This window comes from Neoarius graeffei, chromosome 3 (genome assembly GCF_027579695.1).
Source record: "Neoarius graeffei isolate fNeoGra1 chromosome 3, fNeoGra1.pri, whole genome shotgun sequence".
Classification (NCBI taxonomy): domain Eukaryota; kingdom Metazoa; phylum Chordata; class Actinopteri; order Siluriformes; family Ariidae; genus Neoarius; species Neoarius graeffei.
This window is the reverse complement of record NC_083571.1, coordinates 4,587,474-4,727,024: the sequence shown is the minus strand read 5'-3', so window position 1 is coordinate 4,727,024 and position 139,551 is coordinate 4,587,474. Positions and strand designations below refer to the sequence as shown.

Here is a 139,551-nt window from a genome sequence, read left to right as displayed (position 1 = left end):
CCGGAGTAAATGCTAGTTTGCGGGGCAGCACCGATATAAAATGGGCCGTCTGAACGCTACAGGGGTAGACTCGCTACGCGTGAGGAGAGTTGATTACATACGGGCAGGGCCGTTGACAGCTTTGGCTGGGCCCGGGACAAAATAATCTGAGTGGGCCCCCCCAAAATAATCTGAGTGCCCCCCCACACACACACACACACATACGCGTGCACGCACATCGCCACACAGCAACCACCCACACCCAACCCCTCTTTTCACAGTCTCCATTCACTCCAACCCTTAAATAACAGGTATTCCAAGCCCATTATAACAGTCAACCATTTTATTTCAACATTTCAACATATTTACAGTTTGAACATTTCCTTAGTCTGCAACTATTCAGGTGCGAAATGCAATGCGCCGGACTTTTGCTGTGGCAAAGTCGTCAATAAGGTCATTGAAGTCCAGCTTCTTTGCAAGTTCGCGCTTTATAGAGAGCATAGCCAGCCCATTGAGCCTCTCCTGTGACATGTTTGAGCGCAGGTAGTTGATAAACCAAAATGATTGTTTACGGGATGGAACTGGGCCTCAATGAGAACGGAGTTATGGCTTTCCCAAAATCTGAACATACAAGCATCACCACTAGTGATGTGTACAGTGAGTTTTTCAGTGTATTTTTTTGTCTTGTTTTTCATAAACATCCTTTCCGTACTCGATTTAGAATGTTACAAAAAAAAATTGACACCCTCCCAACCACGTAACATTAGCCTATCTGACCTGGGGGCTGACACGTTTATTACGGATAAACCAAAAGGATTACAACGTTCCCTGGATATAGAACTGGACCGAGAAGATTTCAAAATCTTAACGTGTAAGCAACAACAATAAAACAGAGGTTGTTTTATTCATTTAGGGCTTATTAGGCTACTTTCATTAATTGCGCTTTTCATACAGGCCTATCATTTTTCACTTAAGCAAGGGAATTGTTTGAAGAGTATCCAGTCTAAGCGAAAGTTTAATGTTTTGCAACAGACTAACCTCAAAACACCCCATTTATAGCCCATTCGTTACATTAAACTCTATCTAGCTGGCAATTTCACATGCCGTCGTATCTACACGGGATGATTTCCAACAAAATAAGGTTTAATTAACAAGAGGCAGCGTTCCACGGGCTTTCAGCTAACCGGAGTCCAGCTCAGCGCAGCTCAGCAAGCGTGCCTAAAACATTTGGATATGATTGCGGGCCAATGTGCTATTCTTTGCTTCATTGAGATATATGCAACACAGTGTTATTAAACCGATATGTTTATGAAATAATTCAATGCCCTGTGCATTTCAGTGTTCACTCAGTGTACCCTGCTATCCCCTACTTTATAATTATGAATGGCGCGTCGCGCGTGCTGGGGTTACATTACGGGGCTGGAAAAAAGTTATCTGTGTCTTACCTGGCTCAGCTGCCCCACTGCATCATCTGAATCTTTTCTAGAATATCTATGCAGTGAGCCCCTGAGGCTCTTGGCTTCTTCATCTCTTTTTCTCTTTTCTTTTCTTTTCTTTGCTCCTGACTTGTGCATGTTGGCAAACGGGCTCGCACGCTTATTGTCAAAGCGTTATGATGGAATAGTGCCGTGTTATTTGGCGCCTTAATCAAAGACCAAACCATTTCTGCATTAGGGGTGGTAGGTGGGTTCTTGAATCTATTTTCGAAGACAGTAAAGGCAAAAGAACCAGAAATCATTCATTGATTGCAAATATAGCACATTTTTCTCCCCCAAATCAACACATTTTGAAATGAAACAGAATGATTAATGGCATCTTCATGAGGGACCAGTTCTGGGCCCCCCCTCATGCCTGGGCCCGGGACAAAATACCCGGTTGTCCCCCCCTGTCGACGGCCCTGCATACGGGCATTGCATAATTTGCATCCTGGTATTTTGCGCTTCCAAAATGGCGAATATCAACAACAACAGAACTGCGTGTCTTCCAGTGTTGCCAGATTAGGCGGTTTTAAGTGCATTTTGGCAGATTTGAACATATTTTGGGCTGGAAAACGTCAGCAGTATCTGGCAACACTGGTGTCTTCATCCACATTGTTTTCCCGGCGCTTGGTGATGCCATGACAACCGGGAAAAGGAAGTACATTTTCACGCATGCGCATATTTCATTTCCGCATTATTACTATCGTATAGCACGGTCGCAAAAACTGCCGTGTGAACGCAAGTGGGGCTGCACCGGTGCTAACACGCTTCTCTCTAGTAAGCAGGTTTGTGACGTGTGAACGCTCCACAAAATTTACACCGGTGTAAGATATATCGCAACAAAATACATCGGTGCAGCATCGATGCAAATACCGTATGTGCCATGTGAACACCCCTATTAACACAACAAACTGCATTTGTTTTTGTCTTATTAACTTTAATGGAGAGAGAGAGTAAAAAGAGGTTGGTAAGGGAATGACTGTTTCTAGCTGCTATACCGGTAGCATCAGCGATAACAGGACCTATGTTTAAACGCATTAAATGCAACTATTAATGGATAACTATTATGAAGTGCTGTTTTTTAAAAAGTAAAAAAATATTAATAATGTGCTGTGGTACAAGAGGAATAAAACTACTCTTCTAAAAAAAAAAATTCATCAACACCTTCTCTTCTGACCAATCAGAATCCAGAATTCTACAGCTCTAAATTATTGCACTGATGCCCAACTGTAAATGAGTTGCAATGCTGTATAACAATCACAAGGGGGCAGCAATGATCTACATGTTTTCTAATACTGTACAAACATCTTGGACGTTTCTCCAATCTACTGAAACGAGTAATAAATACACAGTATATATCGCTGTACCAAACTGTCCAGCTTTGCCACATTGCTCCTGCTGATAATTCTCATTCTCCATTTGTCTTCCATTTACAGTTCTCTCTACAATTATTGGCACCACTTGGAAAGATGGGTAAAAAGGGTTAGAAAAAAATCCACCTTTTGGTGAAGTCGCTTCATCTCAAAAATACATCCCTCATCAGGTTATCAACAGTGAACATTTTATAACAACCTAGAACATTTTATAAGGTTGGAGATCCAGAGCAGGGCATCTGAGCCCATTCCTCTTTACACAATCTCTCCAGATCATCCAGAGTCCGAGGCCCTCTCTTGTGCTCTCTCCTCTTCAGGTTTTCATGGGGGTTCAGCTCAGGGGACTGAGATGTTCAGGGCAGAAGCTTGATTCTGTGCTCAGAGAACCATTTTTGTGTTGATTTGGACATCAGATCATTGTCCTGCTGGAAGATCCAATGACGACCCAGTTTTAGTTTCCTAAAATGCAGAGGAGCCAGATTCTGATTTAAAATCTCCTGGTGTTTCATGGAGTTCATGATGCCATGGACCTTAACAAGGTTTCCAGGGCCTTTGGAGGAAAAACAGCCGCAAAACATCACAGAACCTCCACCATATTTAATATTGGATAATATTGGGTTGTTTTTATTATAGCCAGTCTTCTTTTTACACCAAACTCACCACGCGAGTTTATTGGAAAAAAAAAAAAAAGAAGCTCCATTTTTGTTCCATCAGACCAGAGAACACGGTTCCAGTCAACGTTGTCATAGCATTTCACAAACTTCAAGTGCTTATGTTTGTGGTTAACTGAGAGAAGAGGCTTTTTTCAGGAACCTTCTAAATAATCTGTTGGTATGGAGGTGGAGTCTGATGGTGGTTTTGGAGACTCGGAAACCCCAAGATTTTACTTTTTCTTGTAATTCACCAACAGTGATCCTTGGGGATTTGTTTTGTCTCTCTTACCCTCCTCACTGTACGTGGAGGAAAAATAAACTCAGCTCCTCTTCCAGTTCCAGTTGGTGTCCACTTTTTTATTATTGCCCTAACAGGACAGGAAATGGACATTTTCAGGTGAGATGTTTTTTATTCAAATTCCCTCCTGACTTATGAAGGTCAACACACTTCTCCGTCATTTGGTTTGTGTGTCTCTTATCTTTCCCATGTTGATGTTGAGGGAATTTGGCCTCTGTGTCGCCTCATATTTGTTCCCCAGTTAATCAGGAAGTCATGGGTTCCAGCTTGAAAGTTCCTACACACTCCAATCAACTCACACATGGACAATTTAAATGGAACCACACTTCAGGTACATTGAGTTCACTGTAATATCCAGGGGTGCCAATAATAGTGACGTGTTTTTGTTGAAAATATATTTCTTGATGAGGGATTTGTTTTTCTCTGAAGAACTTTTTTTTTCAGTGTGAGGTGAAGCGACTTCACCAAAAGGTGGATTTTTTTCTAACCCTTTTTACTGAATCTTTACAAGGGGTACCAATAATTGTGGAGGGAACTGTAAGTGTGTTTTGTCCTCCACAATGTATCACAGGTCTGAAACCATCACCTCAGTACAATTTGTGAGATGGGCCAAACCACAGCAATCCATCCCGCCTCCCTCATCTTTGGTCCAGTCGAGCTCCGGCAGCAGTCACGTGGAAAAATCCCTTTTCAAGAGCAGGCATCGGGCCAAGAGTCGAGGGTTTCATCACCATTCCTTTAGTGCAGAGGTCCGAGTGGATAAATAAAATGTTCTTGCTGAAGACTGAGGGATGTTTTAAGGCTGGATGTAGACTCAGGATCGACTCAAAGCCTGTACGCAGAGCATCATATCGATGTACTGATGCGGGGTTTTTTATTCCCTGTCAATGAGATTCTTGAAATTGACACAAAAAATATGAACCTGAAGAAATGCAGCGTGAGCTGGAAAGACAGTATTTTGGTTAAAGCTAAAAATTTTGGTTAAAAAAAATGTAAAGGGGGTAGTTGGTAAATTGTTGCCATATGGCAGCAATGCACAATGGTGGAAAGTGCTGTGAAAAGCTAAATTTTTCCTTAAAACTTAGAATACCTTAATTGTGCTCAATGAAATTCACAACCAAATATTTACTCTGTTAAAATAATATAAATCCAGCAGTAATTGATGTATGGCTGTATGGTCATGAGAACATGGTGGCAGTTCCAATGACCTGGATTATCTGTCATTTCATAAGACTAGAAATTGAAGAGTTTGGTTCCAAAACGCTATATATCCAATTCCATTGTTTCGAAAAAAAAAATCACTTTTTCTGATTGCAGGAAGTGATAAAAGGAAAAGCACTGTATCCTGTTTTAAAATTTATTGACTAACTCCTTAATGATAATAAACTTCAAAAATGAAATCCAGAACTAATGAACAGCTTTTAACTGAACCAAGTAATTTTTTTTTTTTGTCAAGTCGCTACATATCCACGCCACGGCGTTTTCCCCCAAAATGCTACAAATCCCTTTCTAATTAAAGTGACGATTACTAAAACCCATGACACGGGACGGGACAGGACATGACATATTATCGCTCACGGTCACCTCCCCGTCCCGTCACATAAATAATTGTCAGGGACATTTTATTGCTGGGTGGCATGGTGGTGTAGTGGTTAGCGCTGTCGCCTCACAGCAAGAAGGTCCGGGTTCGAGCCCCGTGGCCGGCGAGGGCCTTTCTGTGTGGAGTTTGCATGTTCTCCCCGTGTCCGCGTGGGTTTCCTTCGGGTGCTCCGGTTTCCCCACAGTCCAAAGACATGCAGGTTAGGTTAACTGGTGACTCTAAATTGAGCGTAGGTGTGAATGTGAGTGTGAATGGTTGTCTGTGTCTATGTGTCAGCCCTGTGATGACCTGGCGACTTGTCCAGGGTGAACCCCGCCTTTCGCCCGTAGTCAGCTGGGATAGGCTCCAGCTCGCCTGCGACCCTGTAGGACAGGATAAAGCGGCTACAGATAATGAGATGAGATGAGATTTTATTGCTCACGGATATTGAAATCTTGTCCCGTCCCGTCCCGTCCCGTCCCGTCCCTGGGGATCTTACCTTAGCTGTCCTGTCACGTGTCATGGTATAGTTTGGATAGCATACTCTAGTTAGTTAAGCATAATCAAAAGAAAGAAATAACAAACAAATTAGTGTGAATGTGTTAATATTTATTTCTTATGACATGAGAAGAAGAAATGACAAGTCAACACAAGAATTTTTCAACAAATTATTTATTAATTAATAGATTATATCCCAGGGGCGGCACGGTGGTGTAGTGGTTAGCGCTGTCACCTCACAGCAAGAAGGTCCTGGGTTCGAGCCCCGGGGCCGGCGAGGGCCTTTCTGTGTGGAGTTTGCATGTTCTCCCCGTGTCCGCATGGGTTTCCTCCGGGTGCTCCAGTTTCCCCCACAGTCCAAAGACATGCAGGTTAGGTTAACTGGTGACTCTAAATTGAGCGTAGGTGTGAATGTGAGTGTGAATGGTTGTCTGTGTCTATGTGTCAGCCCTGTGATGACCTGGCGACTTGTCCAGGGTGTACCCCGCCTTTTGCCCATAGTCAGCTGGGATAGGCTCCAGCTTGCCTGCGACCCTGTAGAAGGATAAAGCGGCTAGAGATAATGAGATGAGATGAGATTATATCCCATCACGGACAATAAGATAGGTGTCCTGTCCCGTCCCATCCCGTATGTCATGGTTCCATCCCGTCCCATATCACAGGGAGGTCACTGCCCGAGTGATAATATGTCATGTACCGTTCTGTGTCACAGGTTTTGGCAACAACCATTTAAAGTGCATTTAACTGTGTTCTTTCATGACAGATTATTTTATTTTATAGAATATTTTATTTTTTTAGATTATTTTATCGAAATGATTCATAATTCAGCATGAAATTGTCCAATAAATGCGAGAAGTGATGAAGAGATTTCCTACTTCATGGGCGCAGCTATCTTAGAAGACTTCACGCCAATGGCGGCCACTGATTGGCCAAATGGATATGTCTGGTTTTGAAAAAAAATTGGTGATGGTGCTTGTTGCGTTTTGGAATGAAAGGCCGTAATGCAGTGTGTAAATCAATGGCAGATATTGTGTTTTGGTGAAAACTGAATATGGTATGAGTAAGATATGATAATTGCTGATGGTTTGGTGGCGGGAGTTTCAATTTTTCAAATTTGGCATTTATCGCGTTTTAGAACCAAACTCTTCAAATGTATAAAATTACACACACACTAAACTTCACAGTTCTGGTCACCTAATTCCTGGGTAACTACCTTCTCATGGTGCACCTGTTTCAAACTGAAAGTTACCTCAGGGACCGAGTAAGGGATGGTGTATTCCCTGGGCAGTGCCCAAAGGAGAAGGATGGTTTGGAATGATTGGGTACGAAGATGGAGTCTACCTTGTGAGAAGAAACTCAGGAAAACCTGCAGCTGAAGTGACTGTTCGTCATCTTGCGATGGCTTGGCACTAGGTTTTGATCACTGATACTTAGAGGGTGGCACTCGTCTTGTACAAGTGTTTGTCACTATAATCCAGTGATGTACAGATGTCTTGTTACTGAAGTTTTCATCTTTTTGAAAGTCCAGGATGGAGCTCAACAAGACGGCTATCATCTGTGAAGATGGAGCAATCATATATCTTATCTCATCTCATTATCTCTAGCCGCTTTATCCTATTCTATAAGGTCGCAGGCGAGCTGGATCCTATCCCAGTTGACTATGGGTGAGAGGCGGGGTACACCCTGGACAAGTCGCCAGGTCATCACAGGGCTGACACATAGACACAGACAACCATTCACACTCACATTCACACCTACGCTCAATTTACTGTAGAGCCACCAGTTAACCTAACCTGCATGTCTTTGGAATGTGGGAGAAACCGGAGCACCTGGAGGAAACCCACGCGGACACGGGGAGAACATGCAAACTCCACACAGAATGGCCCCTGTCGGCCACTGGGCTCAAACCCAGAACCTTCTTGCTGTGAGGCGACAGTGCTAACCACTACACCACCGTGCTGCCTCTCTCTCTCTCTCTCTCTCTCTCTCTCTCTCTCTCTATATATATATATATATATATATATATAAAATCTCATCTCATTATCTGTAGCCGCTTTATCCTATTCTACAGGGTCGCAGGCGAGCTGGATCCTATCCCAGCTGACTACGGGCGAAAGGTGGGGTTCACCCTGGACAAGTCACCAGGTCATCACAGGGCTGACACATAGACACAGACAACCATTCACACTCACATTCACACCTACGCTCAATTTAGAGTCACCAGTTAACCTAACCTGCATGTCTTTGGACTGTGGGGGAAACCGGAGCACCCGGAGGAAACCCATGCGAACACGGGGAGAACATGCAAACTCCACACAGAAAGGCCCTCACCGGCCACGGGGCTCGAACCCGGACTTTCTTGCTGTGAGGCGACAGTGCTAACCACTACACCACCGTGCCGCCCTTTATATATATATATATATATATATATATATATATATATATATATAAAATTTATATATATATATATATATATATATATATATATATATATATATATATATAAAACCAAGTAGAGATGTAAAGGAATATGAATGCATAAACAAAGACAATGAATAAAAGGCACGCTATTTTGGCACCATGGTGGTGTGGTGGTTAGCACTGTTGCCTCACAGCAAGAAGGTTCTGGGTTCGAGCCCAGTGGCCAATGGGGGCCTCTCTGTGCGGAGTTTGCATGTTCTCCCCATGTCTGCGTGGGTTTCCACCAGGTGCTCCAGTTTCCCACACAGTCCAAAGACAAGCAGGTTAGGCTAATTGGTGGCTCTAAATTGACCATAAGTGTGAGTGTGAATGGTTGTTTGTCTCTATGTGTCAGCCCTGTGATGATCTGGCAACTTGTCCAGGGTGTGCCCCACCTCTTGCCCATAGTCAACTGGGATAGGCTCCAGCTTGCCCATGACCCTGCACAGGATAAATGATTACAGGTAATGGATGGATGGACTTTACACATTGCTGCACAATAAAGTGATCTGAATCAGTGTAGACCACCTGCAGACCACTGGGGTGGTGGATAACTTTTAGAAAACATTTATAAATATTACTCATAAGTTCACACAGGTTCTACTTGAATTATCAAAGGGCTGAAACTCGAGGGTGTTGGAAGCCCAGAAAGTTAGAAGAACTGTCCCAACATCCAGGTAAAACAAACTTCAATACATTCTGACCTTCACAACGAAACTCCTCACACTGTGTAACTTATCGCAGAAGAATCTGTTCCACTGTGAGAATTGGCAATCACTGTTTCCACTTTTACAAAATGCACAATTTGATCATTTTGCGACTTGTGAAAATGAAGGAACACCTGTGAAGCTGAGCATTCCATACATTTCTTTTTTTGTTATCTTCATTTTTCTCCCAAGGGTGCATAAACTTCTGCAATCAACTATACACATGTACGTAATCATCCACTTGAGTTTCCTCTTCACAGCTGTTGCTGTTTTGTTTTGTTTTTTTGTCCATGTCCATCATGCAATCAGCAATTTTGTGGAATCCTGGAGCTCGTCCCCACCATCAAGAACCCTGAGGTATCTCAAGAGCTTTTTTAAGCCCCATCAATGTCAACAACACATTAACACAACAAACCAACAAAGTTCACTTCAGCTTTGGATTTCAAACCACTCACGACACTGGAGGACTGCACAGTTTACCAAAGAGTCATACTGAACATTTCCTCATCATAATCAAAATAAATGATTGTGAGAATTTTTAAACCTGTTAGATGTGGAGTTTTGGTGCCTCCACTTGTGGAAGAGTGCACCTAAAAAAAGTAGCAAATACACATTCAAGTGGAACTAAATACTGTGTACAAAATTGTTCACAATACAATAGATAGATAGATAGATAGATAGATAGATAGATAGATAGATAGATAGATAGATAGATAGATAGATAGATAGATAGATAGTGTATATTTATATGTTGACATTATCATCAGTTTCCTCAGTATTACAAAAATGTTATAATCAAGTCAATTTTATTTGTATAGCACTTTTAACAATAGACAATGTCGCACAGCAGCTTTACGGGGAAAAAAAATACATTTGAAACATATGAATTTATCCCTAACAATCAAGCCTGAGGTGACGGTGGTGAGGAAAAATTCCCTGAGACTTCATGAGGATGAAACCTTGAGAGGAACCAGACTCAAAATCAAACCCATCCTCATGTGGGTGAAAAGTCCCTGGATGGTATCTATACTTGTATGCTGGAAAGAGTCCTAAACGTATCCTGGCACGATTGCTGATCTAACAATCAGCTCTGTGGCAACTTACCCCACCTCTCTTGTATCATCAGGAAACGACGCCTTGTTCTTTGTGGTCATGTTACATGACACAACCAACCTACAGTGCAAGTTTAATTTATTTGCTTTTTGACAGGGGAAGAATAATTGATTTTCAAGCCCTTTGGCATAGACTTTTACACCAGATGCCCTTCCTGACGCAACCATCCCCAATCTTTCCAGGCTTGGGACTGACGCCAAGTATGCACTGGCTTATGCAACCCCAGTGACTGGGTACTTTACCTAACCTGCATGTGTTTGGACTGTGGGGGTAACTGGAGCACCTGGAGGAAACCCATGCAGCCACAGGGAGAACATGCAAACTCCACACAGAAAGGCCCCCATCAGCCATGGGGTTCAAACCCAGAACTTTCTTGCTGTGAGACAGCAGTGCAAACCACTACACTACCGTGCCACCCAAGTGTTGCTCTGGGAGTCTGATGCAATGTGCAAGGATGGCCAATGGCATACAGCTCTGAAGAAGGGACTTGAAAGGGACACAGGCCTACCAAGTAACCACCTCAAGGTGACTATGGTCAACAGGTAGGCCTGGGCAAAGATATCTCTGCATGTCACTGGCCTGCTGGATGTCAGATGATGATAATGATTTCCCATGAAAACCAGCTGAAAACAAGAAGAAGAAGAAGAAGAAGAAGAAGAAGAAGCCTTTATTTGTTGTATGTACACTCAAGCATACCAAAATTCCTCCTCTGCATTGAACCCATCTGAAGCACACACACATACCCAGAGCAGTGGGCAGCTATGCTACAGCACCCAGGAAGCAGTTGGGGGTTAGGTGCCTTGCTCAAGCCAAGTTTCAGCCATGATACAGAGGGAGGGGTAAGTGCTGTTCAATCACTCAACTCCCCTCACATTTTTCCTGCCAGTCCCAGAAATCAAACCAGCGACCCTTTGGACCACAGGCTGCTTCTCTAACCTTCAGGCTATGGCTGCCCCCTAAACAAGCTAAAAATCTGATGAATCTCATTTATGCTTTTATTTATTTTGATAATAATTAACTCCCTTTACAGTAATCTGTCAGTCAACTCAATTTTGTTACCAAGTCATACCAGCTACTGGCTAGCTAGCTAAAGTTAGCATGCTAGCTCACTGCCATCAGCTCTGCGTGGTGCCGTACTTCTGTCTAAAGTTGCACTATGATGTTGTATGAAGTGTGAAAATGGCCAACAAGTCAACTCCAAAAGTTCTTGACTTTATTCTGTACAGCAGATTTAATGAAATATTTTAATGATTCAGTTACTAAATTATTTTAAAGATGTCTCAAAATATGAAGAGGGGGATTGTGGGTAATTGGTGGTAGACACTCCGCAGGAAAACCCTGCATGATTCAAACAGCTCCAACCGCAACCAACTGCACTGCAGGGTCGATGCTAATCACAAACACAACCCATGCTGCCAGATGCACCTGGCATCTCTCTCTCTCTCTCTCTCTCTCTCTCTCTCTCTCTCACACACACAGGACTCTGCTTTTATTTCTTTCATCAGACAAAACAGCCCCTGTGCCAGCTGCTGTGTCACCGCCGTGTGAGGTCTTTACACATGCAAGTCAAGTCAAATAAAACCAATTACAACAGCGCCATTAATGTCAAAGATGAAGACACTGGCGTTCCTCACTTGTGAGACTCTGAGGCTCCAAAACCAAAAACCAAAGCATTTAGAAAAGACGCCAAATTCAGTTTTCTGCCCAGGAATATTTCAGCATTCATCTTGGGAGCTAACAGTGAAGGGAATTTTTGATTCAGTTTCCCAATTTGATTATTTCAAAATGATTCAGTTGATTCAATCTCACCTGGGAGAAACTGAAACTTCTGAAATGTGGTTAGCATGTCCACCTCTTAACCGGGAGATCGCGAGTTCTACTTGCAGTCGAGTCATGCCAAAGACCATCATAAAAATGGTATCTACTGCCATCTGGCAAGCCACGCTGCAATACAGATGTGAGTAGGGAAGTCAAATTCTTGTGGTTACCAGAGGACCCGCCCTCCACTGTAACCCTAGCTGTATAGGCGAGAGGCTGAGAGCTAGGGAAACGGAGATCAGCACCGCACCCATACGCCTTAAAGAGCTGGTTAGTACTGGGACAGGAGACTGCCTGTGAAGGCCAGATCCTGGCATGGAAGGGACTTTGACTTGACTTGACAAGGCACCCCAGTGATAATAATGCTTTGTGAACAGTGAGCTCAGCTGACCACCACTTCATGTCTCGCATACCTAATGAGGCGGATGTGACATCGGATGCAACCCAGCAATTGAAGATACTCTTGTGATAATCAACCAGAAACTCACAAAGTTAAACGTGACCATGTGTATACTTTTCTGTTGTCATAGTTTATACAATGGACTTGTCCTTGGGCATAGAACTACACTACCCACCAGCCCCAGCATGTCACATCTCACTAATCACTCACACCTGTTTCCTGTTTCACCTTCATCAGCACTATTTAAGTTCCAGTTTTACAGAAAATCACCATCAAACTTCTGTTGTTATTGTTATTTGTGCCACAGTATCACTTAGAGTCTGTATGTTTTTTGCCTTATGGTTCTTGGTTTCACAGTTTCTTGGCTGTTTGTTTGTATTTTTGCTTGGACGCGATTCCACCTACAATCCCTGACAAGACTATAATACCATAGCAATGTTTATTCTCAAATCTGATGGCCAGGAAGAGAATTTTTAGAAAAGCTGAAATAATGTTTTAGACTTAAGGTTTAATTTATACCTTCATTCTAACATTTGAATTGAGATTTCCAAATCAATTTTCTTGGATGATTTGTCTGATCAATCCTATGGTGTGACATTTTTTCAGTTCCCCACACTCACGACTTTAGTTCCAACCTGCAACTACGTACAGTGGTGCTTGAAAGTTTGTGAACCCTTTAGAATTTTCTACATTTCTGCATAAATATGACCTAAACATCATCAGATCTTCATAGAAGTCCTAAAAGTAGATAAAGAAAATGCAGTTAAACAAATGAGACAAAGATATTATACTTGGTCACTTATTTATTGAGGAAAATGATCCAATATTACATATCTGTGAGTGGCAAAAGTATGTGAACCTCTAGGATTAGCAGTTAATTTGAAGGTGAAATTAGAGTCATGTGTTTTCAGTCAATGGGATGACAATCAGGTGTGAGTGGGCACCCTGTTTTATTTAAAGAACAGGGATCTATCAAAGTCTGATCTTCACAACACGTTTGTGGAAGTGTATCATGGCACGAACAAAGGAGGTTTCTGAGGACCTCAGAAAAAGTGTTGTTGATGCTCATCAGGCTGGAAAAGGTTACAAAACCATCTCTAAAGAGTTTGGACTCCACCAATCCACAGTCAGACAGATTGTGTACAAATGGAGGAAATTCAAGACCATTGTTACCCTCCCCAGGAGTGGTCGACCAACAAAGATCACTCCAAGAACAAGGCGTGTAATAGTTGGCGAGGTCACAAAGGACCCCAGAGTAACTTCTAAGCAACTGAAGGCCTCTCTCACATTGGCTAATGTTAATGTTCATGAGCCCACCATCAGGAGAACACTGAACAACAATGGTGTGCATGGCAGGGTTGCAAGCAAAAAGCCACTGCTCTCCAAAAAGAACATTGCTGCTTGTCTGAAGTTTGCTAAAGATCACGTGGACAAGCCAGAAAGCTATTGGAAAAATGTTTTGTGGACGGATGAGACCAAAATAGAACTTTTTGGTTTAAATGAGAAGCATTATGTTTGGAGAAAGGAAAACACTGCATTACAGCATAAGAACCTTATCCCATCTGTGAAACATGGTGGTGGAAGTATCATTATTTGGGCCTGTTTTGCTGCATCTGGGCCAGGACGGCTTGCCATCATTGATGGAACAATGAATTCTGAATTATACCAGCGAATTCTAAAGGAAAATGTCAGGACATCTGTCCATGAACTGAATCTCAAGAGAAGGTGGGTCATGCACCAAGACAACAACCCTAAGTACACAAGTCATTCTACCAAAGAATGGTTAAAGAAGAATAAAGTGAATGTTTTGGAATGGCCAAGTCAAAGTCCTGACCTTAATCCAATCAAAATGTTGTGGAAGGACCTGAAGCGAGCAGTTCATGTGAGGAAACCCACCAACATCCCAGAGTTGAAGCTGTTCTGTACGGAGGAACGGGCTAAAATTCCTCCAAGCCGGTGTGCAGGACTGATCAACAGTTACCGCAAACGTTTAGTTGCAGTTATTGTTGCACAAGGGGGTCACACCAGATACTGAAAGCAAAGGTTCACAGACTTTTGCCACTCACAGACATGTAATATTGGATCATTTTCCTCAATAAATAAATGACCAAGTATAATAGTTTTGTCTCATTTGTTTAACTGCATTCTCTTTATCTACTTTTAGGACTTGTGTGAAAATCTGATGATGTTTTAGGTCATATTTATGCAGAAATATAGAAAATTCTAAAGGGTTCACAAACTTTCAAGCACCACTGTAGTTCCGGTTTACTGTTTGACATAAAAATGGAAGAAAATCTTCAAGCCATGGTTTCAGCTGTATTCTGATATAAATGATGTCGCATTAAACGTCTATAGAGGCATTACAAAGAAAAATCTTGGAAGGAAGTAGAAGAGATCGTTGTTGCCTCTGGTGAGTGGATGTAGCTAGCGCAGTTAGTTAGCTCGCTTTGCCAATCTAATCTGAGAACGATGCGAGTGCAAAGCCAAGCACATGACCTGTCAATCAAACTGCTGAATTTCATGCTAATTAGGAGTGAATACATGTGACACATCTCACAAGTAGCACAGCCCTATTAGCATCATATTTCCGAGGGTTTACAAGCAGCCACTGTTTCAAAGCGAACGTCAGGTTTGCATTGAAACAAGCTGCAAATTAGAAACAATGCTTTTAAAAATAAAAGACAAAAGAACAAAGACTCATGTGCTAATGATATCACAGCGACAGACAGCTAAATAAAATATCAAACCCTGATCAACCTCACTTTGAAAGAAAAGGTCACATGGTGATGGTTGAGATGGTAATTTTTTATCGTTTGATGTTCTGTGGTCAGTTTGTACGTGAGCTGCTGAGCTGGAGGTGTGCATTTCAGCATAATAACATTACAACAAATAATCCTCGTCCTCGAGTGCGGTGTAAATTAATTTCTTTTTCATCACCTCCAGTACTTTGTGTCGTCTCTCCATCTCTTTGCTACTATAATAACGTGAGTTAGAAATTTTTTTAATTTGCGCTGGCACAAATTGCTACTCTCACTCAGGATCTTTCTACTTTATTCTTCTTTTTATTATTATTATTATTATTATTATTATTATTATTATTATTATTAACCTAACATTCTTTAGGATGCTATTTCTCCCTCAGTTTTCAACCAGTCATCACCACATTTCACATGAAGTGGGCTTCTGAGCTGAGTTACGTTGCTGTGACTTTTGGTGCTGATCTGGATCACTGATCCAGAATGATCCATGAAAAGCAGGATTTTTTTCAATCACTCATAACTGTCAATTTTCATGATTTTTTCAATCAGTTTTTTTTTATATTTTGTTCAGGGTGGCAGGGCACAACTTTTCCTCACTAAGCATCATTCTGTATCTCTTACCATTCTGGATCTATAGGGTACAGTGACCAGACGTTCCAGTTTGTAACAGCTAGCGCAAATTACCATGACTTTAGTCACAGTTTCTATTTAGTTTTCTCTCCTTCTGCTTTCTTACATTTCACAGCGCCCCCTAGCACACATTCTTCAGTACGTTTAATTTACGCCTTTGCTTTTTGGTTTTTTTTTTTTAAAAGAAAAGATCTAGAAAGTTCCTTCAATTCAATAAAATTACACCTTTTTAACTTCAGTTTTGGCCAGTTGCAGCATGGAAACACTCATATCTTTATTACATGACCAAGATTCCACTAATGCCCTCACCCCAGCAACGGGACTATAGTGTGAGAAATAACAGCAGCATCAGGTCAACGTCCTTGAGAACTGAAGGTCATGACAGTGCTATTAGGGGAGTGTGGTTTATTTCTGCTTAGATGACAGAACAATGTGACTAATGTGTTTATACAAAAAGGGTTCGGACTGTTGTTCAGTGCTTTCACGTACTTTTACCTACACTGGACGAGAGATAGATCTGGGACTGAAATGTACTTTTGGCTGCTTTACTATAAAAATAAACATAGTAGAAGTTTAATTAAGTTTGGTAATCTGGAGAGATTGGATGCTATTCTCAGTTTAAAGCGAGCCAGTCTTTCGATTTCATAAAATCAGTTAAATTTAGTTCGCTCTGAAATGTGGTGATTGTGATACATGTTTATTTCTGTAATATCTCACAAAATATCAGGCCATTCTGTTCTGTGGCTGGGAAGTTATTTAATTTGAGGGGATTAAAGCAAATAATGTGCATGAAATCACACAGTCAAGCAGACGGAGGAAGTCCGTGTACGCATGCACAGGTTTACCTTCTTCTTCTTTTGGGTTTTACGGCAGCTGGCAGCCACAGTGTTGCATTACTGCCATCTACAGGTTTCCCTTTGAGCGTGCACTGACAGTTCCATCATTCTGTCGCTAAACGAACAGCTGATCACACCGAGGTGCTCGCTGAGCGCCCATATTTATTAGTTTGATATTTCCTATATTTCCTTTCCTTCGTACGTATATAACATAATATCTTTTCTTCTCACTTTCTTTCCGTTACTGTAGTCGCTCTTTCACATTTCATTCGCACACTCACATCCTCCATTTTTCTCTCCTGTTTCAAATTTGTATCCCACAATGCCTTGTGTGAACGGGGAAAGCCCGCCACGTGATGTGATGCATGACGTAGTATCTTGTATTGGGTCATGGTGAAGCAGGAAAAAATAGCGGAGAATTTAGGGCCACGTGTTCGTAATTCATTAATTGTTCAATTTTTTAAAAACCTAATAAAATTGAAAGTCTTCGAAGTGATTCTAATTCAGTAGCTTTTGGTCCACTAAACAAAAATAATTGGGTGTTGGAAAATTCTTTTTATGACCTTCACTTGAAAAATCTGAAAGGCAGCTGACCTTTAAGTGTAATTTGATTGTATTTGTCACATACACAGTCATACATAGTACAACATAGTACAACAATACTCCATAAGTAGTATAGCTAGGGGGGGAAATAAAGTAGTAAAAAAAAAGAGTAAAATATAATATAATCTCATCTCATCTCATTATCTGTAGCTGCTTTATCCTTCTACAGGGTCGCAGGCGAGCTGGATCCTATCCCAGCTGACTACGGGCGAAAGGCGGGGTACACCCTGGACAAGTCGCCAGGTCATCACAGGGCTGACACATAGACACAGACAACCATTCACACTCACATTCACGCCTACGCTCAATTTAGAGTCACCAGTTAACCTAACCTGCATGTCTTTGGACTGTGGGGGAAACCGGAGCACCCGGAGGAAACCCACGCGGACACGGGGAGAACATGCAAACTCCACACAGAAAGGCCCTCGCCGGCCACGGGGCTCGAACCCGGACTTCTTGCTGTGAGGCAACAGCGCTAACCACTACACCACCGTGCCGCCCTATAATATAATAAATAGAATAAAAATAAAATGTGAATAGAATACTCAACATGTATATACAGTATTGTGCAAAAGTCTTAGCCCCCCTATTTTTTTTCATACAAACTTTGTTATAGATTTCTATTTTATGACTTCTACACTCATTATCGAGTCAGTACAAAAACATTTTAGAGTCCAAACATGTGTTTTCCAGCATAAAATTAAATCTTACAGAAAAAAAACTTTGTATCTGAGCAGCATATTCCATAAGAGAGCACTTTTCAAATGAAAAAAGAAACCATCATGAAGGCTACTGGGTTTTGGTATGAAATGACCTGAGACCCGTGACTTCATTTATTATGGCTTACTGATTACAGTTTATAGTATTTTTTTTTAAATACTGAAACATTTCATTTCATTATTTTTGAAGGCATCTTTGCTCGAAAGCATTTCTCTACATGTGCCTCAGACTAAGTGGTGATGAGACCTAGTTATTTTCCTGGTTAAGACTCCAAATGGCCTGAGGAAAGAAGCTCCTCCTCATTGTCTCCATGTCAGCCTGAAGGGAGTGAAAGTGCTTCCCTGACCTCAACAGAGAGAAGAATCCATAGTTGGGGTGGCTGAGGTCCTTCATCATCTTCCAGGCTTTGGTTCGGCACCCTTTGGTGTAGATAGATTGCAGGTCAGCGAGCTCGGTGTGGATAATATGCTTGGTTGATCGCACCACTCTCTGGAGAGCCCATCTATCCTGCTTGGTGCTGTTCCCAAGCTAAGTGGAGATATTTCAGATGGTCCAGGAGTAAAAGTTCTTCAGCACCCTCAGTGGAAGATGGAAGTCTCTGAGATGTCTTTGGTGAAACAGATGCTGGTGAGTCTTCTTACCCAGGACATTGATGTGGCAGGACCAAGATAGGTCTTGCATGATGTGAACACCCAGATACTGAAAACTATCCCCTCTCTCATGATGATAATAAACTCCCAACCTTCCAGTCATTAGTCTAGCTGACACTGGAGACTCCTTCCATATCAGTGTTCCAGAAAACTTCACCATATCTACATTTGTATGCATTGATGTGGAGCATCTGCCGTACAGGTGCCTGTGAAGGAAACAATAACATCGTAAAATGAACGTATTAATGTAAATTAATCCTCTCTTTCTGACCAATCAGAGTTGAGAAACCAGTCGCGTTGTGCTAGAAAATAAAATAGCAGAGGGCCCAGAATGGAACCCTGTGGCACCCCGAATGTAACATCAACATGTTTAAGCTAATTTAATGAGTAAAGAAAACTTCTCTTTCATGCTTCAAAGTATTAATGCTTTTATACACCGGATAATGGGAATTTTGTCATTTTTAGTGTTCTACTTCTTGTTTATTTGATGCTGGTTTCGCATTACAACTGTCAATAGTGTCGTGAGTGAATAAGGGAATCATCTAGCAGTGATGAAAACAATAATTATAGACATGCTCTCAAGAAATAGAGAGTTTTCGGTACAGCAGGATGAATTTCATAATCTTATTCATGAGTTGAAGCTGAGAGATGGGATTCTGGGCAACAAGAAAGAAAGCAGTGTTTACGGGTGAAATATGGCTGCTCAGGTCATGGACATGAGTGGCGCCGATGTTTTTATGTCAATGTTTCATGTACGCTTTTGTGCACTATTACCTAAGATACTGTATTTCTTTCTTTCTGCTTAGACACACCCAGCTCACAGGAAGAAATGCTACCTTGCTGAATTAGCATTGCAGCAGCTACTCACTCACTCACTCACTCACTCACTCACTCACTCGGGGTCCTTTTCCACCCGGGATCGATTTCCCGATGAGGCAAAGCTGTTAAATCACCTTGCCATGGCAGTGCTGACTCCACTCTACTCCTCAACCTGGAGGGTGGGAGGGGAGAAAAAAATAAATAATAATAATTAAAAAAAAAACACACTAGCAAGGAATGAACGCCTGTCAAAACACCATCTATCACCGGCTGCAGCTGAGGACACTGTCTCCTCCTCGTCATTTCCCCTGCCTTCAGACAACACCAGCTCCAGAATTATATCCAATGTGTCTCCTGAAGAAGGACGGAGCATTACATCACTGGCTAATGGAAAGGCCATGTCAGCTTAGAGAGATGTTTGGCAATATCTTATTAGAGCTGACACGCTGTAATGCCACTGTGTATAATTCACCAACACAGTCAGGCAAACATGAATACTCGCCAAGACACACGCTGAGTCTTCTGCTACGAGTTACTGAAACTAGTGTGAATTCTCCGGTCAAATATTATCACACTAATCAATATCAATCCATGGTAGGGTTAGATTATTTACAATTTAGGAAAGATGCTCATAATTGCTATTGATCTGTAGAATAATAACTCCTTATTAACCTCGCTTGCTCGATGTTTACGGGAAAATATCAGACCTACGGTTCGGTCCGTACTGTCAAGACCTCGGTCTGATATTTTCCTGTAAAGACTGAGCAAGCGAGCTTAATAAGGAGTTTATTATCTGGCTTTTTTATTTCTAAGGTTAAAATCGATGGTCATTATAACAAGCCGTGATGCTGCTTTCAGTCCCATCATATTTGTAACGTAGTTGAGTCACGCGTGCAGAATAAACAGCTAGCGGTTTCAAAACTGAATTTCTGTTAGCGGTTAGCGGTTTCTGAAGGCTCTTTGTTACTCATTTCTTGAATAACTCTCCGACTCTTGTTTGTCTTTTGGCCATTTTTGATTCCATTTTGATTTCCGATTCATCTTTTTTGTTGTTTTGTTTTCGTTTTTGGAAAGAAAGCCCATAATTGCTCACGTGCATTACAGGAAAATTCTGCCTGCCAAGGAACCAATCAGAGCGCATGATTTTACCAGAAGTACACTACTGTTCAAAAGTTTGGGGTCACTTTGAAATGTCCTTATTTTTGAAAGAAAAGCACTGTTCTTTTCAATGAAGATCACTTTAAACTAATCAGAAATCCACTCTATACATTGCTAATGTGGTAAATGACTATTCTAGCTGCAAATGTCTGGTTTTTGGTGCAATATCTCCATAGGTGTATAGAGGCCCATTTCCAGCAACTCTCACTCCAGTGTTCTAATGGTACAATGTGTTTGCTCATTGCCTCAGAAGGCTAATGGATGATTAGAAAACCCTTGTACAATCATGTTAGCACAGCTGAAAACAGTTGAGCTCTTTAGAGAAGCTATAAAACTGACCTTCCTTTGAGCAGATTAAGTTTCTGGAGCATCACATTTGTGGGGTCGATTAAATGCTCAAAATGGCCAGAAAAATGTCTTGACTATATTTTCTATTCATTTTACAACTTATGGTGGGAAATAAAAGTGTGACTTTTCATGGAAAACACTAAATTGTCTGGGTGACCCCAAACTTTTGAACGGTAGTGTAGCTCATGCCATATAATGATTGATAATCAATTATTGTATGAGGCTGATTGTTTTAATTGTTTTATCACTGTAGTTTTTTTTAAAAATACTGATTATAAAGTCAAGTCAAGTCATTTATTTGTATAGCACATTTAAAACAACAGAAGTTGACCCAAAGTGCTTTCCAGAATAAGGCAGATGAAAAATTACCTTAGAGGTATACATGGATAAAGTTTTCACGATGAATCAAACATAGCAAAGAAATCAGATGCAACCAATGGCTTGTTTATTTACATCTCATAAAACTCAAAATACAAACGTGTGAAGTAACTGTGCACAAGCAGAGTGTTATTTGTAGGCAGTTATTTTATTTGCAGTTCACTCAGCCGATCAAAACGGCATAAAATATAATTTGAATTATTCTATCCACATTCACTGGATATGAGCAATCGCATGCTCTGATTGGTGACTCTACTACTAGGATATCAGCTCATATACCGTATCTACCGTGAGTAGAGAAAAACAAAATAGTAGAGCGTGTTGCTGAACCAACCGAGGACAAAATAAAAACTCTAATCAAAAACCAAACCATAAAAAATACAAAAAAAAGCAATAAAATGGAAAATGGAATGCATGTATTTGATAGTAAGAACGTATCTTTTTTTTTCAAGAATTATTATTATTATTATTATTATTATTATTGCATTTTTCACAAATTGCTCCTGTCATTTCGCCGGTTTGTTTACATTCTAAGCGGAAATGATTTTGTCGGACGTTTTGTATAAAGTTTTTATTTATCGAATTTGCAAAAAATATAGGCTCCAGCTTGCCTGCGACTCTGTAGAAGGATAAAGCGGCTAGAGATAATGAGATGAGATGAGATGAGATAAATAAAAATGCTCCGTTGCTCAAAATCCAGTGAATGTGGATAGAATAAAATAGTTATTCCACTCAATCTCGGTGCTACATGCCTCGTCGGCTATCAGCTCATGTATGACTCCATTTCGTGGAATAACTGTTAACAATAATTATATTTACATGAGTGTGCAGAGTAAGAAATTGTTCAGGTAAAAAAATAAATTAATACAATCAACAAAGATACATTGCCCATTATGAAAAAAACTATATTTTTTTGTGAATATTTTCTGTGTTCGTAAATAATCCTGTTATTTTTTTCAAAAGCAAATTAAAAATAAGTGCTGGATAGAAACCCATCTATCTTATGGAAATAAAGATACAAATTTGGTTGTCCGGTTGTCAAGTGAGATCATGAGATATGTTGCCTTGCACTTACAATCAGGTTCCCTGTGGTGGTACACGGACATCGTTCGCACGTACAGTCGCAAAAGCCAGAAAAAATCAGGTTACCATGTTCTCTTAAGTATGGAGCTTTGCTCCGCTATAAAGAGACTCTTGTTAAATACAGTATGAGCTTACTTTGGTGACCGTAGCACTAAGCTGGTGCTGAATAGATGACCAAATTATTTTAATGGTTTAAATGCTATATAACAACAACGTTTAATTGATATACTACCTTTTTTCCAACCGAAGGATGCTTGACAGAGTAGAATGTTTCTATGAATACTGAGAAGTTCGCGGTGGGCAATTTGGTAAAAATGAATTATGTTGGGTTTTGGTATAACTGCTGCCAAATGATAGTCCCACATCCCAAGTGAAAGGTCGACAGCAGAGCCGCGCTCAAATGCTTTTATATTTTTCAGTGTACAAGACTAATCACATGCATCGTTTTATGAGATGTCAACTCTGTGACAGATAGACCATCCATCCATCATCGCTTATCCTGTACAGGATGGAGCCTATCCCAGCTGACTATGGGTGAGAGGTGGGGTTCACCCTAGACAAGTCACCAGATCATCACAGGGCTGACACAGATGCCCCTTTTCCACCAAAGCAGTTCCAGGGCTGGTTCGGGGCCAGTGCTTAGTTTGGAACCGGGTTTTCTGTTTCCACTGACAAAGAACTGGCTCTGGGGCCAGAAAAACCGGTTCCAGGCTAGCACCAACTCTCTGCTGGGCCAGAGGAAAGAACCGCTTACGTCAGCGGGGGGGGCGGAGTTGTTAAGACCAACAACAATAACAAGACCGCGAAAGATCACCATTTTTAAGCGACGAGAAGCAGCAGCTATACAAACGCGAAGTCATCCATTATTATTATTAGGGCCCGAGCCCTATGGGCGAAGGCCCTATTGTTCTTGTAAGAGTTCACTATTATTAGGGCCCGAGCCCTATAGGGCGAAGGCCCTATTGTTCTTGTAAGAGTTCACTATTATTAGGGCCCGAGCCCTATGGGCGAAGGCCCTATTGTTCTTGTAAGAGTTCACTATTATTATTCTTCCGTCTTCTTCTTCTTCTTCTTCTTTATTTTTCTCCGCTGTTGGGCCATTTTCGGGGCGCTTGCCATGGGCGAAAACGCACAAAATTTGGCACCAGTTCCGAGAATTGCCACCGCTACTCAGAACCAAAAGCCCAAACTTGGCCGGGGCTCAGGGCCTCTATAGCGCCCCCTAAGTCATTGTGATTTTGGTCTCCCACATTAAGGTGCCTGGTTGCCATATAGTTTGTAGTAGTGGCATGCCATTTGGTACGCATATGTATCTCACTAAGCCGGACAAAAATGTAATGCCAATGCATTAGCCACGCCCAACAGGAAGTGAGGTAATTTCACTTTTGTGTGAAATGCATGGCCACGAAGAGGGCGCAACTCCTCCTAGACCGTTCATAGGAATGTCACCAAAATTGATACACATCATCTACAGACATGGCTGACAAAAGTTACTAAATACGTTTCACGTAGGATCAACCGTTCAGAAGTTATACGTCAATCAATTTTCACTTCAAAATTTTACATGCTTAAAAATTCATAACAAATCTTCTAATTGCTCAAAACTGCTCATACTTCACACGCAAATCACTCATTGGGCTTCTGACATGTTACCCAATTTCTGTGATATTTCGCCACTGGGGGCGCTATTTTTGGGCAAAAAATCCAATCTTTCCTCAAATTTGGTCAAACTTCACGGCCACCCTCTTACTACCTCCCATGTCATGTATACCACATTTTGGGAATTTTTGTCCATGGGGGGCGCTGTTTTTGGCCGACGCAATTTCTCCAAAACGGGTTTTTGGTCAATAATTCCATAATGCTTTTCCTTCACACCACTACCTTGTGATAGTGCGTTGCTGTTGTAGACACTTATTTTTCCAACTCATAATCGCTCATGTACAGCATAGCGCCACCTACTGACATGGGAAAAACCAAAAAATGTATTCTTCAAAAATCTATATCTCATCTTCTATTTACTCAATTGTCATCAAACTTCATACGCAAACTCTGCATGGCTCACCTGACATGTCCGCCAAATTTTGTGCACTTTCGCCCCTGGGGGTGCTGGTTATGGCAGAAATGATATTGCAGCTTCTGATTTGTCAAACTTGGCAAGCAAACTCTTTGCAAGACCCTTATTGGGGCGCTTGCCATGGTCGACAACGCACGAAATTTGGCTCCTTTTTCTTAGACTGCCACCGCTACTGAGAACCAGAAGCCCAGATCCAGGCGGGCCTCAGGGCCTCTATAGCGCCCCCTAACTCGTTGTGATTCTGGCCTCCCGCATTAAGGTGCCTGGTTGCCATGTAGTTTGTAGTAGTGGCATGCCATTTGGTACGCATATGTATCTCACTACGCCGGACAAAAATGTAATGCCAATGCATTAGCCACGCCCAACAGGACGTGAGGTAATTTCACTTTTGTGCGAAATGCATGGCCTCGAAGACGGCACAACTCCTCCTTGACCGTTCATAGGAATGTCACCAAAATTGATACACATAATCTACAGACATGGCTGACAAAAGTTACTAAATACCTTTCACGTAGGATAAACCATTCAGAAGTTATACGTCAATCAATTTTCACTGCAAAATTTAACATGCTTAAAAATTCATAACAAATCTTCTAATTGCTCAAAACTGCTCATACTTCACAAGCAAATCACTCATTGGGCTTCTGACATGTTACCCAATTTCTGTGATATTACGCCACTGGGGGCGCTATTTTTGGGCAAAAAATCCAATCTTTCCTCAAATTTGGTCAAACTTCACGGCCACCCTCTTACTACCTCCCATGTCATGTATACCACATTTTGGGAATTTTCGTCCATGGGCGGCGCTGTTTATGGCCGACGCAATTGCTCCAACACGGGTTTTTGGTAAATAATTCCATAATGCTTTTCCTTCACACCACTACCTTGTGATAGTACGTTGCTGTTGTAGACACTTATTTGTCCAACTCATAATCGCTCATGTACAGCATAGCGCCACCTACTGACATGGGAAAAACCAAAAAATTTATTCTTCAAAAATCTATATCTCATCTTCTATTTACTCAATTGACATCAAACTTCATACGCAAACTCTTCATAGCTCACCTGACATATACGCCAAATTTTGTGCACTTTCGCCCCTGGGGGTGCTGGTTATGCCACAAATGATATTGCAGCTTCTGATTTGTCAAACTTGGCAAGCAAACTCTTTACGGTATTTCGCGGGGACGCATGCCCCTGCCCCCCCTGGCCGCTGGCGCGAGGGCCCGTCGAGGCCGCTTGCGGCTTTAATTATTCTTCCGTCTTCTTCTTCTTCTTCTTCTTTATTTTTCTCCGCTGTTGGGCCATTTTCGGGGCGCTTGCCATGGGCGAAAACGCACGAAATTTGGCACCAGTTCCGAGAATTGCCACCGCTACTCAGAACCAAACGCCCAAACTTGGCCGGGGCTCAGGGCCTCTATAGCGCCCCCTAAGTCGTTGTGATTTTGGCCTCCCGCATTAAGGTGCCTGGTTGCCATATAGTTTGTAGTAGTGGCATGCCATTTGGTATGCATATGTATCTCACTAAGCCGGACAAAAATGTATTGCCAATGCATTAGCCACGCCCAACAGGAAGTGAGGTAATTTCACTTTTGTGCGAAATGCATGGCCACGAAGACGGCGCAACTCCTCCTAGACCGTTCATGGGAATGTCACCAAAATTGATACACATCATCTACAGACATGGCTGACAAAAGTTACTAAATACGTTTCACGTAGGATAAACCGTTCAGAAGTTATATGTCAATCAATTTTCACTTCAAAATTTTACATGCTAAAAAATTCATAACAAATCTTCTAATTGCTCAAAACTGCTCATACTTCACACGCAAATCACTCATTGGGCTTCTGACATGTTACCCAATTTCTGTGATATTTCGCCACTGGGGGCGCTATTTTTGGGCAAAAAATCCAATCTTTCCTCAAATTTGGTCAAACTTCACGGCCACCCTCTTACTACCTCCCATGTCATGTATACCGCATTTTGGGAATTTTCGTCCATGGGGGGCGCTGTTTTTGGCCGACGCAATTGCTCCAAAACGGGTTTTTGGTAAATAATTCCATAATGCTTTTCCTTCACACCACTACCTTGTGATAGTGCGTTCCTGTTGTAGACACTTATTTTTCCAACTCATAATCGCTCATGTACAGCATAGCGCCACCTTCTGACATGGGAAAAACCAAAAAATTTATTCTTCAAAAATCTATATCTCATCTTCTATTTACTCAATTGTCATCAAACTTCATACGCAAACTCTTCATAGCTCACCTGACATGTACGCCAAATTTTGTGCACTTTCGCCCCTGGGGGTGCTGGTTATGGCGGAAATGATATTGCAGCTTCTGATTTGTCAAACTTGGCAAGCAAACTCTTTTCAAGACCCTTATTGGGGCGCTTGCCATGGTCGACAACGCACGAAATTTGGCTCCTTTTTCTTAGACTGCCACCGCTACGGAGAACCAAAAGCCCAGATCCAGGCGGGCCTCAGGGCCTCTATAGCGCCCCCTAACTCGTTGTGATTTTGGCCTCCCGCTTTAAGGTGACTGGTTGCCATGTAGTATGTAGTAGTGGCATGCCATTTGGTAGGCATATGTATCTCACTAAGCCGGACAAAAATGTAATGCCAATGCATTAGCCACGCCCAACAGGAAGTGAGGTAATTTCACTTTTGTGCGAAATGCATGGCCACGAAGACGGCGCAACTCCTCCTAGACCGTTCATAGGCATGTCACCAAAATTGATACACATCATCTACAGACATGGCTGACAAAAGTTACTAAATACGTTTCACGTAGCATAAACCTTTCAGAAGTTATACGTCAATCAATTTTCAATGCAAAATTTTACATGCTTGAAAATTCATAACAAATCTTCTAATTGCTCAAAACTGCTCATACTTCACACGCAAATCCCTCATTGGGCTTCTGACATGTTACCCAATTTCTGTGATATTTCGCCACTGGGGGCGCTATTTTTGGGCAAAAAATCCAATCTTTCCTCAAATTTGGTCAAACTTCTCGGCCACCCTCTTACTACCTCCCATGTCATGTATACCACATTTTGGGAATTTTCGTCCATGGGGGGCGCTGTTTTTGGCCGATGCAATTGCTCCAAAACGGGTTTTTGGTAAATTATTCCATAATGCTTTTCCTTCACACCACTACCTTGTGATAGTGCGTTGCTGTTGTAGACACTTATTTCTCCAACTCATAATCGCTCATGTACAGCATAGCGCCACCTACTGACATGGGAAAAACCAAAAAATTTATTCTTCAAAAATCTATATCTCATCTTCTATTTTCTCAATCTTGATCAAACTTGATACGCACACTCTTAACAGGTCACCTGACATATGTGCCAAATTTTGTGAACTTTTGCCACTGGGGGCGCTGTTTTCAGGCAACAATTTATATCTCGGCTTCTGATTGGTCAAACTTGATCAAACTTTACAAAACAACTCTTCATAGGTCCCTTGACATGTATACCAAATTTGGTGAACTTTCACCACTGGGGGCGCTCATTGCGCTGTAGCAGTTGCAGGAGAGGTGTTTACAATCATGAGGCACCAGGAGTATGTTGTTTTGGTTGCCTTAAACACACATGACTTGTGGTCCACTGGGGGCGCTCATTGCGCTGTAGCAGTTGCAGGAGAGGTGTTTACAATCATGAGGCACCAGGAGTATGTTGTTTTGGTTGCCTTAAACACACATGACTTGTGGGGAATGGGTAGGCAGTCGGGAGCAAGTGTTGTAGCGTTACATACAGACTAATAGATGTCTAACAGAAGACAATCCTATGTAGCTTTAGCTTGGTGACTGATGAGGTAAATACATTAATTTGGTTGGGAAGCCATGGCATAAAATGTTCTGTCCATGACAACATCTCAGCGCACCGTGTACTCTGTGTCCAATTCTGTGCTTTGTCACCATTGTGGGAGTAATGACTCTTGCCAAAGAAGCTGTGGAAGGTATTTCGCGGGGACGCATGCCCCCGCCCCCCTTGGCCGCTGGCGCGAGGGCCCGTCGAGGCCGCTTGCGGCTTTAATTATTCTTCCGTCTTCTTCTTCTTCTTCTTTATTTTTCTCCGCTGTTGGGCCATTTTCGGGGCGCTTGCCATGGGCGAAAACGCACGAAATTTGGCAGCAGTTCCGAGAATTGCCACCGCTACTCAGAACCAAAAGCCCAAACTTGGCCGGGGCTCAGGGCCTCTATAGCGCCCCCTAAGTCGTTGTGATTTTGGCCTCCCGCATTAAGGTGCCTGGCTGCCTTATAGTTTGTAGTAGTGGCATGCCATTTGGTACGCATATGTATCTCACAAAGCCGGACAAAAATGTAATGCCAATGCATTAGCCACGCCCAACAGGAAGTGAGGTAAGTTCACTTTTGTGTGAAATGCATGGCCACGAAGACGGCGCAACTCCTCCTAGACCGTTCATGGGAATGTCACCAAAATTGATACACATCATCGACAGACATGGCTGACAAAAGTTTCTAAATACGTTTCACGTAGGGTACACCGTTCAGAAGTTATACGTCAATCAATTTTCACTTCAAAACTTTACATGCTAAAAAATTCATTACGAATCTTCTAATTGCTCAAAACTGCTCATACTTCACACGCAACTCACTCATTGGGCTTCTGACATGTTACCCAATTTCTGTGATATTTCGCCACTGGGGGCGCTATTTTGGGGCAAAAAATCCAATCTTTCCTCAAATTTGGTCAAACTTCACGGCCACCCTCTTACTACCTCCCATGTCATGTATACCACATTTTGGGAATTTTCGTCCATGGGGGGCGCTGTTTCTGGCCGACGCAATTGCTCCAAAACGGGTTTTTGGTAAATAATTCCATAATGCTTTTCCTTCACACCACTACCTTGTGATAGTGCGTTGCTGTTGTAGACACTTATTTTTCCAACTCATAATCGCTCATGTACAGCATAGCGCCACCTACTGACATGGGAAAAACCAAAAAATTTATTCTTCAAAAATCTATATCTCATCTTCTATTTACTCAATTGTCATCAAACTTCATATGCAAACTCTTCATAGCTCACCTGACATGTACGCCAAATTTTGTGCACTTTCGCCCCTGGGGCTGCTGGTTATGGCAGAAATGATATTGCAGCGTCTTATTTGTCAAACTTGGCAAGCAAACTCTTTACAAGGCCCTTATTGGGGCGCTTGCCATGGTCGACATCGCACGAAATTTGGCTCCTTTTTCTTAGACTGCCACCGCTACTGAGAACCAGAAGCCCAGATCCAGGCGGGCCTCAGGGCCTCTATAGCGCCCCCTAACTCATTGTGATTTTGGCCTCCCGCATTAAGGTGCCTGGTTGCCATGTAATTTGTAGTAGTGGGATGCCATTTGGTACGCATATGTATCTCACTAAGCCGGACAAAAATGTAATGCCAATGCATTAGCCACGCCCAACAGGAAGTGAGGTAATTTCACTTTTGTGCGAAATGCATGGCCACGAAGACGGCACAACTCCTCCTAGACCGTTCATGGGAATGTCACCAAAATTGATACACATCATCTACTGACATGTCTGACAAAAGTTCCTAAATACGTTTCACGTAGCATAAACCGTTCAGAAGTTACACGTCAATCAATTTTCAATGCAAAATTTTACATGCTTAAAAATTCATAACAAATCTTCAAATCGCTCAAAACTGCTCATACTTCACACGCACATCACTCATTGGGCATCTGAGATGTTACCCAATTTCTGTGATATTTCGCCACTGGGGGCGCTATTTTTGGGCAAAAAATCCAATCTTTCCTCAAATTTGGTCAAACTTCACAGCCACCCTCTTACTACCTCCCATGTCATGTCCACCACATTTTGGGAATTTTCGTCCATGTGGGGCGCTGTTTTTGGCCAACGCAATTGCTCCAGAGCGGGTTTTTAGTAAATAATTCCATAATGCTTCTCCTTCACACCACTACCTTGTGATAGTGCGTTGCTGTTGTAGACACTTATTTTTCCAACTCATAATCGCTCATGTACAGCATAGCGCCACCTACTGACATGGGATAAACCAAAAAATGTATTCTTCAAAAATCAATATCTCATCTTCTATTTTCTCAATCTTGATCAAACTTGATACGCACACTCTTAACAGGTCACCTGACATATCTGCCAAATTTTGTGAACTTTTGCCACTGGGGGCGCTGTTTTCAGGCAACACTTTATATCTCGGCTTCTGATTGGTCAAACTTGATCAAACTTGACACAACAACTCTTCATAGGTCCCTTGACATGTTTACCAAATTTGGTGAACTTTCACCACTGGGGGCGCTCATTGCGCTGTAGCAGTTGCAGGAGAGGTGTTTACAATCATGAGGCACCAGGAGTATGTTGTTTTGGTTGAATTAAACACACATGACTTGTGGGGAATGGGTGGGCAGTCGGGAGCAAGTGTTGTAGCGTTACATACAGACTAATAGATGTCTAACAGAAGACAATCCTATGTGGCTATAGCTTGGTGACTGATGAGGTAAATACATTAATTTGGTTGGGAAGCCATGGCATAAAATGTTCTGTCCATGACAACATCTCAGCGCACCGTGTACTCTGTTTCCAATTCTGTGCTTTGTCGCCATTGTGGGAGTAATGTCTCTTGCCGAAGAAGCTGTGGAAGGTCTTTCGCGGGGACGCATGCCCCCCTTGGCCGCTGGCGCGAGGGCCCGTCGAGGCCGCTTGCGGCTTTAATTGTTGTTGTTGTTGTTGCTGCTGCTGCTTCTTCCGTGTTGTTTTTGCTTCGATATTCGCGCCAAGGTTTATGCAAACATAGCGATGTAACTGACGTATACAACGACGTAACTGACGTATACAGCGACGTAATGACATGGCTTCCCTTAGCACCGCGAGCTATGGAAAAGCAAACTGGTTCTCAGCTGGCTTGCAAGTTGAACAAGTTGTGAACCAGCACCAGCACTGGCCCCGAACCAGCCCTGGAACTGATTTGGTGGAAAAAGGGTAAGAGACAACCATTCACACCTATGGTCAATTTAGCGCCACCAATTATCCTAACCTGGATGTCTTGTGGGGGAAACAGGAGCACCCAGAAGAAACCCACACAGAAAGGCCCCTATTGGCCACTGGGCTCGAACCCAGAACCTTCTTGCTGAGAGGCGACGGCACTAACCACCACACCAGCGTGCCACCCAATAATACAATCCTGGTGGCTGTAATCCTTAACTATTTTGATCAAATGACTTATTGTCTGGAATTTGGCTTCATCAGTAGACACTGTTGGTGGAATTGATGTATCCTGCACTGCAGTATCCAGCAGCATTGGCAATGCTAAATCTACCTTCAATTACACGTGACACATAGTTGACAAATTTTGGGCTTTTTGGCTTGCCATGTCCATCGATCTCTACCTAGTATCGCCCAGAGTCTTGTGCATGAAGGGAGTGGGCTGCCACTTTGTTTCATTATCCTGACTACTTACCACAATTAATCACTGTCACAGAGTTGACACGTAAAAAAGCTATGTTTCAATTTTTCCATGCAAAAAACATACCAGAAGTGATAACATGAGGCAGGCGAACCTTGTATCTAAGTAACCATTGCAACGCTGGGGCTGAATTCATCACTGGCACAGAGTTGACCACAGCTACACTTCATGGGACACCTACTTTGGCTGAGCTGCAGTTGAAATGATTAAAAGCTGCATCGAGTTGAGTTGTATTTTCTTTAAACATACTCATATCCATGACATGTACAGAGGGTAATCCTGTCTGCTGGCTTTCAGTGGAGAAATAACACTGTTACTTCAAACCAAGGTTGCAGGTGGGTAGGACAAGCCAAGGTGGACATTTTCACACTTATTTTGATTTTTTCCCAACAACTAAGAAATGTCAGCGAGGTCTGCTGAATTTTTTTTTTCCACACTAGGCCCCAGGGAGTTCTTGCTGTTTGTACAGGGTTTGGATCTCTCCACAAAAAAAAACACAGGCCTAGAGACGGCTCTGGGACACAAATGTCTCAGTATTCATAGAAACACTCAGTAACAGCACTCCAGAAAGAGAAACAAATCAACCAATGAAGATGTAACAGATAAGAGACACAGAAAAGGAACACAATGAAATGACAATTAACATGGACATCAAGACAGCAGACGAGAGGAACCAGGAGAGGAAGAATAGCAGAGAGAGAAGAGATAAGACTTGAGTTGAGTTTAGAATTTGGGAAGAGATATACTATCCTGAAGGCTCTGAGGGAAGGAATATTACAGCTTGGGGGCTCATCTCATCTCATTATCTCTAGCCGCTTTATCCTTCTACAGGGTCGCAGGCAAGCTGGATCCTATCCCAGCTGACTACGGGCGAAAGGCGGGGTTCACCCTGGACAAGTCGCCAGGTCATCACAGGGCTGACACATAGACACAGACCATTCACACTCACATTCACACCTACGCTCAATTTAGAGTCACCAGTTAACCTAGCCTGCATGTCTTTGGACTGTGGGGGAAACCGGAGCACCCGGAGGAAACCCACACGGACACGGGGAGAACATGCAAACTCCACACAGAAAGGCCCTCGCCGGCCACGGGGCTCGAACCCGGACCTTCTTGCTGTGAGGCGACAGCGCTAACCACTACACCACTGTGCCACCCACCCTGGAACTCATTATGGATAATTTAAACTGGGGGACAGACAACAGACCTGAGACTGTAGGATTGAAGTAGTTCCTTAAGATATTGAGGAGCATAGCATAGTCCATCCATCCATCCATCCATCCATCCATAACCAATTATCCTGTGCAGGATCACGGGCAAGCTGGAGCCTATTCCAGCTGACTATGGGCGAGAGGTGGGGGACACCCTGGACAAGTCACCAGGGCTGACACACAGAGATAAACAACCATTCACACTCATGATCAATTTAGAGCCACCAATTAACCTAACCTGCATGTCTTTGGGGGCAACCAGAGCACCCAGAGACAGGGAGAACAAGCAAACTCCACACAGAAAGGCCCCTGGTGGCCACTGGGCTCGAACCCAGAACCTTCTTGCTGTGAGGCAACAGCGCTAACCACTACACCACCATGCTGCCCACATAGCATAGTGTAGCATATAAACTATCAGGTTGAAAATGAACACTTTGCCTTGAACCTTGAAGTTGAAAATCCATAACGTTTCTGTACAAAACACAGTCAGAGGTTTAACTCAGTCATGAGTGCATTTCAAACACATTCTTGTCTCCATGTGAACATCCTTCCCAAGTCCATTTTTCTGTCCTTGGTATTGAGAAAGATGCAGGCCCTTTGTAGCAGTGACCAATTCAAATCAGAGATGCAAATGATTATGACTGTAATTACGCGCCATTTGTGTGGTGTTGTAAATCGCTGTGCTCATCAGGAAATGAACAGGGAAACATCTTCGCTTCTAAAGATCTCCTGTGATACAACAAGCTTCGTGGGCCTTCTGTTCTGTTCTGTTAACTCAGCAACATTCTAAATGAACAGCCTGATTTTATCCTGGAAGCGGTGCTTTATGTAAGGAAAAAACATCACACACTCAGCATGGTGTTCTGGGAAAATAATCAAAAGCTCCTCTGTCCTGAAGAAGTCAGAAACGTACAGCTTTACTTACAACTCTGGGGTGGGTTTCTCAAAAGCTTCTTAAGGCTAAGAGCATCTTTAACTGCCTCTTAAGATCCATCGTTAAGTTAAAGTGGTTTTCCCAAGCAGCATCATAGCTAAAGTAGTACTTTAGTTCACGCTTAACTTGCAATAGATCTGGATCACTCTTTCACAACAAAGAGCATCTCGCTTGCAGCTGAATATACATTGCATTGCAGAGTTGCTCTTAAGACTCTTTCTGCTTAATAGTGTCTTTAAACTCGCTCTTTAGCCCTAAAGTGCAACATTATCGGGAAACCTATTCCTCACTGTTCCAAAGTGCTGACACTGGAGACTCCTTCCAGAAAACTTCACCTGTATAGAAACCGTAATGTATTAAAGCGAGGGCATTAACACTGTCGAAAACTCAGAGTTGCTCTTACAAACCAATCAACACCAGATGTCAATGTCCGACTAAACTATAGACTCAGGGGTTGACGGAGATCAGCTGTGGTGCCTCGGGGGTTTTTTAAGGCAGATGAGCACTTTGATTTGAGAAGATTAGGTTTCTCCTTCAACATTTCCAAGCCACTAAAGATGCTGGTTGATAATGCCTATTATAGTCATCCCATGGAGATCCACTGCACTCTGAATGTGCATTAACACCGCTGAGGTCCAAGACTCCGAGTCTATATTTACGCTTTACTACGATGAAACTGGAGTATCAAAGATGACAAGCGCAAAGAAACATGACGTCTGTGATCAACCTGATTCCCAATTCACATAAACAAATATGTAGAGAAGAGAACTAGCAGCGTTTTAGCTGAGAGGAAGAGATAAGCAAGGTTTTTCATCCCGAGAAGTAAAAAGAGAAATAAAGAAAGAGATAGAGAGAGATGATCTTGATAAAAGAGCAGCAGGAGCGCTCTAATGGGCCAGCCTCTATCAAATGCACAATCAGACAGGTCTACCTTAATGTACACTGAGACATCCAGCATTTCCCTAAAGTGGATTAGAGCGCTCTTTAAGGCCAGTCAGCAGGCAGGAAGACCTCGCTGGACATCCTGATATCAAGAAGCTTGATCAGCTTGTTGTCAGAACACAGAACAAACCTCCTCTGTCCCTCTGCCCATTTTTAATCCACTCAGCTGTGCTTAGAGTCTCCGCTAATGAAATGAGATCGACTTGGCCTCGAGACAACTCGTCCTTCTGATTAAGAGCTGAGAGGAACTCGCTGCGTCTTGCTGAATCGCTTGTTTTGCACTAGAAATCAAGTCCATTCTGAACATGATCGTGAGAACTTTGTCAAAAAAAGAGCATACATTTTTTAAAAGTTGAAATGTCAAGAAATGTCAAATTTATTGTCCATAAGTACAGTGTACAACATGCCGTAAAATTCCTACCTTGTTGCATGATCTCCTGCATCAACATCACAACAACGACACCAACATACAGTATGTTTTAAGACAATTGCTCAGTTGCACATTGAGTCCTGAGTCCAGATTGTACTGGTGTCGGATGGTAGCAGTGAATAAACTGGTAAGTGTGTCCAGAAGTGTGAGTAGACCAGAAGCTACATAATTATTTGTACTGTATATACAGTGGTGCAGTGGTTCTCACTGTTGCCTCACAGCAAGAAGGTTCTGGGTTTGAACCCCATGGCCAACGGGGGCCTTTCTGTGTGGAGTTTGCATGTTCTCCCTGTGTCTGTGCAGGTTTCCTCTGGGTGCTCTGGTTTCCTCCCACGCTCCAAAGACATGCAGATTTGGTAAAATACCCAGCCACAGGGGTTGCACAAGTCAGTACCGGTCCCAAGCCTGGATAGATTGGGGAGGGTTGCATCAGGAAGGGCACCTGGTGTAAAACCTATGCCAAATCAAATATGCAGAACACATCCGCTGTGGTGACCACTAACGGGAGCAGCCGGAAGAAGAAGAAGATACGGTTTCATATAATGGTGTATTAGGGCCATTGTAACTTTTTTTTAATAAAAAACAGAGTTGAGGCAGGGGGTAATATTCTGGTGGGAAAAAACTCAGAATTTCCAATATTAAAATCATACATTTACAAGAAAAAATTTTTTGATATTCTCCAAGATTATAAAGTGAGAGATTTATGAGAAAAACTTGGAATATGTATTTATTTTTTATTTTTATTTTTTTATAAAGGAAAACATTATTTCATTGTGTAAGGTCAGACCAACATCATCACACCACAGACACCACGTCTGAGCAGAGAATTTTTAAGAAGTGCAGTCTTTGTCGATCGCACACAATAAAAGAATAAAGCACTAAGAGATTTCCAACTACATTTCTCAGAATGCACTGCAGCCAGGAATCATGTGATTGACTGTTGCACTTCCTGGATACAACAGGAGATGAATGTATAAACCATGTAGATTTGTTTATCCGTGTCCTTTTTTGTCTTAACTGTTTATAATTGTGTAATTATTGTGCGAGAGCAGTTTCCTGTAACTTCCAGTGCATGGATTTTTCTCATCTGCTCAATCTCTGTTACTCTGAAACTACTGAGTCAAGAGTTATAAGAAGTGCAGTCTTTCATACTTAATCACACAATATAAAAGAGTAAAGTGCTAAAAGATTTTCAACTACGTTTCTCAGAATGCACTGCAGCCAGGAAGCTGGGAAACATGAGATATTTTTCTTGTAAATTTCTGACTTTAAGCTTGGAAATTCTGAGTTATAGTTCTCAGAATATTACCCCCGCCTCAGCTAGGGTTTTTTTTTTTTTACCTACAATGGCCCTAATACGCCGTTGTAGTTACAGCAACAAATTTTACCTAAAACTGCTTAAGCCAGTATCTCACTGAGCTGAGACAGCTTGCGACAAATTGCAAATGTCACTCGCGAGAGAGTTTCAAAAGTGTCTTGAAACATTCGCCAGGCTTCTCAATTTCCTCACATGAGTCGCAAAGTGTCGCTCCTTCGTCGCTGAAATTTTGAACATGTTCAAAAAATTAGTGCGACAAAATTTCTCTCAAAATAGCCGCAAATGCATCGCTGGTGTCGCAAAGCCATCGCAAAGCCGTTGCGGACCCTTCTCAAGTCAGTTTCCATGAGACTTCCTCTACTTCCCTGCCTGCCTAGGGAAAGCTGGGCTGCAACAGCCTGCGACTAGTTGGAGACACAACAATTACGGTAAAATATGCAAATATCAATTCAGTGTGATTCCAAGTGAAATGTGTTGCTAATTTGCATATTTTATCGCAATTATTGTATCTCCAACTAGTTGTGGGCTGTCGCAGCCCAGTGAGATACTACCCTTAGTAACAATATCTGTATTTGTAATTAATCCCGAAGTGGGTGTGGCCTTGACTGGAAGTTTTTAATTAACTATGTGTCAGTAACGGCATTGAAAACACAAGCTCGGAACAGCCTCCAAACATGGCTGCTCCAGACTACAACACCCAAGAGTCACAGCACCCTCTGTCACCTGATTACTGATTGCACCTGTCTCTTGTTCCTCAGCAATCACCTCCTACTTAAGCCCAGCTCTCACACACTCACGTCGTGAAGTATCATTTAGCGTTTCCGTACCTAACTTTACCAAGCTGTTTACTTTCTGCCTGACTTCTTGTGTTTAGACTGTTATCTACGTTCATTCCCCGACCTTGCTCTATTGTTTTCTCTGCATTATCCTGTTTGCTGATCGACCGACCCCTGTCCGTTACTCTGACTGCAATTCCTGCTCTTTGTTTTGGCTCAGTCTGCAATTTGCTTCTCCCCTGCGCGTAAATGCCTGCACACTGACACTATGAACCATATAACCCTCCCAGTCCCGATGTACACCTCTCATCCCAACCAGGCATCCTGTAAAGCTTTTATAGCAAGCTTTATAAAAAATAGTGCGCCTTCTATTCATTATCTCTTCATGTATTCATATTCCTTTACATCTCTACTTGGTCAGTGAAAATGTCTGAAAATCCTATTAAAACATAATTTGCTTCCAAAGTTCCGAACATAACTGCATAGCAACAGTCGGTACTTTTTAATGCTGAACCATTTAAATAATAATACATTTTATTCATAAGCGCCTTTCAAGGTACCCAAGGATGCTGAACAGTAAAAAACAAACAATAAAAAGCAAAACAATAGGATAAGAACAACAATAATAAGATCATTTGTTATTATTTCATGGCTCTAAATAAGACCATTTGAAATGGTGACTTTTTCAATACTTTTTAAACTCAAGCTCTCTCTCTCTCTGTAACTCACTTCTGGTCTGTTGAGCTTTCTTCCGTTAAATAGTTTACATCAAAGCAACAGAGGATCAGCAGAGAATCTGCTCCAGAAACCACACTGTTTCAGGTTTTCATTAGAAAACTAGGGTTGGCGAAGTTCCTTGGTGCCTTTCCTGTTTCATGTATGGTTTTCATATTCCATGCCTCCAGTGATTGTTGTGGATTGGGGAATCAAAATTTTCAGCTGGGTGGCTTCCTTTCGGCTTTCACCCCCTCCTTGTGCAGGTCTCTTTCTTCCTAGGTCCAGAGTGTTTACTTACTTTGTCCCTGTTTCTGTAATCATTTGATACCAATGAAAGGGTGATTGGCCCCTCCACTGTTCCCAGATCTATTTGTGAAGGAAATTCAGGATTCTGCCTCCCTCCTAGGAGGCACTGGCCAGTGGGGCTTGTGGTGCCCTTATACGGCCTTCACCATTGTAACATGATATTATCTTCCACTGGGGCTGTGCTGGTCCCCACTATTTGACCCATAGCTGGGGCAAGATTTGTGAGTGGCGGAACGTGTCCATACACCGGTGGATCCTGATCACTACACATATCGGGCTCTTGTTTCTCCACCTTTTTAGCCTGGGACTACTCTTTGTCTGGGCCCTCCCCCTCAGTCTGTCCGGCATGGTAGTACCTGCTGGGAATAAACTCCCTCCAGCATAGCCCTTGGGATCGATGGACCTCTCAAACCCCCTCTCTGCGTTAAGGCGACAGTCCCCCGAGGGGGGGGGTTGGTGAAGTTCAGGGAGTTAATCAGCTTATCAGTATTTTCGAAAATTTAATCAAGTCCACTGAAATAATTTGCTGGGTCAGCACCCAGTTTGCACTACACCAGTTGATGCTCTCTGGTCTGGGTGTTGTTAAAGGCCTCAACTTCTCAAATATAAAACTCAGTAAATGATCTGCAGATAAAGACCAGAATCATTCAGTTTCTGCAGCATGGTCCATGTAGCCCACTGTGGAACACTGAAGTGAGAATAAGTGCGTTATTCTGGGAAGGAAAACTGGGCTGAGATGGGAATACACTTTGGATGGAATGGCAATTTACACACATCCATACACAGGGGCAGTTATCATTTGCCAGTCTATCTATCAATATGTTTTAGGAATCCAGAGACCCCTGAGATATGAGAAGAACATGTGAACTTGCGCACCTGAGCTTTGCTCTACTGTACATTATACTTCACAGCATCAAGACATTAATCAATAAAATAATAATTTCATTATTGAACTATTGATAGATTTTAGATTTTAGCTTCCCACCATCACCACCATCAGTGTCCTTTTTTACCTCTGCCGACTTTGTCGGATGAGGTTATATTTTTGCCTCCATTTGTTTGTTTGTCTGTTCCCAATGTAACTCAAAAAGCAGTGAGCAGATTTGGATGAAATTTGGAGGAAAGGTGATTCATGGGCCAAGGAACAATTTTAATGCAATTTGATCCAGATTTGTATGTGGACCCAGGATTGTTTTTATCTCTTCCCAATGTTACTCAAAAAGTAGTGAACGGATTTGGATGAAATTTGGTGGACAGCATCAGTATTATCCTAGAAATGATTTGATTTTTGATGGTGATCCAGATCAGGATCTACTTCCCAGATTAGTAAACATCTGGATATTCTAATATGTGGCTTGGCGAAGGTATGACTGAGTTGTAGATACAGTAAATTAAACAAAGCAGTGAAATTTGATTCTCATGACGTGAGTAATGTTGGCTGAAAAACCTGGCTCCAGTTTTTGGCCATAATATAGTCCAAAGGTTTTCTATACACTCACCGGCCACTTCATTAGGAACACCCATCCATCCATCCATCCATCCATCCATCCATCCATCCACTGTTTGATACTATTCTCTAATGAGCCATTCCCTTGACAGCAGCATGATGCATCAAATCATGCAAATACCATTCTAGAGCTTCAGTTAATGTTCACAATGTTCAAACATCAGAATGGGAAAAATTGTGATCTCACAGTGAAGTGTGACTTTCTTTCACTGTGGCATGGGTGTTGTTTTGAGCCAGATGGACTGGTTTGAGTAGTGTGTCCAAACCTCAAGTCATAATAAAAATGGCCTAAATGTTATTTATGACTGCGAGTTGGCCTAGTGGTTAGCGTGTCCACCTCTCAATTGGGAGATCACAAGTTCTACTCGCAGTTGGGTCATACTAAAGACCATCATAAAAATGGTACCTACTGCCATCTGGGAAATCATGCTGCAATACAGATGTGAGTGGGGAAGTCAAACTGTTGCAATTACCAGAGGACCTACCCCCCACTGTAATGCTAGCTGTATTGAGGTATTTCACCCACGTGACCATGTGATGCTGCCATTTTGGACGGCACGGTTCGAATCAGTTTGAATGCGAGGAAGGCGACAAATGAAAAACTTAAAAGAAAAAGGAGCGAGATGCAGAAAACACCTTCACTATCCAGTGATGTAGGGCATTTACAGGGCGAGCAGAAGGAGAGGTATTTGCAAAAATTGAGGTTAGCAGGCTTAGAGAACGACGTTTACCTGCTTCCACCAGGATTGTTCACTGACGTACGGAAGTACACGAAGCCCTCGTCTTTACCTGACTTCGGCCCACATGATCTGTATACCTATGTCGTTAAAAACCCATCGCCATACACAGGTATTGATCTGAAAGCGTATAAGAGTTTGGATACCTCCAAATATTTTGTGTCAGGCTGGGTAACATGCCTACATCAGCGGGTCATCCCTGGAGCTGGTGGTCGCCATCTTATTACAGCTAAGGTTTGTTCACATTTTCATTTACTTTCGGTCCTCAGGATAAACAAAATGTTATTAAATGTCATTGAAATAACTTCTTAGTCTGTTGAGACATGGCCCGTTATAAATTTGCTGTTACCAGACAATGACCAAGAACTGTATTATTAGGGTCGGTGTAGTTGTAGCTGTGTATTAGCAACTAGCTGTTAGCATTAGCTAATGTCAACAACATCATAGCTGGTATGTTACTGTAGCAATGTTTACGTTCAGTCATTTGGATGACTGTTAAAACCTTTCAGTCTCAAGTTTTTCCTTTACTGGATTTACTAGTTTACTGAGCTAGCGCACTCGGGCAAGCTGGGAGCTAGCGCGCGCTAGCCTGCCGGCAGAAAAACTTGAAAACTTGAGACTGAAAGGTTTTAACAGTCATCCAAATGACTGAATGTAAACATTGCTACAGTCACATACCAGCTACTGTTGTTGACATTAGCTAGCTTGACGTTCAAAATGGCGGACACCGGGGCGTCACGTGACCCTGTGACGTCAGGTGAAATACCTCAATAGGCGAGAGGCTAAGTCTCCTGGTGACAGGAGACTACCTGGGAAGACCAGATCCTGCTGTGGAAGGGAATTAAAAATGTTATTTATACAGGATGAGAGTTCTTACAGACGAAAGTTTTATGCAATGACCTACAGACACAAACTAGAAGGGTACTCGATAGAGTGCATATCTTCGCCAAGCCATATATTAGAATATCCAGATGTTTACTAATCTGGGATATGGATCCTGATCCAGAGCAACTTCAAAAATCAAATCACTTGAAGCTAGGATAATGCTAAAACTGTCCACCAAATTTCATCCAAATCCATTGACTAGTTTTTGAGTTTCTTTGGGAACAAACAGCAGTGTTACTCTGACAACCATAATGTTTATTTTTCTACAACTCTAACAGCACATCCCAAATGTTATTCCTCTTAAATGGTTATGAAACAAGTTACTTCCTGTTCTCACTTACATTATAGCAGCTATAAACGGTCGTTCCTTCACCAGCCTCGCTTGCTTCTCTCTCTTGAAGTTGATCAGATAAAAAAGTAGCTTTTCATGTTACCGAAAAACACAAAGAAGTGTAAACTCCTCTGTCCTGAAGATGTCAGAAAACATAACATTACAGCAGCTTCACCACTGAGTGAAGCCCCTGTGAATGAGCTGTTACTATAGAAACGAGAATGTATCATTAACATAATATAAACTTGCACTACTACTGTCAGAGCGGCTATTCGAGAAAACTAATCAACACCTTCTGACCAATCTGAATCCAGAACTCAGTAGCTCCACTGAATAAACACCAGATCCAAAGTGTTTGTAGCAGAGCACATGTTTTTCCAAAGGTTTAGAAGCTCAGATGTTATAAAGTGTCCGTGATGAATGTTTTGCTCCACAGTTTCAATATCATCTCAAGTCGATAATCAGTGTTTTACCCCGTGAGTAAATTCATTTGTCCACAGAAAGTTGTAAAAGGGGGGGAAAAAACCGAAAAACGTCTGATTGATCAGTGCACCTCAGCAGAAACACCATTTCCACCGAGATGCTCTCAGGTGTCAGGAACATCGCTCTCACTGTGTAAAGCACAGGCGATAAATTCAGATTCAATTTATTTGAAAGAGAATTTATGGCCGTGGCAGGCTAATGGAGGAACCTCATCTGGGGTTGTCACATCAGGGAGCACTTCTGTCTAATTAAAATAAGGAGTGGATTTTGTGTAACGCAGTAAAACTTGAGCTGTCACCAGGAGCCAGGGCTCATCAAAGAGAGAGAGAGAGAGAGACAGGAAGTCTGGGTGCTCTGATAGATTTTTCCAGCCAGATCAGAGCCATGAATTTTACTGCTGAGAGGAGGAAAGGCCAACAGATTACTCACCTCTGTGCACTCTTCTGCATTGCTTGTTCCAAAATATAATAGGATTTAATTCCAAAATTAATGGCACCCTTTAAAAGAATGGACAAATATAATTGTATGAAATGAGCATCTACAAATAATCATAAGTTCCCACTCAAAAAATTTAATATTTTCTCTCAAAACATGTATATGTCCCTTCACCTTCCATCACCATGATCCAAAAAAAAAAAAATCAAATCAAATCTGGGCAAATCTTTTTGTCCAGAAGTTAGTTAGTGGCTCATTGATGTGCATTTAATGGATATCCAGTATGACCGGGCGACATGGTGGTGTAGTGGTTAGCTCTGTCACCTCACAGCAAAAAGGTTCTGGGTTCAAGCCAGTGGCCAATGGAGACTTTTCTGTGTGGAGTTTGCATGTTCTCCCTGTGTCCGGGTGCTCCGGTTTCCCCCACAGTCCAAAGACATGCAGGTTAGGTTAACTGGTGACTCTAAATTGAGCGTAGGTGTGAATGTGAGTGTGAATGGTTGTCTGTGTCTATGTGTCAGCCCTGTGATAATCTGGCGACTTGTCCAGGGTGTACCCCGCCTTTCGCCCGTAGTCAGCTGGGATAGGATCCAGCTCGCCTGTGACCCTGCACAGGATAAGCGGTAACGGATAATGGATGGATGACAGTTGTACACATTCCATTATAATGAGTGTTAAGAACAATCAGGGTTTATTAGCTCATCTGGCTGACGGGCGATAAGCTCATCTCATCATGTGTTGTCTGTTGTCCATCCGGCGTTGTCTACATTTCACCAAAATCGCTTCTTCTCTCTCAATTCTTCAGCAATTTTGATTCTTTTTGGCAGGAAGGTAGGTCTCCCTGGGATGCATATGGCTTCTACCCAAATTTGCATAATTGCAATTAATAATGAAGATATGGACTAATTTGTCAATCCCTTACAAGCATTTTCCACACAAATCACTTCTCTCTCAATTCTTCATCGATTTTGAGTCTCTCTGCCATGAAGATAGGGGTACCTAGGGTGCATATACTAAATTCTACCCAGATTTACTTAATTATAATTATTAATGAAGTTATGGACTAATTAAGCCTTAATGAGCAGTACAACAAAAATTGGTCAATTCCTCGCCGTTTTGGATTCTTTCTAGCAAATAGGTCAGTATTCCTAGGGTGGATATCACTTCTATATAAAGCATGTATATAGATAGTTTTCACTGGCGTCACGGCATTCTGGGGAACGCCCCCCAGCCGCCATCTTGCGGGGCAAACAAAACGGACCATTGCCACTACCAGCTACGTTATCTCGGATGAATTTATGAAGTTATATAGTCAGTTTTCTAAAATAAAGATCAATGTCGGCAAAATCAAGCAAACAGAAGTATATAGATACATTAGACGACATCTCACGACAACGGTATGCAGCCAAACTGGCCTTGATTGGGGGAATTGACCCCTACGACATGGACAAAGATGCATTTTCAAGTGACTATGCAGGGCTGCCAAAGCCTGAAACTGCCAAAGCCTGCTCCAAAGCCTGAAACTGACTTCATCAAACTTTAAAGGCTGTCTGATATATACAACTTTATATATTCACAGCACACCTTTTGGAGGATGCCGCCTTTTTCACGGCTGAATCGTGCAGATCCAATTTTTGTTTTTTGGGGGGGGGAGGCGTTGGAGTGTCTGATTATAATTTCAAAGTAAATTCTGTATTAAAATTACTAAATAAGCAAATATGTTACAGTCCGGGCGGCACGGTGGTGTAGTGGTTAGCGCTGTCGCCTCACAGCAAGAAGGTCCTGGGTTCGAGCCCCGGGGCCGGCGAGGGCCTTTCTGTGTGGAGTTTGCATGTTCTCCCCGTGTCCGCGTGGGTTTCCTCCGGGTGCTCCGGTTTCCCCCACAGTCCAAAGACATGCAGGTTAGGTTAACTGGTGACTCTAAATTGACCATAGGTGTGAATGTGAGTGTGAATGGTTGTCTGTGTCTATGTGTCGGCCCTGTGATGACCTGGCGACTTGTCCAGGGTGTACCCCGCCTTTCGCCCATAGTCAGCTGGGATAGGCTCCAGCTTGCCTGCGACCCTGTAGAAGGATAAAGCGGCTAGAGATAATGAGATGAGATGAGATGTTACAGTCCATGAAACAGGAAGTATAAGGATGAGAAAAAAACAGTTTAAATTGGAAAGCTGCGCACATTTGTGCAGTCCTGCACACCGCTCGGGCTGCGCAAATGTGCGCAGCTTTCCGATTTAAACTGTGTTTTTCTCATCCTTATACTTCCTGTTTCATGGACTGTAACGGATTTGCTTATTTAGCAATTGTAATACAGAATTTACTTTGAAATTATAATCAGACACTCCAACGCCCCCCTAAAAACAAAAATCGGATCTGCGCGATTCAGGCGGCATCCGCCAAAAGGCGCGCTGTTTGCATCCCAAACACAAATCAAATCATATAGAATAGACCCAAAATGTTTTTCAAAAATGACCCTTGCGTGAGTGAAGTGACAAGTGTCAAATAGAAATGTGACAAACGAGCAATATTAAGTGTACATTACAATGTAAACGTACACTCAGCGGTTCCAGTTAGGCATTCTCCAGAGATTGTTCACATGATGTTTTGGTTTCCAAAAACAAACTTAAACACAATTGATTGTTTATTTAAACAACTTACCACTTATAAAATGATCGGAGCAGACTTTGCTGTGTCTGGAAGGCTGATAATCCTTGTGGTTGATTCTCGCAAGCCATAGATTTCTCCTTTGTATGCTGAGTTTCTTTGTTTGCTCGCCTTCGTGCTCCCGTACAGTGGGAATTCCATAAAAGCTCCGCTTGACGTCATCATCTGACCTATTACAACAGCCGTGAATACAACAGGTGTGCACCATTGCTAGCTTTAAATAGCCTGCTTGGGTTCTTTTGAAGACTTTGTACTCGCGCGTTACAATGTGTGCTCAGTCACCCGTACGGTAAGCTTGACCCGCAAGATGGCCGCCACTAGGGAATCCCCGACTCTGTGATGTCATGTGAAAACTATCTATAGTGTATATAGCTCGCAACATTTATTGTGCAAGGAAGGTGGCCCACTTTAGATCGTTCCTTCTGGACTAGATGGAGCTGGAGTGAGCTACGCCGTCATTGACGGTCTCGTTATGGCTTTTATTAAGCTTTATGTCATCATGAATTCTGCAAGGTACCAGCATATTTTACTAAAACCTCACTGAACAGGACATTAAATGAATAAATTAGTGTCCCAATTCTATGCAAATTCTTTTGGACCGGAGAAACTCTTTCATAGTTCTTAGAACTGTTTGAGGAGGTTCTTCTTTTTTGTGTGTCGTCACTACAGGATCTGAGGACGATCATAGTTCTTAGAATGCTGTTTTGAGGGACTTCTTTTAAGCTCCTACTTCAGGGTAGGTTCTCTCCCTGCATAAGAGGAACCATGAGTGATGTAAGTGTATGATGACTGGTTGTAAAACAAGAGCTCTTAACATTAACATTAAAAAGTGAAAAACAAACAAACCACACAGATAAATAAATAGACCGACAGTAAAGTCCAGGTGTGTATATGATGGAGGAAATATGTTGTATGGTTTGGAGACAAAAAGACAGGAGGCTGAACTGGAGGAGCAGAGCTGGAGATGTTGAGATTTTCAATGGGAGTGATGAAGTTGGACAGGATGAGAAATGACAGGTATATTAGAGGGACAGAGAGACATGTAGGACTTCTTGGAGACAAAGCGAAAGAGGTGAGATTGAGATGGTTTGGACACGTACAGAGGAGAGATCCAGAGTATATTGGGAAAAGAGCGCTGGAGATGGAGTTGGCAAGTAGAAGGAAAAGAGGAAGAGCAAAGATGAGATTCATGCATGTGGTGAAGGAGGACATGAGGACGGTCGGTGAGATGAACCACCACCAGAAGAAGAAGAGTGATGAAGGAAATACAGCACAATTTTGACGCATCTAAGCAAAATGTAAAAATCTTCACTTGCTAACATCACACTAACAATCCAGCTTCCGTCACTTCAGCATTCCTACTGGTGGTGCAAAGGCAAGCAGAAAAACAGCCCTTGAAGGAAGGTGTGTAGTTCTCAGAGGAGATCCTCAGGGGGTAGTTCCTCTCAACAAGTCCCGAGAACTGTTTGGTCTGAAAGAGTTTATTGAGATCACTGTGGATGATAGCACACAGAAACCATTAACGTAAACATGGCTGTGGATGTTTTTCCTGGGATTAACCTGAGAACCGCAGTTTCTGTAAGTCCTGCAGTCACGTCTCCATCACTGAGCAGTCCATAACCAACAAAACAGACTTCAAGTTAAAAGTATAATGAATTCTGAAACATCTCTAATCTTTATCATTTATATCTGGAATGTATATATTTCGGGCGGCACGGTGGTGTAGTGGTTAGCGCTGTCGCCTCACAGCAAGAAGGTCCTGGGTTCGAGCCCCGGGGCCGGCGAGGGCCTTTCTGTGCGGAGTTTGCATGTTCTCCCCGTGTCCGCGTGGGTTTCCTCCGGGTGCTCCGGTTTCCCCCACAGTCCAAAGACATGCAGGTTAGGTTAACTGGTGACTCTAAATTGAGCGTAGGTGTGAATGTGAGTGTGAATGGTTGTCTGTGTCTATGTGTCAGCCCTGCGATGACCTGGCGACTTGTCCAGGGTGTACCCCGCCTTTCGCCCATAGTCAGCTGGAATAGGCTCCAGCTTGCCTGCGACCCTGTAGAAGGATAAAGCGGCTAGAGATAATGAGATGAGATGAGATGTATATATTTCTGTAAAGCTGATGTTCCAGCAAACCCTCAGAGACAAAGATGGGCTCAAACGACTCCTCGGACCAGTCCAATGGTGTGTGATCTGACGTTCCTCAGTTCCCTGATCAGAATTTTATTTCCTACTTGAATTTAATTCCCAGTTACTGTTTGAAACAGAAAAGGAGGAACCATAGGTTCTTTGTATCCCGTCATATACAGGACAACTTCTCATTCATAGGCAGGACGAAGAAAAATAAACACTGGAAGGAAGTAGCACAGATCGTTGGTGCCTCTGAGGAGTGTATGGAGATGGTAGAGTTCTCTCACTTTGCTAATCTAATCTGCTGATTAAATTAGTAAAATATGCTGGACAGGCCATGCCCACAAGTGACAACAGTGGCGGTCTAGGCACACCTACAAGTATGTGTGAATGTAGGATAAGATTGGTAGATGTTACAGGCTGCTGTGTGTAGAGCTGCAGATGGTTTTTAAAGAAAATTGTTGTTTGGATTAAACCAATGTATCATCCACTTCTTTCAAAACACCTGTTCACCTGCTCCTTCACACTCTAATTTGGTAATCATGTGGCAGTTCATACGGATCCAGAAGAAGAGCTTCAGGTAAAGTTCACATCGAACACCAGAACATCTCCATGCTGGTGACCGAATTGAGTACTTCAGAACATCTTCGCGGGTGGCACGGTGGTGTAGTGGTTAGCACTGTCACCTCACAGCAAGAAGGTCCTGGGTTCGAGCCCGGTGGCCGGCGAGGGCCTTTCTGTGTGGAGTTTGCATGTTCTTCTCGTGTCTGCGTGGGTTTCCTCCGGGTGCTCCGGTTTCCCCCACAGGCTAATTGGTGGCTCTAAATTGACCATAGGTGTGAATGTGAGTGTGAATGGTTGTTTGTCTATGTGCCAGCCCTGTGATGACTTGTCCAGGGTGTACCCTTCCTCTCGCCCATAGTCAGCTGGGATAGGCTCCAGCCTGCCTGCAACCCTGTAGAACAGGATAAGCAGCTACAAATAATGGATGGATGGATGGATGGATGGATGGATGGATGGATGGATGGATGGATGGATGGAAGAACATCTTCGGACTGGCGTGAAATACAAACAACATCATCTAGTGAACGGTGGTTCTGAGTGCACCTGAGCAATGAGCGAGTTCAGGGAGAACAGTGAGACAGGTTCGAGGTGACACGAAGGCTACGGTAACTCCAATCACCGCTCTGTGCAAACATGGTGAGCAGAAAAGCATCTCAGAAAGAATAACCTGTCGAACCTGGGGTTGGATGAGCTACGAGAACAAGAGCAGGAACCTGAAGCAATGGTGAGAAAGTGGACAGGTGAAGACTGAAGCATGAGATGGACTTCAGGTGGATGTTTGTATAGTTTTACACTGTATATACTGTTTCATCTGCGATGACCTGGCGACTTGTCCAAGGTGTACCCCGCCTCTCGCCCATAGTCAGCTGGGATAGGATCCAGCTTGCCTGCGACCCTGTAGAACAGGATAAGCAGCTACAGATAATGGATGGATGGATGGATGGATGGATGGATGGATGGATGGATGGATGGATGGATGGATGGAAGAACATCTTCGGACTGGCGTGAAATACAAACATCATCCAGTGAGCGGTGGTTCTGAGTGCACCTGAGCAATGAGCAAGTTCAGGGGAGAACAGTGAGACGGGTTCGAGGTGACTCGAAGGTTACAGTAACTCCAATCACCGCTCTGTGCAAACGTGGTGAGCAGAAAAGCATCTCAGAAAGAACAACCTGTCGAACCTGGGGTTGGATGAGCTATGAGAACAAGAGCAGGAACCTGAGGCGATGGTGAGAAAGTGGACAGGTGAAGACTGAAGCATGAGATGGACTTCAGGTGAATGTTTGTATAGTTTTACACTGATAGGATCCAGCTTGCCTGCGACCCTGTAGGACAGGATAAGCGGCTATAATGGATGGATGGATGGATGGATGGATGGATGGATACTGATTCATGGAGGGTGCCAATAATTATGACGCTGACTCTGGATTCCTCAGCAGGAAAATAAAGCAGCACTGCACTGCTATAAAGTCTGATGTTTGTTTATTTATTTATTTATTTATTTATTTGTGCGTCTCGGGGCGGCGCTTCAGAAGTGATGAAACGTTCCGCGTGCAGTCTGGCTCTCGCACCGAGCGGCGGTGTGGAAACTTCAGCGCGCGCGCACCGAATCAGCGATGAGTCCCGGAGAAGTTGACGGTCCGCTGGGCGCGCGCCGGCAGCCCGTGTAGAGTTCTCATCCCTCGGCGGAGCAGACTGCGATCACATCTCCCCGCCCCAGCACCCTGCGCGCGCGCTCTCCTCTGCTCCTCTTCCTCTTCATGCCCCGCGCTCATGACGGAACCGGGCCACAATGTTCGGGGCTCAGAGTAACGAGCAGCTCGCGCGGAAGTGTGGCGCCGCCGGTGAGCTCGCGACGCTGCGCTGAATCCGTCCGAGCGGAAGAGTTTCGCGGCGCGCGCCGGACCGCCACCCCACCGCAGGGATGCGGGGCCGAGATCAGCTCGCGCTCACTCTGGGTTCTGTGCCTTCTGGGTTCAGTCGCTGCTTCCTCTCCCTCCTCCTCCTCCTCTTCCTCCTCTCTGCCTCGCTGCAGGTGAGTTCTATTCCGCGGATGTGAGTGTGTCAGTCAAAGGTGTGTGGATTTTCTCTGGAGTTCGAACCCTGACAAGTGACTCGAGTGATGTTCTGTCAAAGGTTCTCCAGAACTAAGGGTTCTGAACCCATAAACCTTTAAACCCATAGCCCGGTAACCCCCGCGTCCTGTTCAGGGGCAAAATTGGATTGTGTTTGTTTGTTTGTTTGTTTGTTTGTTTGTTTGTTTGTTTTTTATAATTAAACTTCATGTGCTTTGGATAATTTTTTTGGATTGCAGTGAAACTCAAAAATGGTTCCAGATGTTAAGTTTTATGAAAGTTAATAAACTACAAATACATTGTGTGTCTATCTATCTATCTATCTATCTATCTATCTATCTATCTATCTATCTATCTATCTATCTATCTATCTATCTATCTATCTATCTATGTTCTCTCTGTTTGTCTCTGCTCTCTCTAGCTATGTGTGTGTGCGCGTGTTTTCTCTCTCTCTCTCTGTTCTTTCTGCTCTCTCTCTCTCTCTCTCTCTCTCTCTCTCTCTCTCTCTCTCTCTCTTCCATCACAACATTTCAATCAATTTCAAGTTTATAATGAGCAACAATGTTTAGAAATAAACTTAACTTTATATGTATATAAAATCAGTTTAATAACGAGAATTATTAGTTGAATTTGTCTATATTCAAGCTATTTTTTAAAATATATATATTTTTGCAGGGTGTATTTATTATTGAGCTCCTGTGATTCGACTTATCGCTTAAATCAAACGTCTTTAATCCAAATCTCTGAAACTCAAACCCAGATGAATGTGAACTGAAATCTGATTCGCTGGGAAATGATTCAGAGCAATCCATTTTAAAGAGCTCTCCAGATTATACACTGATAAATACATCAGTACTGTAGTGTGTGTGTGTGTGTGTGTGTGTGTGTGTGTGTGTGTGTGTGTGTGTGTGTGTGTGTGTGGTGTACACAGTTTTTAGTGTGATGTTGCGAAGATACGCCCATCTTTTGTGATTTATACACACATCACTTATCTGATAACATTATACGGCTTGTGTACATTTTCTTACACATCATCGATGCTGATAATGAACTTTATGCTATTAGAGTCGTTCTTTGTAACGTCAGGGAGGTGATTAGTTCGCTCACACCGCGAGGAGAGAGGAGCGAGTACCGTTTGTGTTTCTGTTGCTTCACTGTGATATACGCTGGAACATAAACGCTGTTATTTCCACTCATGCTGTGTGAAGACTTTCATTTTGTCTTCTGTTACCACACCTGATACCAGTCTGAGTATCGATGTGTCCTTGATTTAGAGCAGTGTCCTCGTCTCATGTCTCTGCAGCACTGAGGACATGAGCACAGGACGTTAGAGAGAGAGAGAGAGACTTCACTTCACATTACTCCCACTCCTCCAGGGAACCAAGGGGCCGAGGGGTGTGTGGGAGCACTCTTAACCTACACACACACACACACACACACACACTTCACTCTGTGTGTCATAGGAAACAGGACAAAATCTCTTTATTAGATATCTTCTGACTCAGGTTTATCATCACACATTATTTAAAAAAGTGGTTTATTGTTAGAGGAAAAGTGCAAATAAATAAATAAATAAATAAGGTGTAGATGCATACACAATAAAGTAAATTAATTATTAAATCATTCTATAATTTAATGTCATTTTCAAGATTGCATGTGAATTAAACTTGTAAATAAAAGACTTTGAGGAATCAGTGTCACGTCTTTTTTTCTATTTTTTCCTTTCTTCATTTAAAACTAAAAAAAGAAATAATGTGTGTGGGGGGGACAAATTTTTTTGCCTGTATATATTTCTTATACATTATCTCACCGGAGGTGCTTTAAAAAAAAAATAGAAATAATTTGCACACATTTAAGTACAGCTCACTCCAGTTTAAAGACAAGAGAGATTCATTTAAAAGCAAAATTAATTTTTACAATCAGCAGAACAATGTCACACACACACACACACACACACACACACACACACACACACACACAAGGGGGGGGGCTGTTTACCTCTACATCTCTCCACTTTCTCTCCTAAATTTATTCAAACACATTTTTATTCCATATTTTATTTTAAATAACGTTTCAGCTCCCAGAAATCCCTGGTGTGGAAATGGGCTAAAATGCTATTTTTAGGTTTTAGTTGAATAATTAAGAATGAGAGAAAAGTTTTTTTTAATTATTTTTAATTGAAAAACATGCAATGAAGAGAAACTAAAGATAAAAGTTAAAATCTTTCAAAGAAAATTGAAGAAAAAAATCACATTTTTTCTTTTGTGAATGCAAAAGAAATGGATATTAAAAATCTGGAACAAAAGAAAATAAATTGGAGAAAAAAATTGTTTTTTCTTTCTCGTTTCTTTTTTTTAGTTTTCAGTGAAGGAAAAATGCAAAAAAAAAAATTGAAAAAAATTGAAAAAAAAAATTGGGTAATGGGAATAAAAATTGACAAAGTGCTCAGGGGCATTTTCTACTCACAGGTTTGATTCACATCTAATATTTTTAATTAATTTTTATTTATTTATTTATTTATTTATTTATTTATTAAATGATATGAAAGCCACTACAAAAAAATGTAACTTTTAAATATAATTTAAAACAAGACAGTTAATTAAAAGACAGAGATAGATAGAAGAGGTGACTAAAATCAGGATAAAGAATCAGAGTGTGTTCCTGACGTTCCTCTGGTCTCGTCCTCAGCTCGCTCATGGAGAACCGCAGAAGACCTGCTCTGGAGCTCCTGCTGTTCCTCTGGAGGACATCTGCCACCTACCCTGTCACTGCAGACCGTACCCACTACTCCCTCCACCTCCTCCTCCACCACCACCTCCACCCAGGCTCTTCTCTCCAACAGGTCTCTCTCTCTCTCACACACACACACAGATCCCCAAGCTTGATGTCAGCATTGAGAATACACATATTTTATTATTTGTTTTTTGAAATACTGACTTAACTTTTTTTATTGAAATTGAATTCTGCTGGATACTTTTTTTATTTATTTGCAGAATTGCATTGTTTGTTTGTTTGTTTGTTTGTTTGTTTGTTTGTTCACTTCCTTCATTTTTATTTGTTTTTTCATTCACTTACCTGTGTATTTACACAGCAACCCTGCTATAACGAGCTCCTTGGGGAACATCTAAATAGTTCGTTATGCCCAAAAGTTCATAATACTGAAATGGACCCACTCATCACAACAAACACGCACTCTTATGTGAAACAAGACCAACTGTGTTTAATTTATAATTTATATTTATGAAGTTAAGGAAATAAGTCACTCTTAAGTAAAGGAAATAAGTCACACTCGCCGTCGTTTGCTTGCTGCATCTTCTTTCTTTTCAGCGCATTATGTTGATCGCAGTTATGGATGAAGTCTCGGCGCTCTTTCTCTTTTTCTTTTGCTTTAAAAGTTGAAATTGAATTCTGCTGGATACCATATTCTTTAGACAAAGTCGTTGCTTTCTCATGATGCTTTAGACGCTCCAGGATATGAAGTTTGTCTTCGATGGAGAGTATCTTATGTTTATGAGTGGCAGGCGGATGACGGACGTAATCACAGGAAGAGTGTTTATTTAAAAACAGGCAGGCAAACAATTCAAAAAATGTAAGACAAAGGCCGGGTCGTGGAACGGGTGATGGTCATGCGAGGTGCAAACAGAATATCAGAGGTGATCACAAAGGCAAAGTCCAAAATGCAAAAGTGAGTCAAAATCAATAAAGCAATCCACAGATACAAAGGCTTGGTAATGTGAGACACTCGGTACAGTATGTATACTTCGCAAAGTCTGTGTGTTGAAGGAGTCGTGATAAGCGTGTACCGTGATTGCACTCTAATCCGGAACAGGTGCACAGTAATTAGTCCTAATGGTGTTGTGCATGCACTCAAAGCATGTGGATGTGACAACGAGTAGCCATGACAACAGTGTTTCTGGAGTAAAGACTCAAGTAAAACTGATTTTAGCTCTAAAGTCTTTTTAAGGGATTTTTTTGAAGTCAGTGATCACTGTTCTCGATAATTGTTACTGATTGACACCTAAGCGAGGCTCGTTAAGCCTTTGTTTCATGACATTAATATGTATTGTTAACTTGACTGCAGAGTTGATTTCTTATTGTGTCACTAAAGGCAGGGACATGAACTTAGTTTGTAATATGTGAAAGTTCGTAGTAAAAGAGTGCATTAAAGCGGGGTTGAACTGTATGAAGACAAAAAGCAGTGTGCCTTAGACAGAACCTTGGAGAACACCAAATTGTACATTAATATATCTAGAGAAGTCACCGTTTACATCACATTGCTAACGATAGTTAAATAAGACCACAGTCAGAAAAGGGGCGTTCCTTTAACTCTAACAACATTTTCTAGTCTATCAGAGAGAATAGTGTGATCAGTGGTGTCTTAAAGCTGCACTATGGTCAACCAACACAAACAAGGAGACACCGACCTGATCAGAGGCCAGTAGTAGGTCATTTACTATTTTAACCAGTGCTGTCTCCAGAGGAGTTCAATATAGCGGGGTTGCAGTGTATTTATTTGGTTGGTTGTTTCATTGTTTGTTATATAAGAAAGAAAGAAAGAAAGAAAGAAAGAAAGAAAGAAAGAAAGAAAGAAAGAAAGAAGGTGATAGGGTGTACACTGTGATGGTGGTGGTGGTGGAAGAGGATGTGGTGTAACCCTGATGTTGAGTGTGTGAGGTGGTGGAGCTGGATGAGGATGTGGTGTAACCCTGATGTTGAGTGTGTGAGGTGGTATACGCCATGGTGGTGTTGGATGAGGAGGTGGTGTAACCCTGATGTTGAGTGTGTTAGATGGTGGTGTTGGATGAGGAGGTGGTGTAACACTGATGTTGAGTGTGTGAGGTGGTGGTGTTGGATGAGGAGGTGGTGTAACACTGATGTTGAGTGTGTGAGGTGGTGGTGTTGGATGAGCAGGTGGTGTAACCCTGATGTTGAGTGTGTGAGGTGGTGGTGTTGGATAAGGAGGTGGTGTAACCCTGATGTTGAGTGTGTGAGGTGGTGGAGCTGGATGAGGAGGTGGTGTAACCCTGATGTTGAGTGTGTGAGGTGGTGGTGTTGGATGAGGAGGTGGTGTAACACTGATGTTGAGTGTGTGAGGTGGTTGTGTTGGATGAGCAGGTGGTGTAACCCTGATGTTGAGGCTGTGAGGTGGTGGTGTTGGATGAGGAGGTGGTGTAACCCTGATGTTGAGTGTGTGAGGTGGTGGAGCTGGATGAGGATGTGGTGTAACCCTGATGTTGAGTGTGTGAGGTGGTATACGCCATGGTGGTGTTGGATGAGGAGGTGGTGTAACCCTGATGTTGAGTGTGTGAGGTGGTGGTGGTGTTGGATGAGGAGGTGGTGTAACACTGATGTTGAGTGTGTGAGGTGGTGGTGTTGGATGAGCAGGTGGTGTAACCCTGATGTTGAGTGTGTGAGGTGGTGTACACTGTGGTGGTGGTGGATGAGCAGGTGGTTTAACCCTGATGTTGAGTGTGTGAGGTGGTGGTGTTGGATGAGGAGGTGGTGTAACACTGATGTTGAGTGTGTGAGGTGGTGGTGTTGGATGAGCAAGTGGTGTAACCCTGATGTTGAGTGTGTGAGGTGGTGATGTTGGATAAGGAGGTGGTGTAACCCTGATGTTGAGTGAGTGAGGTGGTGGTGTTGGATGAGGAGGTGGTGTAACCCTGATGTTGAGTGTGTGAGGTGGTGGTGTTGGATGAGGAGGTGGTGTAACACTGATGTTGAGTGTGTGAGGTGGTGGAGCTGGATGAGGAGGTGGTGTAACCCTGATGTTGAGAGTGTGAGGTGGTGGTGTTGGATGAGGAGGTGGTGTAACACTGATGTTGAGTGTGTGAGGTGGTGGTGTTGGATGAGCAGGTGGTGTAACCCTGATGTTGAGGCTGTGAGGTGGTGGTGTTGGATGAGGAGGTGGTGTAACCCTGATGTTGAGTGTGTGAGGTGGTGGAGTTGGATGAGGAGGTGGTGTAACCCTGATGTTGAGTGTGTGAGGTGGTGGAGTTGGATGAGGAGGTGGTGTAACCCTGATGTTGAGTGTGTGAGGTGGTGGTGGATGAGCAGGTGGTGTAACCCTGATGTTGAGTGTGTGAGGTGGTGGAGTTGGATGAGTAGGTGGTGTAACCCTGATGTTGAGGCTGTGAGGTGGTGGTGGATGAGCAGGTGGTGTAACCCTGATGTTGAGTGTGTGAGGTGGTGGAGTTGGATGAGGAGGTGGTGTAACCCTGATGTTGAGTGTGTGAGGTGGTGGTGGTGGATGAGCAGGTGGTGTAACCCTGATGTTGAGTGTGTGAGGTGGTGGAGTTGGATGAGTAGGTGGTGTAACCCTGATGTTGAGTGTGTGAGGTGGTGGTGGTGGATGAGCAGGTGGTGTAACCCTGATGTTGAGGCTGTGAGGTGGTGTAACCCTGATGTTGAGGCTGTGAGGTGGTGGTGGATGAGCAGGTGGTGTAACCCTGATGTTGATTGTGTGAGGTGGTGGAGTTGGATGAGGAGGTGGTGTAACCCTGATGTTGAGTGTGTGAGGTGGTGGTGGTGGATGAGCAGGTGGTGTAACCCTGATGTTGAGGCTGTGAGGTGGTGGTGGATGAGCAGGTGGTGTAACCCTGATGTTGAGTGTGTGAGGTGGTGGAGTTGGATGAGGAGGTGGTGTAACCCTGATGTTGAGGCTGTGAGGTGGTGGTGGATGAGCAGGTGGTGTAACCCTGATGTTGAGTGTGTGAGGTGGTGGAGTTGGATGAGGAGGTGGTGTAACCCTGATGTTGAGTGTGTGAGGTGGTGGTGGTGGATGAGCAGGTGGTGTAACCCTGATGTTGAGTGTGTGAGGTGGTGGAGTTGGATGAGGAGGTGGTGTAACCCTGATGTTGAGGCTGTGAGGTGGTGGTGGATGAGCAGGTGGTGTAACCCTGATGTTGAGTGTGTGAGGTGGTGGAGTTGGATGAGCAGGTGGTGTAACCCTGATGTTGAGTGTGTGAGGTGGTGGACTTGGATGAGCAGGTGGTGTAACCCTGATGTTGAGTGTGTGAGGTGGTGGTGTTGGATGAGGAGGTGGTGTAACCCTGATGTTGAGTGTGTGAGGTGGTGGAGCTGGATGAGGAGGTGGTGTAACCCTGATGTTGAGTGTGTGAGGTGGTGGAGTTGGATGAGGAGGTGGTGTAACCCTGATGTTGAGTGTGTGAGGTGGTGGTGGATGAGCAGGTGGTGTAACCCTGATGTTGAGTGTGTGAGGTGGTGGTGTTGGATGAGCAGGTGGTGTAACCCTGATGTTGAGTGTATGAGGTGGTGGTGTTGGATGAGGAGATGGTGTAACCCTGATGTTGAGTGTATGAGGTGGTGGTGTTGGATGAGGAGATGGTGTAACCCTGATGTTGAGTGTGTGAGGTGGTGGAGTTGGATGAGCAGGTGGTGTAACACTGATGTTGAGGCTGTGAGGTGGTGTACGCCATGGTGGTGTTGGATGAGGAGGTGGTGTAACCCTGATGTTGAGTGTGTGAGGTGGTGGAGTTGGATGAGGAGGTGGTGTAACCCTGATGTTGAGGCTGTGAGGTGGTGTACGCCATGGTGGTGTTGGATGAGGATGTGGTATAACCCTGATGTTGAGTGTGTGAGCTGGTGTACACCATGGTGGTGATGGTGTACACCACTTCATGAAGAGCTGTATTAACACCACACCTCTCATTAAAACGCTCTAATATAAAATCAATAACAATCGTTACAAAGCCCTGACACTAGCGACTCCTTCCGTAAAGCTTAAATAAACACCTTCTTAGAAGAAGAAAACTGCACCATGGCAACATTTGCACACATTGTTACAATTTACGATGACACACACCTCCATTCCCACAGCTTCATTTCTCTCAACATGCTCCGTTCATACACATCTAAACATTCACACAGCGCTCACTGGGCCTAAACCCTGCACCGTTTTATTGCCAGATTAGCAGGAGTTTATTTTTAGTTGAGCATGTAGACAAGGGGAAGTCGATTATTCGCAATCGCTCACAGTCTCTTGGGTAAGAACACACTCCTTTAAGCCCAAAAAAGGGCATGTGAGGCAGACGGTGCTCCTCCGACTCGATTTTGTGTGTGTGTGTGTGTGTGTGTGTGTGTGTGTGTGTGTGTGTGTGTGTGTGTGTGTGTCTCAGGACCTCACATTAAATCAGCATCATGTTCCGTCAGACTGACTGCAGGATGAAGCTTTAATTCTAACGCTCAGTAGTGTGTGATCAGTGAGCGATAGATTTATTTGTTGATGTCTTAAACACTTGTTATGGACCAAGAAGCATGCTCAGTTTATTAAAAAAGACTCGTAAATGATTTAATGATTTGTTCTGTTTGTTGAGCATCCAACAAAGAACAGAAAAAACACACCATGACCACTGAAAATACTCGATTTTGATTGGCCAATCAATAGCATGACACACACACTCTCCAGTTAACTCTCTCTCTCTCTTATGCTTTACTCTGGCCAGGTGATTTTAATAGCAGAGTGCCATACTTAAGATAAACGCACCCCCCTGATTTTTGACGGCTTTTGCGACCATATGTATGAACGACGTCCGTGCACCACCACAGGGACCCCGATCATAAGTGCTAGGCAAGGTACCTCATAAACCCCTGACTACCAGACAACGAAAGTTGTATCTTTATTTCCGTAAGATAGATGGGTTTTTATCCAGCGCTTATTTTTAATTTGCTTTTTAAAAAATAATGTGGGATTATTTACTGACACATTTGACGCAAAATATTCACGACACTTTTAACAAGTTAAAACAGTTTTATTAGTCCACGAGTTTGTTGGACAGGTGACAGTTTGTGTCGTGTAAGGGCGATAGATGGATATAATCTCAGGAAGAGTTTTATTGAAAACACACTTGCAAATGGAGACAAAGGCCGAGTGGAAAAACAGGCAGTGGTCCTGCGAGGCATGGACAGGATATCAGAGGGAATACAATACTCACAGTCCAAAAACACAAACAGGGTCAAAACCAGAAAAGTGACACAAAATACAAGGCTTTCGCAAAGTCTGTGTGTTATGTTACTCAGAGTCCTTTTATAAAAGTCTGCGCTGTGATTGAGCTCTAATCAGGAACAGGTGCAGGGTCATTAGTCCTAATGGTGCTGCTCTCGTGTGATATTGGATGGTAACTCTACAGTAGTGATGTAAAAGTGAAAGCGCTGGTTCACTGCAGTCCACCAGGCCCCCAGCAGAGTCACACTATAATAAACGTCGTGGTGCTGTTTCTGGCGCATGGCGTGCGGCATCAAAGAAAGGAATAAATATGTATCGTAACTGCGATGCGTCTCTCATTATTGGTCTCACAAAAATGTCACAAGACAATGCAGTGATTTATTGAGGTGAAAAACACGACACAATTCGATGGTTCGTTCATGGTGCTGTAATATTATTATTCTATTCAGGGGGATTTTGTGTCCTTGGAAATATTTTGCTCGTAAACTCACTCATCAGCAGCTCCGCTTTTAGACACTAACTAAATATCTATAGTCAGTTTTATTCCTTTAATCACGGTGACTCTTACACACCAGTAACAGTGAAAGGTCATTGCTTTTAGTCATGATTTAATTAAATAGTTAGTTATTATTCGTACCTCGCATCCTCCATCTTACCTGAATGATGATGTGAATTTGTTTTTGGTTTCAACACATGGAGCTCTGAGAAGACGTGAGCTCCTCTTTTCCTGTCTGTCTCCCTGGAGGGTCTGTCAACCTCGTGCCCCGTCCTGTCCATCATCCTCCCCTCCTCCTCCTCCTCCTCCTTCTCTTCCTCTTCCTCGTCCACATCATCCACCCTCCCAAATCCAGACGTTTGTTATTATATCATATTATTTATTCTATGCCAGAGCATGTCAACATTAATTAACAGGTTATAAATTGGAGCAGGTAATTATTCATGGCCATCGTGAAGAAAGAAAAACACCGCATTATGATGCAGTGGCAACAGTGGAGTGTGTTCACGTCTGAAAAAAAATTCATCTCACACTCAGTCAGGTGATGTTTATTAACAAGGAAGTGTAAACTCCTCTGTCCTGAGATGTTTTACCTCTGACTGTTACAAATCACTGACACTGGAGACTCCTTCCCTAAATGTTATGTAAATAAACATCTCCTTAGATACCATATAAGCTATTCCACTCATTTTTATTCCTTTTACATGGTGCGTCCACCTGTTACTGTATGAGCTGTTACTATAGAAACGATAATTTTATTAGAACGGGAATATGAACAGAAACCTGCACTGCTGTTCTTGAAAACAAATCAACACCTTCTGACCAATCAGAATCGAGAACTCAGCAGTGCTGTGACATATATATATATATTTGTTTGTTTGTTTGTTTGTTTGTTTGTTTGTTTGTTTTACTGGAATAATTATTGTTGGAATTTTTTTTTCCATCCATAATTATTCCAGTAAAACAAACAAACAAATATATATATATATATATATATATCCCTCCACAATTATATAAGCTCACCAAGCTTTTTGATGAAAACTGAGCTTTCTTTAGTGTTCTCAGAAGGTACAACCGCTGTTGTGCCTTCTTGACAAAGTACCATCTCCATCATCTCAATCATGTCCAACATCTCAATCATCTCCCACATCTCAATAATCTCTATCTCCAACATCACAATCATTTCTAAACTCTTTATCATCGTCGTCATCTCCAACACTTCAATCTTCTCAATCATCTTTATGATCTCCATCATCTCCAACATCTCAATAATCTCCATCTCCAGCTCAAGCATTTCTAAAATCTTTATCATCCCCATCATCTCCAAAATTTCAATCATCTTTATCATCTCCATAATTTCGAACATCTCAATCATCTCCATCATCTTTATTATCTCAATCATCTCCAACATCTTTATCATCTCCATCATCTTTATCAGCTCCATCAGCTCCAACATCTCAATCATCATCATCTCGAACATCTCAATCATCTTCATCATCTTTATTATCTCAGTCATCATCATCATCTCAAACATCTCAGTCATCTCTATTATCTTTACTTCAATAATCTCAATCATCTTTATCATCTCCATCATCTTCAACATCTCAATCATCTCGATCATTATTATGCTCTCCATCATCTTTATTCTCTACTTATTTATTTAGGGTAGCAGCATTTCATAGAAAATGTGTTTAAAATATTTTTCATGAGGAACAGTGTAGAAATAATTATTATCATTAAGAAATTTGACTCCATTTTTTCTCCACACCTCAGATTTCAGCTTTTCTTGTTTCATGTCATTTTTGAATATTGGATATAGACATATGTGTCTGTGTCAGTATGCGCCTATAATAATAATAATAATAATAATAATAATAATAATAATTACACCAGCGTCCACTCGTTCTCCTGCACTTACTCTAATATGAGCCTTCATTTCTTTCCACTTTCACATCTTTATGTATTTTTATAAATGAATGTGGAACACTGCGACCTCATTTTTATGGAATCTCTTCTTTGTTGCTGATCTGTGATGGAGTGATGGAGGGATGGAGGGATTGTGAGCCTGATGATGACTAACAGTAGTAGTCCGGGGGAGGCTGCGGTGCCTGCAGGCTTGGCGTTGCCCTTTGCTCTGCTCCACGCTGTCGTGAGTGTGGATGAGCCGCCCACTGGGATGGAAACCCACAAGTGTTCCTATCATGCAGTCATCCAGAGTGTGTGTGTGTGTGTGTGTGTGTGAGAGAGAGAGAGAGAGAGAGAGAGAGAGAGAGAGAGAGAGAGATACCCAATGCTGCCAGTCTGCGGTGGAGATGGTGAATGATGCTTTGGAAGAGGATGGAGTGATGGAGTGATGGACTGAGTAACTGCTGTCAGTTTGATGTTCTTCATTTCAGTGTGACTCACAAACTGGAATGAGAAGCAGCGCTTTTAGAAACGAGCTGATTTCAGTTCAGGATAAATTTAGAACAATGAAGGATTTCAGGACACAATTTATGTTTCAGTGTAACATGTGGCTGTTTAATAATGCTGTGTACATTCAGTGCATCTGAACTGCGTTACCATCATCGTCCACAGCTGCATCGAAACCTTCCGTCAGGAAATTATTACAGAGCTCGCTGTGCACTCGATGAATTTCAGTCTGATGTTCCTACTGCAGACAAAAAAAAGTACACCATAAAAAAACCTGCATATTTTTTAAAAAAGACCAAGTGAGACACATAGCATGTCTTAATGGGACACATGGGTGTGTCTAAGTGAAACAAATGGGCGTGTCTGATACATCAGTGTGTCTGTGTAAGACAGATGGGCGTGTCTGAATGAAAAGCATGGGAGTGTCTGAGTAAGAGATGGGCGTGTCTGAGTGAGATACATCATTGTGTCGGAATGAGCCACATAGGCATGTCAGTGAGATACAGCAGTGTGTCTGAGTGAGAAGCATTGGCGTGTCTGAGTGAGAGATGGGCATGTCTGAGTGAGAGATGGGCGTGTCTGAGTAAGAAATGGGTGTGTCTGAGTAAGAGATGCGTGTGTCTGAGTGATGGACGTGTCTGAGTAAGAGATGGGTGTGTCTGAGTAAGAGATGGGCGTGTCTGAGTAAGAGATGGGTGTGTCTGAGTAAGAGATGGGCGTGTCTGAATGAGAAGCATTGGCGTGTCTGAGTGAGAGATGGGCGTGTCTGAATGAGAAGCATTGGCATGTCTGAGTGAGAGATGGGTGTGTTGGAGTAAGTGATGGGTGTGTCTGAGTGATGGACGTGTCTGAGTGAGAGATGGGCATGTCTGAGTGAGTGATGGGTGTGTCTGAGTAAGAGATGGGTGTGTCTGAGTGAGAGATGGGCGTGTCTGAGTAAGAAATGGGTGTGTCTGAGTAAGAGATGGGTGTGTCTGAGTGATGGACGTGTCTGAGTAAGAGATGGGTGTGTCTGAGTAAGAGATGGGCGTGTCTGAGTGATGGACGTGTCTGAGTAAGAGATGGGTGTGTCTGAGTAAGAGATGGGCGTGTCTGAGTGAGAGATGGGCGTGTCTAAATAAGAGATGGGTGTGTCTGAGTAAGAGATGGGCGTGTCTGAATGAGAAGCATTGGCGTGTCTGAGTGAGAGATGGGCGTGTCTGAGTGAGAGAAGGGCGTGTTTGAGTGAGAGATGGGCATGTCTGAGTGAGAGATGGGCATGTCTGAGTGAGTGATGGGTGTGTTTGAGTGAGAGATGGGTGTGTCTGAGTAAGAAATGGGTGTATCTGAGTAAGTGATGGACGTGTCTGAGTGAGAGATGGGCATGTCTGAGTGAGAGATGGGCATGTCTGAGTGAGAGATGGGCATGTCTGAGTGAGAGATGGGTGTGTTGGAGTAAGTGATGGGTGTGTCTGAGTGATGGACGTGTCTGAGTGAGAGATGGGCATGTCTGAGTGAGTGATGGGTGTGTCTGAGTAAGAGATGGGTGTGTCTGAGTGAGAGATGGGCGTGTCTGAGTAAGAAATGGGTGTGTCTGAGTAAGAGATGGGTGTGTCTGAGTGATGGACATGTCTGAGTAAGAGATGGGTGTGTCTGAGTAAGAGATGGGCGTGTCTGAGTGATGGACGTGTCTGAGTAAGAGATGGGCGTGTCTGAGTAAGAGATGGGCGTGTCTGAGTGAGAGATGGGCGTGTCTAAATAAGAGATGGGTGTGTCTGAGTAAGAGATGGGCGTGTCTGAATGAGAAGCATTGGCGTGTCTGAGTGAGAGATGGGCGTGTCTGAGTGAGAGATGGGCATGTTTGAGTGAGAGATGGGCATGTCTGAGTGAGAGATGGGCATGTCTGAGTGAGTGATGGGTGTGTTTGAGTGAGAGATGGGTGTGTCTGAGTAAGTGATGGACGTGTCTGAGTGAGAGATGGGCATGTCTGAGTGAGAGATGGGTGTGTCTGAGTGAGAGATGGGTGTGTCTGAGTGAGAGATGGGTGTGTCTGAGTAAGAGATGGGTATGTCTGAGTGATGGGCGTGTCTGAGTAAGTGATGGGTGTGTCTGAGTAAGAGATGGGTGTGTCTGAGTGATGGGCGTGTCTGAGTCTTATTTACCTTCTTTGGTATTATGAATTTGTTACCTTTATTGTGGAGAATAAACTATTTCATGAATATAAACGTGAATATTTATAATGATGGTGATGATGATGATGATGATTATTATTATTATTATTATTATTATTATTATTATTATTATTATTCACTCCCCATACACTGTTCTCTCAGTAAATAAAAAAAGTTTGAAACTGTTCCAACACAGTGTTCAATAGTTATTGATCTGCAGGAGTTCTCTCACGTTGTTGTAGTTGTTGTTGTTGTTGTTGTAGTTGTTGCTGTTGTTGTTGTTGTTGTTGTAGTTGTTGTTGTTGTTGTTGTGTATGTATGGGGTCTGTTGGTCCTCTGGTTATGAAATGAGTTTAGTTGGCGAAGGCCAGAGCTGTGTAACTGCATTAAAGCAGGGAGCTGGTATAAAAACAGTCTAATTTAATAAAGCTGCCGTCCCATCAGGTTATCTGTGATACACCCACTGCTGTTTAACACACACACACACACACACACACACACACACACACACACACACACACATCACTTCACTTTAAATCTCCTTCCACTGGGATGTACACACACCATATCAAGCCTAATATCTCTCTCTCTCTCTCTCTCTCTCTCTCTCTCTCTCACACACACACACACACACACACACACAGTAGTTGATTCATTTCCTATAACTGCATGTCCCAAGTGATTTATTCCTCTTATACCACAGTAATTTAGCAAGTTTTACCATTTTTATTGATGAAATTACGACACATCAGAATGTTATGTGGTTAATGTTTTCCATGAAACACGTTAGTTTCCTGTTTTCATTTAGAAACAGTTGATCCCTCACCAGCCGCTCTTTTCTCCTCTCTGAGACAAAATTGCTGTCTGTCATATTTCCAAAAATACCACAAAGAAGCAGAAACTGTTCTGTCTGTAAGATCTCCAGCTTCTGCTCTGACACTGGAGACTCCTTCCATAGATCTTCCAAAAAACTTCACCACATCTACAGTTTATAAATAGATTTGTATGAAGCATGCGCCCTACACATCCCTGTAAGTGAGCTGTTACTATAGAAACAATTACATTTTAGAACAAATGACTGTTGACTATTATTTTATAATCCTGGTTATTTTTGTTGTTCCTTTTCCGTTAAGTATGAATTTGGGTCTTCTGTTTATAGTCGAACAGAGTGGCACGGTGGTGTAGTGGTTAGCGCTGTCACCTCACAGCAAGAAGGTTCTGGGTTTGAGCCCAGCAGCTGGCGAGGGCCTTTCTGTGCGGAGTTTGCATGTTCTCCCCGTGTCCGCGTGGGTTTCCTCCGGGTGCTCCGGTTTCCCCCACAGTCCAAAGACATGCAGGTTAGGTTAACTGGTGACTCTAAATTGAGCGTAGGTGTGAATGTGAGTGTGAATGGTTGTCTGTGTCTATGTGTCAGCCCTGTGATGGCCTGGCGACTTGTCCAGGGTGAACCCCGCCTTTCGCCCATAGTCAGCTGGGATAGGCTCCAGCTCGCCCGCAACCCTGCACAGGATAATCGGCTACAGATAATGGATGAATGGATGTTTATAGTCAAATAGCATATGGAAGGATCTGAACTGATGGTGAGGATGAAGAAGATGTTGATGATGGTGGTGGTGATAATGATGAAGATGGTGGTGGTGGCAGTGGTGGTAGTGATGATGATGATGATGGTAGTGGGGAGATTGTGATGAAGATGGTGGTGGTGGTGATACTTATGAAGATGTGATGATGATGATGGTGATGATGAAGAAGATGATGGTGAAGATGATGGTGATGATGATGGTGATGAAGAAGATGATGATGATGGTGAAGATAATGATGATGGTGGTGGTGATGAAGATGTTGATGGTGATGACGATGGTGGTAGTGATGATGATGATGATGATAGTGGTGGTGATGATAATGATGGTGGTGATAGTGATGATGACGGTGGTGGCAATGATGATGATGATGATGAAGATGATGATGATTTTGTTGGTGGTGGTGATGGTAGTGGTAGTCATGATGTTCATGGTGATGATGATGATGATGACGACCACACTAGATGAGAAAAAACTGTTTGGAGGGTCTTTTTTTATTTGTAAATAATATTAGTAGGGCGGCACGGTGGTGTAGTGGTTAGCGCTGTCGCCTCACAGCAAGAAGGTCCTGGGTTCGAGCCCCGTGGCCGGCGAGGGCCTTTCTGTGCGGAGTTTGCATGTTCTCCCCGTGTCCGCGTGGGTTTCCTCCGGGTGCTTCGGTTTCCCCCACAGTCCAAAGACATGCAGGTTAGGTTAACTGGTGACTCTAAATTGAGCGTAGGTGTGAATGTGAGTGTGAATGGTTGTCTGTGTCTATGTGTCAGCCCTGTGATGACCTGGCGACTTGTCCAGGGTGTACCCCGCCTTTCGCCCATAGTCAGCTGGGATAGGCTCCAGCTTGCCTGTGACCCTGTAGAAGGATAAAGTGGCTAAAGATAATGAGATGAGATAATATTAGTTCTAATACTAATGCCATGTGTAAATCGCTCACACATTTTATAACATGGCCAGAAAATGCACAAGGCTTTAAATCACTTCGCTTTATAAGCAGAATGATAAAAAATTGATGCATCAACACAATCCACAAAAGAAACACTGAAACTGTGGTGCGTTCACTGCTTGCTAACCTGATAAACCTGAGGTTTTTCATAGGTTTTTGATCAATACGTGAGTTGGGGTAATTTCCTGGTTTATTCCTCAGCAGGGATCAGCTCATTAAATAGCAGCGCTGTGTGTATGGATTTAATTCACCCTGGAGATAAACAGGGCAATTAATTCACCTATTAGCTTTAATTCACACCGTGTGCATACGGTACGTGTAATGCAGGCTGCACTTGCTTTTGTTTCATCTGGAACATCTTGACCTCCTTCTGTGGAGGAAGTTCATTCATTTTGTCTTAAACATTTACAGTTACATCCTTCCAGCAAATCTGTTCATGACATTCACAGTACATGTTTCTTGAACTTGATTTCGAGGTAAACTTGATTTCAGAAAAAAACAAGGCGTGAGCTTGAAGAGAATATCTGTAAACAGGTTTGTGTCGAGGCTTGGGTTTAAGGAAGGAACGCTTTGAAAAAATTCCCATCTCAGTGTTGACCTTTGGTTAAATGCTGAAGATGGATAAATAAACAATTCGCCCAGTTCAGGGAGCCATTAGCATTTCTCTGGTGCTAATGAACTCTCTATAGTGTATCTGTGTATGCTAATGAGGAGAGGAAAATGCTGAATCTGGAGCTCAGCAGTGAGAAAAAGAGGACGATGCAGCACTTGTGTGTGATCGTGCGAATGAACAGGGCCGTTAACTCCGCTCCCGCCATTAAAATCCGCACTCGATAAAACACGACAGCCGCAGGAAAGCTTCAAAGTGGCATAGGAGGCGTGGCTTAGCCTGAAGTGCTAATCTTGTGCTGCGTAATGGGCCGAGTGAAAGCACCTCTCGGATACGGGGATGATGAATGGAGTGGTGCAAAGCGCTGCAGTTTCCTAACAACACCCCAGAGCTTTCCAGGTGACAGAGGAGACACTGGAGCATCTGCCTCCACACAACCTCGCTCATTTAGTTCTCTCTGCTTTCATGTCTTGTAGTGGCTCCATCCAGCGTGTCTCCTCCTGTGAAGCCCTGGGGAAGAGAGGTGGAGATTCTGGTGCTGGGGACAGTGAGCTGTGCATCAGTCGTCTTCCTTTTCCTCACAGTCATCATCTGCTACAAGGCTATCAAGAGGTAAGGTTTAATTTAGTGCCCTCACTCATCCAAATGTCCAGAAACTTCTGCAGGGCTGCTCTTAACTGACATGAATGCACTTGGGTGTGTCCATATATGGAATGTGGGTGTGTCCTTATATCCCTAAAGAGAATTCAGAGCACCTCTGTGTGACTGCGTCTGTGTGTTTACATAAAAAACTCTTAAACTGATCATTTGCTCTTTATATATGCACTTTACATTTTCAGCCATGCCTACCTGCTTCACTCAGTCATGCCCACCTGTCCTAATCAAAGTCACGCCCACCCATCCTAATCAAAGTCCCACCCACCAGTCCAAATATCTGTCCAAATCAAAGTCCCAACCATCTTTCCCAATCAAATCACACCCACATGTCCTAAAGTCGCCCACCTGTCCAAATCAAAGTCATACTCGGGTATCCTAATCAAAGTCCAGCCCACCTGTCCAAATCAAAGTCATACTCGGGTATCCTAATCAAAGTCCAGCCCACCTGTCCAAATCAAAGTCATACTGGGGTATCCTAATCAAAGTCCAGCCCACCTGTCCAAATCAAAGTCATACTCGGGTATCCTAATCAAAGTCCAGCCCACCTGTCCAAATCAAAGTCATACTGGGGTATCCTAATCAAAGTCCAGCCCACCTGTCCAAATCAAAGTCATACTCGGGTATCCTAATCAAAGTCCAGCCCACCTCTCCAAATCAAAGTCATCCTCGGGTATCCTAATCAAAGTTCAGCCCACCTGTCCAAATCAAAGACATACTCAGGTATCCTAATCAAACTCACGCCCAACTGTCTAATCCAAATCAAAGTCATACTGGGGTATCCTAGTCAAAGTCCAGCCCACCTGTCCAAATCAAAGTCATATTGGGGTATACTAATCAAAGTCCAGCCCACCTGTCCAAATCAAAATCCCGCCCACATCTCCAAATCAAAGTCATACTACGGTATCCTAATCAAAGTCCAGCCCACCTGTCCAAATCAAAGTCATATTGGGGTATACTAATCAAAGTCCAGCCCACCTGTCCAAATCAAAATCATACTGGGGTATCCTAGTCAAAGTCCAGCCCACCTGTCCAAATCAAAGTCATACTTGGGTATCCTAATCAAAGTTATGCCCACCTGTCCAAATCAAAATCATACTGGGGTATACTAATCAAAGTCCAGCCCACCTGTCCAAATCAAAGTCATACTCAGGTATCCTAATCAAACTCATGCCCAACTGTCCAAATCAAAATCGTACTGGGGTATACGAATCAAAGTCCAGCCCACCTCTCCAAATCAAAGTCATCCTCGGGTATCCTAATCAAAGTCCAGCCCACCTGTCCAAATCAAAGACATATTGGGGTATACTAATCAAAGTCCAGCCCACCTGTCCAAATCAAAATCATACTGGGGTATCCTAGTCAAAGTCCAGCCCACCTGTCCAAATAAAAGTCATATTGGGGTATACTAATCAAAGTCCAGCCCACCTGTCCAAATCAAAATCCCGCCCACATCTCCAAATCAAAGTCATACTAGGGTATCCTAGTCAAAGTCCAGCCCACCTGTCCAAATCAAAGTCATACTGGGGTATCCTAATCAAAGTCCAGCCCACCTGTCCAAATCAAAGTCATACTGGGGTATCCTAATCAAAGTCCAGCCCACCTGTCTAAATCAAAGACATACTCGGGTATCCTAATCAAACTCATGCCCAACTGTCTAATCCAAATCAAAGTCATACTGGGGTATCCTAGTCAAAGTCCAGCCCACCTGTCCAAATAAAAGTGATATTGGGGTATACTAATCAAAGTCCAGCCCACCTGTCCAAATCAAAATCCCGCCCACATCTCCAAATCAAAGTCATACTAGGGTATCCTAGTCAAAGTCCAGCCCACCTGTCCAAATCAAAGTCATACTGGGGTATCCTAGTCAAAGTCCAGCCCACCTGTCCAAATCAAAGTCATATTGGTGTATACTAATCAAAGTCCAGCCCACCTGTCCAAACCAAAATCATACTGGGGTATCCTAGTCAAAGTCCAGCCCACCTGTCCAAATCAAAGTCATACTTGGGTATCCTAATCAAAGTTATGCCCACCTGTCCAAATCAAAATCATACTGGGGTATACTAATCAAAGTCCAGCCCACCTGTCCAAATCAAAGTCATACTCGAATATCCTAATCAAAGTCATGCCCACCTGTCTAAATCAAAGTCCCACCCATGTATCCTAATTAAAGTCACACCCACCTGTCTAAATCAAAGTTATGCCCATCTTTCCTAATCAAAATCACGCCTACCTGTCTAAATAAGTCACGCCCATCTGTCCAAATCAAAGTCCCACCCATGTATCCTAATTAAAGTCATGCCCACCTGTCCAAATCAAAGTTATGCCCATCTTTCCTAATCAAAATCACGCCCACCTGTCTAAATCAGTCACGCCCATCTGTCCAAATCAAAGTCCCACCCACATGTCCTAATCAAAGTCACGCCCACCGTTCCTAATAAAAGGCATGCGCAGCTTTATTTTTGATTTGTTATTAAATATATTTTGTGGTGTGTTAGTGATCAGTGTGCCAGTATGATGTTTATGAGCTCTGTGTTATTCGTTGTAGTTCTTTTCTTCTGTCACTTCCTGTAACTTGACCTGTCAGGAGAAACGCTGGCTTTGATAATTACCACAGATTTAATTTACACGTCAGCGTCTAATTCTTTATCCATTCACAAGCAATTACCCATTTGACAGATGTGATTATGTTAAAGCTCTTTTCCCAGTTTCACTCAAGTGTTCTAAATTAGTTCTGCAAATTACAGATAGAACATTAAAGGCTGTTCACATTTCATTACGTCATTTTTATGTTGTTATCTTTCTCATGTCTAAGTGCATGTGTCACTTCCCCAAAACCTTCAGCTGGGTGAATTTGAGGAAGGACACGTCACACTTAGAACCAGACTCAGTGCTCTTAATGTAGCTAAACAGAACATGAGGTAAATATTATCTAAGTTATAAACAACATGAGGTCAGATGTCCTTGCTCCTATTCAGACTTGTACTCCAGAGATCACTAATCATATCCTGTTTCGGGGCTTTTAACATATTTCTCTCCATTTTTTCATAATTTTCCAATTTCTACCACTTCAGCAAAAAAGTAGTCACATACTCTCAGAAAACTTAGAATGTTTCTCAAATTTGTTGCATTAGTATTTCCATAGGCATGGTAAATTTGGTTTTAGATTTGATCCTCAACACACATTTGATCTTCCAACACCAGTCATACACCAATCAGCCATAAAATTAAACCCACCGACATGTGAAGAAGTGAATAATATTGATTAGGTCATTACAATGGCACCTGTCAAGGGGTGGGATATATTCGGCAGCAAGAAAGAGAACAGTCAGTTCTTGAAGCTGATGTATTGGAAGCAGGAAAAATGGGCAAGTGAAAGGATCTGAGTGACTTTGACAAGGGCCAAATCGTGATGGCGAGATGGCTGGGTCTGAGCATCTCCAAAATGGCACATCTTGTGGGGTGTTCCCAACCAAAAGTGGTCCAAGGATCTAAAGGACAACCGGTGAACTGGCAACAGGGTCATGGGTGTCAAAGGCTCATTGAGTCACATGGGAACACGAAGGCTAGCCCATATGGTCCAACCCTACAAAAGAGCTACTGGAGCACAAAAAAGTTCATGCTGGCTAAAACAGAAAGGTGTCAGGTCACAGGTTTGATTCCCTGGACCAGCAGGAATGGCTGAAGTGCCCTTGAGCAAGGCACCTAACCCCCAACTGCCCCCCAGGCTGCTCTGAGTATGTTCTACGTCGCTCTGGATAAGAACGTCCGCTACCGTAAATGGCATTAATGTAATGACACACATGGAAGACAGCCAATGGCAAGAGATGGGCAGAGACCAGACATGAACCAAAACAAAATGCATGTGGCAACATGACCAAGCACCAGACAGCACTTAAATAGGCATGGAGTCCACCTGGTGTGCTTCTGTGACATCCAGCTTTGTTCCATCCTCAGTCCGTTATGTCTACCTGGTTTTGTTGACTGATTTGGTAATTTTTCCTTGATTTTTTTTTTTGCTTCTCTTGCAGTTTGAATGTTTCTTGTGACAAAATACACTGAGTGCAGAATTATTCGGCAAGTGAATATTTTGACCACAACATCCTTTTAATGCATGTTGTCCCACTCCAAGCTGTTTAGGCTTGAAAGCCTACTACCAATTAAGTATATCAGGTGCTGTGCATCTGTGTAATGAGAGGGGGTGTGGTCTAATGACATCAACACCCTATATCAGGTGTGCATAATTATTAGGCAACCTCTTTTCCTCTGGCAAAATGGGTCAGAAGAGAGATCTGACAGACTTTGAAAAGTCTAAAATTGTGAGATGTCTTGCAGACGGATGCAGCAGTCTTGAAATTGCGAAGATGTTGAAACGTGATCACCGAACAATCAAGCGTTTCATTGCAAATAGTCAACAGGGTCGAAAGAAACGTGTGGAAAAAAAAAGGCGCAAAATAACTGCACATGATCTGTGGAAAATCAAGCGTGAAGCTAACAAGCAGCCATTAGCATCCAGTTCTGCCATATTCCAGAGTTGCAACATTCCTGGAGTGTCAAAGAGTACAAGGCGTGCAATACTGAGGGACATGGCCAAGGTAAGGAAGGCTGAAAAACGACCACCACTGAGTAAGGCACACAAGATAAAACGTCAAGACTGGGCCAAGAAATATCTTAAGACTGATTTTTCTAAGGTGCTGTGGTCTGATGAGATGAGAGTGACTCTTGATGGGCCAGATGAATGGGCCTGTGGCTGGATCAGTAATGGGCACAGAACTCCACTCCGACTCAGACGCCAGCAAGGTGGAGGTGGAGTACTGCTATGGGCTGGTATCATCAAAGACGAGCTTGTTGGACCTTTTCGAGTTGAGGATGGACTCAAACTCAACTCCCAGACCTACTGCCAGTTCCTGGAAGAAACCTTCTTCAAGCAGTGGTATAGGAAAAAGTCAGCATCTTTCAAGAAGAACATGATTTTCATGCAGGATAACGCTCCATCTCATGCGTCCAAATACTCCACTGCGTGGCTAGCCAGTAAAGGTCTGAAAGGTGAAAAAATAATGACATGGCCCCCTTGTTCACCTGACCTAAAGCCCATAGAGAACCTGTGGTCCATTATAAAACGTGAGGTCTACAAAGAGGGAAAACAGTACACCTCTCTGAACAGCGTCTGGGAGGCCGTGGTTGCTGCTGCACACAATGTTGGTCGTGAACAGATAAAGAAATTGACAGAATCTATGGATGGAAGGCTTTTGAGTGTCCTCATGAAGAAGGGTGGCTATATTAGTCACTGATTTGTTTTTGTTTTGTGTTTGAATGTCAGATATGTTTATTTGCAAATCTGGAGGTGTCATATCAGTGTACCTGGTGAAAATAAATAAGTGAAATGGCTACATATTTGGTTTTTATTAAGTTGCCTAATAATTCTGCACAGTGAAAGTTACCTGGACACATACATATTCTCCTAAAATGGCCAAAACTAAAAACACCCCACTCTAACTTCCATACATATTCAGCTTTGATATTTATGAGTCTTTTTGGTTGATTGAGAACATAGTTGTTGTTCAATAATAAAACTAATCCTCAAAAATACAACTTGCCTAATAATTCTGCACTCAGTAATAGAGCGGAGTAAAGAGCCACTTCTGGGACACCTCTGAAACACTTCTGGGACGCTTCTGGTGAAATCGCAAACATTGTCTAGAATGCAATGCAGCCTTGTCCAGTGGAATTGAGCCTGTGCGAGGGGGAATACATGACAGTTTATGTCCTGTTTCCTTATTATATATCCTTGTGCATTTCCCTTGACTCGTTGCGAAGTCTTGCGAGTCTTCCTGGTTTGTGTAAATTCACAGGTTTGTTTGTTTGTTTGTTTTAGTGATTGCATTATCTTGTTTATCAAGCTCACTTTTGGATTCTGTTTAGCCCATGTTTACCTGTGTTTACCTACTGACTGACCATTGCCGGGTTTATTATTCAGATTTTTCCTAACTCTTTCTCTGAGCCTCTGTTGATACAGATAGTTATTGTGAACATATCCAGTGAACCTTTCTCCCCACCCAATTCCATCTAAACTCAGACTACTGTTGCTCCAATTCAGAGTAATTATTTATTTGATTTCTGTCCAACCATGGTTAAAGAGCATTCTGCCTTTGTGTATTGTGTTTTTAATTTGGTAGAAAGTCTAGTGGGTTTTGAGGACAGGATAAAGCTTCATGGTTGGAGGTACTCTCACATTGCTCTAAGGTGATATGAGACTAAGCATCATTGCATTTCATCTCTGTGATGTTCCTCATCTTAATAATCCATAAGACAGTGTCAGGGGAGCAGCTGGGAGAATCAAGAAATCACCAACACACTGTAGACCCAGAAAGCCTGGAGATAAAGCACATAAAAAGCTCCTGGGCTCCCAGGCCAGATGCTCAGATAAGGCTGGGAAATTAAAGAGCTTATTGTGAAATACCAACCTGAGTATACAAGAATAAGTCATGAGGTCATCTTCATTAATTCTTAACGAGAGCTTTACTAGCTGACTAAATCAGATCATCAGGAACACTGAAGTGTACTGAATACTGAAGTGTACTGAATGCTGAGGTGTAAAGAATACTGAAGTTTACAGAATACTGAAGTTAACAGGATACTGAGGTGTAAAGAATACTGAAGTTTAGTGAGTACTGAGGTTTACTGAATACTGAAGTGTACAGAATACTGAGGTGTGCAGAATACTGAGGTGTAAAGAATACTGAAGTTTACCGGATACTGAGGTGTAAAGAATACTGAAGTTTACAGGATACTGAGGTGTACAGAATACTGAAGTTTACAGAATACTGAGGTGTCAAGAATACTGAAGTGTACGGAATACTGAGGTTTAAAGAATACTGAAGTGTGTAGAATACTGAGGTGTACAGAATACTGAAGTTTACAGAATACTGATGTGTAAAGAATACTGAACTGTACAGAATACTGAGGTTTAAAGAATACTGAAGTGTGTAGGATACTGAGGTGTACAGAATGCTGAGTTGTAAAGACTACTGACGTGAAGAATACTGAGGTGTACAGAATACTGAGGTGTACAGAATGCTAAAGTGTACAGAATACTGAAATGAACTGGAAACTGAAATGTAAGAAATACTGAAGTGTACCGATTAATGAAGTATAGGTAACAGTGAAGTACACCGAATACTGAATGTACAGAATACTGTAGTACAGCATAAAGAATACTGAAATGTTCAGAATATTTTTACTGAATACTGAGGTGTATTGAATATTGAAATATACTGATTATTGAAGTATACTGAATGCTGAACAATACTGTATGCTGAAGTGTAGGAAATACTGAAATGTACTGAATACTGAAACGTAGTGAATGCTGAAGTATAGAGAACACTGAAATTTACAGAATACTGAAGTGTGAAGTATACTGAAGTGTACTGAATAGTGTAGTGTACAGAATACTGAAGTTTACTGAATACTGAAGTGTGAAGAATACTGACGTGTACTGAACACTAAAGTTTACTGAATACTGAAGTGCTTTGAATAGTGAAATACACTGAATACTGAATTGTACAAAATGCTGAAAAATACTGCATGCTGAAGTGTATGGAATACTGAAAAGTACTGAATGCTGAAGTGTACAGAATACAGAAGTTTACAGAATCCTGAAGTGTGAAGAATAATGAAGTGTACAGAATGCTCACATGTACTGAATAGTGAACTATAAAGCATACTGAAGTGTACTGAAAACTGAATTGAACTGGATACTGAAATTTATGAGGTACTGAAGTGTACAGATTAATGAAGTGTACACTGCTGAAGTACACTGAATATTGAATGTACAGAATACTGAAGTACAGTATAAAGAATCCTAAATTGTACAGAATACTAAAGTGTCTGGAATACTACAGTTTGCTGAATACTGAAGTGGAACGAATACGGAAGTGTATTGAATAGCGAAATATATTGAATACTGAAGTGTACAGCATGCTGAAAAATACTGTATGCTGAAGTGTATGGAATACTGAAATGTCATGAAGACTGAAGTGTACTGAATACTGAAATGTCATGAAGACTGAAGTGTACTGAATACTGAAGTATATGGAATGCTGAAGTGTAGAGAATACTGAAGTGTACTGAATACTGAATATTTGTATTATATTCTGTTTAAATAAAACACCACAATTCCTCTGATCTACTGAAACTGAGAGTGTAAACAGTGCTGTAACTGGGAATATAAAACCAGCTTCTGCTATGAATCATGGGAAATCTCATACTGTAGTTGGATACTTCTAGCTCTAGTGTATCTTTTTGTGCATTATGTTTAGATGATGTAAACAGAATGAGAAAGATCACTACTGTCATTTGTTTTTGCAAAGTGTGAAGTGTTTAGATAAGAGGAACTGAAACCAGAGCCTAAAATCTTCTTCTGGAAGATCCTTAATTTGGGATAATTCTCACACATGTTAAAGTGAAACAGTCCAGATGCTACATGGAAACCAGAGGACAGCCAAGCTATTGTTTACACATGCGTGTCATGCTGAATATTAATAATTTGTTCAGGAATTCTGTTGAGTGTCGGCTCTTAGAGTTTAAACAGGCACGTTATTAGCATTTTGACCGGACCTGGTGAATTCACTCTTTCCCTGAGAACTTGAGGAAAGGAAATCGACTGCCGATGGGAAACACTGCTGGCAGCTTTTTTCACCCTAATGAGCATGCTCAGTCGGCCAAAATGAAGACGCGAAACACATTTAATGTTTCCTTTTATATATAAAAAAAAATCAGAAAAAAGGTTCCTCAAGTATTTTTAGCTTCCTACAGAGGTTCCACATGAGACCCTCACTGAAAGGTAAATGCTCTGTTGTGAGGTTTGGTCAAAAATCTTTGATGCACTGAAAAGAGGTTTTTAAAAAATGACTTGCTAGTAATACAGTATATTCTACAGTAAGTCTTCATACACATATTCTTAACAATCCATAGAATCAGTGAAGAACCTTTTTCGTGAAGTATTGCATGTCAAAACTCAAAGGGCACTCAAAGAGCACAGACCTCCACTAAGGATAAAGTCAACTCTTCTATGATATGCAAATCTGCAACCACAACCACAGGATGAGTCACACTTACTGGCAACGATTCTGCAGCCTGTTTGTTTCACATTAAGGCATATTTTGAAACCACTGTCCCCGAGTGGTCTCCGTTTGAGAAACTATTCTACATGTGTATCCCAGAGGATTACTGGTACCCGTGATTGTGGACTGTAATATGAAGTCATCATGTTTCTACACTGGCTATGTTTTGTCACTATTGAACTTTACTGCCGTCTACCAGATTTGATGTATGATGTATGGCATTGTTGAACACAGGCTTCCACCAAAGCCAAATGCCAGATTTCACAACGTTAGCGAAAGAGATACTAAATTCATGGATCCACCCCGTGACTTGGATCCCCTCCAAAATTTAATGCTTTCTTCCTTGGACCATGCTACACCCTTCCACCAAGCTTCATGGAAATCAGGTTGGTAGGTTTTGCCCAAACCTGCTTAAAGATAGACAGACAGACAGACAGACAGACAGTCAGACAGCACTGAAAACATAACCTCCTTAAAGGTAAAAAGGACTATGATCCCTGTAAGTTGCAGAAAAGTCCTGTTTTCACTTATACGATAGCAGCTATAAACAACAACCCCTGTTTTTTCCTCTCTCTTGAAGTTAATAAGAGAAAAAACAACACAGCATGTCTACAAAGTGTAAACTCTTCTGTCTGGAAGATGTCAGAAAACATAAAGTTACATCTTTACATCTGATTGTTGCAAAACTCTAATACTGGAGACTCCTTGCAAATTGTCCATGTTTGAGTTGATTGGAGTGTGTAGGAACTTTCAAGCTGTTATCCATGACTTCCTGATTAACTGGGGGACAAATATGAGGCGACACAGAGGCCAAATTCCCTCAACATCAACATGGGAAAGATAAGAGACACACAAACCAAATAAGGGAGAAGTGTATTGACCTTCATAAGTCAGGAAGGAATGGGTATAAAAAATAGCTCCTCACCTGAAAATGTCCATTTCCTGTCCTGTTAGGGCAATAATAAAAAAGTGGACACCAACTGGAACTGGTACAAACTCACCTGGAAGAGGAACCAAATTTATTTTACCCCCGCGTACAGTGAGGAGGGTAAGAGAGACAAAACAAATCCTCAAGGATCACTGTTGGTGAATTACAAGAAAAGTAAAATCTTGGGGTTTCCGAGTCTCCAAAACCACCATCAGACTCCACCTCCATACCAACAGATTATTTAGAAGGTTCCAGAAAAAAGCCTCTTCTGTCAGTTAACCACAAACATAAGCTCCTGGAATTTGTGAAACGCTATGGCAACTTTGACTGGAACTGTGTTCTCTGGTCTGATGGAACAAAAATTGAGCTTTTTTTCCACAATAAACACTCGTGGTGGGTTTGGAGTAAAAAGCAGGATGGCGAAAATGAAAAGAACCCAATATTATCCAATGTAAAACATGGCGGAGGTTCTGTGATGTTTGGGGGCTGTTTTTCCTCCAAAGGCCCTGAAACTTTGTTAGGGTCCATGGCTTCATGGACTCCATGAAACACCAGGAGATTTTAAATCAGAATCTGGCTCCTCTGCATTTTAGGAAACTAAAACCGGGCCATCATTGGATCTTCCAGCAGGACAATGATCCGATGTCCAAATCAACACTAAAATGGTTCTTTGAGCACAGAATCAAGCTTCTGCCCTGGCCATCTCAGTCCCCTGAGCAGAACCCCAGTGAAAACCCTTTAGAGGAGAGAGCACAAAAGAGGGTCGAGGACCCTGGATGATCTGGAGATTGTGTAAAGAGGAATGGGCTCAGTCAGATGCCCTGCTCTGGATCTCCAACCTTATAAAATGTTATAGGAGACACCCAGGGCTGTTTTACTGAAGAGGAGATTGTACAAAGTATTAAATGCAGGGGTGCCAATAATAGTGGCACATGTGTTTTTGTTGAAAATATACTTCTTGGTGAGAGATTTGTTTTTCTCTGAATAAATTTATTTCAATTAAAGGTTGGATTTTTCTCATTTTTTCAGGGTAAGATGAAGCCACTTCACCAAATGGTGGATTTCTTCTAATCCTTTTTACTGAATATTTACAATAATAATAATAATAATAATAATTGGCGGGCGGCACGGTGGTGTAGTGGTTAGCGCTGTCGCCTCACAGCAAGAAGGTCCTGGGTTCGAACCCTGGGTCCGGCGAGGGCCTTTCTGTGTGGAGTTTGCATGTTCTCCCCGTGTCCGCGTGGGTTTCCTCCGGGTGCTCCGGTTTCCCCCACAGTCCAAAGACATGCAGGTTAGGTTAACTGGTGACTCTAAATTGACCGTAGGTGTGAATGTGAGTGTGAATGGTTGTCTGTGTCTATGTGTCAGCCCTGTGATGACCTGGCGACTTGTCCAGGGTGTACCCCGCCTTTCGCCCGTAGTCAGCTGGGATAGGCTCCAGCTTGCCTGCGACCCTGTAGAAGGATAAAGCGGCTACAGATAATGAGATGAGATGAGATGATATGTAAAAAAAAAGTCATATCAAAATACATATTCACTGTATCTAAAAATGTCAATCAACAATGTCGAATGGTTATCTTTGATTGAACAAGTAAGTTTTTAGTTTTTTCTTGAAAGTTTTACAGTAGGGTGCTTCGCATATCTCCAGTGGAATAGCATTCCACAGTCTGGGGGCACAAGTAGAGAATGCTTGTGCTCCATAGCTGTTGATCTTAAATTGAGGACTTGACAAGCACAGATGATCCTTGCTTGAACGCAGCATTCGTCTTGGTTGGTGGAGCCTCAAGAGATCACTTAGGTACTTCGGTGCAGAGCCACTGACAGTCTTGTAAATCACCAGAAGTATTTTGAAGATAATACGCTTGTGAATAGGGAGCCAGTGAAGATCATGGAGAACAGGAGTAATGTGGTCAGATTTCCTCGTCATGGTTAGAATACGTGCAGCACAGTTCTGGATGCATTGGAGTTTGTTCATTTGTTTGTCAGGAAGGCCATAGAGAAGACTGTTACAGTAATCAGGTTTAGAAGTTACAAATGCATGGATACGTTTTTCAGCATTGCGCTGGTCCAAAAACTTTCTAATTGTGCCAATGCATCTAAGGACAAATGAAGCAGACTTGCATATGCTGTTTATGTGAGAAACAATAGTGAAGTTGTTGTCAAACATTACACCAAGATCACGCACTTCAGAAGTCATCTTGATCTTTGTTCTGTTCATCACAATTGACTCGATTGGATGATTTTGCAGGTGACGAGAAGAGAAGTGCACAGCTTCAGTCTTAAAACTGTTACAAATTAGTTTGTTATTAAACATCCAGTTAGTGGCATCCTGAATGCAACTTTCCAGTTTGCCAATGCAAGATAGATGGTTGGACCTTTTCCCCACAAGATAAACTTGAGTGTCATCAGCATACAGCATTGGCTGTAGACCATGTGCACAAATGATATCTTCAATGGGTGCAACATACAAGGAAAATAGCAAAGGACCTGGAACGGAACCTTGAGGGACACCATACTCTAACACAAATGGCTCAGATTTGGAGTTGTTGATCACTGTTAATTGAGAGTGCATAGTCAGATGAGATATGATCCAGTCCAGTGCAGTGCCAGTGATTCCATATCTCCTTTGTAGTCTGGCAATCAAAATGTTGTGGTCGATGGTGTCAAATGCTGAGAACAAATCAAGCATAACCGACACAATGTCATCATGGTTGTCAAGAGCCAGGTTGATGTCATTTGACACACGAAGTAGAGCAGTCTTGGTGCTATGGTTCACTTTATAGGCTGACTGGAAAATAGAGTGCAAGTTGTTGGTGGCAAGATGTTGGTTAAGCTGCATAGATACTATCCGCTCCGATACTTTTCCAAGATAAGGCAGGTTGCTGATTGGTCTGTAATTCTTTAATACATCATGATCCAAGTCAGGTTTCTTTAGCAGTGGAGTGACATGCGCAACCTTTAACTGTGCAGGGAAGGCACCAGTTTGTAATGACAGGTTGACCAAAGAAGTAATGCAAGGTAGCAGAACATGAATTGATTTCTTCAACAGACTAGTCAGAAGTGGATCCAGTGTGCAGGACTTTGAAGGGGCACTACTGATGGTCTTTCTTACAATATCAGATGAAACAACATCAAAGCCAGACAGCATGGACTCGGGTAAAAGTTCATGAACCTCCACAGGAAGATCTCTGGATGGTAGATTATTAAGATCAGATCTTAGAGCTGTTATTTTGTTGGAGAAGTACTTATTGAACCTTTCAGCCAGTTCTTGTGAAGAGTCATGGGATGGAAGCAATGGAGCTTGTTTGGATTTGAATAAACCATTCACTAGCTGAAACAGCTGCTTCTGGTTTGAGTTGGAGACCCTGTCATTGTAATAGGACCGCTTGGCTTCCTGGATGGCAATGTGGTAATTCTTCAATGACTCTCTATACATTTGCTTGTGAACTTCAATTCCTGAAGTAATCCACTTTCTTTCAAAACGACGTTTTTCTCGCTTAAGAGTTCGCAGACTTTCAGTAAACCAGGGAGCATGAGGCTGTAGAGTGATGGAATGATCTAAAATGGGTGCATGGCTGTCCAGTAAGTTTTCCAGCTCATGACTGTAGGCATCAACCAGGTCATGCAGCATAGATGGAGCATTGGTGATTAAATTCGAACATGATAGATCTTGTACAAAACAATCAATGTTAATGTTGAGAACCTTGCGATGTTTAGTGTGGATTTGGATTCGTGATGGATGAGGAAGCTCCAGATTACAAGTAATGCAGGCATGGTCAGAGGGAAGCTCAAACGATGAGTGTAGATTTGAAACCAGGTTGGCGTCACTATTAGTAAGTACAAGATCCAATGGATGTCCTTTAGAATGCGTCTGGAAGTCAACATGTTGGTTCAAATCAGCAGACAGAATAATCTCTTGAAATTGTTGTGTCTCACAGTTATAAGTGTCAATATGGAGGTTGAAGTCACCACAGATTAAACAGCAGCTTGGCGAAGCAGCAGCAACTTCCTCTATAAGTTGATTGAAATCATCAAAGAACATAGAGGTCGTTAATTTGTTCTTATTTGATGGTGGTGGTCGATATATAGATACCAGTCATAGGAATTTACTTCTAGCTTTAACAGTGACATCTAGGCATTCCATTGCTTGGTAGTTACGATGGTTGTTCAAACTAGTACCAAATCCTTTTAGTAAAACAGCCACGCCCCCTCCATGTTTGTCCGTTCTTGGTTTGTGTATGATGTTATATTCAGCAAGTGTATTAGACATATCAGCTAGAGAATAGGAGTCATGATCATCACCGTTAAGCCAAGTTTCCATGAGAACCATGATGTCAAGTTGACATGAGATTATCAAGTCACACAATGACGATGTTTTGTTTTTGATGGAGCGAGCATTCCAGAGAGCGAATCTAACCTTTGGGGTTTGGTAATATTCTGGAATCGACAGCAAGACCCAGTGTAAGCTATTTAAGTTCCTTGTAGAATGATGATCTTTACGAGCCACCTGCGTTGTGTTTAACAGCACAGAGATACTTGACTGTTCCATGACTGTATTTGAGGGGACGTAGTCTTGCTGGGAGACTGTGGTGGGATTACAGTTGATATTGAGACATGGAGGAGAGCGGTGACGGCCACCACGGCAACCTCTTCTCGATGATCTTGTCTTAGAAATGTCATGGTTCACCAACGTCCTCCATAGAGCTGGATAAATCCTTGGTGGGATGTTTTTTTGAGATTGACTTGAGGAAGTAAGCTGAATAGTGAAGTATAGTCTACGATGGATACAGGGCTGCCAGTGTCGGCGCTCAACTGATTATCACCTTAGAAATTTCCCCTCCGCCTTTTATACAAGGTGGGGCCAATAATCATGGAGGGCGCTGTATAACAGTTTTAAATAACTGTAGCTTCGAAATGAAAATGGACAAACAACTAGTTTTGTGGCGGCACAGTGGTGTAGTGGTTAGCGCTGTCGCCTCACAGTAAGAAGGTCCGGGTTCGAGCCCCGTGGCCGGCGAGGGCCTTTCTGTGTGGAGTTTGCATGTTCTCCCCGTGTCCGCGTGGGTTTCCTCCGGGTGCTCCGGTTTCCCCCACAGTCCAAAGACATGCAGGTTAGGTTAACTGGTGACTCTAAATTGAGTGTAGGTGTGAATGTGAGTGTGAATGGTTGTCTGTGTCTATGTGTCAGCCCTGTGATGACCTGGCGACTTGTCCAGGGTGAACCCCGCCTTTCGCCCGTAGTCAGCTGGGATAGGATCCAGCTTGCCCGCGACCCTGTAAAACAGGATAAAGCGGCTAGAGATAATGAGAATGAGAACTAGTTTTGTTACCTGTCTAGTCCACTGTGTGCTGTTTTCCTCTTACAGGTTCACAGCTCAGTACATTTCCACTAGTCTGTTGTCTCTTGTAAACATGCACAGGTGCCAAAAATAAAGTTCTAACCTCTATGACAGCGAGGGCATTCCCCTCAGTGTAAATCTGTCCCCCTCATGAATAAATATGGTAAATGGGTGGATCCTGGAGACAGTTTTATTTTGTTTCTCGGCTATAATCGGATCCTTCTGCACTCTGGCAATAACAAGGATCCTGGCGTGGAAAAGCTGAGGTTATATTTAGCTCTGCAGTAACACGTAGATGGGTTTCCCTGATAAAAACAAAGCAGACTATTGCTAGGGAGTGTGTTGTTTTGCTGGAACGGGTCGCAGAGTGTCTGCTTCTTCTGACAGCCATGAGGTGTTGAGGTGAAGAATCAGGGCAGGAGATGTTGAAGAAATAAAGACGAAAAAATAGCAGCAACATCAGTGTTGGGTTTTTGCACTAAATGTCCTGTTTGATTCCAGAGAAAATGCACTAGATTATGAGTTTATCTATCTCTTTGGGTTTTTTAGGATAAAATCCAAGCTTTAAGCCTCCTCCCATCTGGTTTCACAGCAGAGCAAATACACTCTGGTGGATGTTCCTATAAGAGCCTGTGTCTGAAATATTAATGTTTTTTGTTGCCATCTGCTGCGTGTGTACTACAGAGTGTGTATTATTCATATCGAAGGCTCCTGTTTTAGGTTCTGCTCTGATGTTCGTCATTTCTTCTGAATGAGAAAAGCCTCTTTGGTGTCTTCAGTCTCATATAAATGCTCAGTGAGGTGAAACAGGCAAATCCAAGTCTAGGACTGATCTATATCAGGGCACCATAAGAGCTATATTTATCTCCAGCTGTGTTCAACTCGATAAATATTCCATGAACCAGAGATATTTAGAGAATGGTTGACTATTCCTGCACTAAAGAGACTGTTATTGTCCACGAGGAAACCTGTGTGGTGATTATTACACGTCAGTTTTTACTATTATTATCCACACAGGTCTGGATTGATGTGTGTGAAACGTTCAGTGGTTGTAAGTTCTTTAAAACTCTTTTACAGGATCAATAATGTATAGAACTGTATAGGGTCACAAGGTTATTTGTTTACTTGGAAATCACTCCATGTTGTTCTGTTATAGTAAAATAATCAACGACAGAGTGGTGTGACAAAGCGGAGTCACCTCGAAGATGATGAGTTTCCTTTAACAGCACATCCTGAACCCTGATTTTAACACAACAGCAAAATGCCAACTAGAGCGGCGGCTAGGATTATCGACACCTTAACGATCTTTTGGCCGTTGCAAAAGTAGAAAAGACTTTCAGTATGTAAACTGTGCATGAATAATTACTCAAACTTCCACTAGAAAAAAAAATGAGTTGATTCCTGATTACTTAGCATCACAGATCATGTGACACCGTTCCACAGTTATCAACACCTTTGTCCATAGTTATCGACACCATTCCACAATTATCGACACGCAGATGATTATTTATAAAATAATAATGGGTATGTGGTATTAAGTTAACAAAACATAGTTTTTATTTAAAATGTGTTTTCCATAGACTTATATTTAGTCCAAAATATCTTTTATATAAATATACGGATGTCGGTGTTTACGTAAATGAGGAAGTAATTCTAATGTTCATAAACAAATGAACTGATAATGTTTAACCTGCATCAGAAAATCTTTTTGTTCCACTTTCTCAGTATTTTCGTAGATCATATTTTGTTCATCATTCGTTGTTGTTTGTATTAATTTCTAGTTTTGTCGTTTACCAATAAATGTCAACAGGAAATCGAGATTGTAACCGCATGAAAATCCAGGTCAAAGGTCGCATGTCATTCCTCAAACCCAAATATAAAATGTCTCCTGATATTGTAATATGTGGTAGAGATTTACAACAAGCTGCAAAAAATATATATATTTTCTGAACGGAATAGAAAAATCTGAATATTTCAAGCATGTAATTTTTTATATGCTCAGAATTTAATTCTGCTCTAATTCTATTTATTGCAATCGGATTCCAAATACTCTATAAACATTCCATTCTGTTATGAATCAGAAAAAAAAATTATAAATCACAGCACTTTTATTTTTTTAAAGTACTTCATTGTTCTACTTCAGCAATGTTACACAAAGATCGATCCATAACAGTTGTAAATATCCCTTAATTCCACAGGGTGTCGATAATGGTGGACACCGTTAGTGGAAAGCGATCACTATTATCGACACCTCACGTGAGTGACTTCTCAAACGCGCGTTTAGATACAAAATGGCGACTGTCGAATGAAAGAGGGAGAAATAAAGTAGGTTTTGATGAGGAGATCATGAAATATCGGTGAATTTGATCAGTAAAAACATGTCCGTGATCTTTCCACCATGCTTACCTGTGATGATAACGTCCGGGTTTTCCGAAAAATTGCTGATTGTCCTAAAAATATTCCATCTCAGCTAACAAGCTGCGTCATCAGATGACAAGATCAATGGGCGAGGCGGGTCTTCCGGTTGATTAATTAACCAATAATAACTGTTGGAACTGAAACTCAGCTTTGTAAAATTGTTTTTATTGGTAAATCTGAAAAGGCGTCGATAATTATGGGCTGTCGATAATTGTAGCCGAAGCTCTATTACAATTTTATATTTATTAAACAAATGATACCTCGTACTTTTTATCTGTTCATTGTCACATTTAATGTTGCGGAAATAACTTGTCACTTATATTATAGCAGCTATAATATGTCATTCCTTTAACAGCTTCTTGAAGCAAATAAGACCCCCCCCAAAAAAAAGGTTTGTCAAGTGGCAAAGAAACTCCAAAGAAGCGTAAACTCATCTGATCTGAAGAGGTCGGAAAATGTAAAGCTTTACCTCTGGATGTTACAAAGCGCTCACACTGGAGACTCCTCCCATCAATGTTAAGTACAGTAGACATCTAATTCCAGAAAATGTCATCATGTCAGTGATTACACAGATTTGTTTCACGATTATCTAAAAAGTTTTCATTGTTGGCAAACTGCTGTGGTGTAAGAGGAATAAAATGCTTGGCGACGTGCTGTTATAGGAAAATAATCAACTTAGGCATTCATCACTCAGTGTTTTATTCCTTACATGATTTAGGACAGGGTCAGTTTTAGAGTGTATGGTATGGGGCTAGAGGGAACATTAAAACATCTTCCTCTTGTACCGAGTCTGGTTCATTTAATAAAACTGATGTATCAAGATGAATCAATCAGTCAATATCCTTTATTTAACCAGGTAAAAACTCACTGAGATTAAAATCTCTTTTCCAAGAGTGACCTGGCCAAAATGGCAGCATAAACAATACAACCATACAACAGACAAAAAATACACTTGGTGTAACATTACGGATTGTAGCAGATCGGATGGGTGGGTGGAGCACAGAAGGACGGCAGGCCAGAACTGAGTTCACAAAAACCCGTTTATTATAGCTTTTCAGCTTTCACTCACTCACTCACTCACTCACATCTGTTGTGGTCAGGTTGGGGAGAGAGCCTGCTCCGCTCTCGCTCTCTTCCTTAAATAGGGCGCGGTCACTGGGGAAGACACACAAACACATTAATCAACCTCAGGTGCAGTGATTCTGCCACTTACCTTCCCTGACTCCACCCTCCGGTAACAGACCGACGCTTGACCACGCCCCCACTGCCACATACCCCCACCACCCGACTCAGGCCGGGCAGCCGTCTGGCCTGCAGCCGACTCCCCCCCCTTGACGGGAGAGGAAGTCCGCCACGACCATCTGCGCCCCTGGCCTGTGGACCACCTTGAAGTTAAAGGGTTGGAGTGCCAGATACCAACGGGTGATCCGCGCGTTGGCATCCTTCATGCGGTGGAGCCACTGGAGGGGCACGTGGTCCGAACAGAGGGTGAAAGGGCACCCCAGCAGGTAGTAACGGAGGGCGAGGACCGCCCACTCGATGGCCAGGCACTCCTTCTCTATGGTGCTGTAGCGCCCCTCACGCACTGACAGCTTACGACTTATGTGCAGCACTGGGCAATCCTCCCCCTCCACCTCCTGGGACAAAACAGCCCCCAGCCCTCTGTCCGACGCGTCCGTCTGCAATATAAAAGGGAGAGAACAGTCAGGGGAGTGTAACAGTGGCCCCCCACACAGTGCAGCCTTTACCTCAGAAAAAGCCCGCTGGCATTGCTCCGTCCACTGGACCGGATCTGGTGCCCCCTTTTTAGTCAGATCAGTCAGTGGGCTGGTGACATCCGAATAATTAAGTATAAACCTACGATAATAGCCAGCCAGCCCCAGGAACTGTCTCACCCCCTTTTTGGTCTTGGGCCTCGGGCAGGCCGCAATCGCTGCCGTCTTGTTAATTTGGGGACGCACCTGCCCATTGCCCAAGTGGAAGCCCAGATACCGTACTTCCACCCGCCCAATCGCACACTTCTTCGGGTTGGCTGTGAGACCCGCCCGCCTCAGCGACCCGAGGACGGCCCTCAGGTGTTGTAGGTGCCGCGGCCAGTCATTACTATAAATAATGATGTCCTCAAGGTACGCGGCCTCATAGGTGGCGTGGGGGCGGAGGACCCTATCCATCAGCCGCTGAAACATAGTGGGCGCCCCAAACAGCCCAAAAGGAAGTGTGACAAACTGGTGTAAGCCGAACGGTGTGGAAAAGGCCATTTTTTCTCGGGATAATGGAGTCAAGGGGATCTGCCAATAACCCTTCGTCAAATCCAGTGTCGAGTAAAAGCAAGCCGTGCCTAGTCGATCAAGCAACTCATCAATACGAGGCATTGGGTACGCGTCGAATTTAGACATGGCGTTGACTTTTCTATAGTCGATACAGAACCGGACCGACCTGTCGGCCTTGGGTACCAAGACCACCGGGCTGCTCCAGTCGCTGTGGGACTCCTCGACAATGCCCATTTCAAGCATGGCCTCGAGTTCTTCCTGAACCACTTTTTTCTTGTGTTCGGGTAGCCTGTAAGGGCGGCTATGTACTACCACCCCCGGGGGCATCTCAATGTGGTGCTCTGAGGTTGGTGCGGCTGGGCAGGGGCGAGAACACGTCCGAAAATTCGGTCTGCAACTGGGCAACCTCTGCGAGTTGGGTCGGGGAGAGGTGGTCTCCACAGGGGACCGGAGAGGTACGCGATGCCAATGCTCCCTTTTGAACCTCCAGCCCCAGCTCCACCTTCTCCGGAACCACCGACACCAACGCACCGGGGACCTCCTTGTTCCAGAGTTTGAGCAGATTGAGGTGGTAAATCTGTAGCGCCCCACCCCTGTCCATTCGCCTCACCTCGTAGTCGACGTCCCCAACCCACCGTGTGACCTCAAAGGGTCCTTGCCATTTGGCGACCAATTTGGAGCTCGATGTGGGCAACAGTACGAGTACTTTATCTCCCAGTGTGAACTCCCTAAGGCGCGTACCCTTGTCATACAGGCGGGCTTGCCGTTCCTGGGCCTGCCGCAAATTCTCCTGGGTTAGGTGTGTGAGTGTGTGGAGTTTTGCACGCAGGTCCATAACGTATTGAATTTCATTTTTACTTGGTGAAGGTCCCTCCTCCCAATTTTCTCGCAGCACATCTAAAATGCCATGCAGCTTATGCCCATATAACAATTCAAACGGGGAGAACCCCGTGGAGGCTTGTGGGACCTCTCGCACTGAGAACAACAAGGGTTCGAGCCATTTATCCCAATTACATGCATCCTCACTTACAAATTTCCTAATTATATTTTTGAGGGTGCGATTGAATCGTTCGACTAAACCGTCCATTTGTGGGTGATAAACGCTGGTGTGGATCGGCTTAATACCCAACAACCCATACAGTTCGTTCAGTGTTCGTGACATAAACGCGGTGCCTTGATCAGTCAGAATCTCTTTCGGGATTCCAACTCGGGAGATAACGTGGAAGAGCGCTTCTGCAATACTGCGTGCTGAGATATTGCAAAGAGGCACTGCTTCCGGGTATCGCGTTCCATAGTCCACTAGAACTAATATAAAGCGGTACCCTCGTGCTGACCGATCTAATGGCCCGACGAGATCCATCCCAATTCTTTCAAATGGGGTCTCGATTAATGGTAGAGGGCACAAAGGCACTTTTGGAATGGCTGCTGGATTTACTAACTGGCATTCGCAGCACGCCGTACACCACCTACGGACATCGCCGTGAATCCCTGGCCAATAGAACCGGGCCATTATTCAGGCTAGTGTTTTATCCTGCCCTAAGTGTCCAGCCATGGGATTAAAGTGAGCCGCCTGGAATACCAATTCCCGGTGGCTCTTCGGAATCAAAAGCTGCATGACTTGCTCTTTAGTTTGAGTGTCCTGCGTCACTCAGTATAATCTATCCTTCATAATTGCGAAGTAGGGGAAGGACGGGGTGGCGTTTGGCTGGAGCATTTGACCATCGATCACTCTCACTTGGTCAAATGCATGCCGCAGAGTCTCGTCTCGCGACTGCTCTAACGGGAAATCCATGAGGGATTCCCCAACAGAGAGAGAGAGGAGGAGCCAGCAGCTCCTCACTCTGACGCGGAGCTGACGTAGACGGCTCTGTGACAGCTGCTCCCACCAACGTGACACTGGGACCTCCCCCTATTAAACTATGGCAGGACCCACTCTTTACTAGGTGACTCATCAATGCCCCAAATCCCGGCCAATCCGTCCCCAAAATTATTGAGTGGGTGAGGCGAGGATTAACCACCGCCTTCACTATAAATTTTTCCCCCGAAAAAAATGTGGACTGACACTAAAGGGTAGCTGTGAACATCCCCATGCACACACAACACCTTCACCAATTGTGCTCCCCCCAATGCCTCGTCTTGCACCATGCTTTGGTGGATTGAGGTCTGATTACAACCAGAATCCACCAACACCTGATATGTATCCCCTTGGATACTCACCGGTATGCGATACGCTCCGGCCCGATCGAGGGCGGCTCCTGGCGCGTCGGGGATCCGAACCACCGCGCCCACCTCCATGACCGAGCACTGCTGTTGGCGGTGGCCCGGCTCCCCGCAGTGCCAGCAAACCGGCCCGGGCTTCCTCTCTGCACTGGTGCTCTGGGGCTCACTCACCTGGGGGGGGGGGGAGAGAGAGACAGACACAGAAGGGAGAAACGGGAGGGCACCGCGAGTGCGGCGGGCCAGCTGGGGTGGGCCAGCCCCTGCCTCCGTGATGGGAGAACGGGGCAAGGATGAGACACAGGAGGAGAGGGAGAGAGAGAGGAGAGGGGAGAAGAGGTTGTTTGCTTTCCTGCCATCGAGACAGCCGCCAAATGGTCCTCCGCCAGCTCGATTGCCTGATCCAGCGACGCCGGGCGGTGGCACTGGACCCACTCTGCTGCTCTGGCTGGTAGACGCACGATGAACTGCTCCAGCGCCACCTGGTCGATGATCCCCTCAGCGTCGCGGTTGTCGGCCCTCAACCACCGCTCGCAGGCATCCCGGAGTTGCTGGCCAAACGCGAACGGTCGGCCGACTTCCTCCAAGCACAAAGCGCAGAAGCGCTGCCGTTGTTGCTCGGGGGTGCGCCCCACATGCTGGAGGACGGCCCGGCGAAGGTCCGCGTAGGCCAGCCGGCGGTCGGCGGGGAGCTGTGTCACGCCCAGCTGCGCCTCTCCCATTAGCAGGGGGAGGAGACTCGCCGCACGCTGTTCCATCAACCACCCCGAGGTCTCTGCCACCTGCTCAAAGAACGTGAGGAAGGCCTCGGGGTCGTCCTGCGGGCCCATCTTCGTCAGGGTGACGGGGGACGTCCCCGCGGCGGTGGACCCCGCCGACGCAAGGAGGTACCAGAACGCCTGTCACTCTTCCTGCTGAGCCAGCACCAGGGCCTCGAACCGCTGTTCCTGTTCCTTCCGGAGGGCGACTAGTGCCTGGTGCTGGCTTTGCTGGGCCGTGGCGAGGGCATGGACCAGCTCGGCGAATGGGGAGGACTCCATGGGGCTGTTCTGCTTCGACGCTCCAAATTCCAGGTTTCAGCACCACTGTAGCGGATCGGATGGGTGGGTGGAGCACAGAAGGACGGCAGGCCAGAACTGAGTTCACAAAAACCCATTTATTATAGCTTTTCAGCTTGCTTTTCAGCTTTCTTTCACTCATACACACACACATCTGTTGTGGTCAGGTTGGGGAGAGAGCCCGTTCCGCTCTTACTCTCTTCCTTAAATAGGGTGCGGTCACTGGGGAAGACACACAAACACATGAATCAACCTCAGGTGGAGTGATTCTGGCACTTACCTTCCCTGACTCCGCCCTCCGGTCATAGACCGACGCTTGTCAACGCCCCCACTGCCACACGGATAAAACAGTATTCAGTTAAAATGCTATAAAAGCTCGAGGTTAAAATTTCAATTAAAAACATAAAATAAAAATATTTTAAACGAGTGCATTGTACAAGAGAGGTATTGTCGCTATCTTTTCAAACAGGTTTGACAATTTCAAGTCCTTTTGTAAATTGTTCCAGGACGATGGAGCAGCATACTTAAAAGCCTTTTTTTTTTCCTAAATCTGTTCTCACTCCAGGGACTAACATCTGTAACATCTTATTAGAGCTCAGGGCATGTTGATTTTATTTCAGACGCAAGTATAAAGAAAGATAAGGAGGAGCTAGCTTGAGAACAGATTCATAAACGAACAACAAACCAGTGTGAAAGTCTGTGAACGGACAGAGATGGACAATTTGCTGTGTTATACAGAGTACAGTGATGTGCACGATTGACTAATTTAAAGCTAATTTAAATCGATTGTCAGAAACGTGTCTGACATCAGGGCGAATTAGTTTTGTGTAGCGTGACATTGTTGTGTTTGTTGATCTTCTACAGACAGAGCAGAGACATTTTATTCTCTGGGGTTCTTGTCTGATCTACGGTAATTAGATTTTGACCATCGGTGGTGATCTATGAGAAATATTTGTGCACTGATGTCATACACAGTTACAGTGCTCTCCGGTCATGATGACAAACTAATTATGAATGTGTACCGGGTACCAGGAAGTAAAAAATAAAAGTGATATTATTTAAAATAAATATATATATATATATATATATATATATATATATACAACACCAAATAAGTTGATTTGTCCTTTAGCTTGCACTTAAAGCTGCATCAAATCTGTTTCTTCATATCACTGAATCTCCATATCAGGACACATCCAGGAAACAGAAGATAATTAACAATCATACGGAACATTCAGGGTCTATTAGTAGTAGTAGTAGTGGGCGGCACGGTGGTGTAGTGGTTAGCACGGTCACCTCACAGCAAGAAGGTCCGGGTTCGAGCCCCGTGGCCGGTGAGGGCCTTTCTGTGTGGAGTTTGCATGTTCTCCCCGTGTCCGCGTGGGTTTCCTCCGGGTGCTCCGGTTTCCCCCACAGTCCAAAGACATGCAGGTTAGGTTAACTGGTGACTCTAAATTGAGCGTAGGTGTGAATGTGAGTGTGAATGGTTGTCTGTGTCTATGTGTCAGCCCTGTGATGACCTGGCGACTTGTCCAGGGTGAACCCCGCCTTCCGCCCGTAGTCAGCTGGGATAGGCTCCAGCTTGCCTGCGACCCTGTAGAAGGATAAAGCGGCTAGAGATAATGAGATGAGATGAAAAACAATTGAAATTGGTCCAGTATCCTTGGCTTGCAAGTGATGTCGAAGCAAAATAGAAACCCGGATGTCGGCCATGTTGGTGGATATAAATACTAATGCGGGGTCAAGCGACATTCCATACAAAACACAGTCATCCGTGCGCGAGTCTCTTTGTTTTTCCACTGCTTTAAGCGTTCTTTTAGCTACGCCATATCTTTGTACTGCATATGGTTGTGGTTACAACAGGACTCGTGACCAATTTTTTAGAACTGCGTCCATGATTGGGAAAGAGGGCGAGGAAACTCTGAGGCTCAGTACGGAGAGGAGACGAGCGCGGCTGAACAACATCGACAGGGCTGATCTAACAGAGACTAAAACCAAAACAGCTCATGTTTGCGGTAATCATTTTATCTCAGGTGAGATTCAAAAGCCTTCTCGATAATATCATGAAAGAATTTTATTTTGTGTTACGAGAATTTTGCTATAAAATGAGCGTTCTCTTGTCGTGGTTCACTCGGTCGTTGTTATAATTTTAACACGTGTATTAATATTTCGCTTCTAGGAGTGCCAGCAAAATTATACGATAGAAACAATCCAGACTGGGCACCCAATCGGAACATGGGCTGTGTTTCGTCCAAGGTTGGACTTGATTCTTTAGCAGCCGAACCACATAGAACGCGATATCTGGGTACTCGGTGGTCGGTCGAAGCGTCTTAAAATAATACGGGTCAAAACCACACATATCTATCTTCTCTTTGTATCAATTCTTCGCTTGAGCGTTCAAATCATTGTAATCGTGAGAAAATTCAGCATTGTTTACAGACACACTTTCAGCAGCTGCCGTCCGAGTTGCTTTGTATATTCACCACCATGGCAGACGCTCATGACGTAGCACATTTTGATCACGTGGTTGCAAGTCATCTATTGAGTTCAAACACTATCGCTGGCAACCACAAAACAGTTGACAGATATTTTTTCCAGTTTCTTTATAGTTATTGAAGTAAACAGACACAGCTGTATCTCTGTAAGGATCCTTTCCATGTTGTCAGACCACTTTGCTTTGATGATTTCCCTGTAGAATTTCGCTGCATAGCCGTTTTGCGGTTACTGGTTATAGCGTTCTAACACAATACCGAACCAATTTCAGTCGTTTTTGTCCCTAAGAAATATTTGAACCCAAAGAGATGAGAAAATAGGGCCCATGTTTAAAAATCCTGGTGTTTTCTTTTAAACAGTGGCGTGCACAGACTTTTTGAAGGGCAGGGGCGGAAAGAAAAAAAAAGGGCACATACTGTATAGCGCGTCCTCACCACTGTAGAGGGCACTTTAGACGCGTTTTATATGTTATATAAATGGCACATTATATAGCCTTAAAACAGACTAACTAGACAGACTACTCAGGTTAGTTTGCTGTTAGGATCAGCATCCATGAGAACTGTGTGGATTTCAACGTTGGACTGTGAAGAACACACAGCGACATGGATGTATGAAGGAAATAAATCCCTAGGGGGTCTGGGGGTCTTCCCTCAGGACATTTTCAATTAAGTAGATGCCATTTCCTGTATTCTAGTGCATTTTAACACCATATTAGCACCAGATAATCCAAACTGGTTCTGTGAGATATAGTTCTGGCTCAATATAGATCAACAAAGGGCCCAACATAAAAGTCATTGCAACAGTAATGTGTCATCTCATCTCATTATCTCTAGCCGCTTTATCCTGTTCTACAGGGTCGCAGGCAAGCTGGAGCCTATCCCAGCTGACTACGGGCGAAAGGCGGGGTACACCCTGGACAAGTCGCCAGGTCATCACAGGGCTGACACATAGACACAGACAACCATTCACACTCACATTCACACCTACGCTCAATTTAGAGTCACCAGTTAACCTAACCTGCATGTCTTTGGACTGTGGGGGAAACCGGAGCACCCGGAGGAAACCCACGCGGACACGGGGAGAACATGCAAACTCCACACAGAAAGGCCCTCGCCGGCCACGGGGCTCGAACCCAGGACCTTCTTGCTGTGAGGCAACAGCGCTAACCACTACACCACCGTGCCACCCGCAACAGTAATGTGTCATGGTATTTCTTGGTCCTAATAGTCTTTTGGAGTTTAATGTATTTTCTTCACCCAAGAGGGCTCTGTGATAAAATCACACAGGGAACAATACACATTTAAACTGTTTATTTGACAACTCAAAAGAAACAAACTATGATGAACGACGATGACTAGTCTCAAGTCTTTGTGCCCATATGTGGCAAGTGGAACTACAGTAAAATTCTTCATTTGGCCATCTGTTTGTATATGTCAATGACCTTGTTCTGGTCAATTGGGATGTCTCTTTCAATGGAGAGTAGCATTAGGTCAGAGAGCCTTTTTTCCCCACACCGGTTTCTCAGCACAGTTTTAATGAGTTTCAGTTCTGAGAAGGACCGCTCTACTGAAGCCGTTGTCACTGGTATAGTCGCATACGTTTTGAGGAGCATGGTCAGACTCAGAAAAACTGATTCAACATCATTTTCTCCAAGGCACTTGAGTGCAGCTGTGACGTTGGAGGGGAGTGCATATGATGAGTGGAATACCCTGAGCTCAGTGATGAGGTTTTCTTCATCTACATCATAGAACTGGCACATATGTTTGACAGATACAGCAGCTTTGTCATCTAGTTTACCCTTCCAGTGACGTGAGACAGTAAGGCAGTGAAGACCTGATAGGATTGACCCAGTAGGTGTGTCATTCTTTCCTTTGAATCTTCAGTGTAGCTCATGGGACAGCCTGTCAAGGAAGGAAAAGAACACCTTTCCCCGGTAGTGCTCTTCCAAGTCTTGGGCTTGGTAATCCTCTGTTGCTGATTTAGAGCTATACTTGTACTTTTGAGGTACCTTCCTGCGTCTGGCTTGTCCAGGTATTTCTTCTGGCACCTCAATGCCTGCTGCCTCGGCTTGCCTTTTTGCTTTTGTAAAAAGGACCTTTAACTCCTCATCTGTCCTCATTGCCTTTACTCTTTGTATGACCCCTTCGATGATGGTGCATGATGCTGATAAGTCAAGGTTCTTTCTCTGAAGCGTAGCAGATGCAATGGCAGTCTCATTAAAGATGGGTGTGGTGATCTCCATGCACAGGATAAATTCAAAATCTATACTGCGCAGGAGCATCCGGACATCACCTGCTGCAGAGTCTGGTGGATCACTGTCAGCCATGTTCTGAAGAAGCTTCACCACTGCAGAAAGGACCTTCTTCAGGGATCTCAGAGCATCTTCTCTGCATGCCCACCTTGTGTCAGACAGCCTTTTCAGTTCACAGACTCTTTGACCCGGGTACATGGTTTATTGGAGTGTCACAAATGCAGCATGGCGTTTTGGGGATCTGGCTAGGAAAGTGTAGAGACTCTCAACTAGATTGAAAAAACTAACAAAGGGCTGACTTGATTTGGCACTCTCCACCAAGACGAGGTTGAGACAGTGGGCATGGCAGTGCACGTATAAAGCTTTCTCATTGTGGCTTTGAATTCATGACTGCAGGCCGCTGTATCCTCCACTCATGTTAGCGGCTCTATCGTAGCCTTGGCCCCTGATGTCTTCCACTTTTAATCCATTCTCCTCAAGGACTGTCATCACAACATCCTCCAATTCTTTTGCTGTCGTTCCGCTCACATCACAGACCTGTAAAAATCTCTCCTTGATTTCCATTTGATGGACAAAACGAACAACAAAGGACACTTGCTCAACATGAGAAACATCTGTTGTCTCATCCAAGAGAATGGAGAATGTTTTTGACTCATCCATCTCTTTGAGAATTTCTCCTCTGACATAGGTAGCAAGGGCACTGATTATGTCATTCTGTGTCCTGTTGGACAACAGTGATACATGGGCTGTTTTCTGTTTTGAATGGATTTTGCTGATGTGATCAAGATACATTTTGATGGTGGAGTCATATTTTGAAAGTAGCTGTACAAGCTCAAGGAAATTTCCTTTGTTCAGAGATGTATTACTTTCGTTCTGACCCCTGAATGTTCCATTTTGTCGTGCAAGATACAGTGTAATGTCTATCAGTCTTCTCATTATCTCCCTGTTTCATTGTCGTTCTTCCTCTCTTCTGGCTTGGCCTTCCATGTCTGCCCTTCTGAAAGCTTCTTCCAGTGGTCTCTGCTTAAAGTTGCTCCACCTTACCATGCTTACCATATGTGCTTCTGTTTTTTTATGCTCCTTAATTTTTCTGTGCCTTTTTTCCAATTGTCAACTCCCACCGTTCTCCAAACTACTTTACTCTCATACTTTTCCTCTTTCATGAAAAGCCGGCAACTAAAACAAAACATGGAATTACTTTCCACAGAATATTCTAGCCAGGGATTGTCTTGATACCACTCCCTGTGGAATGAACGCCCCTCAGTTTTTGGGAAACCTTCAACTGGCTGACAAGGTCCAATGGAGTAACAAAACTCAACAAATCTGTTAGAGTGATCTATGCTGTGCTTTTGAACATGTGCTGGATCAGTGGGATGTTGTAATGAAGATAGGAGGGCATAATTGTTATTTGTTGTTGTATCATCATCTGTTTTCTCTTGTATGTCTTCAACTTCATCATCACTTCTCTCCATATCACTGTCGTCAGTCTTCTCTCTGTCTTCATCATCACCATTTCCCTCCATATCATCCTCATGACCTGGCGACTTGACCCCGCCTTTCGCCCGTAGTCAGCTGGGATAGGCTCCAGCTTGCCTGCGACCCTGTAGAACAGGATAAAGCGGCTACAGATAATGAGATGAGATGAGATCATCCTCATGTCCCTTCTCTCTGTCTTCATCATCACCATTTCCCTCCATATCAATACCTGTCTGTTCTGTGCCTTTAACTTCTTCCTCCCTGATTTCATCATCAGGGCTGGACTGGGACAAAAAAACGGGCCGGGCATTTTTGACTTAGGCAGGCCAATATTAAGACTTCGACAGGCTCATAATTACCGGAGTATAAACGACTAGTAACCTGCCCCCCCGGAGGAGGTTTGGCCAGGTATTGCAATGACCCCGTCTGTTAGTCTGTCTGTCTGTCCCCCTGCAGTGTGTGTGTGTGCCGTCTTTACGGGGAGCCAAACACACCGGTTGGGGCCAGGTTGCTATCTCTCATTGCACTTGTTTAAAGGATATGGGACATGGATTTTTTTCTGGGCATAATTATGTATAAAGGACATAAGAAATGCCATCTAAATCACTGCAGGGCGTCAAAAATGTGAAAATCATCACATTATTCAACTTTTTTAATACATCAGTGTAAAACAATGATTCGTTAATGAGCTAGGTGGTCACGTGACCCGTGACGTAACAAAAACTTTCCAAGGAGCCAGCGCTTGGGAATCTAATGTAAACAGGTTACCGAAATGGACACCATCGACAGTGACATTCCCGATGTTTCACAGAGATGTGAAGTTAGACCCTATCAATTCGAACCGATAGCTGGAAATTCACATGAACATGGATCTTGTCTTTACTCTGACGGGTCAGATGATTCTGAGAGTGAGAGTTCATTCAGTCCCCATGAAACTGAAAGCGGTCGGCTCGATAACACTTCCTGGTAAGTTAAAAACAATTCTGCTCAAAGGCTAATGATCTGTTGAAAGAAGTATTATTTTTGTATCTTACATTGAAAGTTCATCATAGATCTAGCTAAAGTCCGTTGCAAGCTAGTTTTTTTTTTGCTGATATTTTTCGAGATTGATTGAGATACAATGCTTCCAGAGTCCAAGATGAAAACATTCAAAATGGCAAAACGAGTCAGAATTATGATAATCAATAATTGATACACCCAAAATTATAATACTAATCCTTACCTCAGCTTTCAGTCGCTACCTCATAGTGGCCGTAGCACTTCGGGTTTCACTCCGCCGTCTTGTTCCTGAATTGGGACGTTGGGAACGGCTCCATCTTTAAGTAGCCTCTTAAATTTGGCTTGGTAATTAATATCGCTCAGTACCTGAGTATTAATGTTGAAAGAATCCTCAGTGAAATGGTCCGAACACAGTTTGTGGGAAATAGTAGGTGCAACATTTTTTTCAACAGGTGTTCTGTAAAGTTATCCTACCTCTTGGATTTGTCCTACTAAGCCTACTGCGCATCAGTGATGGGAATTTCGGCTCTTTTTCGGGAGCCGGCTCTTTTGGCTCTTCTTACTATAAGGAGCCGGCTCTTTCGGCTCCCAAACGGCTCCTGAGATTTTATTTTTGATTTAATTGCTGCAATTAACTAGTTAATTAATTACATTATTATGTGAAAGTCTCTCTCTCTCTCTCTCTGAGGCACCTAAGGACAAAAAACTAATTCGGCTCCCCAACTCGGCTCCCACCGAAGAGCCGGCTCCCGTCGTTCACTTCAAAGAGCCGGCTCTTTGAACCGGATCGTTCGCAACTGACGCATCACTACTGCGCATGCGCAGGTGAGCCCACACTTTCCTCAGCTTCGGGTCCTTGGGGAATGCAAAAAAACTGACTCCAGGGCATTTCCCATTGGAATTATTGCAACCATAAGCAGCACAATACACCATGATGTTCAATGTACGTTAAAGACTATAAAAACAATTTTCTTGTCATCCACTTCTCCATTCATCTACCCGCTTGTGCTGTGCCCGAAAGTTTTTATGACGTATGATCACGTGACAGCGGCTCTTCCGGTTGTAGAAAATGCATATCGGAAGTCGAGCAGAAATGCCATATAATCATCACGAATATAACGATTTTGCTGAATTTAATAGATGATTTTGTATTTGTTGATGCAATTAATTCATATTTTTAATGGAAAGAAACTGATATAGCGTGCTTTTATGTTTCATGTCCCATATCCTTTAAGTATGTTTTCTGTGAAGCAATGTACATTTTTTTTTACGGTTGTTACATCCTGGCCAAGGGGAAATGGTGCAACATTTAAAGCAAGAATTCCCGGCCCCCAAAAAACACCAACAAATGCATAGTAACTATGCAGTCAATGATTTATTTAAAATGCTTCTTGCACACAATGGGGCATGGTTGGAAGAGAGCCCCCAGAAGCTGGGATGAACCGACCTTATCTGCAGTCTTCAGTCCAATCTGCTACTTGGACACACCTACACACTGACACAGTCACTCTCGTAATCATCCCACCTGCAGCCAATCACACACACAAGTACACAGACAGAAAGGAAAAGGAAGACATTAAAACAATTTAAGGTCAGGTACATACAAGTTAATAAATGTTCAAAACAACCTCAGGGTCATCACACTTTTATACTGTAGTGAGGTGTATTATGTTTACTCACTTGGTAGATAGCTCACTTGACTTGAACAAACGCTCTCATACCCTGACAGGAAGAGAGGGATAGAATATTGCAATTTATAAACTACTCCATAAATAATTAATTGATTAAATAAATCTATTTGGAGGCGGCACGGTGGTGTAGTGGTTAGCGCTGTCGCCTCACAGCAAGAAGGTCCGGGTTCGAGCCCCGTGGCCGGCGAGGGCCTTTCTGTGTGGAGTTTGCATGTTCTCCCCGTGTCCGCGTGGGTTTCCTCCGGGTGCTCCGGTTTCCCCCACAGTCCAAAGACATGCAGGTTAGGTTAACTGGTGACTCTAAATTGAGCGTAGGTGTGAATGTGAGTGTGAATGGTTGTCTGTGTCTATGTGTCAGCCCTGTGATGACCTGGCGACTTGTCCAGGGTGAACCCCGCCTTTCGCCCGTAGTCAGCTGGGATAGGCTCCAGCTTGCCTGCGACCCTGTAGAACAGGATAAAGCGGCTAGAGATAATGAGATGAGATGAAATCTATTTGGAACTCGCATGGTGGAGCAGAAACGAAAGCAAAGCACTATTTAATGCAACTGCTACGACATGTAAAAATAACAGTTGCTCATTATTCTCGTGTGATATAGAGCTAACGTTGCTTACTTCCAACACCTTAAAGTCCCTATTATCCTAAGTTAGTCCTAACGTTACTTCTTGCTTACCGGCTGCTGTTGTGCTACACTTCCCTCATTCTGTCCCTCGGCATCGGGTTCCCTTTCAAAAACCTCAAACTGGGACGATCTCCATCCTTCCACAGGTAATCTACGAACCGGGCAAAATCTCGGCGGAGCTGATTCGGTGCAGGGAAGGGGCATGGGAGGGGTGGGAGCACCAGAGTGCCGCTGATTGGTTCAGTCCACTGAAAATAGACCAATAGGGCGCCGCGACTCTATATTATGCGCCGGACCGCCGGTTTCAAAGTAAAATTATTATTATAATTATTATTTAATTGATATCTTGGACCGTCAGGCCACTTGGACTGTTAGGCCACCGGGATTTTGCCCGGTAAGCCAGACGGCCTGTCCAACCCTGTTCATCATCATTTTCCTCCTGAATATTTTCATCTTCTTTATCCTCTATCTGCCTTGTATCCCTCGGCTCTCTGGTATCTCCATCACCACTTTCTGTATTGTCTTTATAAGAGAGAGCAAATAACAATAGTATTATACTAGTTGAATATAATTGTACTGTGAACTGTATTGTATGATAAGTGGCCCAAATGTATTATTAAATAGTAGGCCAATGCCGTACAGCACTACTTAACAATCTTGGCTTGACTGGAGGAGAAAGGTCTATGGTTAGTCAATTCAAATGCTGGTGAATTTAAACCTTGAGAACCATTTTTCTGTACAAATTAAGCATTCTTGATCATGTTAGCACCAAATTCTCTGTGATAATCCAAACTGGCTCTGTGTGATACAATACTAACAGTGAGGAGTAGCCTATAAGCCTACACATACCTCTATCATGATCTCCTCCTTTGTTTCCTTGGATCCAATCTTTCAAAGACAAGCTGCCTTTTGCAGCAGTTTCCAGCTGCTTTTTTAACGACTTTCTGTTTTCTTTCTTTCCTGGGCATTCTGAATCTGTAATCATAGAATATGCAGGGTTTCCCCCAAAAAAATTGTTAGGCCCGGGGACAAGTACGTTTTAACGGTGGGCGGTGGACCGGTGTAGACAGACTGATAGCAGCATTATAAGATAGGGCCCGATAGGTTCTGTGATGACAGGGTCACGGATGGAATCAAGGAACTGAGAATTAAAAAAAACTACAACACAGATTCCACAGGGGGGCCCACATTAAGCCAAATTCCAAAAGCTGACTGGAGAATTTAAAATATGGCCACATAATGCATGTCATTTACTCAACACACATTTTAAAAAATCAACAATTCAAGAAGAGTCTTATAGAGAATCAGACAATGTGCATTCTTGAATGCTGTGTTTTCAACAGCAACAAAAGAAATTGAATTAAAATAAAACAATATCAAAGCTTAAGCCATAGCTGTTGAAAAGGTCCGAGACACATTTACTGCTCCGTGGAATAAATTGCGGCTCATTCATATCTCTAAAATTAGCTAGCCTAAATGTATCTAGCCTTCACAAAATTCAGGAAATCTGCTTTGCACAGATGACTGCATTATCTATTTTTATTGCAAAGTGTATCATAATATACACTAAAGCTACATTCACAGTTTATAATGCTCACCCAGCTGTGTTCTACTTAGCTGATCATCACACTGGTCTCTCTGTCCCTCTCAAGGCTCCCAAGGGGGCACTTTAGCATGTGTTTTGGCTCCCGAGAGGGCACTTGAGGGCAGTTTAGTATGCGTTTTGGCTCCCAAGGGGGCACTTGAGGGCACTCTAGCACACATTTTGGCTCCCAAGGGGGCACTTTAGCACATGTTTTGGCTCCCGAGAGGACACTTGAGGGCAGTTTAGCACACGTTTTGGCTCCCAAGAGGGCACTTTAGCACGCATTTTGGCTCCCGAGAGGGCACTTTAGCATGTGTTTTTCAACAATTGGGCCACAAGGGGGGGGGTGACCGCCCCCCTGCCCCTCGTGCGTGCCACTGCTTTTAAATCTTAAAATTTTGACAATAATCTCATCTCATCTCATTATCTCTAGCCGCTTTATCCTTCCACAGGGTCGCAGGCAAGCTGGAGCCTATCCCAGCTGACTACGGGCGAAAGCCGGGGTACACCCTGGACAAGTCGCCAGGTCATCACAGGGCTGACACATAGACACAGACAACCATTCACACTCACATCTACAGTCAATTTAGAGTCACCAGTTAACCTAACCTGCATGTCTTTGGACTGTGGGGGAAACCGGGGCACCCGGAGGAAACCCACGCGGACACGGGGAGAACATGCAAACTCCGCACAGAAAGGCCCTCGCCGGCCACGGGGCTCGAACCCAGGACCTTCTTGCTGTGAGGCGACAGCGCTAACCACTACACCACCGTGCCGCCTTTGACAATAATAATAATTTAATTATCCATTTAATGGCGCTGCATGCTCCGAGTGCCAATGAGCATGGACGTGACACAGATGGGGTTTTTTTTAAAGACTCCGACTCATTGTCATTAAAGGCAGGGGACACGAAGTTCATTCATTATGTGTGAAAGTTCATAGTAAAAGAGTTAGTGATAGCAGGGTTGCAGTGTAATAATAATAATAATAATAATAATAATAATAATAGTGGTCCATGAGTAGATCCTTGTGGGACACCAGTATGTTTGTTTCTTTCAAGTGAATTATTGACATTAAACAAATAAAATAGTTAAATAAAAAAGTGGTCCATGAGTAGAGCCTTGTGGGATGCCGGTATGTATAATTCAAGAAGTGCTGATGTGCATTTATAGAGGACTGTGTGCATTTATAGAGGACTGCAGTCGTCTTATTAACACGTGGTTAGTCTCAGGTCCGGGAGGATTTGAGTACTGGGGAAAGTAGAGTTACCCCTTAATCACCATTGCTCCGAGGTCTGTTCTGACCTGGAGTGGTAGCACCTGCCTGGATTCCAGCTATGGGTTAAATAGTACATCACCAATAAGGCATTAGCAGCAGGGTGCTTTTCGGTGCAATGTGGCATATGAACCCAACAGGGTCAATGGCACACCACCAGATGGCATGTGGAAGAGCCACTCAAATGGCCAATAAATAGCATCACTCAGCAAGTCAGTCGTCACTGTCGGGCAACTTCCATAGCCATCAGGTCTGTGGCACTTTTGTGCACCACTTAACATCAAGTCTGAAGGTCCAGAGAGACAACATGATGGGGGCACAACATAATTTGTCTTACCTTACTGTGCAAGGTGGTTCATTAGGAGAGGAGCTCTGGTGCAGGCCTCGCAGCCCATCTCCATTTCTGTGCATCCTTATGAAGCAGTCATCATCGCTAGCAATGGACAGCCAACGACAATGACGTGGTTAGCAATTCACTGGGAAATTTTCTGGGTTACACTTTCAGGTGCTTCCTTAGGGGTGGTCCACAATCATGTGATCAATTGAAACAAACATGGTGAAGGCTCCAGTCTGGCTTTTTATTTAAATTAGCCAGCTGCTGGAAGTATTATTATAGCGAGCAATTGCTCTGTGGAACCTTGATTTAATCTTCTAACACTCTTGGCTCTTAAGAATGATATGTGGAGACAATATCAGAGAGCTTGTTTATATCGTCTGTTCTCCTTTAGTCCTCCCTATACATCATCATCACCTCCGTTCCTCTCAGAAGATAACCTCTACATGGTTCTTCTCATCTCTGTCGAACTCTCAGTTTACATAACATTCCTCAACTCCACAGTGCTCTGAATCAGCACACACTCAGCATTCCCTCACACCGTCCTCCATCCTCTTCACCCGCTACTGATCTCACTGTCAGCGTTTCTCACTCTCACACACCAACAACCTGAAAAAGCTGAAATAAAAACACTGTGGCTCGGATTCCCAGGTGAAATTGAGAAATACACACCAACATTTTGTACAGATTGTACAAAGAACTACTTTTGCCTGAAACTCAGCTTACTGTATACATGAATTCTGGTTTCTGATTGGTCACAAGGGTTCAATTGCACCCGTTCTAACACATTATTGTTTCGAAAGTAACAGATCATTCACAGGTACAGCGGACACTCGAGACAAACAGATTTTTTTTTTACAAAGTGTTCAATCATTGATAATGTGAAGTTTCCTGTGAGGATATTTATAGATTTAACACTATATAGAAGGAGTCTCCAGTGTCAGTGCTTTGTAACAGTCAAAGTTCAAGTCAGGTCAGTTTATTTGTACAGCACTTTTAACAATAGACATTGTCTCAAAGCAGCTTTCCAGAAGAATAAAGACTAAGCATCCATCCATTATCTGTAGCCACTTATTCTGTACAGGGTTGCAGGCAAACTGGAGCCTATCCCAGCTGACTATGGGCAAGAGGTGGGGTACACCCTGGACAAGTCACCAGGTCATCACAAGGCTGACACACAGAGGCAAACAACCATTCACACCTACGGTCAATTTAGAGCCACCAATTAGCCTAACCTGCATGTCTTTGGGGTAAACCGGAGCATCCAGAGGAAACCCACGCAGACACGGGGAGAACATGCAAACTCCACACAGAAAGGCCCTCGTCGGCCACCGAGCTTGAACCCAGGACCTTCTTGCTGTGAGGCGACAGTGCTAAACACTACACCACCATGCCACCCCAAGACTAAGCATCTCATCTCATCTCATTATCTCTAGCCGCTTTATCCTGTTCTACAGGGTCGCAGGCAAGCTGGAGCCTATCCCAGCTGACTACGGGCGAAAGGCGGGGTACACCCTGGACAAGTCGCCAGGTCATCACAGGGCTGACACATAGACACAGACAACCATTCACACTCACACTCACACCTACGCTCAATTTAGAGTCACCAGTTAACCTAACCTGCATGTCTTTGGACTGTGGGGGAAACCGGAGCACCCGGAGGAAACCCACGCGGACACGGGGAGAACATGCAAACTCCACACAGAAAGGCCCTCGCCGGCCATGGGGCTCGAACCCAGGACCTTCTTGCTGTGAGGCGACAGCGCTAACCACTACACCACCGTGCCGCCAAGACTAAGCATATGAATTTATAAATTTATCCCTGAAGAGCAAGCCTGAGGTGACGGTGTTGAGGAAAAACTCCCTGAGACTTCATGAGGAAGAAACCCCAACAGGCTCTAAAGGGAAAAGGCGTACTAACACCTTCTGCGCGCTTCAGCAGCGCATTGATACGGAGCTCAGATATCAATGTGCTGTCGAAGCGCGCAGAAGGTGTTAGTACGCCTGTCATTATAGTGCGGACTTTCCATAGCATAGAAAATCGCTACGTTTCAATTTGTGTAACTGAACTTGTTTCATGTCACTGATCATATAAACCTATGTAAACAGGAAAAATGCGGAAGAGTTTGGTCGCATCTAACTACAGCCCCAAAAAATACCATTGGCCATGCTGAGCCTAGCTACATTGCTAACAGGAGTGACAGCGCGTCTGACTGCGTCTGACTGACTGGGAGGTCGCGCAAAGCTCGGAGAGGTACGGAGCAGCTCGTCTCAATTCAGATAAGAGCATATTTCATTATGGAAGTACGGTGGACTGTTCCTTTAAATGGTCTTGCTCCATTGTACCTCTCTGAGCTGCTATACCCCTATACACCCAGCCGAGCTCTCAGGTCAGCTGACCAGCTGCTCCTGAGAGTTCCCAAGACTAGGCTGAAGCTCAGAGGGGACCGGGCTTTTTCGGTTGCAGCTCCAAAATTATGGAATGCATTGCCGCTGCACATTAGACAGGCCTCCTCACTGTCTAATTTTAAAACTCTTCTTAAAACGCACTGCTTTTCTTTGGCTTTTAACACCATGTAGGTTGTTGATTTTATGTACACAGATATTTTATTTGGAGTGGACAGCCTATTTAATAATTTATTTTTATTTTATGTTCTATGGTGTTATTTTATTGTACAGCACTTATTTTATTGTATAGTTTTATTGTGTTTATTTATTGTACAGCGCTTTGGAAACCTTTGTGTTTATTTAAACTGTGCTTTATAAATACAGTTGGATTGGATTGGATTAAAGGAGACGATGTTGAAAAATAATGCAAGAACTGCAATTGTTGCAATGCAAGAATGTCTCCTGTGATATTTTCTGGGTGAGGTTGAGAACTTTTTGAAGTACACTCGTACTTGGAAAGCAGTTCCATAACTGTGGGACTTTGTAAGAAAAGACTCTGCCCCCGATGTAGCCTTCACTGTATGAGGTACCAACAAATAGCCTGCACCTTTTGATCTAAGTAGGCATGGTAGGTCATAAAAGACCAGACCTTCACTTAGGTACTGTGGTGTGAGACCATTCAGTGCTTTATAGGTCAATAGTATCCTCATTCTCATTCTCTCTAGCCACTTTATCCTGTTCTACAGGATCGCAGGCAAGCTGGAGCCTATCCCAGCTGACTACGGGTGAAAGGCGGGGTACACCCTGGACAAGTCGCCAGGTCATCACAGGGCTGACACATAGACACAGACAACCATTCACACCTACGGTCAATTTAGAGTCACCAGTTAACCTAACCTGCATGTCTTTGGACTGTGGGGGAAACCGGAGCACCCGGAGGAAACCCGGGACACGGGGAGAACATGCAAACTCCACACAGAAAGGCCCTCGCCGGCCACGGGGCTCGAACCCGGACCTTCTTGCTGTGAGGTGACAGCGCTAACCACTACACCACCGTGCCGCCCAGGTCAATAGTAGGTCAATAGTATAATCAATGTGAAACTTGATTGGGAGCCAGTGCAGTGTGGATAAGACAGGCGTGAAGCTGTAAGGTTTGTCAGGCTGTTTGTCAGACAATAATAAAGCAGTGCTTGTGAAGAGGATGACCCCAATCTCCCCATCTCGTTTCTCTGGTCACTGGATAAGTATTTTTCCACTGAATAAGTGGAGGAAGAGTGTTTGCAAGCTTTTGTATACAAGGCTTTGGTATTCAGTAAAATTTTCCCAGCTTACATGTTGAGACAAGACTATGATAGTATATATGATGAAACCTAAATAATTACAGTGGTGCTTGAAAGTTTGTGAACCCTTTAGAATTTTCTATATTTCTGCATAAATATGACCTAAAACATCATCAGATTTTCACACAAGTCCTAAAAGTAGATAATGAGAACCCAGTTAAACAAATGAGACAAAAATATTATACTTGGTCATTTATTTATTGAGGAAAATGATCCAATATTACATATCTGTGAGTGGCAAAAGTATGTGAACCTCTAGGATTAGCAGTTAATTTGAAGGTGAAATTAGAGTCAGGTGTTTTCAATCAATGGGATGACAATCAGGTGTGAGTGGGCACCCTGTTTTATTTCAAGAACAGGGATCTATCAAAGTCTGATCTTCACAACATGTTTGTGGAAGTGTATCATGGCACAAACAAAGGAGATTTCTGACGACCTCAGAAAAAGTGCTGTTGATGCTGGAAAAAGTTACAAAACCATCTCTAAAGAGTTTGGACTCCACCAATCCACAGTCAGACAGATTGTGTACAAATGGAGGAAATTCAAGACCATTGTTACCCTCCCCAGGAGTGGTCGACCAACAAAGATCAATCCAAGAGCAAGGTGTGTAATAGTCAGCGAGGTCACAAAGGACCCCAGGGTAACTTCTAAGCAACTGAAGGCCTCTCTCACATTGGCTAATGTTAACGTTCATGAGTCCACCATCAGGAAAACACTGAACAACAATGGTATGCATGGCAGGGTTGCAAGGAGAAAGCCACTGCTCTCCAAAAAGAACATTGCTGCTCATCTGCAGTTTGCTAAAGATCATGTGGACAAGCCAGAAAGCTATTGGAAAAATGTATTGTGGACAGATGAGATCAAAATAGAACTTCTTGGTTTAAATGAAAAGCATTTTGTTTGGAGAAAGGAAAACACTGCATTCCAGCATAAGAACCTTATCCCATCTGTGAAACATGGTGGTGATAGTATCATGGTTTGGGCCTGTTTTGCTGCATCTGGGTCAGCTTGCCATCATTGATGGAACAATGAATTCTGAATTATATCAGCAAATTCTAAAGGAAAATGTCAGGACATCTGTCCATGAACTGAATCTCAAGAGAAGGTGGGTCATGCAGCAAGACAACGACCCTAAGCACACAAGTCGTTCTACCAAAGAATGGTTAAAGAAGAATAAAGGTAATGTTTTGGAATGGCCAAGTCAAAGTCCTGACTTTAATCCAATGGAAATGTTGCGGAAGGACCTGAAGCGAGCAGTTCATGTGAGGAAACCCACCAACATCCCAGAGTTGAAGCTGTTCTGTACGGAGGAATGGGCTAAAATTCCTCCAAGCCGGTGTGCAGGACTGATCAACAGTTACCACAAACGTTTAGTTGCAGTTATTGCTGCACAAGGGGGTCACACCAGATACTGAAAGCAAAGGTTCACATACTTTTGCCACTCACAGATATGTAATATTGGATCATTTTCCTCAATAAATAAATGACCAAGTATAATATTTTTGTCCCATTTGGTTCTATTTATCAACTTTAAGGACTTGTGTGAAAATCTGATGATGTTTTAGGTCATATTTATGCAGAAATATAGACAATTCTAAAGGGTTTACAAACTTTCAAGCACCACTGTACGTTCACCACTCGAAGAAAACTTCATATCTTCGTGCAACCGTGTAATGTTCATTCCATTGTATGTTTGAGCATATTTACAGCCAAGACATAAATGTTAGTGTGACAATGCAGTTCCATCAAACTGCCAGACATTGGCGCTGCTCCTCATTTGAGCTGATATCACGCAATAAAATGCGTAACTGAGATATGCCTCAGACAAAACACATATTATACAAATGCTGTTAATTAACAGCATCCACTACATGGAACCCTATCACTCCTCCAGACTCTGTTTATCAAGATACAGTTCAACGTAACCTTCCTGAAGCGTTTCCTCTTGAACCCTCTGCCCGTTCACATCTTCTCCTCCCCTGAGGCAGCAGACAAGATCAGATTTTTCCCCAGTGTAAATTAGATGAGGGGATGTCTTTATAGCAAAAACCCTGCAGGTTTCATGGCTGCTCGCACTCATTCTCATGACAAATGTTCCCCACAGAGCAACTAAAAAGTCTCATCAGTCCTCCCTGAGGGACAGGGATTGTGTTAGTCATGACAGGCTTCTCCTAAACATTTAATCAATCACGGTGAAGTCTTTCTCCACACACTGTTTGGCTGCTGTGTACATCGAAGCTGAGCTGTTCGAGAGGCAGAAAAATACCACATGTTTTCGAGAGCTGCATCCAGTAAAGAGATGTTTACTCAAAATATTTCTGATGAAGAAAACTGCTGAATTCTGGCGGACTCATATTGGTCAGAAGGTGTTGATTAGTTTTCTATGGCAGCAGCTCTGACAGTCTTGCAAGTTTATAGTATATAAACTTGTTCATATACTATATATAAAACAAGTTTATAGACCAAGGCAGGGCAAGACTGAGTCAAGACCAAGGCAGGATGAGACTGAGTCAAGACCAGGGCCAAGGCAGGGTGAGACTGAGTCAAGACCAAGGCAGGGTAAGACTGAGTCAAGACCAAGGCAGGGTAAGACTGAGTCAAGACCAAGGCAGGGTAAGACTGAGTCAAGACCAAGGCAGGGTGAGACTGAGTCAAGACCAAGGCAGGGTAAGACTGAGTCAAGATCAAGGCAGGGTGAGACCAAGTCAAGACCAAGACCAAGGCAGAGTGTGACTGAGTCAAGACCAAGGCAGGGTGAGACTGAGTCAAGACCAGGACCAAGGCAGGGTGAGACTGAGTCAAGACCAAGACCAAGGCAGGGTGAGACAACGTCAAGACCAAGGCAGGGTGAGACTGAGTCAAGACCAAAGCAGGGTGAGACCAAGTCAAGACCAAGACCAAGGCAGGGTGAGACTGAGTCAAGACCAAGGCATGATGAGACAGGGTCAAGACCAAGACCAAGACAGGGTGAGACCAAGTCAAGACCAAGACAGGGTGAGACTGAGTCAAGACCAAGACCAAGGCAGGGTGAGACTGAGTCAAGACCAAGGCATGGTGAGACAGGGTCAAGACCAAGACCAAGGCAGGGTGAGACCAAGTCAAGACCAGGACCAGACCAGTGTGTGTGAAGGGGTGTGGGGCAGGGGTGGGGTGACAGCCGTGAATAGGAACAAAAGTTTCAAATTAGCAACGAGTCACCTTATTGGTCGCATTTGAAACAGGAAATTTGACATCCAGTCACAGTAACGATGTTAACAAATCAATCAGACAATACACAGGTAGTTTAGTGAAATCCCCACAGTTGTGGTCTTGACCAGTCTTGAAATAAAATCCCGAATCCTCAATGTCTGAGACCGAGACAAGACCGAGTAAAAATGCAGTCAATTCCGAGACGAGATGAGACGAGACGAGACCTTCATAAAGAGGTCTTGAGACCAGACTCAAGTACGACAACAATAAATGTAGCTATAAATGGATAAAAAGTATGGTGCAATTTGTAATCATTGTCAAATTGCTGTTGGGAACAAAACGCTTGCTGTTACAATGGGGGAAGCCATGGCCTTGTGGTTAGAGAAGCAGCTTTGGGACCAAACAGTCGCTGGTTTGATTCCTTGGACCAGCAGGAATGACTGAAATGCCTTTGAGTAAGGCACCTCACCCCTAACTGCTCCCCAGGCTGCTCTGGGTTTGTTGTCCATCGCTCTGGATAAGAGCAGCTGCTAAATGCCTGTAATGTAATGTAGCAGTGACTCCGAACAGTATTGAGGGTCTCCTCTTTGAGCCACTGTGCACAGCTAACTGTTTCAGCACAATTCTTCTTATCATCCTGACCATGAAAGACTCGGCAAATATTATTACAACATTTGCAATTGCAATCACTTTCTTCAGCCAGGCTCCTGATACAGTATCTCAGGCTTTCGTTTGAACAAAGAGCGCAGTGTTGTCTCGAGTCTCAAGCTGACTCCATACAGCCTAACAGCCTGTGTGTTTCAAACTCCGAGGAAAAAAACCCTCCCCTTTAGCTTTTTCAGAGTTTGTCAGTAAAGGCCATCCTTCATCCACGTTACAGGCATGGTGTGTGTTTACCTGCAACAAGCAGGCTGTTTTAATGAGCTCAGATCATGTTTATGAAATTATCCCCAGCCTCCAGACACATCTCAGAGGACCGTCATGCAGTTGAAGCAGCCTTTGGAAAGGTCAGGTTGTTTTCATCCTCCTCGTCTTGCTGCTGAAATGAGGAGCGGCAGCTCGTTCAGATGGGAGGCTGCATTTACTCACGTTATTGAACAAACACGTTCGTCTGACTGTCATTAAAAACTGTATGTGGATACAAGTGAATTTATCCGTAAATCTTTCACAGGAGCGTTTACATAAGAAACGTACCTACTGCTCATGAAAATGTACAGTGGTGCTTGAAAGTTTGTGAACCCTTTAGAATTTTCTATATTTCTGCATAAATATGACCTAAAACATCATCAGATTTTCACACAAGTCCTAAAAGTAGAGAAAGAGAACCCAGTTAAACAAATGAGACAAAAATATTATACTTGGTCATTTATCTATTGAGGAAAATGATCCAATATTACATATCTGTGAGTGGCAAAAGTATGTGAACCTCCAGGATTAGCAGTTAATTTGAAGGTGAAATTAGAGTCAGGTGTTTTCAATCAGTTGGGATGACAATCAGGTGTGAGTGGGCAGCCTGTTTTATTTAAAGAACAGGGATCTATCAAAGTCTGATCTTCACAACACATGTTTGTGGAAGTGTATCATGGCACGAAGAAAGGAGATTTCTGAGGACCTCAGAAAAAGCATTGTTGATGCTCATCAGGCTGGAAAAGGTTACAAAACCATCTCTAAAGAGTTTGGACTCCACCAATCCACAGTCAGACAGATTGTGTACAAATGGAGGAAATTCAAGACCATTGTTACCCTCCCCAGGAGTGGTCAGCCAACAACGATCACTCCAAGAGTAAGGCGTGTAATAGTCGGGGAGGTCACAAAGGGCCCCAGGGTAACTTCTAAGCAACTGAAGGCCTCTCTCACATTGGCTAATGTTAATGTTCATGAGTCCACCATCAGGAGAACACTGAACAACAATGGTCTGCATGGCAGGGTTGCAAGGAGAAAGCCACTGCTCTCCAAAAAGAACATTGCTGCTCGTCTGCAGTTTGCTAAAGATCATGTGGACAAGCCAAAAGGCTATTGGAAAACTGTTCTGTGGATGGATGAGACCAAAATAGAATTTTGGTTTAAATGAGAAGTGTTATGTTTGGAGAAAGGAAAACACTGCATTCCAGCATAAGAACCTTATCCCATCTGTGAAACATGGTGGTGGTAGTATCATGGTTTGGGCCTGTTTTGCTGCATCTGGGCCAGGACGGCTTGCCATCATTGATGGAACAATGAATTCTGAATTATACCAGCGAGTTCTAAAGGAAAATGTCAGGACATCTGTCCATGAACTGAATCTCAAGAGAAGGTGGGTCATGCAGCAAGACAACGACCCTAAGGACACAAGTCGTTCTACCAGAGAATGGTTAAAGAAGAATAAAGTTAATGTTTTGGAATGGCCAAGTCAAAGTCCTGACCTTAATCCAATGGAAATGTTGTGGAAGGACCTGAAGCGAGCAGTTTATGTGAGGAAACCCACCAACATCCCAGAGTTGAAGCTGTTTTGCACAGAGGAATGGGCTAAAATTCCTCCAAGCCGGTGTGCAGGACAGATCAACAGTTACCGGAAACATTTATTTGCAGTTATTGCTGCACAAGGGGGTCACACCAGATACTGAAAGCAAATGTTCACATACTTTTGCCACTCATAGATATGTAATATTGGATCATTTTCCTCAATAAATAAATGACCAAGTATAATATTTTTGTCTCATGTGTTTAACTGGGTTCTCTTTATCTACTTTTAGGACTTGTGTGAAAATCTGATGATATTTTAGGTCATATTTATGCAGAAATATAGAAAACTAAAGGGTTCACAAACTTTCAAGCACCACTGTAGATCAATCCTTAATTTGTGCAAATGTCCATGTAAGGAGACTCACCAGTGTGAACCTTGATTGATCGGATTCAAATCGTATAATCCGATATCCTGCGATTTTCTGTATCGATGATGCTGTCATGTTGAAATCACTTATTTATTTATTTATTTATTTAAATTTCACACTAATTGGTAATGTTAATGACCTGGAAGAAAATTCTAATGCAAAATAAATCCATATGATAAATGATGACTTTCAATTTGTGCAAAAATAATGGCACCCGATGAAAGGAGGAACAGCTGATGTGTGACTGATTTGTGGGAGCCACCACACTGCAGTGGATGAGCTGCGTTATTGGAAGGTTTAGCACACGGCATACCCACGAGGCACTTTTTCACCATTTAGTCATCATTTTATTGTTTTCACCTATCAGTTACCTCCTTTACACCAGTGCCGACTAGGTGCTAGTTTTGTGACGATGCTAGTGTCGGTTGGTTCAACTTGTGAACCTCTGAAGAAATGGTTTGCTTTTCCACAGGCTAGAGAGCCACATCATTACATCACTGTATACGTCTTTATACACCTCTGCTTTCCCAGAAACACTCGCCCCAAGCACAACAACAACAACAACAACAACAATAGTGGCGGACTAGTGGATTAGTCAGACTAGACCATATACTAGCTTTGTTTTTTTTTTTTAAATGGTGGTCACAAAGTTTTAGTTGGTCTTGTTGGTCATGATAATCCCGCCCCCGGCTCCAAACCGGCCTTGGTGGAAAAGGAGTGTGTGGGCGTGGCTTAGTGTAAATATCTCATGAATATTTATAGCTGATTTGTGGTGTTTATGATGTTTATCGATATTCACAGCACATGAGAGCAAAGTTTTGGTAAACCTGATTATTATCAGTTTGATCTCTTGGAATTCTACAATTTTATCTTAAACTTTATATACGGGTCTGTCTCAGAAACTGGGTACTGTGGGGGTTCCCCACTAAATATACTCACAGTCAATAAACTTTTGAATTGTTTTGAATGGTGATGTTGGTTTTAATTTGAAATAAAATGATGAAAGAAATAATACAGATAAAACTAAATCTTTGATGTGAATACTCTATTCAGAATTTGGCAACAATTCTGCAAATTTGTGGAAAAATGGCGGCTTGATCTGGGACATGATAAACGGTCGACTACATCGCATTCCCTTAAAAAGGTTGTAGTCCACTGAAAAGTCTACAGTTATTACTAATTGTATTTTAAGTTGTAACTTTATACACCTAAGGATTGGCGCGCTCACAGAATAATCATAACCGTAATAAAACATCACGCAAAATATTTCATCACTGTCGTAACTCCATTTTCCGCAAACCCAAAACCAATACGATCGTGTGTTTTGATCTAAACGGAAAGCCTCAGGGTCAAGGTCACGACCTCACCAAAAGTAATAACTTAAAATCACTACGCCGTATAAAAATTTAGTTATAAATCTGCAATTTTGTTTTTTAAAATGAAAGCTGAAAGTTAGGTATAGAATATGTTTCTTACAGAATATGTTATGATGGTAGCTGGTCTTGTATGAATTTCTGAGCTATAAAATGAGTTGTGGTCTATTTTTTACCGTAGCGTGTTATTTGTGTGCGGGGAAGGACACACATTAACAATTTGTATGTGTAGAATGGAATTTTCCACTCCAGCAGTTAGAAGTTGACCGTGCTTCCATTTGCGGTCTCTCTGTTACGCGGGTGATCTGTTCGGACGTTATCACTGAAAAGGTGAGTTTTGACAGTTTTATTTTGTTTTAGTCTTGCAGTATAAGGCAATAGAATGTTTCTTTTTCATCTTACTTTCATATTTCGTAGTGTTTGTGTATTTTTGGCCAATATTTTGCAACCATGGTCAATTTAGACCGAACTTTTGATAGAATCTACGGCCAGTCATTTTGCCCCGCCCCCGCCTCGTGCCCCGTCTGGTGCGGTAGTGATGTCCCGTTGCTCGCGCGCCGCATCAGAGACCCGCGCGACCTTCAGCCGGTACAGTCGCTGTTCTTTTACCACCGCCGTTATTCTCATCTTTCCGGTGTGTTCTTGATTTTTCCATTGTGTCCTATTTCGCCATATCAAATACCCAAACTCATCTCATCTCATCATCTGTAGCCGCTTTATCCTGTTCTACAGGGTCGCAGGCAAGCTGGAGCCTATCCCAGCTGACTACGGGTGAAAGGCGGGGTACACCCTGGACAAGTCGCCAGGTCATCACAGGGCTGACACATAGACACAGACAACCATTCACACTCACATTCACACCTACGCTCAATTTAGAGTCACCAGTTAACCTAACCTGCATGTCTTTGGACTGTGGGGGAAACCGGAGCACCCGGAGGAAACCCACGCGGACATGGGGAGAACATGCAAACTCCGCACAGAAAGGCCCTCGCCGGCCACGGGGCTCGAACCCGGACCTTCTTGCTGTGAGGCGACAGCGCTAACCACTACACCACCGTGACGCCCCCCTAAGCAATCAAAAAGAGTAAATTTATTCAATATTTTCACTCATCTGTGAAGGAAGGGCTTTAATTCTTCATGATGGAGTTATTTTATATGGAAATCAATTTTACAAAAGCATTTGAATTGCAATCAAAAAAAAAAATTCCACAGTGGAGGCCAGATAAAGCAAGATGCTATATTTATTCTTATTAAACATGACAAAAGAAACATTGAGTGTTGGGTAAATGCAAAAAAAATAGTAAAATTAGAAAATGTATTTTTTGACCATAATGTCCCAAATGAGAGAGCAGTTTCTGAGACAGACCCATATATATATATATATATATATATATATATATATATATATATATATATATATATATGTATTATTTACCTTCTGCTGAGTATACAGTATGTGAGATGTTTTACACCTCATTATATAAATACTGGAAAATAAAATTGTCTATGCTTTGACTTTAATGAGGGTCCAGATGTTGTGGCTGTACATTTTCAGATCTCTTCATACCACAGAATCTTTCTACAGTCTGGGTTTATCATGCTGAGATGGGAATGTGAAGATCTGGTGTTTTCGGGGGGGGTTAAACTCTAATAGCTTTCCATTGTGCGCAGGAAACCACTGCGGAAAGAGGAGAACGGCACCAGTCGAGGAGAATACGCCATGAGCTCTCGTTGCAAGCAGACGGCGGTGGAGACCAACAACACTGGAGTATAGCAGCCAGAGGAAAAACACTGACATTCTGTCATAAAGAGGAGCTTAAAGGGCTTCAGAGGTGAAGAAACAGTATTACAGGGAGGACTGATGGAGCTCTGAACCATTCGACGTCTTTACACTTCAATGACAATAAGTGCTGCTTTGTGATTGATATGTGACAGAATGAAAATGCAGAGAGGGCGCGTGAGGACGTGTGAAGGACATTTGAAGGACATGCTGAGCCTTGAGACTCATTGTTCTGTTGGACAGTGAAGCCGTTAGTCCTTTCACGAGATTTTAAACCAGTAAAACTCTGAACGCATGCACTTTCTACTGAACACTCCGACGTCTCTGGACGCCTCTCACCTCATTTCTCTCCCTGCAGTTTCCTCTCCTGTAAATAAAGTCGCCCGAATTGCCGTTTGAAGGTTTGAAGACCGGATGAAAGCTAAAGCAGGTCTTGATAATGAAACAGGTCACTTTTTTTTTTTTTTGTATGACTATGCAACTGGAAGGGATTTGAAACCTTAGTGGTGCATGTTCATGATATTAAAACACAATGTTAGCATAATCTGCTGCTAATCAGTCTGACGTTTGCTAACATACTCAAATCGTAAGGCTTTACGTGTGTAATGTAACTCACCGTGAAGCAATAAGCTGGAATACACGTCACATATATACATCAACACAAAGACTGTTATTTTATTACAGTAGTTCAGTAACCATGCATCATTAAGGAGGCCAAAAAGACAAAGTTGGTTTTTGGGTTTTTTTGTTTTTGTTTGTTTTTTCAGATTCAGATTACTATTGAGAAGACTTTTATTTAGTTTAGTTTAATTTTTGTTGTTTTTTACTGTTTGGTTGTTTGTCTTTGTATTAGTTTGTTTTGTTTGAAATTTTTTTTTAGTTGTTGATGTTTTGCACATCTCCGCGGTCTGAGTATTATTAAAAAGGCTTTTGTTTTAGTTTCGGTTTTTGGCGGGTTTGGTTGGGGTTTTTTTCTTTTGTATTTTTTGTTATTGTTGTTTTTCCATTCAACACAAATCTACAGTACCAGTCAAAAGTTTGGACACACCTTCTAGCTCAGTAATTTTTCTTTAGTTTTATGAATTAAAAGTCACTTCTTCATGTCTTAAAGTAATGATGGATGTCATTTCTCTTTACTTCGTTGTTCCGTTCTTGATATAATACAGTATGGATTACTACAGTTGTAAATGGAATAGGGGTGTTTACTTATAGTATATTTATTATTTACTATTTACTGTTTGATCTCAAATGCATTAAGAAGGCAAGAAACTCGTCTACTAATTAACTTTTTTAATTAACGAGGCACACCTGTTAATTGGAAAGCAGTCCAGGTGACAACCTCATGAAGCTGGTTAGGACAGTCATCAAGGGAAACGCTGGATACGCTGAAGAATCTAAAATATCAAACATTTTGGGTTTTTTAACACTTTTTTGTTTGTTTGTTTGTTTGTTTGTTTGTTTGTTTACCACATAATTCCAGATACGTTCCAGGTCTTATTACATAGTTTTGATGTCTTCAGTTTTGTAGAAAAAAGTAAAAATACAGAAAAACCTATCAATGAGTAGAGCAGGGGTGTACAAACTTTTGACTGGTACTGTACATTATATTATTTTCATCACATCGTAGACCCTGGAATTAGTATGAAGGAGGAAAATAATGTAGTTGGATATGTAATAATAATAATAATAATAATAATAATCTATGAGTATGGCATTGGGACAGTGCAAAGTGACACGCATTTAACATCATAAACAAAACAAACCCAAACCGATGGGTAAAAATACATTTTGTAAAATATAACAGAAAACTGCGTACTAATGAGGCCCAACATCTGATTATTTATAGCGTGATAACGAGGAAATATCGTCGTATGAAGGAACGCGTATGTTGACAGCGTCTCAGAATAACAGCAGAACATCGTGAAATTGTTGTTAAGTTGAAATACTGACAGAACGACCGACACTTTCACCGCCGCTGGATGTTTTCTGGTGAACTAATTTGCTCACGATGACAAATTTTTAAATTTCATTTCCACAGTCGTATGAATTCCCGCGAAAGCCGTACATCGTTTCCAATCGCTAAACCGAACCCTGTGTGTTTTATATCGAGCGATTTAACAGTCATCCCAGAGCAGGGATACGACCACTGGCACCCGGAACACGACAGATAAGCTACAGAGTACATTTTAATTCTTTGCTTGTTACAACTGAGTGCAAAAGTTTGTGCCCCTTTTGGTTTTTGGTTGAAAAACTGATCGCTGAAACTCAATTTGATCTTCAGTGAGTTTGGAGCTTTAATGGTGTGTTTGGATTGGAATTTATTTTCCGCACAGAAGTGTGGCTGAGTCGGTGAGAATCAGGAAAGTGGCTCCAACACAACACAACCAAGAAGAGAAAAAAAAAAACAATGACCTTTCTCAGAGATTATGATGGAGATAAACAGAATTCAGAATGTTGAGAGAGAGAGAGAGAGAGAGAGAGAGAGAGAGAGAGAATGATTATTCAGAAATGGTTGAAGAAGCACAAAGACAAACTAACTGAGAGAGTCACAAAAAAAAGAAAACTAAACTGTTTTAAGCTCACTCGGATATTTCATTTTGATTGTTTCACTGTTATTTAAAGCTAGTCGGCCTTTCAATTTCATGAAATCGGTGAAATTTATTTCCGTCTGAAATGTGGTGATTGTGATATATGTTTATTTCTGTAATATCTCACAAAATATCAGGCCATTCTGTTCTGTGGCTGGGAAGTTATTTAATTTGAGGGGATTAAAGCAAATAATGTGCATGAAATCGCTCGCTTGGCGCAGTCAAGCAGACAGAGGAAGTCCGTGTGCGCATGCGCAGGTTTACCTTCTTCTTCTTCTTTTGGGTTTTACGGCAGCTGGCATCCACAGTGTCGCATTACTGCCATCTACAGGTTTCCCTTTGAGCGTGCACTGACAGTTCCATCATTCTGTCGCTAAACGAACAGCTGATCACACCGAGGTGCTCGCTGAGCGCCCATATTTATTAGTTTGATATTTCCTGCGTTTCCTTTCCTTCATATATAATATAACGTCTTTTCCTCTTCTCGCTTTCTTTCCGTTACTGTAGTCGGTCTTTCACGTTTCATTCGCACACTCACGTCCTCCATTTTTCTCTCCTGTTTCAAATTTGTATCCCACAATGCCTTGCGCAAACGGGGAAAGCCCACCACGTGATGTCATGCATGATGTAGTATCTTGTATTGGGTCATGGTGAAGCAAGAAAAAATAGCAGAGAATTTAGAGCCACATGGAAATAAATTCATAAATTGCTCTATTTTTCAAAAACCTAATAAAATTGGAAGTCTGTGATTCGAATTCAGTAGCTTTCGGTCACTAAACAAAAATAATTGGGTGTCGGGAAACATGGGCGCCGCCAGGGGGGGAAAGGTTAGAACAATTCTAGGGGCCCAGCACTGCCATGGGGCCCTTTAAGGGGCTGATAATATGCTTTTAATGATTTTAATAAGACTTTTGAAATAACAACAATGCAATATTCCATCTGGTAAAATGAGCTAATTGAACAAGGTTGTCTATTTCTTGAGTTCTTCAACATATTGTCATTTAACCCTCCCCCTTTTGCGAAATGGTACGGTCCAGTTCTGGTAGAAGCGTGATGCGTTAAATCTGTGTGCTGATCAGTGCAACGCTACTTGCTGCTGTGTCGCGGTGCAGCAGCCAGCCAGCCAGCAGTGGAGTGCGTACAGTCTATGATCGCTAAATATGAAGAGTGGCTGTCAAAAACGTAAAGAAAGGCAGCTGAAAGCTGAGAGGGACCGGAGAGGCAGGCAACTGGTCACTCAGTTTTTCCCAAAGAAAGGTCGCTATCGCTCACATGTGTGTTCAAAATATTAGCGAATGGTAAATGAACAGTATGAACGTGGTTGGATTAGCCTATCAAGAGAACACTTTTACAGTTTGTACAGTGACTTTTTTTCCATTTTAATAACTGAACTGACTTGTGTGATAAACAAGATGAAATATTACGTTATGCTGGTGCTAATAACTAGTGCTAATAACCAGTTTCATAACTAATGGGGTGCCCTAAATATGCACAGATTCAGCCTCAGGGGGACCTCCGCCCTACCAAACCACTGAACCCCCCTTTGGAGAAGGAGGTAAGCAGCAATACAACCCATAAATGCTTTAGGATTGAAGTTTTTAATGAGCGAGTTGCCTAGTTATTAATCAAGGCAGAAAATTGTGATTACTGATGTTTTCTGGAACTCTCTGGCACTGAAGTAGCCTGTAAAGAATGTATATCTTATAAATCCATACAGATACAGTGATGCATGCAAGTTGTCAACACATGAACGAATGAACTCCATACTAAGTAGCCCAGTTTTGCACACTTGAATGAAGAAGAGTTCAAAGCAGTGTGTTAAATAATGTTGGTTATGTTTATTTACAGTCAACTCAATAATAACTGCTGCATCATTCACCATTTTATTTCCTTTTTTCTTTTTATGTATGGGCTTATATTGGCCTGAATTATCTCATCTCATCTCATCTCATTATCTGTAGCCGCTTTATCCTGTTCTACAGGGTCACAGGCAAGCTGGAGCCTATCCCAGCTGACTACGGGCGAAAGGCGGGGTTCACCCTGGACAAGTCGCCAGGTCATCACAGGGCTGACACATAGACACAGACAACCATTCACACTCACATTCACACCTACGCTCAATTTAGAGTCACCAGTTAACCTAACCAGCATGTCTTTGGACTGTGGGGGAAACCGGAGCACCCGGAGGAAACCCACGCGGACACGGGGAGAACATGCAAACTCCACACAGAAAGGCCCTCGCCGGCCACGGGGCTCGAACCCGGACCTTCTTGCTGTGAGGTGACAGCGCTAACCACTACACCACCATGCCGCCCCTGGCCTGAATTATGTCTGGGCTTATACTGCCATCTACTGGTCAAACAATATAAAAGTGTAAATTAGAAAACAAGGTCAAAAACTCCTGGTCCATGGAGGGGCAACCAATGGTCTAACTCTGCTTACGCTCAAACTTCTGTCTAGACACACTTTGCTTTGAACATATTCCCTTTTTGCAGAACAGTACACACAGCTTTCTACCTAACACATAACAATCCATGGGATTTCCATAGGTATTTTGATGCTGGGGGCGGCACAGTGGTGTAGTGGTTAGCGCTGTCGCCTCACAGCAAGAAGGTCCAGGTTCGAGCCCCGTGGCCGGCGAGGGCCTTTCTGTGCGGAGTTTGCATGTTCTCCCCGTGTCCGTGTGGGTTTCCTCCGGGTGCTCCGGTTTCCCCCACAGTCCAAAGACATGCAGGTTAGGTTAACTGGTGGCTCTAAATTGACCGTAGGTGTGAATGTGAGTGTGAATGGTTGTCTGTGTCTATGTGTCAGCCCTGTGATGACCTGGCGACTTGTCCAGGGTGTACCCCGCCTTTCGCCCGTAGTCAGCTGGGATAGGCTCCAGCTTGCCTGCGACCCTGTAGAACAGGATAAAGCGGCTACAGATAATGAGATGAGATTTTGATGCTGGGTAGAAAACTTTTTCTATGATTTATTAGCAGTCACATCACACATTTCACTCCCAATTGTCCTAGCACAAGAAGGCATGTGGCAAAATCTTGAATTTTCATTTGTGATTGTAAATGCACCAGAATTAGTCACTGACCAGTTTTCATCTAGTCCCTGGTAGGTTAATACATAAAATGTAATAACAAAGTCACAAACTCAAGGTCCATGGGCTATCAAAAGTCAAATAATGACAATAGTGCAATTGTGACAAGGGTGGGCAAAGTTGGGGGGCTCAAAATTCTAATCTTTCATGGGGCCCAAAATTTCTGGTGGCGCCCCTGTCGGGAAACATTTGAAAAATCTGAAAGGCAGTCTAGCTTTAAAAAAAAAAAATCAGATGCTGATCTTCTTTATTTGTTCCTTCAGCATGTTTCCCGATCAGGAAGCATCCCAAACCGTTTAAGAGGATAAGAACTCTGATCTACACAAAGAAATCCTTGAAAAACACTTTTTTTTTTAATTCAGAACATTTCTCTAAATGTTCAACGTTCCGCACACTTCCCTTCCTGAGTTAATGAGGACACTCTTCAGGGGGAAAAAAAGGTTACTCAAGCGTTCACTGTCTCCACCTGCGTCTCTTTAGTGAGTTACAGTAAATAAAATCCTCTATTCAGATTTAAATCTGAAGTGGGTGTGGCCTAAACCTTTAATTCAACATGAACCCTTAATAAGTCTTCAGTAAAGATGTATCAGAGACTGTTTTATTGACTCCTGTTCGAACAGCCTGTGATAGTTTGTTCCTTCTATTTTGCAAAATATAAACAAACAAGAATAAACGAATTTTAATGCCGTACGATTTTCCCAAATTTCCAATATAAACACATTCCTGCGCTTCAGCTTGGGAAAACATGGACGCCAAGAGTGAGGTCATATTTGTATTGTAACGAAGATCTACTGTACGTATAGGAGGTACTGTATTTCTGTGTGATTAATGATGAGAAATGGGTCGAATGTCTTGTTCTTGCTCTTTTCCGCTAAAAACGTTCACAATTTTCTTGTCTTGTTCGTAAAACTGAGCTGAAATCAACATTATGTTCTTGGCTGCAGGAGCGGAACCCAATGTGCTCTTCTGTTCTGCTGTTGCTTTTCTGCTGAGATGCTTTTCTGCTCACCACGGTTGTAAAGAGTGATTATATGAGTTATTATATCCTTCCTGGCCAAAAAGCTCGAACCACGAATCTGTACGTTTTCCTCTGACCTCTTTTATCAACAATGCTTTTTTGTTTTTCACACCATTCTGTGTAAACTCTAGAAGACTGTTGTGTGTGAAAACCCCAGAAAGGAGATCAGCTCTTTCTGAAATAATCAAACCAAAAATACTCATTTGGCTCAAACCAACACCCATGCCACAGTGAAAGAAAGTCACACTTCACACTTTTCCCATTCTGATGTTTGAACATTGTGAAAATTAATTAGCTGAAGCTCTTGATTTGTATCTGCGTGATTTGCATCAAGGGATCGGCTGATTAGAGAACTGCATCAAACACCAGGTGGATGGATGGGTGTTCCGAATAAAGTGGCCAGAAAGTGTACACCACCATGTTGTTGTGATGTACTGAGGTGTCAAGGGTGTGATCAACTATTATGTCGATCAATGTTTCCGACTGGGAATTGGCAGTTGAAAAAACGCTCCATTGTACTTTTCCGTGTAGAATGTTTGGTTTTTCCAAGTTTCGGGTCCAATGGATTGCAGCGTTATATGTCATCATTTTCAAATAAGGAAAAACAGTTTAGTAAACAATAAAATAAAAACTCAATAAGATATGAGACACTAGCTAACTCTCGAGCCTAGCTACCGAGTCACAAACTTTTTCCATTTCAGCTACATCAACAACCGAGCGCAAGAACAGAAAGCAAATGGATTACATCGAATTGTAAATTCCTGAGCAATTTATTTCTTCTGCTTTTTTCTTTTTACGTTTTTCACTAAAGGTATGAACGTCTAAAGAGCGCCACTTCTTCACGAGCTTCGATATTAATTACTGAATTTAGTTTCACAAATTTTGACACCACAAGAGGGCGCACTGTGACCGCCTGACAGGCAAAACTCTTCGCCAAAGTATTTACAGCATATTTATTATTTTTAAAAATCATGGCGCCCCCTGGTGGTCCAGAGGCCCTATAGGAAGAATCGGCTCTCCTGATGAGGCAGTTACTAAGGATGAAGGAATGAAGAAATGACGGAATAAATGCTGTAAATGCATCGTGCAGCGCCACACATTCATGCTAATGCTCATGCTAATTAATGCAAATTCTTAAAAATAAAAACACGCACAAATATTCCGCCTCCTACATTCCATTCGGACAAAGAAACGAATTAAACACGGCCTGATAGTATGGTGATGTTAAAAGTAAAAATAAATAATATCAGTCTTTATTTCACTCTGTGAATGTAAAATGAATATCCTTGCCTTAAATTGTGAAAATGAAATCAGATTTGTTTTAGTAATCATTTCAAAGAGCACAAACTTTTGCATTCAGTATTCCTGTGTGTATCTCCTCTCGATCACATTCATACCATTTCAGTTTGTTTGTTTTTTTCCTGATATCGTTGTTTATATTGCTCCTGCTGGATCTGAGTACATTTACAAATCCAAAGATGTGATGTAATGGTGGAGATGTGCCGCTCCTACACAGCAGTGAATCACTCGGCGGTTTAAAGTGAGTTGTTTATCCGATGTAAACGACCAGGCGTACACTCTCCCTCTCTGAACTCACTCCATCTCACACTCCATCATCCGCTCCGACCTACTGAACATAAACATGTATTATAGTGTATAAAATTACTCACTAATATTCTGCATGAATGTAAATATCAGTCTTTGCCTTCTGGACCATATCGTGGACGGAGCGAGAGAAGCTGATGTCTGTGAAGGATAAATATATCTTGATGTCGTATCTGAATCAGAACTGAATAAAGTGTTGTCGTTTGTCTGGAACGAGGCATTAATGTGTATCCATCGCATAACGAAATGTCCGACGTAATATATCCTGTGCATTGATATAACTCTGAAACATGCTAACGTTTTTTTAATTTTAAATAAAACTATTAAACTATTGAATCTCAAACTGTCTCTAATGTCGTTAATTTTTGTGATTAAAATGGAAGAGTGGGATTAAAATGGAATTATTATTATTATTATTATCATAGATTATATCTATATAAGCCTACAGTATGTCCCAGTCCACACAGTGTGGAACGCACAGGTTTACAGTGGTTTGTAGTCTCACTCTCAACACGATGCTCCCACCACCATGCTTCACTGTCGGGAAGGTCTTCTCAGGATGTTGGTTTTCTGACAAACGTAGCACTTTGTGTCAAGGCCAAACTGACATTTTTCTACATTTATTGAGTCCTCAAAGTGTCTTTTAGTAAACTCCGAGCAGGATTTCGTGTTCCTGTCCAGCTGTGTGACGTATCCGAGTTACTCCGTGTTTGTCCTGCGAACAGCTGTCTCTCAGAGTTTACCCTTGGCCTCTCGGTTGTTTCTCGGACTCATCTCTTTTTTACCCGGTCACTGACATTTCTTGCACGGCCTCCTCTGGACAGAGTCATGGTTGTGCCAGATTCTTTTAATTTTTTAGCAATGGATTTATCATCACTCTGTTCAGAGTTTCTTAAAAACCGAAACCCTGATTGGTACTTTTCTCGAACTTTGTCCCACATTTGTTTCGATCCTTGTTCTTCGTGATGCTGTGCGTTTAGGTGTTTAGGTCTCTTCCGTCTGAGTCACAAACTCTGGGTTCTTAGAGGAATACAAACACTTTAACTTCACACAGAAGTAATGTAAGCTCCATTCAACTAACTACACCACTTCTGATGGCGACTGAACTAATTTATGGGTTTCACACCAACAAGAGTGAATATTTACACGATTTTTTCAATCTGTAAATAATTTTGCAAGCTTTGAAGAGTCCATTTCAGCTCCAAGTTATGACACTACAAAATGGGGGAAAGTGTGAATTTTATTCTTCCTGTTGGATTTATAGCTCATATTTTTGTTCCTGTGGCACTAATTTAAAGCATTCGTTGTATTTATGTATTTAAAAATAAATACTAGTGCGTCAGCTACAATTGTCGACAGTCCATAATTATCGACACCTTTTCAGATTTACCAATAAAAACAATTTTACAAAGCTGAGTTTCAGTTCCAACAGTTATTATTGGTTAATTAATCAACCGGAAGACCCGCCTCGCCCTTTGATCTTGTCGTCTGATGACGCAGCTCGTTACCTGAGATGGAATTTTTTCAGCACGATCAGCAATTTTTTGGAAAACCCGGACATTATCATCGCAGGTAAGCATGGTGGAAAGATCATGGACATGTTTTTACTGATCAAATTCACCGATATTTCATGATCTCCTCGTCGAAACCTACTTTGTTTCTCACTCTTTCATTCGACAGCCGCCATTTTGTATCTAAACGCGCGTTTGAGAAGTCACTCACGTGAGGTGTCGATAATAGTGATCGCTTTCCACTAACGGTGTCCACCATTATCGACACCCTGTGGGATTAAGCGACATTTACAACTGTTATGGATCGATCTTTGTGTAACATTGCTGAAGTAGAACAATGAAGTACTTTAAAAAAATAAAAGTGCTGTGATTTATAATAATTTTTTTTCTGATTCATAACAGAATGGAATGTTTATAGAGTATTTGGAATCCGATTGCAATAAATAAAATTAAATTCCTAGCATATAAAAAATTACATGCTTGAAATATTCAGATTTTTCTATTCCGTTCAGAAAATATATATATTTATTTTGCAGTTTGTTGTAAATCTCTACCACATATTACAATATCAGGAGACATTTTATATTTGGGTTCGAGGAATGATATGCGACCTTTGACCTGGATGTTCATGTGGTTACAATCTCGATTTCCTGTTGACATTTATTGGTAAATGACAAAACTAGAAATTAATACAAACAACAACGAATGATGAACAAAATGTGATCTACGAAAATACTGAGAAAGCGGAACAAAAAGATTTTCTGACGCAGGTTAAACATTATCAGTTCATTTGTTTACAAACATTAGAATTACTTCCTCATTTACGTAAACACCGACATCCGTATATTTATATAAAAGATATTTTGGACTAAATATAAGTCTATGGAAAACACATTTTAAATAAAAAAAACTATGTTTTGCTAACTTAATACCACATACCCATTTTTTTAAAATAAATAATCATCTGGATGTCGATAACTGTGGACAAAGGTGTTGATAATTGTGGAACGGTGTCACGTGATCTGATAATCAGGAATCAACTCATTTTTTTTCCAGTGGAAGTTTGAGTAATTATTCATGCACAATTTACACATTGAAAGTATTTTCTACTTTTGCAACGGCCAAAAGATCGTTAAGGTGTCGATAATTGTAGCCACCGGTCTAATTAATAAATACAAATTATTTATAAAAGTTGTATTTTATAAATACATAAAATTCCCAAAAATATTACAAATGAGAGTTTTGAGAAGGTCAGAGCATGGAGACAGTTATAAAGGTAAGTCATGGATCTGTAGCGCCAGCAATCAGAGTTCATGGCAGCCTCCAAACATGGCCGCCACAGACTACAACTCCCAAACACCTCATGGCTCTCCCTGTCTGGAATTCTAATCATCACTGCACCTACTCATCATGAACTACAAGTACTTAAGGATTCTAGCTCTGATCCATCAGTCAGTGTGTTTACATGCACATCCAAATCGAGCTACTGTCGGTAATCGAGCTAAGGGTCCCAGCAGGGGTGCCAGAGAAATCCAATCCTACATGCGCACAAGGAAATCGAGCTATTGTGTGAGGTACACTGTGCACCCGAGCCACAGGTGGCGCTACACGCCCCATCGTGTTGGTACACTTCCGGTTGTCGTCATGAAGAAGAGCTATTCAAGAGTATAAACAAAGTTATCAGTTCCGTGTCACTTCCGGAAGGGGCAGTGCTGAAGTAAGTAGCTCGACTAAGTAGCTCGATAGGGTTTACATGCACTAAGTAGCTCGGCTACAATCGCATAATCTAGGTCGTGTAGCTTGATTACGAGAAATCCAGTTCGGTTCGATTTCAGCCAAGCTAAGGTGTTTCCATGGCATTTAGAACTTCGATTTCAGTCGAGCAACAGCAGAAATTCAATTTTCTTTATGTGCATGTAAACGCACTGAAAGAAGCATCACTCAGCGTGTCCCTACCTGATCGTACCAAGCCATTTGTTTCCTGAAATTGACTCTCTGTGACTCTGACTCTAGTTCCAGTTTATTCTCGGCTCTGATTCCTCGTCGCCCGACCCCTCGCTCAACACCAACCTCGATTATAGGCTCACAATTTGGGTTTGGTTAACAGTTTGCAATGCACCCACTCTCCCCTGCAACTGCTTCCATAAGTGTCTGCACTTCTGGCAGGATGTAGAAGTAACGAAAGAATCATTTTATATTTTATATATTACACGGACACGAGTGTTTTACTGGGAAATACACCACTCGTGTTTTTCATCCGAGCTCCTTCCGGGACATGGAGAACCAAAACCGTGATATAAATCTCTATATGTCACTCATGAGGAGATTGATGAGCAAGTTGTTTTGATAAATTTTGGGAATTTTTGTTTGTGAATGTCTCGATATAATAAAAAGAATCACACATTGGCTTGAAGATATGAAGTTTCTCTTCTCATGTCGAAAAACTCACATTTTTCATATGAAATACATCACGGAACTGAGTGGCATATTTAAATAATATCGGCTGGTGTTGAGTGGTATATCAGATATATTCCATTCAGCTAGCATGATACTAGTGTTGTCAAAATGGTGAACTGGTTCGGAATTAAAATTCTTTGATTAACTTGTATTTTTTTGTGGATGTGTCCATATAATATAAAGAGCACTACACAAAGACGAGTAGCTGAATGGAATATATCTGATAGACCATGAAAAAAATCCAGCCAGTATTATTATTATTATCCATACACATTCCTTTCGGGTGTTCAACGCGTCTTTCTCTTTCAAAATTCTCTCAAAATCTTCTGTATTTTATGAAGCAAACCTGGCAGCCATGTTTATTTACAAATTGTCCCAGTCGCTCACTCGCTAGCACTGAAGTTTTACGTCTCCCAGCATGTGGCGTCATGTTGTCTTGACAACCATGCAATATCGTAAACCATATTCAACACTCATTCTCCATTGGGTAGAGTGAAGTACTGTAATACACGTAGGATAAGCGATATGCTAACAATTTTGCATGCTATCAAACCAAATGAATGAAACTTGCTAGAAGAGAATAGAACACGTTTTTATTCCATGGAAAGAGTGTCCTGTATGTATAATAATTCCCAATATTTCACTTCGATGACGTCACTGCCAGTGTTTTCCCGCAGTGTTGTCAAAATGACGAACCGGTTCAGAATTAAAATTCTTTGATTAACTTGTATATTTTTTTTGTGGATGTGTCCATATAATATAAAGAACACTACACGGTGTCATGAAGATATGAAGTTTATCTTCTCGTTTTGAAAAATATATCACTCGTTCACTTTGATTACTTGTGAAATACGCATTAACCACTTGAAGACAGACTTCATGTCTTCAAGCAACTGTGTAATATCTTCTCTCTCTCTCTCTCTCTCTCTCTCTCTCTCTTTCTCTCATATAAAATCTCTTACTGAATGGGAAATGCAAACTTCTGGACTGATGGATTTTTTTTACGATTAATATCTTAACATACACTAAGAATGTTATTTATTTGTCTTAAAGGTGTGCAGACTTTTGCACTCTACAGCAAAGTGTTTTCCCATCCTCGAAGCTAAAAACCTTTAATCATCCAATAAACCCTTAAGGAACACCTGAAGAACATTTTGTCAAAAAAAAAATTGTAATTCTTCCAATGTAGACCACGCCCACATTGGATTCAAATCTGATCCCAGTCAGAAATATCAACTGGAACATCCCCTGAAGTCGGATATCTGACCTGGAAAATCAAAAGAACCTCGCCAACCCCGATTTTCAAAATCCAAGATGGCTGCTCCTTGCATTGACAGTAATGAAATTTGTAGTGATATAAATAGTGTTTATCACCTCTGTCTTATTTGCATCTCATTAAATCAGTCATACACACAGTACTGATGAACTTCTACCTGTGGACATGTTGCTGTGGTGTTTGTATGTGCATATTGTTACCAACTGGTATTGTTAACAATGGCTCGAACTGGTATTGCTAAATTGCTGGTACTGGTTTTCTGACTTCTTGTACTGGAACGCGGTTGACTCAGGTGTGACATCATTCCCAGCTCCGACTTCTGAGCTCAGTGGGATGCAGTGTAAGTACAGATAGAGATACGGTATATAACATAAGAAAGTATTTTCCTATCCTGCAAGTTAAGAACCCTTAAGGGAACCTTGAAGACCCCTTGGTTTTCTAGTGTGCGATACAAACTCCAAATTATTGGTTGTTATTTTCTGATTAGAGCTTGTGCAGCTTTAAGGCTTCGACTCAGAGCTCACTCTGTTGTAAAGTCTCATCTCATCTCATCTCATTATCTGTAGCCGCTTTATCCTGTTCTATAGGGTCGCAGGCAAGCTGGAGCCTATCCCAGCTGACTACGGGTGAAAGGCGGGGCACACCCTGGACAAGTCGCCAGGTCATCACAGGGCTGTTGTAAAGTTCTACTTAAAATCTTTAAGGTTCTCTGAGAGGGACAGCCCTTAACAATTAAAGAACTTGTTTTGTGTTTTGTTTGTTTTGCTAAAAGTTTGATTAGCTGTCACGTGATTGGAGAGAGATGATGTATTGCTATAAATATACACTGTACTGTGCATTACTATGAGTGATATTAATGGACATGTCATGAAAATATTTAGACAGAGAGAGAGAGAGTATTTTAAAATGATATTGTTCATGTCAATCAGTTTCTAGAAATATAATCTAGCTGGATGAACACCAGGACACCAATTCCACAGAAACTGCTGCACACTGTTGAATCTCATTTTGACAAGATGGCGTGACTACACTGTGGATGAACATGATGAATTGCATGGTGATGTTTGGCATCAGTCATTAGAAAGATTGCCGGCTGGTGATGTTCTGCTGAGTCTATCTGTAAGCCGTATGTCTCTCTTGTGTTTATGGTGTATGAGACAACTTTTAGACTTTTATTTCTCAGATATGTATGCTTGCTCGAATTTCTAATAAAGTTCTTACAAAAAAAGTTCTTCATCGAAGTTCTGGCCAAACCCTTACATTCACCCTATTTGGACAGAATTCATTTCTCAGGTTGATATCCATCCATCCATTATCCATAACCACTTATCCTGTGCAGGGTCGCGGGCAAGCTAGATCCTATCCCAGCTGACTATGGTTGAGAGGCGGGGTACACCCTGGACAAGTCACCAGATCATCGCAGGGCTGACACATAGAGACAAACAACCATTCACACTCACTTTGGAGCCACCAATTATCCTAACCTGCATGTCTTTGGACTGTGGGGGAAACCAGAGCACCTGGAGGAAACCCACACAGACACGGGGAGAACATGCAAACTCCACACAGAAAGGCCCTCATTGGCTACTGGGCTTGAACCCAGAACCTTCTTGCTGTGAGGTGACAGTGCTAACCACTACACCACCATGCCACCCCTTTAAGGACTTCAAGATTTGTAAGGCACTGTATTGGAAAGCCTCTAATGACCTCAACAAAATATGGCGCTCTAACCTGGCCAAACCCCTGAAGGTAAAACTGTTCAGTGGTGGATATTTTTTAAGTTCGTTTCTTAGACAAGGATTTTTTAAACTTGTTACCTCGTTAACAGTTTCGGTGAGAATCTTCCGCCTTCTTCAGAAACAGTCACCAGATATCGAGTGGTGACGTGCCTTATCAGCTGATGTTGCGTTACGGAGGCGTGAACGTCCCGCCCAATTTGACAGGTAGTTCACGCCTCCTGCTGTCAGGTCGCTCCTCCAGGACGGCGCTCCAGGTGTGCGACAGCGCATACGCTCCCTCATCCCGGTTCATCGTCCTCTGCGCCCGCTTACGTATCTCCACTGCCTCTAAAATCCAACGCTGGTATCTATTTTCTTCAGCGCGAATGACTCTGGCCTCTTCCCAATTCATTATGTGATTTTGCCGTTTGCAGTGGTCTGAAATGGCTGATTTTAGGTTTTCTTGGTTTGCTTTTTCTTTTTCGGATCTTGTGAGTCTTTTTGTTGTTTCTTTTTCACATTCTATTTGGTGTTCTTTCCTTCGAGTATGGAAGCATCTGCCCGTTTCACCAATATAGACTTTATTACATGAACGGCAAGGGATTTCATAGATGACGTTGCATTTATTGTCCAGTTATATTTTGTCTTTGGGGTGAACTAGCAGCTGTCGGAGGTTCTTATATGGTTTGACCGGGGGTGTTGATGTGGTATTTCCTCATGGATCGTTGGATGCGTTCTGTGACTCCTTTTATGTATGGTAGTGTGACAAAAACCAAGTTTGTTTTTTCGGTGTCTTTTCTTGTTTGTTTGTTTTTTTCCTTTATTTGTGTCTGTAATTTCTCTTTTCGGATTGCCCACAGTGGATATTGGCCGTTTTTTAATGCCTGTTGAATATGTTGGTCCTCCTCCTGTCTGTCTTTCTCCTCCGTGATGCTCTGTGTTCGGTCGTATAGTGTTCTGATTACTGACATTTTGTGTGCGATGGGATGTTCAGATGTCCAGAGAAGATATTGGTCGGTGTGTGTAGGTTTTCTGTATGTTGTGATTCTAATGTTCCCTTCTTCTGTGTGGTGTATTTTTAAGTCCAAAAAAGCTATTGTCTTGTCCGATTCCTCTTCGTGTGTAAATTTGATGTTGCCTGTCTTGTCTATGGAGTTTAAATGATCCGTGAGTTGTTGTGTGTGGCCTGTTTTGGTTATTTCGAGAATGTCATCAACGTATCGTTTCCAGAAAATGGGTTTGCAGTCGCCCGGTGCTGTTTCTATGGCTCGGGTTTCCAGATCCTCCATAAAAAAGTTACATAGAGTGGCAGATAGCGGGTCTCCCATTGCCATAACGCAACATCAGCTGATAAGGCACGTCACCACTCAACATCTGGTGACTGTTTCTGAAAAAGGCGGAAGATTCTCACCGAAACTGTTAACAAGGTAACAAGTTTAAAAAATCCTTGTCTAAGAAACGAACTTAAAAAATATCTATAATAGATAGACATAATGAACTTTCACTACATATGTTCAGTGGTGAGTTTCCCAAAAGCCCACTTAGCACTTCATGACTGTCGTGAATTCCTGATGAGGTGGAGTACAGAAGCACGGCAGGCAGGAACTGAAGTTCTTACAAACTTTATTTTGTATATACATATAGCTTTTCAGCTTACTCTCTCATACACACACGCACGCACGCACGCACGCACGCACACACACACGCACACATGCATTCTGGTCAGGAGAGAGTCCCTCTTCTCTGCTTTCCCCCTCCTTTTATGCTCCATCCCTGCAACAAACACACACACACCCATACACATTAATTGACAGCAGGTGTAATGACTTAGCCACTTACCTTCCCTGACCCTGCCCTCCATTCACAAACTGCTGCTTGGCCATGCCCCTGCTGCCACATACCCCCACCGCCTGACTCAGGCCAGGGAGCCATCTGGCCTGAAGCTGACTCCCCCCACCCCCGACAGGACAGGAAGTCCACCACCACCATCTGTGCCCCCGGCCTGTGGACCACCTCGAACTTAAACGGCTGGAGGGCAAGATACCATTGGGTGATCCGCTCATTGGCATCCTTCATGCAGTGGAGCCACTGGAGGGGGTTATGGTCCGAACAGAGAGTGAAAGGGCACCCCAGCAGGTAGTATCAGAGGGCGAGGACTGCCCACTTGATGGCAAGACACTCTTTCTTGATGGTGCTGTACTTGCTTTCACGCATCGAGAGTTTATGGCTGATGTACAGCACAGAGCGCTCCTCACCCTCCACCTTCTACGACAAAACAGCCCCCAGCCCTCTGTCCGATGTGTCAGTCTGCAAAATAAAGGGGAGAGAGAAGTCAGGGGAGTACAAAAGTGGCCCCCCACACAGTGCAGCTTTTACCTCAGAGAAAGCCTGTTGGCACTGCTCCGTCCACTGGACCAGGTCTGGAGCCCCCTTTTTAGTGAGGTTAGTTAACGGGCTGGTGACATCTGAATAATTAGGTATAAACCTATGATAATAGCCAGCCAGCCCCAGGAACTGTCTCACCTCCTTTTTGGTCTTGGGCCTCAGGCAGGCCACAATCACTGCAGTCTTGTTAATTTGGGGATGCACCTGCCCATGACCCAAGTGGAACCCCAGATACTGTATTTCCACCCACCCAATTGCACACTTTTTCAGGTAAGCTGCGAGGCCCGCACGCCTCAGCGACTTTAGAACGGCCCTCAGGTGTTCCAAGTGCCGCGGTCAATCATGGCTGTAGATTATTATATCATCCAGATATGCGGCCGCGTAGGCAGCGTGAGGGCGGAGGGCCCTGTCCATAAGCCGCTGGAACATAGCGGGCGCCCCAAATAACCCAAAAGGGAGCATGACAAATTGTTGTAATCCAAACAGTGTGGAAAAGGCCATTTTCTCTCAGAATAGAGGAGTCAGGGGGATCTGCCAATATCCCTTTGTTAGATCCAGTGTCGAATAAAAGTGAGCAGCACCTAACCGATCAAGCAACTCATCAATGCGAGACATTGGGTATGCGTCAAATTTAGACACCGCATTGACCTTTCTATAGTCCACACAGAACCGGACCGACCCATCAGTCTTGGGAATCAGGACCACTGGGCTCCTGTCACTGTGGGACTCCTCGATTATGCCCATTTTGAGCATGACCTTGAGTTCACCCCGAACCACCTTTTTCTTGTGTTTGGGCAAGCAGTAAGGGCGGCTATGCACTACCACCCCCGGGGGTGTTTCGATGTGGTGTTCTATGAGGTGGGTACAGCCAGGAAGGGGCAAGAATACTTCGGAAAGTTCCTTTTGCAACTTGGCCACCTCCGTGAGTTGGGCCAGTGAGAGGTGGTCTCCACAAGGGACCGGAGTGGTTCGAGATGTTATCTTTTTTACCTCCGGCCCCAGCTCCGCCTTCTCCGGGACTACTGACGCCAACACCACAGGGACCCCCTCATTCCAGCATTTTAAAAGGTTGAGGTGGTAGATTTGCAATGCCCTGCCCCTATCCATTTGCCTCACCTCATAGTCGACGTCCCCGAGTCACCGTGTGACCTCAAAGGGCCCTTGCCACTTGGCGATTAATTTGGAGCTCGATGTGGGCAATAATATGAGCACTTTGTCTCCTGGCGTGAACTCTCTAAGGAGCGTGCCCCTGTCATACAGTCGGATTTGATGTTCTTGTGCCTGCCGCAAATTCTCCTGGGTTAGGTGCATGAGGGTGTGGAGTTTTACACGCAGGTCAAGAATGTACTGAATTTCATTTTTGCTAGGCAAAGATCCCTCCTCCCAATTTTCTCATAGCATGTCCAAAATGCCACATGGCTTATGCCCATATAATAATTCAAATGGAGAAAACCCCATGGAGGCTTGTGGGACCTCTTGTACTGCAAATAACAGGGGCTCAAGCCACTTATCCCAATTATGTGCATCTTCACTTATGAATTTCCGGATTAGGTTTTTGAGGGTTTGGTTAAAACGCTCCACTAAGCCATCCATTTGTGGGTGAGAGACACTGGTGCAGATAGACTTAATCCCCAGTAGCCCATACAGCTCATGCAGTATGCGTGACATAAACGAAGTGCCTTGGTCTGTCAGGATTTCTTTCGGAATCCCAACCCGGGAGATAATGCAGAAAAGCGCTTCCGCAATACTGCGTGCTGAGATATTGTGGAGAGGCACTGCTTCTGGATATCGCATTGCATAGTCCACCAGAACTAAAATAAAGCGATACCCTCGTGCCGACCGATCTAATGGCCCGGCGAGATCCATCCCAATTCGCTCAAACGGGGTCTTGATTAGAGGGAGAGGGCGCAAAGGCACTTTTGGAGTGGCCACGGGATTTACTAATTGGCATTCATGGCATGCCGCACACCACTGACGGACATCCCCACGAATCCCTGGCCAATAGAACCAGGCCATTATTCAGGCTAGTGTTTTAGCTTGCCTTAAGTGTCCAGCCATGGGATTAAAGTGAGCCGCATGGAATACGAATTCCCTACGGCTCTTTGGGATTAATAATTGAGTTATTCATTCACCAGTTTGAGTGTCCTGCGTCACTCGGTACAATCTATCTTTAAAAACAGCAAAATAAGGGAAGGCCGGTGCCGCGCTTGGCTGAAGAGTTTGACCATCGATTACTCTCACTTGGTCAAACACATGCTGCAGAGTCGTGACTGCTCTAACGGGAAATCCTCTAGGGAATCCCCGAGAGAGGGAGGAGGAGTGGGCTGCTCCTCACTCTGACGTGGTGCTGACGTAGATGGCTCTGTGACAGCTTCTCCAGTCAACGCCACACCGGGATCTTCCCATGACCTACTAGTGCAGGACCCACTACATGTTAAATATTCCATCAGCTTTTTAAACCCTGGCCAATCAGGACCCACAATCAACAAGTGGGTGAGACGAGGATTAACCACCGCCTTTACTCTATGCATTTGGCCCCAGAATAGGCAAGGCAAGGCAAGGCAAGTTTATTTATATAGCACATTTCATACACAATGGCAGTTCAATGTGCTTTACAGAAGTAAAAACAAAAACAGTAAACAATAGAGAAATAAAATTACATAAAATAATTTTATCTTTATTCTAAAATAATTAATTAAAAGAATTAAAAGAAAATAATAAGAATTAAACAATAGTAGAAATAAAATATTAAAATGCCAAAAAGAAAAAGGAGAAAAAGAAAGAGAAAGAGAGAAAAAAAAACCTAGCAGAATAAAATAGAATAAAGTTAAAATAAATTTAAAACATGCAGAGAAAAAGATTATAAAAAATGTAAAATATTAATTATTTAACAGAAAGCATCTGAAAACAGCTTGGTCTTTAACCTAGATTTGAAGCTGCCAACAGCAGGAGCATTTTTAATGTCCTCTGGCAGTTGGTTCCATAGCTGTACTGCATAGTAGCTAAAAGCTGCTTCACCACACTTTGTTTTAACAACTGGTTTTAATAGTAAATTTTTCTGTTGCGATCTGGTAGATCTGATTGGGTTAGGCCGCTGCAACATATCAGAGAGGTAATTGGGCCCTGTACCATTTAGAGATTTGTACACCAGCAGCAATGCTTTAAAGTCAATTCTGTAGCTTACTGGAAGCCAGTGAAGGGACCTTAGAATTGGAGTAATGTGCTCTGTTCTTTTTGTTCGTGTGAGAACCCTCGCCGCTGCATTTTGAACCAGCTGAAGTCGTTTGATGGTCTTTTTTGGGAGGCCTGTGAAAAGACCATTGCAGTAATCAACCCTACTAGAGATGAAGGCATGTATTAGTTTTTCCAGATCATGTTTTGACATAAGTCCTCTTAGTTTGGAAATGTTTTTTAGGTGATAAAATGCCGTTTTAGTGATTGCTTTCATGTGACTGTCAAAGTTTAGCTCGCTGTCAATGAAAACACCAAGATTTTTAACCATTTCTTTAGTTTTAATCCCTTTTGTGTCAAGAATAGTGGTAATCCTGAGTCTTTCATCTTTTTTTCCAAATAGAATTATTTCTGTTTTATCTGTGTTCAGCTGAAGAAAATTTTGTGACATCCAGCTATTGATTTGATCGATACACTGGTAGAGACATTCAAGGGGGGCATAATCATTTGGTGATAGAGCAAAATAAATTTGGGTATCATCTGCATAGCAGTGATACAGAATTGAATTTTTATTGATAATTTGCCCAAGTGGGAGCATATAAAGGTTGAAAAGTAATGGTCCAAGAATCGACCCCTGGGGGACACCACAGGTCAAGGGCATTGATGTTGAGGAACAATTTCCCAGGGTAACAAAGAAGCTTCTATCTTTTAAGTATGATTTTAACCAATTGATAACTTTACCAGTCAATCCAACCCAGTGTTCAAGTCGATATAGCAGTATGTTGTGATCAACAGTATCAAAAGCTGCACTGAGGTCCAGTAATACCAGGACCGATGTTTTGCCTGCATCAGTATTAAGACGTATGTCATTTATAACTTTAATCAGCGCTGTTTCAGTGCTATGATTGGCACGAAATCCTGACTGAAAATTATCAAAACGGCTGTTTGATATCAAGAAGGCAGTTAATTGATTGAAGACAATTTTTTCCAGGATTTTCCCGATAAATGGTAGATTTGATATTGGCCTGTAATTATTTAACACTGAAGGATCCAGATTATTTTTTTAAAGAAGGGGCTTTACAACAGCTTTTTTTAGGGACACAGGAACAACACCAGTCTCCAAGGATGTATTTATGATTTGAAGCACATCTGTAATTATAAGATGAAGAACAGACTTAAAAAAGTTGGTGGGCAGAATGTCCAGTTCAGATGTTGAGGAACTGAGATTTTGTACAGTTTTTTCAAGAGTCTCATAATCAATTAAACAAAATTCTGACATTGTGTTAAAGTTATCTATCTGTGTCATTGGTGATTGCAGTTTTTCAATTTTTTGCAACTGAGATATATTATGAGAAATATTCTGCCGTATTTTATCAATTTTATAGAATACAGACAGACACTAAGGGATAATTGTGAACATCCCCATGCAAACAACACTTTCACCACTTGTGCTCTCCCCAATATCTCACCTTGCACCAGGCATTGGTGAATTGAGGTCTGATTACAACCAGAATCCACCAAAGCATGATATGTATCCCCTTGAACACTTACCGGTATGCGATACATTCCAGCCTGATTGGGGGTGGTC

At 42.8% G+C, this 139,551-nt stretch overlaps 1 protein-coding gene across 1 annotated transcript; it reads left to right on the top strand.

Annotated features, from left to right (window-relative positions):
- The first annotated feature begins 49,832 nt into the window (after positions 1–49,832).
- Positions 49,833–117,835, top strand: prima1 (proline rich membrane anchor 1). The gene is made up of 4 exons (XM_060915766.1): positions 49,833–50,278; positions 53,007–53,160; positions 67,948–68,083; positions 117,035–117,835. The coding sequence occupies exons 1-4, from the start codon at positions 50,168–50,170 to the stop codon at positions 117,135–117,137; spliced, it is 504 nt and encodes a 167-aa protein (XP_060771749.1). The 5' UTR covers positions 49,833–50,167; the 3' UTR covers positions 117,138–117,835.
- The last annotated feature ends 21,716 nt before the right edge of the window (positions 117,836–139,551 follow it).

Excerpts from the sequence above, each read along its gene's own strand:
- prima1 (XM_060915766.1), top strand. The coding sequence starts at position 50,168 with ATGCGGGGCCGAGATCAGCTCGCGCTCACTCTGGGTTCTGTGCCTTCT. Across the intron at positions 50,279-53,006 it reads TCCTCTCTGCCTCGCTGCAG|CTCGCTCATGGAGAACCGCA; the intron begins GTGAGTTCTATT and ends TCTCGTCCTCAG. Across the intron at positions 53,161-67,947 it reads CAGGCTCTTCTCTCCAACAG|TGGCTCCATCCAGCGTGTCT; the intron begins GTCTCTCTCTCT and ends CATGTCTTGTAG.